Below are 144179 nucleotides of genomic sequence, written 5' to 3'. Positions count from 1 at the left end.
AAAGTGACACCCGAGGAAGAAAAAAAATCAATGGCTAATTTAAGACCGCGCCGTCAATTGTTTCTGTCCTTTTGCGTCGGCGGCTCCCACCAACCGGGGTGGTAATGAAAAACACACACACACACACGCACACGCGCTCCCTTAAAGTTATCATTTCCTTCTGCAAAGTGTCACTATTGCTAAAAATCAATGACTAATTTAAGGAAGCGTTGTTTAATTGGCTCCAGCGATGGGACAAATGGAGGCGGATGTGCGGGTAATGAAAAAACACAGCCGGCCTTAATTTGTCAGCGGCGGTTCGGAGCTCGGGCCATTCCGCCTCCTCCCTCTTTTTCTTTTTTCTATTGATTGTCTGGAGAAGAGGCGTGGCGGCTGGTCTTAACTTTAAACACCTGAGAGCCTCCCGGGGGATATTTAACCGCGGCTCGTCCGGACGGATGAACGGATGGACCCGCGCCGTCCACCGCGTTTGCCGCTCATTTTTATTTTCAGCTCTGGACCCTCATCGGGATGCAGCTGTCGAGCGGTCCGATCTGGATTATCCAGATTATCTGCCATTCGTTCATTCATTCATTCATTCATTCTCCTCACCGCTAATCCTGCAGGGCGGTCGGTGTTGCAGAGGTACCGGAGACGATCCCTGCTGTCATTGGACGAGGGGCAACCGTTCACTCTCTCATTTTCATTTCAAATACAGACAAATATTCACTCATTCATATATAATATGGAGACATTCAACCATTCACCCTCATTAACACGCCATTTAAAAACTTTCAGCCTTTCACTCTTCACTCACGTCATGCGTGGACATGCAACCATGGGCCCTTTCATTTCCACATCGTATAGACATACTCGCTCATTCCTACATCTTATGGAACCGTCGAACCGTTCACCCTCTCATCATATAAAGAGTGATAATTCACTTTTTCACACATCTGGGAGGAACCTGGAGAACCTTCTGAGGAACCCCACGCAGACACGTGGAGAACCTTTCTCCTCACAGAAAGGTGGGGATCCAACCAGGCGGCAACGCTAACCTCCGCGCCGGAAACCACGCAACCGCCCGGGGGTTGTAAAACCTCGATAATCCAAAGGAGCCCGCCGGAAGTCACGGCGGCCGCGGTTCATTGAAGCCGCTCGCCCGTCTTACACCTTCCTCGGGACGCGGCGTCGCCGAGGCTGAAAATCGCAGCGCAAATCCTGTTATCTGGCAGCGGTTCAGGGGAGAGAGGCCTCGGCCCGCTGACATATTTACCATTTATGGACATATGGTTCACATCCTGTGCCGCCTCCCCCCTCCTCCCGGTCCTCCCTCCCCCGCACCACCGACTAATATTCCGTGTATCTGAACTGTGAATTGCGTCCCTCCCCCAACCGCCGCAAACAGATGGCCGCTCGATCTTGAGTCATCACAAAGCCATTACCGGGGTGGCTCGTCCCGGGCCGGCCCGCCCCCGTCCGTGCCCGCCGGCCCTCGCCGCTGTTTGCTCGGGCTCTTAAGCCATCCCCGGGCTGCGTGACACGCCGTGTTTGCTCGGGTTAAATGGCTCGCGTCGCCCGCCGAGCGCCTCCGCCGCCATGATTGGCCGCCACGCCGGCGGTGTTTGACGAGTCGAGCCACACCGAGCCCCGACCGCCAAACGTGTTTGACTGTTTCAAATAAGTTGGCTTTTAATGCAGTGTGTTTACACACCCAAAAAGCCCCCCGAGTGTGTTTCTATCTGTGTTGCCGGGGTGTATCGCCGGCTGGGGCGGCCGGCATAAATCATTCAGGGGTAATTCGGTGGAACAACACGGAGGGGAAAAAAAAGGAATTATAAAGGCGCTATCATGGCGGCCGCGGTTACGGCGAGTGATGGTTTCATCATCCGGGAGGCTCCGGGAGGCTTCACCCGTCCACCGTTGTTCCCCCGAATCCGGACACGCGAGGAGAACTTCCTGTTATTCCCGTTGTTCAGTCGGGCCGCGGCGCCGCGGGGTCTTACGAAGGGGTCGTTAGTCGCCGGCGTCGGGATCAAAAGCTGCCGAAGAAGCTGCTGACTGATCAAACATGTTTCCAGATCCTATTTATCAGAGGGTTTGTTAAGGGGTTTCTGGCGACGCCACTGGATCCTCACTCGTTATATTTTCACTCCTGTCGACTTCCTGGTCGGGAGCGGATGAAACGAACCGCCCCCCCGCCGCCGCCGCCGCCGCCGAACCCCCTCCTTCCCCCGGCCCCCTCCAACAACACAAAGCCCGTGACAGTAACAAATAACCTCGGCGGCGCGGGTTTAGAAAGCTGTGAAATTGGATATTGAGACAGACTCCACTACGGGAATCATCTTGTCGGATCGCCGGGAACCCGAGGCCAGACGGCGACGGCGGAGGAGTCGGTCCAGCGGGGCCTCGCGGCGGCGGCGGCGGGGAGTTGATGCTCACCGCCGTTTTTATCTTTAGAGTCCGAATGCGGCTCCGTGAGACGACGCCGCTTCCGTTCCAGCCGGCTCAGCGGGTCCACTCTATCTCCTGGACCGCGAGGGAAAAAGAGCAGCGTTGCTATTGTAGTAGCGGCGGCGACTAAAAATACACGGCGTGCAAAGTCAGATTTTGTTTATAGAGACCTGAACCACATCAGGGGGTCACGGGGTCCGACCTCGGCAGGTAAACCACCCCCAGGAAGAGATGGGGGGGTGTCTATTTCTGGATCAGACATTTAGAGCACAACATGGGCCGTTTGCAGGAGACACACCCGGATGGGGGCGGATGTTGAGACGTGTGTGTTTGTGTGTGTGTGTGAGTGAGATGCAACGCCCTCAGAGGGCAGGTTAATTGGGGAGGGAAGGAGCCGGTGGTCGGCTATCTCACCGCCAATGGGGCCGGGAAGGTAGGCCGTCTGGAGTCTAGAGCGGAGCGGGCCTGGAAGAGCCTGCGGCACCTTGGGATGGAGGCGCTTCTGATAGTCCTGAAAGGCCCTGATGAGTGGCACACACACACCCACACACACACACACACACACACACACACACACACACACACACACACACGTGTGTTTCCAAAGTTCAAACCACTGTATCTTTAGTGTGGTGTAGCCACAGTGGAGAAGGAGCCGTGGAAGACTCCACGGCTCAGTTTGTTTGCGATGGTTTTGTTTCCTGGACAGCGGCAGGAGCTTTTGACACACACACACACACACACACACACACACACACACACACACACACCTGCTCAAGTTTATTGGTTTTAATAATTGACAGCGGTAACTCACAATGACACAAATCCATTCTTCCGGGCATTTTCATGCTTATTTGCTTATTGTCTCCCAGATGTTACACACACACACACACACATACAGGCAACCCCCTCATGTGTGTCGGCTAATTATCTGACGGCCTCCACCTGAGGAGGCTGAGGAGAGTCTGACAGCAGCAGCTCAGAGGAGCAGGTTCTCCGACCCTCTGGATTATTTTTGAGGATTTTTTTCACAAGCAAGCAAGACGTGACCTGTCAATCAAATTCCAACCCTGAGTTTTTGAGGCGGGGGGGAAGATGTCCACCGCCGTCCCAACCCTGAAGGACAACGAGGGGGATAGCAAGCCCCTCATCGAGGACCTCTGGTTAAAAGGTATTAATGTTTCACACACACACACACACACGCACTCCCTACACGTGACCCTTGACCTTGAGACCTGCCCTGACCCGGAGCAGGGCTTCTGCCTCCACGTTAAGATTAGGGATTACAGGTCGGGCCTTCAAGAAACCTCATGGATCCTCCACCGCTTTCTTTCTTTCTTTCTTTCTTTCTTTCTTTGCTTCCGGGAGGGGAGGCAAAGCGAGCGAAGCGACAGAACGCAGAGGCAATATTTGACGCGAGGGAAGTGGCCGAACGTGATGTTCTCATTTCTGGGTCTTCATGAAGACTACCACGTTGGCGCAAACAGCTTTCATCAGGTTTCATCAGCCGCTGATCAAAGACGCAACACCACCGTCTTCACGACGCCCTCCTCCTCCTTCACCCCCCTTATAAAAAAATGAGAACGCAGTGTGCGGCTCGGCGGCCTTAATGAGAAACTAAAGACCGGCCTCACGGTTGGCCTCTATTTTATTTATTTGTTTATTTACTTTATTTTTTGGTGGTGTTGACAATCCTTCGCACGTGTTTGGACATGTTAACGTGATGGGAAAAAATCGGAAGATATCACAGGCTTCGTTTGCCCAGTCAGGGCTACCAAGTGCATGTGTACATATATGTATGGGTATATCTACATTTAGGGGCCGCACGATTAAACACACACGTGCCCGGCGGTGTCGGGGTTCTCTGCGCGGTATTAACGGGCGAGAAAAACGGCAAGAAATGCGGAAAATTTACACTGCGGTCACATGACCCCATGGCCTCCGGGTGTCAGTGAAAGACTTTGACAAATCCAGGAACCAGCCGCCCTCCCCCGCGACCCGCTTTTGCGGCGCCCCCCGGTCCGCTGGCAAGCCACCCGTCTCGCCGCCTCTCACGATGAATCGTCCGGTTTTTAGGCTCATCCTCGCGGCAGACCTCGCCGCCGTTGCCGGGCGGGCAGCCGGCCATCTGTCATCGGGGGCCCGGAGCCCCCCGCAGCTCCTCCCAGGACCCATTAGCGCCATCATAGCTCCTTAAAGGGCTCCTAACAGGCACAGAATGGACCACTACTAGCCTCCTTCATTGCCCGGGGGTTCCTTCGCAAACAGCTAAAAAGAAAAAAATAAAACCAAAACAAACATGGCTACCTGGATGAGCAAAACGCTTCGTATGGAAAAAAAAAAAAAAAAAAAAAAAAAAAAGAGGTGCAGGGTTTTTCCGGAACCTGGAAAAGTATTGGCGTGCAGCAGCGAGGATGAAGATGGATGCCGCGCCGGGTAAATTTAGAACCACCTCACATTCATAATACCTAATAGGCTTAAGAGGAGGACTAGAATAGGCTCTCGTAATTAATTATTCTCAGTAGATTTTCCTCCTGCGTCCCCGTCCCCCCTCAGCCCCTCCCCCGCCGCAGGCGTATTAATTCCCCCCTCTAAGGATACGTGGCAGGCGTGTCAAATCTACTAAATAATGCACTTGTTACAACACACCTTAATCTCCCTGTGGGGGTGCGGGTGGGAGGGGGTCGTCACCGCCGCCACCGCTTTAATTGAATGCTTGTTTTAGAGATATTTGTCTTTGGTCGGTCCGCCACGGCTGACCCCGGATGTGCTTTGGCAGCCAATCAGAGCAAAGAACTTGTGCTGATAAAAGAGAAACAAAAAAAAGATTCAAGAAGACTGATGTGGATAAATATTGAGAAGGAAGTAAATATGAGTAAAAATTGTAAGAGTAAATATTACAGATGAATTTTATATTATATAGATATTTGAATGTGTGATATTCATTATTTTGATTTTTATATTAAAAATAAACAGCAACTTTTTTTGACCAATAAAATAAAACACAGATCAATCTACAGCAGTAAAATAAAAGCATGAATAAATAAAAAAATAGAAAATAAATAAAAAAAATTATCGAAATAAATTAAATTTATAATAAGTACTGCTATTGACTGGCGACCAGTCCAGGGTCTACCCCGCCTCTCAACCAATGACAGCTGGGACTGGGCTCCAGTATCCCCCAAGACCTTGAGTGTAGCATAAGCAGAAGAAGAAGCTGGATGGATAGATGGATGGATAAATAAGTAATATGTAAGAAATAGCATCAAAGTTTTACAGGATTGTATCAGGAAATGTAGTTTCACTCCTAGTGTGTGTAGTATTGTGCAAATACATATATACATATATATATACATAAATGTGTGTCCATATATATATATACATATATATATAGACACACAAAATAGCAAACTAAATGGAATAAATAAATAAAATTATGATACTGTATTAAATTGTCATACAAGTAGTCTTCCAAAACTGTATTCAGGTATGGCTTTTGTGTGTTAATGTACTTCATTTCATCTCCAGCACCATAGGAGGTATTTATCATACCGTTGCCATGGCGCCCAGTGGGAGTTGTTTTCCCGTCAGCTTGCTCTTTTGAACGCAAGCTTAAAACGGTATTGACCTTAAACTGAAACGCGCAAATGATTGGCGGCACACACAAGAGGTGTGTCGAGTCCCCGAAACATATTGGGAGAAAACAGCCCCCCACCCCCCCCACCGCTGCTCTGTACGGTCTGGATTTATTTACGTCTTCGCCTCAGAAGCGGGGTGTCATAAATAGCGGGGACGAAGATATCCCTGGCTACCACCGAGCCCGTGGAGCACAAGCGCAGCCTTCTTCCCCCGCGGCGGCGTCGGCGTCGATGGCCGGGCTCCAGGACAGGGGGCCGCGGCGCGCCCAGGGGCCGGGCGACCGTCTGCAGACACAAAGGGCCTGCGGGGGCGAGCCGACCGTTAGCGGCTCCTGTGAGAGGAGGCCCCGCTCCCCCCGCCGACACTTGTTTTGGCAGCAGAGGTCGGGGGGGGCGGCATGCTGAGCCAGGACAATATGTTTTTTCAAACGGCCCCTCGGCCAATATTTATTTAGCGACAAGCTGGCGCGTCTCCACGCGGCCAAGACGGGCGGTAGATTTGCCTTCCCTTCTCTTTCCGTCCTGCAAACATCAGGCTCCGATGCAACCCGGCGCATTACGGACGCGCTGGCGGCGCATTACGGGCAAGCTGTCCAAAAACAAATATACAATTTAGGTTATTTGTTTTTTTTTAAACCAGAAATAGCTGTCTGACACAGTTTTGACAATTTTTTTTTCTCATTTTGGCACAATTTCAAAGGCCAATACATCGGCGGTTAAGTAATTTTGGTTGCTAGCTGTAGATTGCACATGATGAAGGGTGGAGGTGGCGGGGTATAATAGCGGAGCTCTGCATACAGCAGAATGGCGATGTGAAGGCCATAGAGAGAGAGAGACAGAGAGAGAGGGGGGAGTCTTTATTTATTTATTTCTCGCTTTTAAAACAGATGGCTCCTTGTGCGGCGAGCGGAAGTGTCTGTTAACTGGCTTGGCTCGCTATTGGTGGCTGCCGGCCAATGACAACAACGGGATCGGGGAGTGTGAGCAACAGTGCAGTTTTTTTTGCTTTTTCTTCAGACGCTCGGTGAACAGAAGGACGGAGGGGGCCGCGGGCGACAATGCCACCGCCGCCCGGCTGCCCCTGCCCGGTAGGCGCGACGGCTGCATCGACCTATCGGCACGCGTCATTCAGCCTTTTGGTGGCGACGCCGGTTGTTGGTGTTGTTGTCTCATGACTACCAGAGAGACTCAAGGTCGTTTTGTCTTGGACCTCTTTGACAGGCGGGTCGGGGCTTTTGTTAACGTTCGGTCTTGTTAGCCAAATCCCACTAGCAAACAGCTAGCAGTATCAAGCGGGAAAACAGTTCAAAATGCACTCTATTAGCTTTAGCCATTCTACCGGCTATCCCACGAAAGAGGTCCAACAGAACTCACCCTGACCGGCATTCCCAGACCCTAGCATAAGCTATTTTTGTAGTAGCGCTGTGTACTTTTGACGTGAGAATCGAGCGCTACGTGATAGCGTGGTTTGCTCGCATGTAGCTTCCCCTGGCTCAAAACTTCCAGTCGAGTGCCGCTACCCCTGCTCAGCACGACCTTGCTGTCGATACATCGGCACATGTTGTTCACCATTTTGGTGGCAGCAGTGGTTGTTGTCTCTCTGAGGATGTTCTGAGGATTAGCAAGGAAGCTCAAGGTCTTTTTGTGGGTATTTGTACACATTCAGTCTTGTCAGCCAAACCCCAATAGCAAAAGGCTAGCAGTTTACAACAGGATTACAGTTCAAGATGCACTCCATTAGCTTTAGCCACTCTAGCAGCTAATCACCATGATACTTTTCCTGCTGAACTCGACTGGGCTCTCTTTGCGTTCTCATCGCCGATAATAACTAGCACATGCTACTTTTGTTGTACCCGCTCTGGTGAGGTTCCAAGCTAGCTGAGCCGATGTTAGAACATGTCGTTGACGGTGAGCGTTGTCGCTGGGTGCCACGCACAACGCAAGAATCTAGTGCTACTTGTTAGCATAGCTGCATTCTGTAGCCTCCTCTAGCTTTGGCTTGCTTTGTGTGACAAGAACCACAGGTGGAGCAGCGAGTCAGCCATCGCTTCCGTCATGACAACTGGGGAGTTGGTGCCGGCAAAATCAAGGAGGTTCTACCGAGCCATGGAAGAACCAGCATAGTTGAACCGTGTAACTGGGAAGCTCACGAAGCTAACAGAGCAGGGCAGACACGATGATGCTACCTTTCAACTTGTTGACACCTTTTGACTAGCGTTGTGTTTGGTTAAACGGCGGCAGGTGTGACCAGGAACCTGCATTAAACAATCAAAATGCTGTTTTTCATATTCTGTCTGAGTGCTTAGGGTCTCTGGTCCAATTCTGTGGTTGCCTGGGTTCTCCCTGTGTTGGCTCTCCACGTTGTCCTGACTGAGTACTACCATGTTCAATATCTCCCTGGCCACGGACTCTAAATTGCTCAGATATGTCAATGAGAGTGTGAATGGTTGAATGTGATTGACAGGTGGGCAAACCTCGCCTCTTGGCCGACGACTGCTGGGGTTGTCGGTCCGTAACCCATGGAAACAGCAGCACTGAAATAATTAGGAAATGTACTCTGTCACCCTGAGTACCTGAAAACTGATATTTTCAAGGCTGCGCCATCAAGGCTGATTGATTAGTGTGTAATTATCAATGGATGGTTAAAGCTACTCATCGGGGTTGATTGGAGTTTTCCGATTTTCCCACGAGGCGCCTCTCCGGCCTCACGCTGCTTCAAAAACCGACACCGAAATGCCGCATCCCTGTCGCCGCTGGAGTCCAGGCGGATGGTCCTCAAACACAGCACCGGCACCTCCGACTGCCGACTGTGCTATATGATAAAAAAAAAAAAGCACAGCGTCTGTCTGACAGACAGAGTAATTAAATTACTTATGCACTCTATATGCCCTCGCCACGGCGTCCAGGAGGCGTAATCAGCCTATAGGAAATTTGTCTAATTAACCATTTGATTAATCAGTATGCTAATGAAGCCATATTGATGCTGTTCTACGTCTGTGGACTCTGTGTGTGTGAGAGTGTGTGTGTGTGTGTGAGGCTGGGATCACATCAGAGAAGAGGGGACAGTCAGCGTGCTAAAAAGATGCGCCGAGTGTCTGGCAATATGTTCCGCCGCCACCGCGTGGAAACACTTCATTCCGTCCATATGGCCGGGTTTGTGGTGCATCTGGCTCGCCGACAGGCGTACACTTACAGACCTATGTTTCCAGTTGTATTCGCACCTCACGGCGCCGCGTGCAAACGTGAAAATGAAAGGCGAGAGGGGCCGGCGTGACCAGATTAATTAGAACCGGGCCCGGCGGAGTCACACTCCCAGCGGCGAACGCATACACCCAACCTGCAATTACTCACAGTGAACAAAGCAATTAGGGGGTCCGTACCTGTGGACATACCAAGGACTGGATGGCAAGCAGAGGAACACTGACACACACATGCACACACACACACACACATCGGGGTCCACAGGTAGATAATTACTATTGATCACCTGGCATTAGAGCGTGTGAAAGCACATTGTTATTTTTGCCGGTGTGGGTGTGTGTCAGACAGAGATTCAGAGGGCAGGCCTCAGCAAAGCCTTCCTATTCCAGATCTTCTGGAAGTTTTTTCCGGGGTCTAACGAGCAGCCGCGCTGCCATTGGTGTGTGTGTGTGTGTGTGTGTGCGCGCGCGTGGGTGCGTGAATGTCATCCAGTGTGAAGCGCTCAGAAACTGCACAGTGTGAAAGTGCTCTATGAGCGGTGACCATTGACCATGTACATTATGATGTTCTTCTGATTGTGCTCAGACCACACACACACACACACACACACACACACACACACACACACACCCTTCAGTGGGCTCATTCCTACATGAAGATACATAGCAAGTACGTGTGTTTCTACACCGTCCAACCAGAACAGTGACCTCTGGCCGGCTCGCCACACACACTCTAACACACACATGACTGATTCAGATTGATCGTCCTGTCGTCTGATTGGTTCGCCGCCGGATCGCACTGATGATGTTTACTTCGTTTAACTCGCGGACGGGGGCTATTGTCTCACTCACACACACACTCACTCCGGTGTTACTCTTTTTTTTTTTTTTTTTTTTTGTTTTTAATCTGTCACCCACTTCCTACTCACCCCCTTACCTGCCTTTTCGTGTTGCCTCTTTTCCTCCCGCAGCTATTCTTAGCCGTGAGCTGTGTGCAGTCGCCGTCTCCTCCTCACAAACACAAAACCTTGAGGGAAGAGCAAGGAGAAGAAGAAGAAGAAGAGGGAAATAAAAAAAAATAAGCGTTTCAAAGTGGGTTTTGTTTTTGCAGGTTCTCTAGAAGTCCGCCCCGAAAAACGCGGCAGTTGCGCAGGTCCTCGGAGGCCTCTCGGAGGATCCTTCCCCGAAGAGCCGGCCCTCCGGCATCAATCACCACACCGCCTCCCTCAGATCTCCCCTTCCCTTTAAGGTACGCTCAATTTTCCTTTTGTCACTTTTGACAAACAAAACAATCCACTTCTCATTTTATTTTAACCCTTTTTTTTTTTTTTACGGCAATGAAAAGCCTCTATTTCCCCCCCCTTGACGTGGACGCGGCAAAGTCCGGCAATTTGTGTTTTGGCCACGGTGTGGCGAGGTATGGATGGCGGTAAAATAGGTCACAGAGGAAGGAGAGTCGGGGAAAAATAAGAGCGGGAATCTCTTTTATTTTAGCCAAAATGTGGCACCATCCACATTTTTGGGGGGTTAAGGGAACTGCCCCCTTTTTACGTGCTCCGGAGCAAACATGGAGAATCATCCATAATAGGGGGGGGTTAGCGCATGAGCCATTCCTGCAACTACCAGCAAAAAATGACAAATGAGAAGCGGAGTGTGTTGGTTTTGACTCTGCAACAACAGAGAAAGCGGCAATCCTGCTCAATGAGAAATCTAAAAAAATCATAAAAATTTATAAATGATAAAATATTATAATGAATTTGTGATATAAAATGATATGAATATCTTTATGAATAAATAAAGGTTTGAAGTTCAAATCCTAGTCATTTGCAAAAAGATTATTAGCGTATTTTGTTGAAAAACGCAGCCGGTAAGAATTTTTTTTTTTTTTTTGCTGGAACAATTAGGACAAAGTTGTGCGTGTGGGTCTGTGTGTGCGCACGTGTGTGTGTGTGTGTGTGTGTGTGTGTGGACACCACTAACGAAATCAGGCCCTTCCCAGGAGAGACAGGAAAAGAGAAACCCAAAGAGAAAAGCAGGCGATCCTTGTCTTCATTCTCATTGAATAGCCCAAATTGACATGTCTCCCCTGTGATCTTGACATGTTATTAAGATTAAACGGCAGAATTATGATCATTAAAACAACATGACTGATACCGGGTCGGATGATGAGCTATTCATTTGACCTACTCTTCCTGTAATAACATTGGAACAGACAGTCTGCCCGTTATTAGATCATAATTAGCCGGTGCAATCTGCGCCAAATCTCAGGAAATGACGCCGAGTTAGCGGCGTGGCGCGGCCTGCGCTCGGCGGCGGTGACAGGCATCAGGACAGGACGGGGAGTGATGGAGGGGGCGATAATTAAAATGAGCCGCTCTGGTTTTACCCATAGCTGCTGACGTTCAGAGCCTTAAAGTAGATTCATGCACATTTTTCACTTTGAAATCCTGATTTCGCTTTGACTCGAATTTAAAATGACTGGTCTGTTCTGACATGAGGCGACCTGGTCTGTGCGGTTCAGTGACATCCACCTCTTTCTTGAACTAGCACTCAGATTACGAGCTGTTAGAAGTGCTTCCGCTCTCGGAAGCAGGTTGATATATTTTTTTTTCTTTTTAAATTTCAGCATTTTCTCAATGGAGTTCTTTATGGCCTTTTGGTGTCTGAGGCGACAATTGACTGTGCTATGCCAGTGTGTGCGTGTGCGCGCGTGTGTGTGTGTGTGTGTGTGTGTGTTGCACACTGTGCATTCCTTACCCACCATCTTACTGAATCTCAGAGAAATCCCCTCATCAACCTGCTAATAAATCCCGTCATGGCCTTCCCTTCCCCACATATAAGGCAAAAAAATTGTAAAGTAGTATTTCCGCCCAATTATTTTGTAAATTACATTTTACCGTGAACCACCGGATTCTCAGCTTCACTGCGATCGTGTTTGCTATGTTTTGTTGCCGCTCAGAAATAAGCGTGTGGTCGCCCTCTCTCGGGGTGGGCAGATCAGAATCCAGCATTGTTGGGCTTGTGTTGACAGGAATAACAGAGATGTCACCTCCAGCGCATCCTCTGAGGATGCAGAGGAGACCGGAGGAGGGTTGTTGTCATGGAAAAGTACTTTTCTTGGTGTGTGATGCCGTAATGTAACTTATTACTTTTTTTCCAAATAAGAGAGGCCTGATGACTCACGCCAAAGGTCTTTTTTTTTTTCCCCCTCCACTTCCTGTTTTGGTTTGTGAATGGATCGGGGCCGCCTCCTCGCCACGCCGTTGACTCCCTCTCCCTGCAGAAGCTCTGTGCTTTTCACGCCTGGCTGACTAACACACCCTGGCTCCCTCATTTCCATACAACGAATGTGTGTGTGTGTGTGTGTGAGGTTGCGCGCACGATCAACTGTGCCAGTTTAGCAATGAAAAATCTGCACCCTCAGCTGTTTGTCCTCCCCGCACAGAAGCAGGAGAAAGTCACACTGCGGGCGGACTCCCCCCGCTCTCCCCTTCCCCTCCCCCGCTCCCCCTCCCAGCAGCTCGCCCCCGCCGGCGTTTCTGCAGGTAGCGCGCACCAAACTCGTCCTATTAATAAGCAACATATTTGATTTTCTATGCGAATCTCGTGGTCTCAGGCGAGATGTGAGCCGGCGTGGTCGGGGGGCAGAATTATTCAGAGGCGTGGGAGAGTGTGGGAGAGGTGTCACGCACACACCCCCACCCCCCCGGCCGGAGGGGGGAGGGGCGGGCTTTTGGCGGGCACGAGCGCGGGGCAGAGAAGGCCCCCCCCCCCCTTCAACCCTCCGGGGGCGCGCTGAGCTGTGAAGACTTGCAGAATCAGCTAATTATTGGTTTTTGGGTGTTGTCATTCCTTAACGGATCGCTCAGGTCAGGTTCCAGGCAAGTCGTGAACGAACGGATCAAAATGATTAGGATCATTGTACTGACTCATTGTTCTTGAATCTTTGCTCTATTCATTGCTCACAAACTTGCCCTGCTACTGAAAGCAAACTGCAAATAAGACAAGACAACACTTCAGTCTTGTGCGGTCTTGTGTCGATCACTGTATCAAGGTTTAGGGAAAATCAACACGTCTTGTTTCTTGTTTCAACACGTCCCCCTTTCGCTTCCTTCTATGAGCAGAGAGCGAAGAATCACAGTGTTCACAGCAGCACCTCCACATTCGCTAAACTAACAACTCACTCAGTAACTCAATCAATGAATCATTGAATATCTAAGAATCGCTCTCGCCACTCACCAAACGAACAACTCACTCAGTAACTCAATGAACGAATCACTCAGAAGCTCAGAGTCGCCCTCCCATCTCGCAAAACGAAAAACTCGCACAGTAGCTCAGAGTGGGTGCTTGTATGAATTTTTGCACTCCGTGACTCAAATGACTGGAAGAGCCTGATTCTCGTTGGCGAGCGCTTTTATTTCAAAGAAAAATACTTCTGTACATTTATAAATATCCACAACATCTTTGTTTTTGCAAAACAACGATGCTAAAATTCCAGGATTCCGCGTGTGGTTTGAAACGCCTTTTATTAATCCTTGATTCTCGTAGATGAAGCGTCTCTCTTTCACAGAGAGTCCCTGCCCCCATGACCCCGGCATTTTGCCTCGGTGTCAACCTGTTGCGCCCAAGGTGATAACAATTACCCATAATGCATAGCAACATGTAAAAGTCACCCGTCAGACGTGTGGAAATAATGAGGTTACAGTTTCAAAGACGTCTCATTACTGGAGCCGCAGACAGACGTCAGGAAACATGTCAAAGAAGCAGGGCTGCAATTCAGAGTCAAGGCACCTGGAGACGTTGATGAGAAAACGTGTTGCAATTTACTGATGAATCACAGCAGGGCTGACAACCAAGGGTTAATTTGTACGTGTTTTAAAGGCCGATGCAGACCTCGTGGTACTTTTGCGGTATTTACGTCATTCCATAACAGATGCGCGTCATAACTGGGAGTCCACGTTGACTCAGGACAGTCAATGCGGCGTCAGTGTATCCGAAGTTGTCATTCCTTCATTTTCTATTATACACAAATTATACATAAAGTTATCATGAGATATTTACCCAGAAAGATGTTGCACAGAAATATTTTTTTAACTTTGAATTAAATGCATACCCTAAATGTTTTTCAAACAGTGCCTGTTACAAGTCTGGTTAAAAAAAATAAAAAATACAGTAGCCTACCAGGAATCTTCATCTTTATCCTGCACATGAAAACAGAATTCATCTGTCCCACAATTCCTCAGTCTCACTTTTGTTGTTGCTCAAAGTGTCACTTTGCAGGGTCTATGTGTAATTTTATTGGTCTGATGTGATGAGGCTAAAATTTTGGTGGTATGAAGCTAGTTAGCCTGTAAAAAATTCACAAATTAGCCACATTATTGTTTGCGCCGCAGTGTTCAAAGTATGTGAAATAAGTTGTCTAATAGTCTGTATATTACAGTAGACATACAGCCATTCACTCAGGTTGACATTTCATTTAGAGGCGTACGACCATTCACTTACAGTGGGGTCAAAAAGTGTTCAGTCAGCCACCAATTGTGCAAGTTCTCCCACTTAAAAATATGATAGAGGCCTGTAATTTTCATCACAAATACACTTCAACTACGAGAGACAGAATGCGGAGAAAAAAATCCAGAAAATCGTATTGTCTGATTTTTAAAGAATGTATTTGCAAATTATGGTCAAAAATAAGTATTTGGTCACCTACTTACAAGCAAGATTTCTGTCTCTCACAAACCTGTAACTTCTTTTGTAAGAGGCTCCTCTGTCCACCACACGTTACCTGTATTAATGGTGCCTGTTTCCAAGGACAAATTCAATTCTGTGTAACATAAACGTACCGTTATTGGTACATTTTGAAGTACCACGCTTGTTCTGTTTCAGTATAAAAGACACCTGGCCACAACCTCAGACAGTCACATTTCAAACCCCACAATGGCCAAGACTAAAGAGCTGTCAAAGGACACCAGAAACAAAAATGTGGACTCGCACCCGACTGGGAAGACTGAATCTGCAATAGGTAAGCAGCTTGGTGTGAAGAAATCAACTGTGGTACCAATTATTAGAAAATGGAAGACATACAAAACCACTGATAATCTCCCTCAATCTGGGGCTCCACGCAAGATCTCACCTTGTGGGGTCAAAATGATCACAAGAACGGTGAGCAGAAATCCCAGATCCACTCGGGGGGACCTGGTGAATGGCCTGCAGAGAGCTGGGACCAAAGTAACAAAGGCTACCATCAGTAACACACAAATCTGCCAGCGACTCGAATCCTGCGGTGCCAGACGTGTCCCTCTGCTTAAACCAGTACATGTCCAGGCCCATCTGAAGTTTGCCAAAGAGCATTTGAGTGATCCAGAAGAGGACTGGGAGAATGTCCCATGGTTAGATGAAACCAAAATAGTCGTGTTTGGAGGAGAAACAATGCGGAGTTGCATCCAAATAACACCATACCTACTGTGAAACATGGGGGTGGGGATATCATGCTTTTGGGCTGTTTTTCTGCAAAGGGACCAGGACGACTGGAAGCTTAGAGAGTGAGAAGATGCCTGAAGAATGGAGACGAGGTGTGATGGTGCCCATTTTTAAGAGTAAGGGGAATGTGCAGAATTGCAGCAACTATAGAGGGATAAAGGTTATGAGTCATACAATGAAGTTATGGGGAAGAGTTGTGGAAACTAGACTGAGAGAAGAAGTCAGACCAAAAGACACCAAAGAGAAGATTTATGGATGTAGTGAGAGAGGATATGAAGGTAGTTGGTGTGAGAGAGGAGGATACAGAGAATAGGGTTAGGCGGAGAAGGTTGATTCGTTGTGGCGACCCCTGAAGGGGAAAGTCGAAAGGAGAAGAGGAAGAAGAAATAAGACTTGTTTCCCACCATAATTTGCAAATAAATTCATTAAAAATCAGGCAATGTGATTTTCTGGATTTTTTTTTTCACATTCTCTCTCATAGTTGAAGTTTACCTATGATGAAAATTACAGGCCTCTCTCATCTTTTTAACTGGGGGAACTTGCACAATTGACACCTGACTAAATACTTTTTTGCCCCACTGTATTTAATTGTCATTATGTCGGCATTCAACCAATCATTCTCTCGCCCATCACTTTCGACCATTGAGCACACCTGAATATAAGCTGCACACACTAAATTTGAAAAAAAAATTGTACATACATATATAAGCCCCACTTGTCTATAAGCCACAACCTTTTCCCTCATCATAGAAAGACATATAGATATACAACCATTCAAATGCCTTATAGACATGCATCCATTCACTCACTCCTTCACGTCATATAGAGACATGCGGTCTTCATTCTCTCATTCAGATGTCATAAAGATACAACCAACCATTCACTCACTCATTCATTCATTCACACATCTGGAAAATGTTGGGTCTCCAATAAGCCCGTTGCATGTCTTTGGACCGCTGGAGGAACCCTGTGGAGCCCCATTCAGCCACGGGGAGAACATAGAGACCCCACGCAAAACGTCCTGTTTGTCGGAAACAAACCCGGGACCTCGTCCCTGTCGTAAAATCCTCGATGAGCCGCTTTTGCAACCGAAAAAAATTAGGGGACAAAGCAACTTGGGTGACTGCATCGGGGTCACCACGGAGAGAGCTGTCCGCCGCCCCAGGCTGGCGAGCGGTGGCGGTGTCCTGTGCTGATTGCACCTCTGATGGGCCCCTGTTCCTCCGCCGCCCCCCCACTCCCGACAGCAGGGGGCCCTGATTACTTAATTGCTCGTAAGAGCTCATTAAAGCCTCCCATCCATCATAAGTCGTATGGCGAGTATCAATTTTCGGAGCGAGAGACGCTGATGAGCAATTAGTGACGTGAAACGCCTTTGAATTGTCTCAGTTTGGGGAGGGTCGGCGTGTGTGTGTGATGGATCCCGTGCCGCTGACGTTCTCGTCACTTCTCCCTCCGAAGTCGAACGGTTATGATTCTAATCAAGACATCTTTTCAATTTCGGCCCAACCCCCCCCCGACTGCTCTTCAGCTGGAGTGACTTTTTCGGCGCCGGTAGCGGACGAACGGTCATTTGGGCGGGTTTTCATCTCGCAGCTCGTCGGCTTCACGGATGTCAGCCAGCCGCCATTTTTTTTTTTTTTTCTTTCCTCTTCTCCCTCCATCCCAAAGAGGGAGGGAGTAGAGATTGAAAAAAGAAAAAGGCCTTCCGCGTAATTTAGATCCATAGCCGTAGAAGAGCTTTACAAGCCACTCACAGTCTTACCAGGTGCAGAATTAGAATTGGATGCTGTTCGTATTAATTGGTGATCATTTGCAAAGCGTGTTAAGGGGAGGGGGGAGGGGGGATGGGGAGAAGAAGAAGAAGAAGAAGAAGAAGAAGGGAGAAAAAAAAAGAGAGAGAACATCTTTTGCCAAGAGCAAGTCTTACAAGCTCCCAGCTGGGGTTGTCAGGGGCAGGCTTGTTGGCATTGTGGCAGCATATGTTTGGTGCCAAGAACACCATCCATTTGCATTTCTTTTATGCGGATCTCACAAAGCGGCGGCACTCCTTTTGTGCGCGGAGACGATCCGAAAAAGTGAGCGTTGCAATTAATCACAAGTGAAATTTATCGGCTGATGAAAAGCCATAATTCTACTTGCGGCTTTTTTTTTTTTTTTTTTTTTCGAAGAAAAAAGTGGCAGCATCTGCCCCCTTTTTTTAATTTATTTATTTTTTATGATGAATGTGCCTTTAAAAAGCCGCGCCGTCGAAAAAGAGAGATAGAAGCAGCGGCGCGATCTTTTCAGATTCTGCCGACACCATAAGTCACGAAAATTGTTCTTCTGTCGAAGTTGGGAAAGCGGCGGATTGAAATATGGCTGACTCGGCGCCATGTGACAGCACCTTGTGATCCGGGTCTGTCGGGACCCCTAATTGATCCCATTAAGCGATTCATTTATTTATTTATTTACTTTTTGTTCGTTTTAGGATTAAACACGACCCATCCCGCGCTCGCCGCCAGGAGATGGACAGACTCCAGCTCTTTTTTTTTTTTTTTTTTTTTTTCTCCAGCATGGCTCCAGATGGGATGGAGGGCACGGGTGCCGAGGGGGGTTTAAGATTCATGCGTGGCCAACTGGATCCAAACCGCCGCACACAGAGACTCGCCCGCAGAGTCGCGAGATGTCGTCAATATTGGACTCTGATTGTTAATTGGTGCTCTCCTCCCCCACGCTGACCTCGCCCTTGCTGCTTTAAAATACGCTCCGCGGGTTTTCTTTTCAAAAAAAACAGAGGCGCCATCTTGATCTGCAGGTGCAACTACAAAACTACAATACTGCATTTTATTTTGGATTTGAGATGAGAAAATTATAGAATTTATAACGAAAAAGAAATCTTAAAAAAACTATCAAGGGTGACAGCTTTTACAATGATATCATATATACACTGCTCAAAAAAATAAAGGGAACACTTGAAAAACACATCCTAGATCTAAATGAATGAAATATTCTTATGAAATACTTTGCTCTTTACACAGTTGAATGTGCTGACAACAAAATCACACAAAAATGATCAATGGAAAGTAAATGTATTAACCCATGGAGGTCTGGATTAGGAATCACACTCAAATTAAAGTGTAAAAACACACTCCAGGCTAATCCAACTTTGATGTAGTGTCCTTAAAACAAATCAATATGAATCTGTGTTGCTTCCTGAGTGGACACTATGATTTCACAGAAGTGTGATTGACTTGGAGTTACATTGTGTTGTTCAAGTGTTCCCTTTATTTTTTTGAGCAGTATATATACAGGACTGTCTCAGAAAATTAGAATATTGTAATAAAGTTCTTTATCTTCTGTAATGCAATTAAAAAAACAAAAATTACTTTTTCATAATATTATAATATTTTGAGATAGGATTTTGGAGTTTTCTTTAGATGTAAGCAGTATTGAAATAATAAAAGGCTTACAATTTTTCAGTTAATTTTTAATGAATCCAGAATGTATGACTTTTTGTTTTTGTAATTGCATTACAGAAGATAAAGAACTTTATCACAATATTCTAATTTTCTGTGACAGTCCTGTATATTAAAACTCAATGACGCCCCCCCACACACACTCTTTTTAACATTTTCCATCTGCTTATAAAAACTTCCTATATAATTCTGACGACACAACACTGCAGAGTAACACTATGAGCAGCGATATGCAGCAAGCGCTGCACAGGAGTTGCAGAGAATGATGCTACCATCGCTGAGCCAATCAGGGCCCAGGAGACAGAGCACCATGCTCTGGTTGGTCAATACCCTAGAATATGCTCATTTTACCATTAAAATTATTGAATTGATGAATATATGAAAATAATGAATCCTCAGGGGGGCACAGACCTGAGCCGGTCCCAAGCCCGGATAAATGCAGAGGGTTGTATCAGGAAGGGCATCCGGCGTAAAACTTGTGCCAAAACTAAATCTGCGGAATCAAACCCGAGAATTTCGAACCTGGTCGGTCAAGTCCCGGGTTAACAATGACCTCCACTGGTGCCAATAACCTACAGGGTACCAGTGGAAACTGGGCCACTGGGGGTTGAAGGAGAGGGGGAAGGTGTTTTTGGAAGTAGAGACATAAGAGGAAAGGCAAGAGTCAGGGAATGAGTTGGTACGAGAGTTAAGAGAGTTTGTTGACATGATGCAGAGAAGGAAGGTGGATATATTGTGTGTCCAAGGAGACCCGGTAGAAAGGTAGTAAGGCTAGAAGCTTAGGAGCAGGTTTTAAGTTGCACTATCATGGTACTGACAGGGAGATAATGGAATCGGAGTTATCTTGAAGGAGGAGTTGGTGAGGAATGTTCTGGACGGGAAAAGAATTAAACTGGAAATTGAAGGTATGATGCTCAGTGTAGTTCGTGGCTATGCCCCGCAGGTGGTTCTGGAATGATTTAGATGAAGTGATGCAGAATATCCCTAGAGATGAAAGAGTGGTAATTGGTACAAACTTCAATGGACATGTTGGTGCAGGGAATGGAGGTGACAGATAGTGGTAGACTTTGCAAAAAGGAAATGGCTGTATTGAATACTTTTTTTTTTCCAGAAAAGGCAGGAACGTAGGATAACTATAAGAGCGGACTGAGGGGGATCAAGGTAGATTACATCTTGTATAGATGATGTAATCTGAAGGAGATCGGTGATTGGAAAGTATTGGTAGGTGAGAGTGTTGCCAGACAGCATAGGATGGTGGTTTGTAGGATGACTCTAGTGACAAGGAAGATCAAGAGGACAAAGGCAGAGCAGAGGACAAAGTGGTGGAAGCTGAAAAGGGAGGAGTGTTGTATAATTTTCAGGGAGGAGTTGAGAAAGGCTCTGGGTGGTCAGGGAGAGCTTCCAGATGACTGGACGACTACAGCTAATGCGATCAGGGAGACAGGTAGGAGAGTACTTGGTGTGTCGTCTGGAAGGACAGTAGATAAGGAAACAGTGCAGGAGTGTATACAGACAAATGCGCTTAGCAAAGAAGTGAGATACTGAGGACACTGAAGAGAACACAGGAGTACAGGAAGATACAGTGTAAGGTAAAGGTGGAGGTAGCAAAGGCAAAACAAAGGGCGAATGATGACTTGTATGCTTGGTTGGACAGCAAGGAGGAAGAGAGAGATTTATAGGGTTTGGCGAAACTAAGAGATAGAGATGGAAAGGATGTACAGCAGGTCCGGGTGATGGATAGAGAGGGAAATGTATTGACAGATGCTAGAAGAGTGATGGGAAGAGTGATTGGAGTCCTTTGAGGAGCTGATGAATGAGGAAAATGAAAGAGAGGGAAGGGTAGAAAAAGTGACTTTTGTGGACCACAAAGTAGCATAGAGTAGCTCATTAGTAAGAATAAGGGGGCTGTGCAGATTTGCGTTAACTATCGAGGGATTAAGTTGATGAGCCTTACAATGAAAATATGGGAAAGAGTAGTGGGAACAAGACTGAGAGCAGAAGTCAGCATTTGTGAACAGCAGTATGGCTTCATGCCTAGAAAGAGTACTACAGATGCAGTATTTGCTTGGAGAATGCTGATAGAGAAGTACAGAGAAGGCCAGAGAGAGCTGCATTGTGCTTTTGTAGACCTAGAAAAAGCATATGACAGGGTGGTGAGGGGGAAACTCTGGTATTGTATGAGAAAGTCTGGAGAGGCAGAAAAGTATTTTACACTGGTGCAGGACATGTATGCTAGCTGAGAGACAGTGGTGAGGTGTGCTGTAGATGTAACAGAGAAGTTCAAGGCGGAGGTGGGACTCCATCAGGGATCACTTTTGAGCCCCTTGTTTGCAGTGGTGATGAACAGGCTGACAGATGAGGTTAGACAGGAATCTCCATGGACCATGATGTTTGCAGAGGTCATCGTGATCTGCAGTGAGTAGAATGGTATTTTAAAATTCCCTGCCTTTGCTAAGTTTTGGTGGTGCGTCGCCCAGATCGCACTCAAGAATAAATCACTCCTATTTCAAAATTGCAATTACAATGAACTACCAATGACTTGCTAAGGTACATTGCATGATTTGCATTAGCTTTCCAGTGAAAGTCAACAGAAGACGTGACCTGAAGCTACCTGAGGATACAGTTATTAGCAGTGAGCTAAGATAACAGCTCCCAGAGGGGCGGGGATTAACAATAAATCACCAGTAAATCAGTGGTAAATCACCTGTCAATCCCCCTCCAGCTGGCTGCTCTGCATTCTGAGGAATATCCAGCATGTTTTATATCTATATTTTCCATCGTGTTATTTAATAAAAATACACACACTGACTGGATTTGAACACACACCTAGATGATGGAGCGCTAACAGTCTTGCATTCATGGTTGTTGAATTGTTTGTTGCTTACGTGAATTGAAAGGCTAAAGGTTGGGGTCTGGACCTTCGGAGGCCTACTCACTGTCGCTCCCTTCTGGCGGATGCAGGGGGAAGTTAACGATATAAATTCATGAGTTCAATTGAGAGTTTTCTAATATAATTGGAGTTCAGTCAGTTGGGCTCAATATTCCGAGCCTGGCGTTGAGAGGCGGGAGACAAAACAGCGTCTGTTTCACACAAAAAGCCGCTGACGGTCAAAAACAGCCAATGCTGACGCCATTTTTTGTTTATTTATTTTTCAAGTGAAAGAGTAAGAGTGGAACAAAGTTTGCCGTCCCGCGGGCCGCCTCGCGCCCTCCCAGATCCCCGGCGATCAATATTAACGAGGGGAAGGACGGAGATCCACCGAGGGCTCCTGGATGGAGCCGCTCCCTCCAAGCCTTTGAGTCGCATCCCCGTAATTAGCTAAGTATCCCCTCGCCGCCCCTCCGTGGATGCAATCAGAAAAACAGCGACGCGGGAGGCCGGGATTTGAAAAAAAAAAAAACGACACATCAAAAAACAAACTTCGAACGATGACCCCGCTTCTTGTCTGCAACTTCCTCCTCGTCTTTTTTTTTTTTTCCCCTTACACCTCGCTTTTCCACTCTCCTGTCAACGGGCGACGAGGGGCGAGCATCCTTTTCTTCTCCTTCTTTATTTTTTTTTTTCATCCCCCACCGCTTCCAAGTGTAATGATTTACAAAATGCCTCTCATCAAAGAATTCATTAACAACGAACGTTAATTAAAAAATAAATGAGTAAACATCAATATCAGATCTCAGCACTGTGGAAGGGAATACATTATGCAGAGTAATGATGTTTGAAAGGGGGCTTTAGCACCTCAGTGGGACTCTTTTAAACCCCTTACCTCTTAGGCAGTTGCTTATTTTGCAACCCTTTGTTGTTAAACAACAAAGAGAATGGGCCCTCGTAATGTTATATTAATCAGCGGATTAATATTTCAATTTGATTTGCTTTATAGTTGAGGTGCTGTTGGCATTTCCATTTTTCCCTCCATATGTGCAGCGATGTTAAGTGGTATCATTACCATTTTCTACCTGGGGGTTCGGGGAAATAACAGGCACCAGTGATAGCTCTATTCTGCAGCGGGGGGGGGGGGGGGGGGCGGCTCATGCATTTTTAACTGGCGTGTTTGGTGCGCCTTCGCCATCCATTATTCTCCCGTGTTGCACCGCAAACAGCTGAGTCACAGCCTTTCTGGACGCCGGGGGCACGGCGAGGTCGGCGGGGGCCACGTTAACCCCCCCCCCCCACACACACCTTTTTTATCCTCCGCCGCACCAAACGGGCCGAAGCCGACGTACCGACCGGTCGGCGGGATCGACGATCGGACGAGCGGATCAGACACGTTTCCCGTAAAAGAAAAGCCGGACGCCGATGGGAAGTGTAGCTCGTTGCCATGACATGGTCAGCCTATCATCTCATTCCTGAAAAAGTCAATCGGGAGATTTAGGTCAGAGGTCGTCCTGCTGAGATCTACAGGGGAGAAACAATTTGATAATCATGATTAGCGAAAGGTCCTACAATTAGCTCGCTTTCCTCCTCTTCTTCCTTCGTAGCGCTATCAGCGGGTTCCTTCTCCACGGACTCACAAGGCCACGTCGCCGACGTCCTCCATCTTCACCGTCTGCAGACCTCTGAGCACCCCCAGGATTGTGTGTGTGTGTGTGTGGATCGAATCAATCCTGATAGAAAAGTCACAAAAGGGGAGCTCGCTTGTGCCCCTTGCTTTTTCTTCTCCGTCTCCCGTCAGCAGCCTCATCTTTACCAGGCAATTAGGCCATGTATCGTTCGTCGCGTGCTTCGGTCGCCGCCATGCTAATGCTACTTAATTGCCTGGCAGACTTTGAGTGGCAGGTCGTTCGGGTGATTGTACGTCGCGGTTGATTGCGGCGCGACGGTAACTGCCGGCGAGCGCTGACATGGCTCCGCCCATCACCGGGGGTCGGGGGTGTCGACGTGCGGTCTTTAAACGGGGTCACCGGGGCGAGGCGGGCGAAGGAGGGGGTCCGTGAGCTGCAGAGCTCAGGGGGACCAGATCGGGCCCCTAGCGGTCGAGTGTGGGAACTGCAAACTGCATGCAGAGTGAATCACGCTGTTTGGAAACAGTTGAGAAAAATCAGTACCAATCAGATACAAGAAAGGAGTACTAACATCACTAGTATTGATTTCTTAATTCAAGTTTTGAAATCTTCACGCAACATTTCTCATACGGATTAGATCATTCATCCCTCCATCTTCTGCCACTTATCCTGCAGTCATGGTTGTGGAGAATTCTGGAGCCGACCCCAGGCGAGGTTCACCCTGGACTGGTCGCCAGTCGATTGCAGGACCACAAATATAGACACACAACCATTCACTGGCTCATTAATTCAAAATGTGATCGAATATTCTTTGATTTTGACTGTGACACAGTTGTTTCCTTGCATTTCCTCTTCGGGGACTTTTATTCTTTTCCATTTTTTCTTTTTTATTGTCGATCCCCAAGAGGTTGTGTGTGTGTGTGTGTGTGTGTGTGTGTGTGTGTGTGTGTGGCGAACATGCTTCCCCTTGCGCCCGCTGAGACTGTGCTCGCGTTCATCTCCTTGGCGACATTGAGTGTCATCATAAAATCAAAACTTTGGTCCTGAAAAGAGTTCAAATCCGCTTTGTCCTCAGAAAAAAAAGTTAAGTAAGTGATTTTTTTTTTTTTTTTGATGCAGGTGACAAAGAATAGGTTTTTTTTTGGCTGACACTTAGCAGAGGCCAAATATAATAGGATTGAATTTGGTATTTCATTGAAATAAAATGTAATTGATGAGAATTAAAGCGGTTTTAGAACATCTCCCATCTTTCCTGGTGCAAAAAAAAATGCAAATGTAAACATGCCAATGGCTATTTCCCGTACATGACGATTACCGCTCGTTTTTATAGATGCATTTCTTGTCGAGCACTAAACTCCACCCCGCTACCTGTTTTTTCCTGTCATTGACCGCGCTCATGCCGAGTGACCTCCGACCTCCATCCCATAATTACCCCGGACAAGGCAAGACACTTTAGCCGCAACACAATTAGCCTGGAAGAAGAAGAAGGATTAATTTCCTGCCCAGAAACATTAATTTTAGCATCTTACTCAGATTCACTTTATTTTTTCTAATTGGAAATTGTTGCTGATTCCATGCTAATTGCTAATGTGGAATCTGCAGGTCACCATTCCTCATCCGCTAAAGTCACATTTGACCTACGTGTGTGCGTGTGTGTGTGTGTGAGTGTGCGCGCGAGGACCTGCAAGCACATGCGAGGACCTGCGAGCACGTGCACGGCCGCCCTCTCCTAATCAGCGGGCCTGAAAGACCCCCGCTCGGCCGTGAATTGCTCGCAGCTGTGGGCCCCTCGCGGCGTTGGCAGCGGCGGGCCTGTCATCGGGCGTCCGCCTCCCTGACCTGCTAATTTAGAGCAAGTGGAGGGCCTCTCAGCGCCGCCACCGCCGCCGCCCTCTGACGTGCCACAAACAACAGCTGCGGCAGCTGCCCTGGAGGAAGCTTTATTTAATTCAATTACATCTTTTGGAGATATGTAAACGAGGGGTGGGCCGGGGTGGGGGGTCTCCATCTCCACCCATCTCCATCCAGGGGTTTAGGGAGGAGTGGGGGGGTCTGATTACAAAAATCTGATTTAATACGGGATATTCAAGAAACGGCTCGCGAAAGAGGAGACCCTCGAGTAGGAGGGCCGAGAGGAAAAACCTACGGGTGAGAGAGGAGCTTGGTGAAACAATCAGATCATTAGGGGGAACTGCCAAAACACTTTCAATATATTTAAATGTTTAAAGGTGCAACGATCAAAAGGCAAATTGTTGAAAGTCAACATTTCACCGTCATGGAGAACACACAGTGCACATTTTATTATATTTAACATATTCAAAATGTGCAAATTGAATATAATTACATGATTCCAAATTAATTATTCGGTAATATTTATAATTATCAATGAGAATTATTCACGGGTGCACAGTTGCACAGTGGTTAGTGCTTCAGCCTTACAGCATCAAGATTCTGACAAGGGGACCTTTCTGTGTGGAGATTTCAAGTTATCCCCCATGTGTCTGCATTGCTTTTTTCTGGGTCCTCCGGTTTCCGCCCACACTCCAAAAACACGCAGCAGGTTAACTGGAAAAACTTTGGAAAATTGCCTCGAACGAGTGAGTGAGTGAATATTGTCTGTCTTGTATCTGTCTTGAATGACTGGCGACCAGTCCAGGGTGTACCCCGCCTCTCGCCCAATGACAGCTGGGATAGGCTCTAGAAGATCAATCTATAGATGGATGGATAATTATTCATAATTGTCTATTTTCCCCCTTAATTTGGAAGTTGCAAATAAATACAATTTAATCAGAAAAAAAAGGGGGAAAAGAAATCGACGACAGACGCAGAAGAAGAAATATTAAAAAAAAAAAAAAAAAAAAAAGGCAGGCGCTAAATATGATTCTGTGTATTTCCAGAGTGTGGGAGCCTCCCCGCCCTCTGAGAGGCCCAGGTGGCTCCACGGGGAGAGTTACTGTTGCGAACCCCTCACCCACCCACCCACCCACTAGCTCCACGGAGCGAGGGCGGGGTGTGCAGGGGGGTAATCAGGGTCAGGATCCTTTGCCACACTGATCAGAACGTCTCAACCCCCGGGCACCCCTGCAATTAATGCACCGCTGAAAAAAAAAGTAGGGGGGGGAGCGAAAACATTCACCATCTGGCAATTAGGATCCACGGGCTCCCTCTTCTCTGCCTCCCTCTCCGGGCTCCAAGTGGAACTGTGATCTTATTCTCATGGCGGCGGCAGTGGCGGCGGCGGCGCCTCCACTGGCCCGAGGCCCAATCCAGCAGGAACGAACCAGCGCAATCCAGGGCAATTCAGAACCTCTCAGTCCCGAAATGGAGACGTGAAAACGACCCCCGCCGCCACCCTCCCCTCCGCGGTGCCACCTCCGCTCCTTCCAGCCCCAGCTGCAGCCGCTGGCCTGAAAAGGGGGCTTTAAAAAGGCACCCGGCGTCATCACCGTCAAATTAACTCTTTCTCTGTGGATGGGTGCGGGAGCGAAAAGGTTGGCAAAGTTGTTTTTTTTTTTTTTCTTTTTTTTTTTCCCCCCCAGCCCCTTAAACGCAACAATGATGTTATGATTAGTCATTTTGCAGGCGACAATGGCCGCCAGATTCGCCTGAATAGCCTTCGGCGTCGATGAAGAGCCCCAATGGCTGTTGAAAGAAAGTGATTCCGAGAGAAAGTCAATCATCCATCGACCCCCTCCTCCTCGTCCTCGTCCTCTTCATCCGCACACGCTCGCCGTGGAATTCAAATGTGGGGCCGACAAATGAGGTGATTAAGTCGATCTGGCGAGTTTTGAGTTGCAAATGTCTCTCACCTCCACATTTGGCTGGTGTGAATCACCGACCCCGGGGCGGAGGGCGGGCGGGGGAGACAATAGGCACGCAAATTCTGAGGAAGTTCGGCGGAGGGGCAGGGCCGGGCGACGGGGGGGGCCTCCCCTCCAGGAATGACATGTTTGTGTAGGAAAATGGATGGTAAATACGACCGTTCCAGGGACGTTTGCTGCCACGCTTGTTCCAGATAAACCTCAGTCCTTTATCAGGAAGTGAGACCTTTGGCAGTCTCACTGTATTGCAGATTTTTAACTTTTTAATCTGATTTCATATTGTGGATTATTCACAGGTTTTTTTGCAGTGTACATTTTTCAATATATTTATTATTTATCATTTTATATATATGTATATATAAATCATTATTTTATATTATGTTTTAATATTTATTATTTTTATGGTGAAATAAGCATTTTCTCAAGTGTCAACCAACCAGAGCGTGATGTTCTGTATCCTGGGTTCTGATTGGATCAATGAGCATGACATCATTCTTTGCGTTATCTGGCACTGAAACTAAGCGGCAGAAAAATGCTAACCAGTGTGGGGAGGGTTGTAAAGCTTTAAAATATGTATAAAAAAATGAAAACATGGTCGCTACTTTGCAGATTTTCGTTCATCTTCTGCCTCTGGAATTTAAACCCTATAAATGATATATATATATATATATATATATATATATATATTTTTTTTTTTATTTATTTTTTTTTTTTTTCAAGGGCAGAAATTCAAGTCATTTTGCCATGATTTGTTTTTGACAAGATATTAAATACATAGGACGGCACGGTGGCGCAGTAGTTGGCGCTTCGGCCTCACGGCACGAAGGATCCTGGTCCGATTCAGACAAGGAGACTTTTCTGTGTGGAGTTTGCATGTTCTCCCCGTGTCTGTGTGGGTTTCCTTCGGATTCACTGGTTTCCTCACACAGTCCAAAAACATACAGCAGGTTAATTGGGAAAAAATGTGAAAATTGCACTCAAATGAGTGAGTGAGTGAGTAAATGTTGTCTGTCTTCTGTATGTGGCTCTGCGATTGACTGGCAACCAGTCCAGGGTTTACCTCGCCTCTCGCCCGATGACAGCTGGGATAGGGTTCAGCACTCCCTGCGACCCTGAGTGCAGGATCAGTGGTAGAAGATGGATGGATGGATATAACATACATAGATAAATACAAATATATTTAGAAATGTCAAAAAGTAAAATGTATGCGCTTGTTCAAATTAGTCACCATTGAGATGCACAATCGTTCACCCTCTGGAAACCGAGGGTTGATTCCAGTAAAGGGATGTAGTGTCTGCAGGAATAGGATTCTGTTTATGCATTCCTTCTTGATGAGATGTACTTTATTGGGAAATGGGAAAATGGGAAATTATATGGCAGTAGCAGAGTAACCAGACATTGCCAGACATTCTCAAGCCAAAATCAAAATAAAATAATAAAAAAAAATAATATTATACATTAATTCATTCATTAACTATATCACTTGTCCTGCACCACATTTAGAAATTAAATGACAATCTAAAAATGAAAAATTATACATTCATTCGATCATTCATTCATAATCCATATCACTTGTCCTGCATGTCCTTTAGAAATTAAATGGCAGCAGCAGCATAACATACAAAGAACAGACAGTGACAAGCGAAAAAAAAAATGTATATACTTCTATTTAATCATTCATTCATCTTTATCACTCATTTGGAACCCATTTTTTTTTTGCTTCGCTTTTGCTGGAGTCAAAGCACAGGACCGTCAAACCCGCAGAAACAAATCTGCAGGACTTGGACGAAAGGGAGCAAAGGCGAAACTTCACGACACTTTCACCCGAAGACCGAGGAGAGTGCGGATCTGGGGAGGTTCCTCCCTTGAAAAGCAAGTCGTTTTCCTGCGTCCTCACCTGTAAGGTCAGCGCCGGCCCGACACCCCTCCACCTCTCTGGGTTTTAATTCCCCTCACTTCCCATCCCCACAGCGTCCCGCCGCCATTTGTGCTTTTCCTGTAAAGCAATAATTACACACATTGAATTATTAAGAGTCATTATCAAAGCTGGTGCGTGACTTGTTGTCTTGTAGTGTGAGGTTCCTGTGATCTCGGGCAGTCATTACTTATTAACACTCTGGATGCTTTTTCTCCAACCTCCGTGCCCGTCACCAGCGTGTCGACTCGTGGCGCTAACGATGCTCTCATTCTCCACACCTGTTTTTGAGCCGAGGCTAATATTGGGGTAACACCGAGGCAAGAAGTAGCAAGACCTGAGCGTGCGTTGTCAAAGGAAAATGAATTAAATCAGTATTTAGACTCAAGCGTTTACACAGCAGAGCATCACTCTGTCTTTCTCACTTGATTTTATTTTCCACGTTTCTGCCCGGCGACTTGAACTGCAGTGTTGCATTGAACAGGCGAGCCCTTTCTGTGTTTTTTTTTTTTTTTGTTGTCATGTTTTCATTGACTTTTTCAAACTTTGGAAATAACGTCAGACATTTGAATGTCAAGTCATTGCAATAAAAATGTGATTTATTTGTTTGCAATTCAGTTACAGGAATAGTTTAAAATAGGGTTGCCCTGCAAAACACAGGTACATTGATCCAGTGTGCTCGGTGGCGCCTCCTACTGGTTGGAGCTGGTACTGCAAGAAAGATGACTATTGAAAGTGATATTTGAACAAAAGTAAAAGGAAATAAGGAAGTTTCATAAAACAAAAAAATGCAATCAATTATACATTTTCTTTACATGCAAAAAATATTTGAAAGAAATTTTCAAAACAATTGCTAGAAATGTCCTTATTTTTAATGAGAATTCCAAATCATGACTAAAGGTAGAGCACGTTGGCTTTATTGTGGCTGTTAGGAAGTGAACGTTGTCTCTGAGCGTAGCCCTGTTATCCTGTTGGCACAGCGATTGAGTGTGTGTGTGCGCGTACATTTGTAATCGGCCACCTGAACGCAGTGCGTTCATGAGTTTGACACCGACCCGAGGCCCAAAGGCGCATCCGGTTGGTCCCCAGCATCCCCTTCAATGACCCATGTGACCTTCAGATGAGCAGCCGTCCAAATTTGGCTCCATCCAAATGAAACAAAAGTATGGTGCGGTCGACACCCAATGTGGCCGTGGGGCTGGCCAATCACAGGCCTCCAAGGAGCCCGCAAAACAAATGGCAGGCGGCTCAACCGCACAGGGGCCAGGAGGCGCTGCCGCCACATGCAAACATGGAGGTTTGTATGTGTGCGTGCATATTTGTGTGTGTGTGTGTGTGTGTGTGTGTGTGTGTGTGTGTGGGCTGAGGCCTCCACCGCAAGAGACCACACACACACACACACACACACACACACTTGCATTGCGCTTTTGTTCATCTGTCTTCTTCTTTACATAAGAAGCATCATCTTCATCATTATCGTCGCCACAAGATAAACGTCCCTGACATTGAAGTAGTAATGAAAAGTAACTAAGTAGATTTTCTTGAGTACTCCAAAGTACTAGAGTAAGAATAAGAATAAGAACAACTTTATGTATCCCGAAGGAAATTGTTGTGCCAGAGTTTCAAGTAAAACAAAACAATAATAAATAATAGTAGGAAATTGTATAGACAGTATAAAAAAGGGGGGGGAATAAGAAATATAAATAAAAGTATAAATGATTAAGTAATGATAAAGATAGCTGATGGCTATGAAAAGTTTGATCAATATATGTAAAAAAAAAAAAAAAAATTAAATATTTCCAACTAGAATTGCTTTCATTTGACTGAGGAGAGTAATATGTTTTTTTTTACTTTGTTTTTTTATTCATTTGATAAACATAATCTTGCTCCCTTCATCCCTCTTTCACGGATGTTCTCTCATCCCTCTATCCTTTGTGTCACCCCCACCTTCCCCCCCTTCTCCTTTTTTTTGTCTTTACCCCTCTCCTATTTTCTCCCCTCGTTCCCTCCCTTCTCTCTCCATTCTCCTCCTCCTCCTCTTCCCCCGTTTTCCTCCTCTCCTCTTTCTCCCCCCCCCTCTCCCCCGCGTCGAACAAATGGCTAATAATCATCACTTTGTACCTCCTCTCTCTCTCCGAGTCTGATTAAATAATCAGCGGAGGAGCGTCGTGGTCCCCTCCTCGTCCCCCTCCCCTCTTTGCTCCTCACCTTGGGGACATATTGTCCCCCGTCACTGAAACCTTGGGGACAGAAGGCTCCGCTGTGGGGAGGCTCGGCGGGGGAGCGGGGAGCTGATGAAACGGAGACGGGGTAATGAAGGCATGGCCCATGGCTTCCACGGCTCCGCCATATGTTTCACCAAATGCAAATTGCCCCCCCAATTCAAACAACTTTTTCATCTTGATATATGCAAATGTGTTTATAAATACTGGCTTATAAATATAGCATTACTCCTCCTCCTCCTCCTCCTGCCCCCCCCACCCCTCTCTCTCCCTCCCTCTCTCTCTCTCTCTCTCTCTGTCTGTTTCTGCTGCCGCCGTTCTTCATCGCAGAAGGGTGAGATTTAAAAAACAGGGCCGGGCCTGGCGGGGCCCGGAGGGGGAAGAGGGGGAAGAGAAATTCATATAAATAACAATCATAATAATAAAATTCTTTTATATAATATACTATAAATATCAACAGCAAGTAAGAAGGAAATTGTTTAAATCAGCTGAAGTGCATAAATACACATATATTTTTTTATATGTATATACACATATATAGGTGTATGTTTTTATTTATATTTTAGTTTTTAAAATTAAGTTAGCAGAGGAAAATCAATTATTTTGTATAAATATATTAGAAACGTGGAAATATATTTGTGTGTGTGTGTGTAATTTTCTGAAGTTTTGTAAAGAACCAGCTTGGCCTAAATATTTGAAGGATTTGTGTGTGTGTGTATGTGTGTGTATGTGTTTGTGTGTCTAAGTGCGTGTGAAAAGAAGAGTGTGTTAATGAGAGAGTGCATTTATGTGAGAGAGAATTAAGAGCAGGTGACTGTGTGTGTGTGTGTGTGTGTGTGTGTGTGTGTGTGTGTATGTGTTTGTGTGTCTAAGTGCGTGTGAAAAGAAGAGTGTGTTAATGAGAGAGTGCATTTATGTGAGAGAGAATTAAGAGCAGGTGACTGTGTGTGTGTGTGTGTGTGTGTGTGTGTGTGTGTGTGTGTGTGTGTGTGTGTGTGTGTGTGTGTGTGAGAGAGAGAGAGAGAGAGAGAGAGAGAGAGAGAGAGAGAGAGAGAGAGAGAGAGAGAGAGAGAGAGAGAGAGAGAGAGAGAGAGAGAGAGAGAGTGAGAGAGAGATGGAAAGAAAAGTGTGTGAATGAAAGAAAGGAAAAAGACCAGGTGACTGTGTGTGTGTGTGAGAGTGTGTGTGTGTGTGTGTGTGTTTGTTTGTGTGTGTGTGTTTGTATGAGAGACAGAGAGAAAGAAAGTATGCGTGTGTTTGTGTGTGTGTGTGTGCACGCTCAAAGCAATGAACCCAAAACATCAACATCAAAGGGGCTTAATGTTAAATAATGATAAAGCCTTAATTCCAGTCTAATTAATGTGATTGAGTTTCCAAACAGATAAACATCTTTTCTTCAGTCTGACCTGGAAAAACTTTCCGAACCCCCGAATGTCCTCCAGGGAGCAGCCGGGCCGCCGCCTCAGCCTCGGGCCTCACCTGCCGCCAGGAGGAGAAATGGCGGCCCTGCCGGTTGCCATGGCAACACACCTGAGCCGCCACCGCCCCGTTCCAGCATCTTTGTCGTCCCCCGCGGCGATGGCAGCTGGCAGCCCCGGACCGGGCCAAGTGGGTCGGCACTCGCCGGCGGGGGCCACGAAATGATTCGAAATGGGAGCGGATCGGCACGTGCCTTCGAAATACAAGTATCAACAAGAACGCCATCTTTACCTCCAAGACAACAGTTTCTTGTTGTTTTTGATCATTTTCGGTGACTTGACGGGTATCTTGCCACCCTGCCACCCTCCTTCTCCTCACACCCGCGCTCCCAGCGCCTTTTACTGAAAAAAATCACACGTTTGCCATTCGTGGCGAATCGGCACGCTGCTTTTTAATTGGGCGCTTCGTCCAAACAACAGGAAACACAGTGGAAGTGTAAAACTGCTGCCACCTCCTCCCGTTCGATACTCGCAAATAGGATCAATGAACAGTTACATCCCCCGCTTGCTTTTGCAGAACCTTCGGAAACATTGGATTACAGATTATAGTCCCTATCTTTAATCCAGGAAGAAGAGGTGACAGGCATTGGAAAGAAAAATGCTTCTGAACTCAGGAGCAAGCCGGCGCCTCATTGGCTCCTGTTTGATACCTGTGAAATTGAAATCTGACCTTTGACCTTAAAGGCAGTGGTGCTTTTAGCGGTTAGCTTTGACTAGTTAGCACGTAGCCGGCAGGAAGTTTAGCTACAGAACACAGAATAGAAAAAGGCCCGTTTCACCAGTGATGAGGATACAGGGAAGTGTGTGTGTGTGTGTGTGTGTGTGTGTGTGTGTGTGTGTGTGTGTGTGTATTAAACGGGGCCCAAGCTGTAAATGATGTCTGGACGAGGCCTATGTGTATGGACACCTCATCCATTATCTGATTAATAAATCCTGTGTAAATAAAGGAGAGTGGGTAAACACACACACGCGCACACACACGCATACATACATACACACACGGGTCTGTGTGTGTGTCAACTAGTCCTCAGGTCTTGACAGATGAGTGGGGCTGGTTACTGTAACCTACAGGTTCACAGTCAGCTCATTAGCTCAAGTGCTAGGAGTGTATGTGTTTGCACGTGTGTGTGTGTGTGTGTGTGTATGCTAATTAATCACAGGGAGAGGCGACCTGGCGTGGAAGTGCAGACAAAGCAGCGGTGCAGCTCCCGGCTCTGTGTGTGTGTTTGTGCGTGAAGGCGGAGGGAGAGCGGAGGTAGTGCGAGGCGGCGAGGAAACACGGGTGGAAGCAGCCGCGGGTGGAGCTTTGCTAATTAACCCCGAAAAGCGGAGAGGTGGGGTCGGGAGCGTCGGGGGCCGGTCAGATTATTGTAGATTAACTGAAGCCAGTTTTCACTCTTCTGGATAAAATTTAATCCGGACCTAATTGACTGTGTGTTTTCTGTCTGCTCTGACTCTCCCTTCCTCTCTGTGGACGCAACGGCGTGCGCCCTCTTTAGCCACAGCGAGGGAAATCAGGGGCTCCGGTGGATGGCGAGAAGCGGGCTGGAGTGTGTGTGTGTGTGTGTGTGTGTGTGTGTGTGTGTGTGTTGTCATCTGAGCTACAATGGCTCCCCCTTCTGAGAATAGAGAGAAGAAATTGAAGGTTTCAAGTGTGTGCACACAATTTACCAAATGTTTCAGTGTATTCATGTGTGTTTGCGTGTGTGTAGTGTGTTAACACCACAATTGTTTTGTATTCAAAATTATTGTTTTCATAATATTTGGAAACAGCATAACCTAAACGTGGAGAAAATATCATAACTTGTCAAATAGGATGTTTTGAAGGAAGTGATTACAAATTAAAAATACACCATGTGCGTGTGTGTGTGTGTGTGTGTGTGTGTGTGTGTGTGTGTGTGTGTGTGTGTGTGTGTCCATGATAACCCTCATTAATATCACAAGGTCTGCATCATTTTGCAGCAGCCAGCTGGATCGTTGATTGGATGGAAGCAGATGGACTGCATGCAGGTACGTCTGTGTGAGTGTGTGTGTGTCTGTGTGTGTGTGTGTGTGTGTGTGTGTGTGTGTGTGTGTGTTAATATTTAAAACCATCATGACACACGCTCTGTGGTTATTAATCTGTAACATGCAATGAGAAAGGCGTCAGATGCAGCAGTGTCCCCTCCTGTAGAGGAAGAGGGGTTTCCCATGTTCGACCGCTAGGGGGCAGCAAAGGGCAGTTTCTCAAACGCGCTTGGATCCTGTATTTGCCCCCATGCGTGGGTTTGTCGCCCCCTAGAGGCCACCGGGGGCCCAAAGCAGCGGCTACCCTTTACAGAACAGGCCAATTCTGGATCCCTTTCGAGTCGTACCGGCGCATCAAAGGTGGCAACACAAGCTGCTATTGGTTTATTTTTTCCCCATTCTGCCCTAAAATGACCTTATAACCCCAACTGACACTCTTCTCTTTTGACTTGCATGTATATCCTCAAGCCTGCAAGACCCCCAGACGTCCACAGGGGATATATATTTGCAATCCCCGGCGGTGCGCTGCATTTACACGCCGTCCCGTGGGCGTGCTTCGTGTTAATTAACACGTCTGCAGCTGCTGCGGCCCATCCCCCCCCGCCCCTCCCCGCGTTTCAACGGAGGGCGCCCGGACGCCACGGAGCCTCGCCGTGGCTCTCATCAAAACAAACGTCCCACGATGGCAACCCCCCTCGCCCCCGACCCCCATGCTGTTTAACCCCCCGCGGATCAGAAGAACCAGACGACCACTCCCCGTCTAAGCTCCCCTCCCACGCGAACGGGACTCCCATTTCTCCCATTATGCGAATTCCCCCCGGACACTCGTGTTTTAAACATCCAGGGAGTTGGATGTAGTAATTGGCGGATTAAAAATTCCTACACAGCGTGGCTCTGTTGACTTTGCCACCTCTGCACCCCCCCCACCGCGTCCCCGGAGGATTCATTTCAAAGGACTCCATTTGTAGGGGAGTTTATTTATTTTTAGAGGCTGGTGTAAAAACCACCAGTTTAATGTGGGTTCTGGTGAAACACACTGATTTTAATTGGGCCCTCTTAGAATGACATAAATTATGCATGGGGGTAAAAGGGTGTATGTGCGTCTGAGGGGATTGGAAACAACGAGGGACACCGTGTCAATCGTGTATGTTTTGCTATGTTCTGCCGACGGTCATTTGGTGAAAACAATCAAAGCGGCGACTGGACTTTCCCACGCTGTTGTTGTGCACGTGAGGCGTGGGATGGAGATGTTTCACCGTGACGACATTTCAGGCTCCTTAAACTCCTCAAACTCCCCACCCTACACGTCACCTTTCTTCCTCCTCCGTCCAAGATGTCGCCATCTACTGCACCTCCATGCAAGAAATGCTAGCATTAACATTCTTTCTACGTCTCCCCAGACTCGCGTTCTCAAAGCGGTCCATCAGTGTGCGACCAGAATGACAACAGTTCCTGCTTCAAAGTCCCGACTGCTTGTCCTCAGAGTCCATCGTGTTGGTTTCGTCAAAGTGAAACACACACGTCATGCTTTCAGGTGAGTATTCGGTTAATTTATTCTTCCACGCATGCGTTCATACACTCACTCATTCATCATCTTAAGATGGTGAATGTGATTAATGTACTGAATGTACTGATGATGTACTTAAGACCTTAAGACACTTTATAACCTTGACTTGTTACTTAGACACTTTGTAGTTTTATTTATATTTCTTATTCTCCCCCCCTTTTTTTATACTGTTTATATAATTTCCTACTATTATTTATTATTATCATGTTTTACTTGAAACTCCGGCGCAACAATTTCCTTCAGGATAAATAAAGTTGTTCATATTCTTATTCTTATCTACATCATGACCCGTCATGTATAGACATGCAAGCAGTCGCTCTCACGCGCACGTCTGGTTCATTTAGAGTCTCCGATTAATGTTTTTGGACTTTGAGAGGAACCCGGAGAATCCCACGCAGACACTGATCTACACCGGAGATGTTCCTGCTGTGAAGCTGCAGTTCGAACCTTCCCACTTATGTAATTATTTTTTTCTTTATCACCCCTGTTTTTTGTTGTTTTGTCCGTCTGAGGCCTCCGTAGCTTCGGCCTCCTCACATTAACTCAGGAGTGAAATGACTTGAAAAAAAAATGGCTTTTGAACACCCCCCCCCCACACACACACACACACACACATGCACCACCTGACCGTACCAGTCGCGGTATGTTACCCCCCCCCCCCCGCTACTGTGCTGGGAATGCCGTTACAGACGAGCTCGGGATTTACAGTTAAACCAATTACGGGCCGAGGTCATGGGAAGTTTGAGCAACTCCTGCCGTTGAGCCGAGGAGCCGGGAGGTCTTCCTCCTCCTCCTCCTCCTCCTCCTCCTCCAGTCACGCAGGAGAGAGAATCAACGCCAGAGGGGGGGTAAAAGTTGAAATCTGTGCGTGCCCCTGCAGAAACTTGTGTTTCACGGGGTTAGACGATCACATGGCACAGATCGCGTGCACGCCGCAACCGCCACATTATCTGGCTTCAAAGAGGTATTTATACTTCAAACAGGAGTAAGATTGAATGGACTTCTCGTGTGTGTGTTTGGGGTGGGGGGGCGTGCACCGACGTCTCCGTTTCCTGCACGTCGGCGACCTCTCGAACACACTGCGGGGTTTCTGATGGGAGAGACGGATGAAGGTGTGAATTTTTGCAGGATCCCAATGGGGACATAATGAATGAATAAACTTTGCATATTTATATGTTTTAATGGGTATTCATATACATATACGTGTGTTTGTATGTAGGAGGAAACTGACACGAAGATGTGGATCTTCTTTTCGGGAGTGACTGCACAGGTGAAATGTTTAGACAAAGTGGGACCGAGTTGTTTCGGATTTGGACATCTGGAAGGATGCTGAGGATGGAGGAAGACTAGAGAGGAGGTTTATGGATGGAGGGAAAAAGGACGGGAAGTTTGGTGGTGTGAGAGATGCAGAGGAGAAAGTTAGATGGAGGCAGGTGATTGGTTTTGGATTATATGGAGGCGGGTGATTGGCTGTGGATTAAATGGAAGCAGGCGATTGGCTACGGTGCCCCTGAAGGGAGCAGCCTGCAGGAAGAGAAGACAACTGTGGAGCAGGCTGGTGTTTGTTTGTCCTTTAGGAGACAGATTGGTTTAACCGGATCCCCCCGGAGGAGATCTTTTACTTGCCAAAAACCAAACCGACACTTTCTACGGTTTGATGTGTGAAAATCAAAGCGACCCGGGCCACCACGGGGGAAATAAGTCCGTTTAAAAATTCATTCATTCATTCATCTTCAGCCCTGCGTTGGAAAGCGATCAGATGCCGTTCAGACCCCGAGGTCAGAAACTAAACAAACATGGCAGCCGGAGCTCGCTGTAATTTTGGGTTTGGAGTTCCACGGGGAGGAGTGGCGCTCTGTCATTAGCCACCGCCGCTGTGTTTGCTGAGTGACATCACGGCGGGGAAACAGGCTGGTTCTCTCGAAGGTAGACGCCGACAACAAGGAAGTTCCTGCAGGGATCTAGAATGTGCTACCGATGGGAATTTTTGTTGCCATGGTGACCCAAATCCTCCGTCCCATACCAACTAATACCGCATGCATGCCAGCAGTTACTTAATCATGTGTTGATCAATTTTACTGATTGCATCGATTTGTAGATGTTTGTTTGAATATCTACTTGAAATATTGACAATAATGCGTTTATGACGTGTTATTATCGTGTGATTTATCACGGCAGACTCGGCTCGAAGAGCAAAATGTGTAACAAATCTCTCGCCATCTATTTCAGGCGGGATATTTGAGCCAGATAGATTCCCATTAGTCTTTACTGCGTGTTCAGCGATTCCTGATTGGCCATCAAGCCGCCCTGATTGAACAGGAAATGAAAGCCGTCCGACCTGCCATATTGGGCCTGAATAATTCAGGCGTTCATTTTGGGAGGGGAGGGGGGGGTCGTGGTGATCAATCAGACCGCGGTCCGGGGACGTCCCCCATTACCATATGCAAATTCCCAGTAGGGTTTATCCGGCCTCCGGACGTGTTTTGGGTGTTTGAACCCCAGAGCCGTGACTTGCTTGGCGGCCTCGGGGCACGAGCACAGAAGAAGTCGTGGATGCAAGCCTGCTCATTAGGATGCGAGCGGAGGGCTGGGTGAAGAGGCGGAGGGGTGGAGGGGTGGAGGTCTCTGATGGATGAGGAGGCCTTTGTTTGTGCGTGAGATGAAGAGGGACCCATTTGTCCCGCTTCCTTTAACGGGGACATGGGGGCGCGGTGGCTGGAGGTTGACCTAGATGTCTTGTTCGTGCTGGATTCTGAGAGCAATGGGGAGTGAAAGACAAGTGTGTGTGTGTGTGTGTGTGTGTGTGTGTATGTGTGTGTGTGTGTGTGTGTGTGTGTGTGAGATACTGGGAAGCCCCCCCCCCCCACACCCCACGACCCTCCCTGCTGTGCCACGAGACAGCTGAGCGCAACTGTGCTGCAGCAAAACAAGCCCACGTTTTCTCACACACACACACACACACACACACACACACACACACACCCGGCGGCAGCATGCAGAGGACGAAGGGGTGACACTGCAGAAATAATAATAATTGCAAAATATCCAACGCTGACTCAGCGGGGGGGTGTTTTCCACTTGAGTCGACATCAAGTATTTCCTGTGTAATTACAATCCGACCCAACTTTTATTACTGTAGTTTATATTAGTCACCACCATTTCCGTAGATGCTGAGTTTGGACACAAGCAGGGCCTTTTATCGGACGACCCTGAAGGCAAAACCGTGTCATTTGCAAGTGAGTCGTGACGTTACACGGTTATTACATGTAATAACCCTCTGAGCTGGTTGAGAATGCAGAAATTGTGTGTGTGTGTGTGTGGGGGGGGGGGGGGGGGTGACAAAAGGAGCGGGAGACAAAAAAAAAAAAAAAAAAACAACCCACAGGTGTGGACAATAGCCGATGAGGGATTGCTCACCGCCGCCGGGTTTTTCCTCCCCGGAATGTGTTTTCTCTTTCGAGCGAGCGCGCCGGCGCTGCAGCAGGGACTTCCTGCCAAATGAGGATGCACCTGCTCTGGTCTGACAGCTCCTCGGGGGGAATGTTTAGTCCAGTTCTAAATTTCTCTTCAAAAAAAAACCTGCTGAACTTGTAGAACGCTCGCCACGTGCTGTCGCCGTTCCTGTTTGCCTGTCAGTCGCCCTAAAACAATAAAACCGCTGTAGAGCCTCCAGGAGGACTTGTTTCTGAGCCGAGCAACTACCACACTGTCTTATTACCGTTTGTGATAAAACTCACAAAACATCAGGAAGGTAGCATGCAAGAGGTGGATTTAGGGTTTTATGAGTGTGAAAGCTAACTGTCCTTCCTGGCTTTGACCAATCAGGCGTCATTGAAACTGAAAGTCAGATAAAGGCGGCCTTACAGCGTCAAGCGACAGGCAAATGAGAACGGGATGATAAGAAATCGGTAACGTGCGAGCAGGAAGCCGGCATGAAAGCGCGACGGAAGCACATGGAGATAAAGCTCCAGGATGTGACGCTAGCACCCGAGAAGCTACATGGCGATGTTTCTGCACTAACGATAGCACTACATTTGGCTGTAAATATCCCGACTTGCACAATCCTGACTTGTACAGCCAAAAAAAGCATTAAATTTAATTTCAGTTCTGCACCCAGGTTGCCCGGTTCTATTCTGACTGATTATTTCTCTCATAGATTTGTAAGCAGATAAATGTGAATGTTGTTTTAGCATAGGAAGTGTGTATCCTTCTCTATCTGCCCATCACATCTTCTGTGGATTGTTTACACGGTGGCGTGTCCGAACGGATCGGGGCGCCCCCAACCCTCGCCCCGGACCCCCGAGGTTCACCAGCTGGTCTATGACTCACCAGGCTGGGAAAAGGGATTGTTTTTTTTCCTAAATCAATTCATTCACATCTTACCTTATCCTGTCCTCAGGGTGACCGTGTCAGCGCACAGCTCTGTTTCCTGCCATGTTTTAATTTTGTTTGTTACTGTCTGTCTTTTGAAATGAAGTGATGTATTTGTTTATGATTTCAAATGATTCTATGGCGTTTACGTTCGGCTGAAACCGGATGGAATTTTCATTTACTTTTCAACCCTGCAGGGGCTTTGGTGCAAATATGTAAAATGGGTGTCATTGTCAATGGGCGCCCAGTTAGATGGGAATGTTACCGATTTGATTCCCATTTCCTTCTATCTTGCATACAGAAGTGTCCTTCTGAATGCGGGTTCAGTGCACTTTCACTTCGGTTTTTAGGGAAATCAGGGCCCTATATTTTTGAGACTATATTAACCTGAACTCTGGAGATCAGTGTAGGACATCCAGATGAAAATAATGACCTTGTATGGTTGAATAATTACATTGCAGTGGAATCTTGACATATGAATGCCCCGACTTACAAGTTTTCTGAGATATGATGCGTCACTCTGTCAATTTTTAGCTTTGAGTTACAAGCCAAGATCTGAGTTAGAAGTAGGTTGAGCGTTTGACGCCAGCGCTTTCTGATGTGTCATCTGCCAATTGGTAGTCCAGAGAAAATCACGGTAAAACAGAAGCGAGGTGTGCGGTTTGATCATTTTAAAAAGAGGGCCGGCATTCAGTCCATTGCATAATTAAGTTTAGCCATAAAGCAAAGCGGTGGGACTCGGGCAGCAGGGAGCGTGGACAAGGTGGGAGAGCTCCCGGCGGCGCAGGATCACCTGGGGGGACCTCATGTGGGCAGATACCCTTTCGGTATGCTTCCTGGCACAAGTTGTTTGTGACACCCTGCCCAGCGAAGGGAACCGCCAGATCTGGGGGAAGAGCCAGGCACCTTCCTGCCCTCTTGAAGAGCCTCTCTAGAACATCTCCTCAGCGGCTTCCCAAAGGCTCTGGCTGATGGTTGTTATCACCGGCATCATGATCAGGTGCTTAAGGCAGTTGCTGAGAGTGTATCTTTGGCCATCAGCACCAGCAAACACCATCATGCTCCGGAGAAGGCGGTACCCTTCGTCAAAGCTGGAGAGCAACCAATGACACCCCCAAACGACGACAGGCTTCCTCCACACTCTGACTGGCAGCTGCAGGTTGAGTTGGGAAACCAGCACATCCCAGACACAGGCAATACCTCAGAGGCTCCATTACACCTGAGTTAGCAGGAACTTGCGGTACCCTGGGAAGAGCACATTGTGAAAGCCAATGAGAGGGAAGTCACTAAGTGCCGGGGGCTTGTGGGGGAATGCAGGGAAAGAGTCCGGAGAACCTCCTACGAGCCTCGAGAAGTCGACTGTAGAGGCCTTGCATGGCATTCACTTTGCAAAGTCTTCAGTTGTTTGGGCAATACGGGGGCAGCCATTCAATCCTCCAGCAAAGCTGCAGAGAAGGCTGACACTTGGATCGCTTCTGGGACGCAAGTCAGGACTTGATCAGCCTCAGCTGGGCGAGGGAGTACGATGCTGTAAGACCCAAAACACCCAATGATCCCAGGATACATCATTGATGACGCATCCTAGTACACCCATGAGATGTTTCTCACATAGAATTATTTTTTTATTATTTTTAGACGATATTTGTTATTTGTTTAGAAACACGTAACAAAATCGGGGGTCTGGATTTGATTCATTTCAATGGGGAAAATTGGATTTAAATTACGAGCACGTTGAGCTACTATCTCAAAACCAGTTAAATTCCATAGTCCATGTTCCACTGAAATGAGGTTAGGGTTCAGATGTGACAGCTGCCTTGTCGGTACGTCATCAGATGAACGTCAGACTGGTCCAGAGGGAAAAAAAAAATTGGGAGTCATCCTAAAAATAACGCTGGGCCTCATGCTTTTCCCTTCCTGTTTCTGCGGCCGCTCCATGCTTCCTTCCATTCATGTTCTCCAACAGATGAATGAGAGAGTGCAGCTGGAAGAAAGCGGGAAAAAAAAAACAAAACAACAACTTCCCCCCCCTGAAATCCCCCTCCGGTGGAAGTTCAAGGGGCTGATGAAGCCTCCGTGGCGACCGGGCACGTACGTGAAGGTGACCCCCCCTCCCTTCTTTCCCCCGGCTGGACAAGGTCTGGTCTGTCTAGGTGAGGTTGGACCTCTCAGGTATCTGCTTTCAGTCCTTCGCTCCAGGATATCAAACACTGCCCCAAGACAAAGCACTGTTGTTTTTTTGTGTGTTCTTTTGCCGGGGGGGGGGGGGAACTTATCTGCTCCGGTTTCTACAACTCGAGCCACTTGGAGACGAAACTGCGCCGGTGTTGAGTTGGAGCTCCGGTTTCTCCCTTTCCCCTCCCCCATACCCCCGCCGCTGCCTGAGAGACGGCCCCGGCTTGCGTCGGTTGTTTTTTTGTTGTAAAAAAAAGGTCGAGTAGGGGATAGAGGTGACCTCGATACAGCGAGCGAGGGGAAGGATGTGCGCCGGGCGAGGCGGACGAACAGGTCGGCAGAGTTTCACGCAAACAGAGCCGCCTGGATGCAGATTGTGTTTGACAGGACTAGTCGGTAAATATTACGAAACATGACCTGAGGGCCGGCTCCGGTTTGGGCAGCTGGAAAATTCGGTCGATAGCTCTCTGAAAGGCTCGCCGGCAGCGCGGCAATTGGCTATTACCTCAACCCTGACGATGTTGTCTGATCTTCATGTGACTGTCTGTCAGGGCAAACCAAGTTAATCCGCATTTGTTTTCTCAACACGGCATCTGAGCTTTCCCGCGAAACCTCCATAATGCAGTAAATCAATGCAGTCTTCAACACATACAGGAATAATTTCATTAAAAAAATCAAAACTTTCAGGTACCGTGTTTTGCGGACCATAAGGCGCACACCATTATAAGCCGCAATATCAACGAACGTGTCTATTTTCATACATAAGGCGCACCACGTTATTAGGCGCACGATAAAACATACGGTATATAAAGCAAAACAAAACAGTCAGTTCGGTCGAACTTAATAAATCTCATTAATCTCGCTTTGTTCACTCGGAAACTCAGTTTGGTCTTCTTTACTTGCCTCCTCTTCTTCCTTACCGATTCATTAATGTTGAATTATTTTGCGCCCGCTCTGTTCCCACGATCTACTGTATGACTGATAGTCTTGAGTTTGAATTCCGCTTCGTAAACATGCCATTTTTGGGGTCCTCATACACAAAATGTACAGAAATATTACGTTGAAGCACATTACAATACATAGTACCTGTGTATTGCAAAAAGTGGCGGAGGGAAGCGTACTACGTACTGTTCTCTGATTGGTTTATTGTTGGCAGCGATAGCAGAAACCTGAAGTCACAGTGAGGTTGGAACAACGTTGTATTCCATAACTACATAATTAGTTATCTAATATTGTCCGACGTTTCAACACGTATTCAACCAAGGATGTACTTTAATGCATCGTCCCCTTTGTCAGGTGGGAACGGTCTGACAATCGATCAAGCGGCGCAGCTCCGTAACTTTCCAAAGTTGCACTAAAACATTTTGACAGATGTCGTTTGAGTTGCAGCGTACCTTGAAATTTGGTTCGAGTTCAGTAAGCACAACAAGAATTCATATATAAGGCACATTGGATTATAAGGCGCACGGCCAAGTTTTGAGAAATATTAAGGATTTTAAGTGCACCTCATTGTGAGAAAAATATGGTACTAGACAGAGAATTCTTGTCCAGATTTAAGCTTTTATTCTCACTCGTCTCTGTATGACATATGAATGGTGGCGTGTCTGTAAATGTGATTGACAGGGTGAACCCTGCCTCTCGCCCAGTGGGAGTTGGGATAGGCTGCAGCATCTCCTGTGTGCACGATAAGCGCTACAGAATAATGAATGAATGATGCCGAAACTTTTTGGCGCTAGGCTGTGATCACTAAGGAAGAAATGCAACAAACGCCTGGACTCCGGAGACATCCGACAGATCGTGTATTTTTGTGACACTTCGGCTTTTGGAAATTTTTCAAAGAGGTGCAGCTGTTAGAGGTGATGATAAAACTTGAGGAAGATTGAAAAAAAAATATGCAAAGAGGTCCGTGGTTAGGGGTTCCTCACATGGTCCAAAAACACGGAGGAGTTTCATAAGAGACCCTGAATTGCTCGGACCAGACAGAGTGAACTGTTTTCCTCTGGGGCCGATGCAGGCATTCACATTATCTAGCTGCACGTCCAAAAGCCACAGGTTATCATCTGTGTGGGTGGAGATGGCTAAGTGGAATTACACACAGGACGAGCGTCGGACGAAAGGTTGCGACGGATCCCCGTGGGTCGCCCGGCGGTGAAGACGGATGGTGCTAATTACATGTGAAGCACGGAGGATTGACCCGCTTTAGCGTGCCAAACTGTCCTTTCTCAGGGGATTGAGATGAATCTTCTGGGACCCTTCAGACTCAGCGGGGTCACGGCGGGAACCCACGTCACAAAACCAACGATATCTTTTACAGACTCGTCCATGTAAAGCTGCGAGAAATCATGTTTAGCATGGAGGTGTTGGGTCGGAGCTGCTTTTCGTGTCAACACTGACTCCCAAGTGAAGCAGAAAATCGCCGCGGGCAAAGCCAGGGGATTCCGCCGGGAGCAGGCACAAAAGAAGAGAAAGTGAGAGGGAGCTTAGCGTTGCTGAAGATGGAGCTGGACAGGAGCAGGTTCGGTTAGTTCTTGCGGTATGTTCCTCTGAGTCAGACACGGAGCGTTGAAGTTACACGGCATTCTTTGCAGGAGACGAAGAAACAGGTTCTGGTCTTGTGCTTGAGGTGGTGCCTTCAGGTACCACCTGAAATTGCACGTAATTGCCTCCAAAAGCTGCTAATCATGCAAGTGGACCTCCGCCCGGTGGCTAACACATATACACACATATACATGCATGCACACACATGCTAGCATGTGAATATCAGCTGCATTAGGTTTATGATGTTCTGATTAGTCAGGTGATGAGAGAAGTGCTACCTGATGGTGGGTTTCTGTCAAATCAGGATTCTTTTAAATATTGCCATTTTTGAATATACAGTAGAACCTTGACTTACAAGTTCAAAGACTTACGAGATTTCTAAGATCCAAGACGTCGATCAGCCCAGAAAGGGGTGAGTGCGACGAACATTTGACATCGTTGTGGCCGCCACTAACCTTGAAGTGGCGTTTAAAAACAGTCGGACACACTGTGCGCCACTCGGTCGTCCGAACAGAATCATGGAAAAACATCAGCGAGGTGTGTGCGTGTTATGGACTCGTCCTAGAGAGCTGAGGTTGTTGTTTGTAAGATGGTGATGGAGAGCGTCATCTGGGAGAAGGCAGGAGACATTTACGGGGATTTGGTGCAACCGACCTGGGCGGCGATGGTTTGATTGATTTAAAAAGAGGAGCAGCGTTCACGCCGTCGCTAAATTAAGTTTGGACATTAAGTGTAGCAAAGTGTGCAAGTTACATTTAGCAACACACTGTAGCATTGAGTGTGGAGCCAGTCAGTTGAGTTAAGGGATAGAGCACCAAATGGAAAAACTCCCCCAACCTCCTCCGCCGCCACCTGCATCTTCGTCCCATCTTCACGGTAAATACACTTCAAAAAAACTGTTTATTTCAGTACATTCTCTTTTATTATGAACTGGTATTTTTTGTACATAATTTGATATTTATGAAGTACATTATTCGTATTTAAAAACAAATAGCGCGGGCTGGAACGGATTAATAGCATTTCAATTGACTTTAATGGGACAATTTAACTTGACATATGAACAAATTGCATCACAATTTGAAGTCATAAGTCAAGGTTTTACTGTATTTTATTGAATCCCATCCAATGTTGTTGAGGGCTTGGTCGAGTCCCTTTTCAGGGCCTCTGCACCTGATACTGTTGTTCCATTTAGCATCATCGAACCTATGAAGCAAAAACACAAACACTTTGAAGGTTATTGACGTGTTTCCTGTTGCGTTTGTTATTGTTTCCATTTGGGCTGTTTTTTATTGAGTAAGTTGTGACTGGGCTGGAAACTATCCTGCAACACTAGTTGGGAGAGTCGCGGGTGTGATGGTTTTCCTTGGTCTTTTGCAAAGCACACTGCTGTTCTTGCTAGCTGTGACCTGGGATTATGTTGCAGGACACTTGTGGACAGACCGTTGCTCTGCAGAAGAGAAAATATCCACATCTTCAGTTTGGGAAGGGAAATAACTGAACCCTCCGAGTCCGAGTCGGGTCACCAGTCAGAGCCCGTCGTGGAAATGTAAAGGAATGCAAAAAGCTAGAACGGGTTAAAATAAGATTTTAAACTTACTTTGAAACACTTCTTGACAAAGTATTCAGATAATAGATGTTAAAAATATCTAGTTGTGAGATCCATTGATGACAAAGGGTGCAGAGATAGCACTGGGAGGTGCAGGCTGATCCCCGGGGCCGGCGGAGCCCCACTTTAATTTACTTGATATACGACTCCAAGGGCCGAGGGGACGTAAACCAGACCACCCTCCTTTCCCCTCCCACCCGCCTTGGAGTTACTGCTGTGTTAAAGGAGGCGGGTGTCTCTGAGAAAAACCTGCTCAGATGGTTTCGCCTCCAAAGCCTGGGCATGGCTGATAAGGTCTGAGGACGGAATCAAATCCGGAGTTGTTTTTCGCGGTGATGGGTCGGCCTGAGGACGGCCTGGACCCGACCCAGGAGGCGACACAGGTGAGACACCCTTCCCCTCCCCCCAGGAGAGAACCTGGATAGAGGAGATAAAGATGTCTGACTGGGGAGCCCCCGACTCTGAGAGACAACATCACTCAGGCCTTATCTGATGGTGGGGGGGGCGCACACACACACACACACACACACGCACAGCTTGTTTTCATGTGGAACAAAAGATTGCGCTTCTTATCTCCTTCAAAGGGGATCCACTCCAAGGATCTATAAACCCACAGCAGCCGAGAACCTGCGAAGAGTTTAAATAATGTCAAAATCAAAATGAAAAATTGAAACGAGGACATAAATATCCACCTTTCAGCCTCACAGCCAGGTGTCTAGTTCTTTTCCATGTTCTTTTCTCCATGTTCTCCTCCTCGCGTCTGCGTGGGGTTCCTCCAGGTTCTCCGGGTTCCTCCAAAAATCATACAGACATACATACATTTCATTGAAGACCCCGAATGAGACGGCGGTGAGGCGTTTGAGGCCCACCGAGCGGCAGACGTGTCCCAGCGCCGCAAACCTGCTTTTTAAAGATGCCCCCGGAAAAAAACCCAGGTTTTCGGAAGCTGCGGGCCGGCGCTCCATCGCCATGGTAATCCAGGGAGATGGAGAGGCCCCGGCCAGCCATTCAGGAGTGTTAATCATGCCCCCGCCGCTGCCATCCCCCCGGCCCTTGTCCCTAACCCCGCTGAAAAAAAAGGGGCCCGGTTCATTATTCATCCATTCTTTGCAGTTAATGAACTCCTCAGAGGGACTCTGCGCTTCAGTGGCTGTTGTTTTGACGGGAGTTTGCTGTGTTTGTGGCGGCACGTCAACGCCTGTCAGTCTGAGGTGGAGAGAGAGAGAGAGAGTGTGAGACGTCCAGGGCCTCGGCTGCAGATTAGATTAAGGTCCAATGTGATTCCGATCAGGACAATTTGATTTCGAGGTCATGTCTGGTGTGTCACCCGGCTCGGTTATATTTGGAGTCCCTGCAGGGAGGGGGGTGGAAATCTAAGCACGACCCAGATGAGATGCTTGAACTAGCCATAAAATAAGCACGTATCAACTAGAGATTTATCTATTCTCTTAAAAATGGCAAATGCAGTTCCTCCATACACCGACAGAGGGCGCAAGCAGCAATGTACAGTAGAATCTCAATTTGGTCTTTGACTCCATTTGTAAACCAAAATGTTCATGAACTAAATTAATGATTCCCTTCAGAACCAATGTGAATGTCATTGATCCGTTCTCCAGACCCAAAACACATACTACACTCTTTTGATTGCGGGTTTATTTGTGGCAAAAATACAGAAAGGAATTAAAGATAATCTCAATTATTGCTGTGTTTCTTGGGTTCTTTCTCTTCTTGCCAACACTTGGACTCTGCGTTTCCCCCACTAAATCAGCAAAAAAAGCCATCTCGCATGAGACCTTTGCAAACGTTATTTCCAGCGAGCTGTCTTTTGTTAATCCAAACTAACAATCACTTTTCTGCTTCTTCTAAGACTTGAGACCTTTGCCTCATTAACGTAGTCACCGCTTTAGCCACATCAGCCGTCTTTAGTGCATCTTTGTGCTTCAGGAATGTAAAGATAGTTGACTTAGCCGTGTTGTGATGCTTGGCGAGATCTGTAAAACCAACAACGCTTTCATCTTTAGCTATAATTTCTTTCTTAAGATCAACTGAAATTCTCGACGTCTTCTGATCATCACTATCATGACCACTTTTAACCTTTTTGGCGAGCGAAATGAGGGCTAGCTTAGTGAAAAAAAAACAAAAGAAAGCGTTACAACGCAACGACAAACGCTGTAAACAACGGAGCTATGGAGTAGCACACACGACCGCCACTACGCTACAACAATGTGGAAAGCCCATGAGTTTGTTTGTTTGTGTGTTCGTGCACCAAGGCTTGTTCACAAGTCGATTTGATCAAAAACTCTGTTAATAGGCTGATATGTTTGTAAACGGGGCGTTCGTAAGCAGAGGTTTTACTGTATCTAAAATACGCAGTATTGTGTGAGAATATCCTTTCCGCTGACATGTACGACCTTCAGCGGTGGACTCCGTGCCATCGCTTAAAACCAAATCCCATAATTCAATCCCACATCGCTTAGCGCTAATCGTGAGCGGCAGCTCCTGGACTCAGAGTTGTCAGGATCTGGAGCTCCAAACCCCAAGAGGAGTCCAATTGGATGATCCTCTGCTTAAATGATCAGACTTCTGACAGACTACAGCGTGCGTTGTTGTTGCTAATGGTTACCATCCCGAGTATATCAAACATCATAAGTATATTTGTGCAATTGTTTTTTTCCTCATTGGTTGGAGTCAAGGTTTGATCCTGTTTCATGATATAACACACTTTCTACAAAGTAATATAATCATATTGTAGTATCTCCTATCTAGACCTTCGTCAGAGGACCACACCTCACTCCTTCTCCGGTTAAAAGACAAATTGTTATAGTTATAACAGTCATTTCATGGAGCTTAAAAGAGGTCAGGGGGAGTTTCTCCAACCAAAAGACACAAAAACACACACACAGACACACACACATACACACTTCTTACAGTTCACGCTGTTGACCGACTGAACACACACTGTATTTGCTTTCTCGGAGTGACTCACTCATTTAAACAAAACAAGATAAAATAAACGTTGCACCTGAACGCTCCTCACAGGTTGTGGCGTCAGACAAAGAACACACACACACACACACACGGAGGCTTGGTTTTACGTAACAAGGCAACCTTTTTTGCACACCTCAGTGTTGTAGTGCAATGGTACCGAGGGTGTGCGTGTGTGTGTCTGTGTGTGCGCGTGTCCATATATAAAATCACACGGGCCTCAGGTCGTATCCGGCTGCACATGTGGCTCTGCAATCAACAAGGCTCATGCCATGTTCTTGTAGGACACACATTTGATGGTATATCAACCCCGACGGTTATCTCACCATGCAGACATGCAATCTCCGAGCGCGGACGCGTTTGACCTGCGTGTGAACCCACCCCGCCGCCGCTGCTCTCCGGCGTGGGCAGAGCAATCCCAGGGCAGCCGCAGCGGAGAAGCGCTTTAAGTGAATCATTGTCTGATTTGAATTTCAATTATCGCGCAGAGGGCAGAGTGTCTGGGCAAAAAAAAAAAAAAAAAAGAGTTCACTGACAAAGAGGCCCCCTGACAGACCGCCCCTCCGTTAATTTAGGGCGCAGGAGCGACGCATTATCGACGCTGTTAAATTGAACTTGAAAAGTGAAGATGCCCGCCTGGGTCCTTCTGGACCATTCACCGTCGACCTTCTGTCGAGTGTATAATCAGCTGTCAGTCCGTTTGGCTTTCTGGTCACCTGAGAAAACATCTGCGGTGGTGTCCAGCGGGCTGCCTGCCTGGTTTCCTGATTGTTTCCCTTTTTTTTTGCCATGAGGGAATCAGATGCGGGCCTCTTGGGCCATGTGTGCCACCGGGACGTTGGCCAACCCTCCTCCTCCAGGTCGGGCAGGATGAGGAGATGGCAGCGTCGCCGAGATCTGCCATATCACGCATCTTTTTGGGTTTCTGTTTCCAATCCTGGGGGCGGCTGCAAGCAGCAGACTCCGTGCCTGAGTCTTAGCGAAAAATGGATATCTTTCCGGTTGAGGAAAGATATCCTCGCTGAGTTTATTTGCGTAATTCAGTCGGGGGTCCGATGGTGAAGGGCGATCAGGCCAGTCCAGGTTGAAGGCAAAGTTGGGGTTGGATAAAGGCCTGTGAGAAGTTTGTTCCTCTTTTTGGGGAAAAACACTTTAAGAATTTTTCCGAGAATTTTCATGCTACGTTACGTACATAAACGGGTACATCCGCTTCGAACGCTGTCAAACAGACAGCACTTCTCATGCTTTCTGTACTGGAAGGTCCTGCTAGAGGGCTGTGCAGAGGTGAGAGTTCATTCCCGAGTTGCGATTTGGATAATACCAAACAGAGGAGATGATCTTGATGAACATTTTAAGATAGAGGCATCAAAGTGCCAAGCAGTCTGTGTGACAATTGATCACGTGGTGGCACGTGGACGGAGAATTTTTCTCCCAGGTTCTACTGACGCCATGTTGACTCCTTCTTCTTTGGTTGTACTTGAGCATTTTTGCAACGCTGAAGCCCAGTAACTATAATTGTAAATGAGACCTTTGGGCCATTTTCTTAATATTATTTGGTGTTCTATCCACATGAAAACAGACTATATCCCCTCTTGAAAAACAGTCCCCAGAGAAAATAATTTCAAGACGCCATCTTTTCTGTTTCCTTGTTTTCAATCTTTTCTTAGACAAAGCCGCCGTAGCCTCGCCTCTACCTTAGCCCAAATGCGCTAACTCCTGCTAACAACAGCAACAACGGTGGATTACAGAGTTGGTTTTCATCGAAAGGGGTTTTATTCTACGCTCCGTGTCTTTCTCTCTTTTTTTGGGTGTATTTCCGTGACAGGTTTAGAGTGCCACTTCCAGGCCTGGCATATAAATTGCACCCGTTTCAGTGGATTCCTGTGGACTCACGCACTTCTTGAGCCGAAGCACTTTCCAAAAATGACATTGTTTACGTCTCTGAGTGAACGAAGCCCCAAAAGAAGGTGGAACCTTTGTTTAAAGTTGTGGGGAAAAACAAAAGGCTTAGACTTTTTGAACATATTTTTCATCCCGTTGTTGAAGGCAAGCCTGATGTCTGACCCCCACCTATCTTCACAATTTGAGTCAGTGTCTAAATTTTCATTCCCCTGTTATTTAGATGCTTCTTCGTCTTCTTCTGGAATGATCTGGAGCTCCGAGGACGGTCCGATCCAATATTCTGGCCCGCTTGAGATGAAAGCCTGCGCCAGTTTTCTCCAGCTCAGGTTTTGATTCCGGCTCTCTGACCCGTGTGATGCGATCGCGCCGTTTTATATTTTTTCTTTCATCTTTCTTTCAAAAAGTGGTAGAAGGCAGGTTTTGTAATCGGTTTAATTACGACAGGTTCCCGGTTCTCTGTAAGGAATGCGGCGACCGTACCCCGACGTTCAGCTCGCCACGAATCCCACCCCACCGCCGCCACCAGCACTAGTCAGCGTGTGAATATAAAGCTTTGGAGACCGCAGCCAGACCCGTCGTAATCCCTCATGCCCAAACAAGGCCAAAGACAGATTTCACAGGCTTGTGCCTCACAATGCCTGGACTGGAGGGGACGCGGCTCTTTGTGGGCTCCATTTGTGACCGGACACGGCGGCGTTATGGATGTCGAGTGGGTGTAGCTGCGTCGGGGCGGCGGTGGGAGGGTTTCAAGGTCAAACGGTGCGGAGAATGAAAAAGCAATTTGCCCGTCATCTCAGCACTGAAACCGCCGCGCCCATGTTTCCCCTTCCAGCTGCCGACAGTCACGCTGCCTCGGACGCGGATTAAGAGGTGAAAGAGCGTTCATCACCTCCACAATGAGCCCTTCAAACGCGGCGGGCCAAAGAATCAGACGCCCACAGCAAAAGTCAGTGTTTGGGCACCGTCTCCTCACGAAGATACATGAATTTGCAAGGCTCACCTGTAAAGAGATGCTGCAGAGCTTGATTTTTAAACCGCAAGTTTCAACTAAAATCAGACTTTATTTCTATGGCACTAAATCTTGATCAAGTTATCGTAAGAGAAGGTCTGGACCGCCACTCTTTAAGATGAACAAGCATTTGCCGACAGCAGCATGGACACGCTACCTTTTACTGGTGCAAAAAAACCTCCGATAGATCCCAGCTTAATGTGGGGCAACCTTCAGCCTCCACAGGTTCGGGTGGAAAGAGAGAGAGCGAGACAGAAGGAGTATGAGGGTTTGGAGATACAGTACAGTAGCACTAACTAGCTATTAGCATGCTAATAATCGAAATGATACAATGAAACAACAATGGTGGGTACCTGGTGGATCAAGCCAAAACCCTAGGAACCTATCCAATGAGAGCCCAAGGTCCTGGGAGAAGATACAAGATGACTATCTTGCACGGGTGAAGGGACATGAGTCCCTTCCAAGATAGGAGAGAAGCACAGTAAGCCTATGGCAACGTAACTAGGTGCTACCCTGGTGCTAACTATAAGCTTTCTCATAAAAGGAAGGCCTATTCTTTAACAAAAAGACGAGTGGATAATTTGTTGAGTTTGAAACTCAAATTAAAAGAAATGTTATCTTTTGAGCGAGTAGAGTCCATGTTTGGGGTAATTGGGGAGATTTTAAATTATCTTCTTGCGCTTTTATAAGCCAGAAAGAGCGCAAAAATGAGGCTAATGGTCTGCACAAATCGATGCTAACATCAGCATCCAGCCCCGGTTTTGGAATCGTACTGAGCAGATGTTGCGTGATTTAGCATCTATGTGGTAGCGCATGTTATCAATGATCTTGGAAAAGCTGCAGTGGTGATTTAATGCACAGTTTCGTTTTATTTTTTAATTTTATTTTAGCAAAGCAAGCTAACATAGCGCTAGCAGAAATCCAGGCACTTGCAAAAAGCCTGTTACTGCTCAGCATTGGTGATGTGACTGAGTGAAAAATGCACATCCAGAATTATTCTGGGTATTGTTAAGTTTGCAGGTTCTCCCTAGAAACACACAGCGCTGCCTAAGAATTCCAGCGGGGAGTGGAGGGAGGGGGGAGTGAGGTGCTTGACTCTCAGAGGACCGTCTGGAGTTCAAAGTAACGGCGAGGATGTAAATCCGGAGTGAAAACCCGCTGATAGCGTGTTCACCCGAGCGGCTGCAGGAGGAGGCGAAATTCCCCCAGTGGTATTCACGGCGTTACCCTCGGCTGAGTGCGATAAAACTTGTTGTGCAAGGATGAAAAATGAGGTTTTGGCAGGTGTTGAGGGAGAGGTTCCACACATTTGCCAAATCTCTTGCTGGACGGCTTCTTCCTCGCACATTTTTCAAAAAGATAAGGCCTTATCACCCCCCTCCCCCCAAGTAAAAACTCTGCAAAGTGTATCAGCAGCCGCTGCTGATTTTCAGGCGTCTGTGCTCCACCTGCACGCCTCGAATCTCACGTCTCAACAAGTGCATTCAGTGCAACCCCCCCCTCCCCCCCCTTCCAAGGAAGCTGAGGATTCTCTCTCTGCAGTAAACGGGAATGTACTTCTCCCACCACCCCTCCACCCCTGCTCCCCTCGCAGGTGGCCCTGTTTTGCGACTGCGAGCGAATCTGCGGGGCTGTGCGAGGAATTCACATGTAAATAGGCCACTCTCTCTCAGCGGGCTGTGGGGTGGAGGGTGGAGGGCGGTATGGATGTGAGGAGGAAGGGGGGGTGAATCCCGTCATGATTACTTTGTATAATAAGTGCGGCACAAAAAAAAACTCCCCTCAACCTTTCTTAGTACACAACAAATCTCTTAACTCAGCAGAATGAGGAAGCGGCACTTTTCTCGGGCAGGGTGCAGTTTGACACAAATATAGCTATGTGGAGCTTCGTGGCGCTGACCCACCGGTGTGATCTTACGGGAAGCATGTGCACTGTTGCAGTAGTCAACGCCCAGGGAGTTCAGCTCCTTTATTTCTCCTTTAAAACGCCTTTCTTTTTGGTTTTGGGAGTTTTGTTCAACGTGTCCGAAGGTACCGGCTATGGCACAATGAGAGCACTAATAATATTCCCAGCCGTGTCGTATTTAAAAAACAAAACAACCTGATTTCTTTCTTTTTTTTTTTTTTGTTCAACTCCATCTGAGTGTCTTTGGCATTTTAGATGGACACTGCGAACGTGGAACCACCGCCGGTGCGTCAGCATCTGCCTCCAAATGTCAGGCGATTCATTGAATTGTGAAATTGTTGCCACTCCCAAATACATGCGCCGACTTTGAGAGAATCGAAACCCAGCTTTTTTTGTGTATTGTCTGTTGCCGTCGGTTTCTGATAGAAACTTGACGATGTCACAGGCAACCTCTGAATATGTGCATGTGGCCTGCGACAAACATAAGCCTGTTATCCAATGAGTGGCTGAGCCAAGACACTGAACCTCCCAGTAGCTCCCAATGGCCTGGTTAGCACTTAGCATGGCAGCTCTGCAGAATGCAGTGTGTGTGTGTGTGTGTGTGTGTGTGTGTGTGTGTGTGTGTGTGTGTGTGTGTGTTGTGTGTGTGTGGTTTCTCTGTAGGTGAGTTTCAAGAGCCCTGCTGCGCTCAAGATCAAACTGTGCACAGTGAAAAAGGTGTCTCGCACATCGTAAACACCCACCTGGGTCACATTCTTGGATTACACTCCATCTTGGGCCATTTTAGGTCCATTGACCACTTTCATCCTGGAGTACTTTTTCGTGGACCACTACACCTTATACCGTGCTTTTTTTATAACTATTAAATGATGATCACACCAATATCTAATCATCATTATGCAGAATTAGTGGGAGCGCTAATTTACCTGCGACTAGACGGTCCAGTCGAGGGTTGATGGACACTTGAAGTATGGCCACTCTATTCAGTAATCTTATTTTTGACCTCACTAACTGCTTTTGTACTTCATGTTCATGTCTTTTTCTTAAAAAAAACAAAACAAGGGCTTGTCTTTTGATGCAGGGTGCTTGGTCTCTATGTGACAAGGTAGTTCTGAGGGTTCTATGATTTCATTAGTTTGCTGAGAGCAGGAATCACCTATTGCAAAGACCCAATGGTTTAAGGATGATACTTGGTATTTTCTATTACGTGTAGCTCTTTTTGCCAGCACTCTGAGACCCTTCCGATGTCTCATTTTTGTCTCTTTATCCCCCGTAAAAGTAGCTCACCTGTAACATTTTTCGTTGGCAATTTTAACGAGGGTTAGCTCGCTGACTCACTTGCTGAAAAACCAAGTCAAGCGCAGGATTAAGGTGCAGGCAGAAGTGGCAATTTTTTCAAAACAAAATGCCCAAAAGACTAATAAAATAGATATAATTTTAAACAACTTTCTTTGGGGCCCAGTACCAAATGGTCCACGATCCAGTAGTTGGGGACTTCTGGTTTTCGTCACATCAAGTCTAGACATCTAATTATTGGATTTTTGGCAGCGTTGGCTCAATTGGTAGCGAGGGCGTCTCTCCAATTGGGCGGCTTGAGGTCTAATTACCCACCATCTCCTATTTGTGAGACACTGAACCCCATGTTGCTCCCAATTGTGTTTGGCTTCTTGCGTGACGTCGTTCAATTACAGTTTGGTGTTTGGGTTCCGTCCTCTGGTTGTTTTTATTCAGAGAAGCCTCTTAACAGTGTTGCTTCCGCCAGTCACCTGATACGGGTCTTGGAAGTTCTCTCCGACCTCGGGTTCTGTGAGAACACGGGACTCCACCTGGGTTTCCGGTCCAGGGCAGATAAAAAACAAAACAAAACAGGAATTCCAGTTATTTTCTGGTCACCGGAGACGTGCGGCCACACAGAGGGGAGTGTTGTTTACCCCGCTGCCAGATAGGAGTCAACTCAGAGCACAATGGACCTACAGAGCAACACTGTTTCCACCTGACTAAAGAAATCTCAAAATGACAGTGTTGCAACTGAATGTGGGTGGAACAATATCCAGAAATCATTAAATGGTTAGTCTGTTTGTCAAGGTGTCACTGCGCTGATACCAATTCTGTCAGAAAAACAAACAAAAAAAAATTGTTCTTGTCATCACCCATCAGGGTGAAGCGGGACGTTATTTTTTTGTGGACTCTGAAGGACGTAGCTAGGGATACCATAGGCTGCCAGTCATTGAGCTAAGCTAAAAAGCATAAGTGGTTCTCTCACTCCCGACTGTGGGGCAAGGAGAAGCCATGAGTCTTAGTCACATGATTCCTTTTGGCAACAGGTGATGTAATAACCATTGGATATGTCGGTACAAGTGCAGTACATTCTTCGCGAAACAGAAAAACAACCACAGTAATACCATGAACTTGATTGCAAGACTACCCCCGCGCATGTCTTCCGACGAGGCTTTTTTTTCTTTGTTTTGCATCCGAAATCCGTTTTTTTCGTAGCTGATCCTTTGTGAGGTTGTTTATCCTGAACACACATATACATGCAAGCACACGCATGCACGCCCAAGGCAGAACATTTTGTACAGCTGTGACTCCTGTCCCAGAAAATAGCTGACAGGGCGAGTCGCGCCCGAGGCTGTGACTCGTCCGTCAGCTGCCGCCGATGACGGACCGCGCCATCTCTAAAAGCACTAATGGATGGGTGGGGGTGGTGAGTCGGAGGCGAGGGTTCTCACATGGATGAGCTGCCCATCAAGACTCTTGTTCAGAGCCATGTCCAAAGCTGGCGGGTTAATGGACAACCCAAGGAGAGAAGACGGTGTCACCCCAATCCACCTCTCACACAGGAAATGAATACGTGGAGGGGCCAATGCAAAGTTGCACACACACGCACATCGCCGTGTTACATGTAATCAGATTACATTTGTGTGTACAGCAATAACCTGATTTCAGTTGTGCATGCAATAAGCTTGGGATTGCTGGTGTCATAATCTGAAAAATTTAGGGATAAAACATCTTTAAAGGCACTATCTCGTTCTCAGGATTTGCAAAACACTTCATATTTCGATACAATTCAACATTTCTACTTAAACTAGTCGTTCTATGTGTAGTTGAAGAAGGCAAGAGGAGGCGGTAAGACATACTTAAGCAGTGTCACAGGCAAAACACGGACAGTGGGTGAAGTGAGAGAATGGAGGGAGGAGAAAGTTAGAGGCCAGTAGAATTAGGTTTATTATAGGGGACAATGTGCTACCATCTCCTCAGAATCGAAATCAGCGGTTGGGTGAGAATGCTGCCCCGCCATTGTGTTCTGGTGTATGTACACGTAAGACATATATTGCCAGGGTGTAAGGCTGTTCTTTCCCAGGGGTGGTAAACCTGGCGTCATAACCAGGTGTTGAAATGTTTGGCAGCAGTAGTTGAGGAATAACGTCTAGAAGTTGCTAGTCAAGAGCCCTGGCAGATTTGATTTGGACGCGAGGAAGAAAAGGTTTGACCAGTTAGGCTCAACCACAACTCAGGGCAACTAAGTGTAGTTGGGTCTTGGGAGTGTATGGGAGGAACTGGTTATCCAAGCATAAGTAGATAGTCCATTGGACTTACGGTCCCCTGGGAGGATCCAGGCTCGTGGGTGTACGAAGGCTAGGTATGCGGAGATGGCACTGATGTAGAGCAGCAAGGTTGGAGGGCTCGGGTACGAACTGAGTGACTTCAGACTGCTGCTGGCTAGGACGGACGCTTGGTGATTGTATATTTTTTGTAAGGTTGGTTAGGTTGCTTGTTGTTTGCTGTAGTGCTTGTTAGCTTCTTTACAATCTGAATCGGTCTTCTAGCCGTGTTTTACCTTGGATTTTGGCACAAGGGACAGTAACATCTTGCCCTGTGTATTAATGGATGACATCATCTTATTCCAAGCTCTTGCACAGGCCTTGTTTTTGCCTGTTTATGGTCTAAAAATCGCCCTTGTGCGTGTTTTTTCCCTGAAAGGTGAAAAATCTGCTGTGGTTTTGAAGCCACCCGAAGTCGAGTTCTTCTGCTTTGTAAATAAAGGAAAGGACGGGAGGTCTGAGGAGGACCGAGGTCCGAGGAAGCAAAAGTTCAAGTGCGTTGCTGCCCCTTTGGCTTTCCCATCTCGGTAAACAAGCACCTGGGCGTTTTGGCACAAAGGCGTTATTCATCAAGTGTTTTTGACAAAACTGGGGCATTCTGGGAGTGGAGGGCCCGGCAGCAACCCCCTCCCCCCTCCCCGAATCCACTCCTGAGCCACGTATGACCTGAACTAATTATCTGAACATTCTTGAGCATTTCACACTCGGCTCTGGAAAGGCTGGACTACAGGGTGTGTGAATGGGTGAATGTCATCCAGTGCTTTAAAATTACTTTATAAGTGGAGATCATCCATCAATTCATCCATGGTCTGCCACTTATGTTGCACTCAGGGTTGCAGGGAACGCTGGAGTTTATCCCAGCTGTCATCAGGCGAGAGGCGGGATACAACTTGCACTGGTCGCCAGTCAAATACAGGGCCATCTATAAGACCATTTAACCAACTATGTTTGTAAATGTATGTAAATCCCCATTTTTTTTTTCAATTTATGATTATTTTCAAATACTTCTGGCTTTCCCACGATCACCTGTGTGTGTGACAGCCTTGAATCGAGGTATTTTTCTCCTACATTCTTAGGAAATCAAGTCCAATGAGACGCTAATGAGGTTTCTATTTTAAAGCCGCAACGAACTGGAACAGATATTTATACCGTGGGTGTGGCAGACCGTGCCGTTAAGCAATCAGCTGCGGCTCATTGATCCTTGGTGCCGGCGGCGCAGTGTTGTCAAAATCGACCAGTTGGCTGATTCATCAGAGTATATAATTTGCTTGTTGTTGTTGTTTGCATTGTTGGATTTTTCATGAAGGTTTCAGTTTATCCACTTTGATGTTTCCACGTGTCTTGGAGAGATTGTAAAGTTTTAGTTTTTTTTCTTCCCGTAGACAGAATGTTATTGATAATAATATCACTAAGTGCTAAAATATCTACAAAGTGCTTTGTATTCAAACAATGAGAGCGGGACACGGTGTGACCAATTAGGGGATGTGACGGTGTTGTGTTTCCCGTGACTTGCGGCGTCCCGACATTTTGACTGACAGCATTTTCCTCTGCATGCATCTGCAGTTAATTACTGCCTCTTCTCTAAATATTTCTCAGGTTTTTTTTTTTTTTAAGAGGAAGCAGGAGATCTGATCGAGCCGGCAGGTGGACCGAGCACATCAACATTTCCGGAAGGCATGGCGTCACATGTGACATTTGGTTCACATTCAAATATGTGAAGGTATGGGGAAACTGCATGTCAACACACACCTCGGCATGTATATGTGGTGGTCACAGATTTTAAAAACAAGATATGGAGAAGCAGCACTTTTATCCTTTTAAATTCCAGGTTGTTCCTCCTGATGTTCTCGGAACTGGTTCCTCTATTTGGTGCTCGGGGGGGTGATTTCATGTTGATTGGGTAATTATTTGTGTGCTTTCCTTATTCTTTGCAGGTAATTTGATTATTTTGAAACGGGTGAGTCATTGCCGTGTTCTCATCACTTGCAAAGAAGGAACAAAAAAGACGGTGAAATTACATGAGGTGTTTTTTAAAAATAACCCTGTGCAGGGATGTCGCCATTTGGGACGACGCCCTGCCCTGCAGATCAAACCCCATCACTGTGATTCATGCAAGCCTGCTCTCGCCTGGACGGGCCGATGGTTGGAAAGACAACAGAACGTTCAGCACCCGGCGGCTTAAAACACGGCGTCTTGCATAACACACTGGACTCTGTACCACGTAAGCGGTGCTGCAGATACTGTTTTTTATTTAGCAATTCAGAATGCATAAACTAGCGACTGGCTACTGTACACTTTTGCCCAAACACACGCGCACAAAAAAGCTCTATTTAAAATGTGTAAACTCGATGAGGAGCGATCATCTAAAGTGCTTCTGAGAGTATAGAAGAGCAAACCAGGAATAATGATGCAATTATGCACAGTAATACTTGTCTTTCACAAGGAAAGTCTAATGTAAAAAAAAACAAAACAAAAAAAACATTTAAACAGGAAACGGATTTTAATCTAAACCTTCATCTACTTTCATGTCTTAAATTATTTTTGGTACAAAATTAAAAAATAAAAAAAAAAAAAAAGGAAAAGAAAGGCATCCTTTGTTTGGAACAACTGTTGGCCATTCTTGAATCTTCCTAAAATACATCTTTCGTCACCTTTTCCAGACCCCGCACCCTCAGTGGACCTTAGAACCTCCTCCCATCCGCACGTATCAGAGACTTTCTCATCTTCATCCTGTTTTCCTCCGTGTGTCACTTCCTGCTTCGTCATGAGACTGGGAATCCTAAAAAGCTCCGTCCTGGACTGATAAAACTCAGCGTGTTCAACCTGGATCTGAGGTGGACGTCGAGCGTCCACGCGGCAGAGCGTCCTCTACATTTCCTTCACTCGTAAAAAACAGCAAGACAAGTCCTTTGTTTTTTTCTTTAATGCTTTTTCTCTCTTTTTTTTTTTGAATTTATCTCTTCTTCCTCTGCTGTCGGAGGACCTTCCTGTGTTTCAGGATCAGGTCGTGGAGCCGGTCCAGACCGTCCCTCAGCCCGTCTCCGATGATGGCGCAGGCCGGCTGCAGGTGCCAGGGGGTCACCGGGCTCAGCTCCTTCAGCGCCAGCAGCTTCTCAATCTCAGCCAATCCCAGCGAGTGTCTCAAGTCCTGCTTGTTGGCCACCACCAGCAGCGGCACGCCCTGGTTTTCGGAGCACTTGGCAATCTTGTGGAGCTCCGTCTTGGCCTCCTCCATGCGCTCCACGTCCACGGAGTCCACCACGAATATGATGCCGTCTGTGCATCGTGTGTAGGACTTCCACAGGGGGCGGAGCTTCTCCTGGCCGCCGACGTCCCAGAAGTGGAACGTCACAGTCCTGTGGCCGCCAAGAGACACCTTGACCTTCTCTGCGTTGAAGCCTTTGGTTGGCACCGTGTTCACAAACTCGTTGAACTGCAACCTGTACAACACGGTGGTCTTCCCTGCCGAGTCCAGCCCCAGGATGGCGATGTGGAACGACTGGAAGAACGGGATGCTTGACAGGAGGCTGGGCTGTTCCGACAATCCATTCCCCATCTTGCCCGATGAGGAAGGACTGCTGGTTCGGGAGAAGGTTCCAGGGATAATCCGCAGTGGAGTTTATAATCCAGAGCGACTGTAGCAACGCCCTGCAAGCACATCACACTGGTCACGGCAGGTCAAACATTTCATTTCATCAGCAAAAACTGGCATGAGTTTTGAACCTGCAGGTCAGTAAATACTATTTAAAAGTGTTCATTTGGGATTTTTTTTCATCCAGATTTTCAACGGTAACAGAAAAAAGGGATGAAAATGGCAGGAAAGGTGAATGTCGGGCTGGTACAGTTAGTACTTTTTTTTTTTTTTTCTAAAAAGGTACACTTCTGATTTCACATCGGCGTAAACTCGGGACAGCAGATCTGAAACCACCCAAGGCGTTGACACTTCCGTAATTCACAAAAGTACAGATCCCAGTTGGGATTGGTTTCAATCAAATCCGCAATTCAGTAGCATCTAGTTAGCGCATCATGTGACCAAAAACAAATTATACTTTTAATAAATGAAAAAAGTTCCTAAAATGTCACAATCAGCTGCTCTTTAATTTAGCAATGTACCAGGAGTTAATACGATCATGTGGTAGATAAACCCAATATTGCTTTCCCAATTAACATTATCACATCATCGTGATTAATTCTCCCCCGTCTTTGTCAGATCCTAAGATTTCAACCTTTGCCTGAATTCACAGATCAGGATTCCCGCAATATTCTCACCAACGGGAGTGAACTGCAAAACAAAACGGCAAAAGGTAATACTACCTGACTGAATCGTCTGCAAAGAATATGTCGACGCCCGTCGGTGAGTCAAGTCAGCTGAGAGCCTTTTACAACAGGAGCATGGCGAGTCTTCACAGGGCAACCGTCAATCACAATGTGATGTCACATACAATGCAAGCTCTCTTTGACATAAAAACTTCCCTTTAAACAATGCACAGGGGCGGAGGGAGGTCACACAGCTTCTCCTGTGACATCACACCTCACCCTGCAACCCCCCCAAACACACACACACACACACACACACACCTGCTAAACAAGCAGGACAGGCACGCAAAACAAACACTTGTATGATTTTCTGCATCACATGGTGCATTGTCAAGTGACGCCAATTCACTCCCAACACGTCATGCTAGTGCTCTTGACTGCTGGAATTAATTCCACCTGCGTGTTTGCGTGATTCCCTTTGCATCAACATATGGAAATTAAAATTTTAGATGATGAAAATAGCTCATATATGTTTATAGCACCCTCATTAGACAGTATGCCCCAAGTGGCCAGAGTTCAACCTTGGGCTGCAGGAATTAATTCCACTTGGATCGCTGTTTGCGTATTTTCCTTCTCATCAATGTGGGAAATTAACATTTTAGTTGAGGAAATTAGTTCAAAACAATTGGCTTTGTGTTGGTTTATGGCACCATTATCAGACGGAATGCCTCAAGCAACCATAAACACAACCAGAACTGCATGACTCTGTCTATCGTGCTATTGGCTTAATATGGACCAATCTGACCTTTGCTCCTGAATCACGGTCAATAACATTAGGGTTTGGAGGATTAATCATTATGACTCTATGGTGAACAACATGACATTACAAGAACTGGCATTTATGACAGAAACCCACAAACTGTTGAGAGCAACAGCTACATGTAGCATGTAGAGCACTGGTACCTGCAGGAGTTCGACATTCACTAACTGAAAAGTGCAGATTACAGGACAACCAACTATATGCTTCTTTTTGGGATGCAGTAAAAAAAGAAATTAGAACGTTGCGAGGGGAAGTATCGCGATATATCCCTCTGACAATGTATGTTTGCGCCTCTTTTTACAAGACTGGAAAAACTACTGATCTGCATTCATCGCCGTGTTAACAGCCACCATGTTGCACTAAATCCAAATAAATCGGCCCATATGGTGTGTTTTAGAGTTATATTTTTTTAAAGCTGGGAACGATATGAAATGCTAAATATTTCGACAACGTTATTTACACGGCAGGTGGACACACACACACACACGTACATACACACGTTACCCACCAGTACGAGGCTTCAGCGGAGAGAACCGTCGTGGAAGGAGCAGCTCCGCCGCTGACATCCGCCTAGAACGACCGCGGAAAGGAGGGAGAAAAAACACAAATCCTCGCCGGACCGTGACACGATCCCTCCGTCCACGACGTCCCGTGTGGATCCACCGACCGTGTGTGAATGTGTGTGTGTGTGTGTGTGTGTGTGTGTGTGTGAAAGCGGCGAGAACTGACTGGATCAACGCCCCGAACAGACACTGCGGTTGCGTGCGATTCGCTCGCGGGGCTCCAACACCTGTGAGCTGATTGGCTCGGGCGGCTGTCAATCACCACGATGCCCGGGAAGCGGCAGATCACCTGTTGCTCGGCTCGTCCACCACCACCATCATCATCGTCATCATCATCATCCCTCCCATTTTACTTTTTTCCACGTTAAATATTTAATCCGGCCGTCGAGGCGGAAACGGGCACGGTCGGTGAGTGTGTGAAGTTCGTTATCAAGACGGAAGATATTTAGAGAAGTATATTTGGTTTTTAAAAAATATATGGTCGGGCTTTAAATGTGACTTCAATGGCGCCCAGAGAAAACGTAACACCACAGCGTTCACAGGTGGTTCAGTGTAAAACGGATAATTAACTCCACGGGTGTCATTCTTTTTATTTTTCTGACAGCCCGGGTTCGGAAACAGGCTGAGCTAGGAGGGAATGGGGTGTCGGTTTAGTTTTCAGTCGACGGCTGCCTTCACTGACGTCTCGGGCTGCTTCTTACCGTTAATGGCGGAATTGCAAAAACCTGGCCGTGGGGTCCGGCGCGCGAGCTCACCCCGCTTTCCCCTCATTGGCCCTGTCAATACGTGCGCGCGGCCGTGTAGCCCCGCCCCTTTCCGGCCTGCCTGTTTTCCTTTGAAACGATTGGTCCGCGCGCAAACAAACAGCCCTCTGCCCAGAGGGAGGGAGTGCTGAACCCATTTCCCTGTAAAATAATAATAATAAAAAAAACAACAACCACTCTGTGTAAGTAGTTACCTTTAGTTACCAGGAAGAGATTGCTAAACCCATATATCTCCAACGAAACACCAGCTCGTGTATGTTTGTGTCAATAATAACAGTATGGTATCAAAAGGTTTGCCAAAAAAAATGCCCTCTGTTTTGTTTGTTTTTCAGCTCTTCTTTAACAATGTTTACAGTCATTTCTTCCAGCATTTGTGCTTGTTTTCCCCTAATGGTTAAGTCCTTCCTTGGGGCAAAAAACATATATGGGGATTAATTAGTATCATCAGGAGGTGATTTTTTTCTGCATTCAGGCAAAAGAAAGAAAATTAAATTTCACATAGTTGTTACAAGGGCCATTGCCAGCAGCCTTCTTTTGTTAAACTAATGTAAAAAGGCATAGAGGTCTTAATCAACCGTTTCAATGTCTTATATCATCTTTTTTTAAATGATCAGTAATAAAGTGATGAATCTCTTCATGTTGAAAACCAAAAGTTTCCATTGGACTGGTGTTTCAAAAATTGAATTTAAAACAAATGGGAACCTTGTTTGAGTTTTACTGATGAATGCATCATTGATCATTGCTCATTTGTTTATCGAGTGTTTGTTGTCGTCATTGATGGATGTGTTTCTGTGTGGGTGGGGGGTCGCCCAGGGATCGGGCGTGTTGAACATCTCTCTAAATAGCGTCTGAACTGTCCAAGCTCTGACAAGAATTTCTCCTGAGACGAGCGGTTATGGAGAGGATAAGAGGGGATTGAAATAAGGCAAACACATGGCGGCCTGCGGCTCAGGCGCTTGAAACGCGGCGACGACACGCTCCTTTTGATTTTATATTTAGTGTGTGTTATTCACCCGCTCACAGATGGTTCATTAAGCCCAGTTATTTCAGAAATGCCTCAGACATGTGCTACCCCGCTGCCACCGCCATCTCTTCTCTCTCTCTCTCTCTCTCTCACACACACACACACACACAAATACACACACACATTCTTATCATTTTTGGGGTCCCAGATGAACAGCTGTCAGCGGAGCAGTGGGCTTCACCAGGGCGGGTGAATCCCACCTCGCATGTCTGACACCCCCAGATTGAGGCTAAAATAATCTCAAACTGCCTGCCTCTCTTGGTGATCTTACCCCCTTGTCAACATGAACATAAGAAAAGAATTATTAAATATAGTAATAATAATAATAATAATAATATAATATAATGACTCTTGGAAGTGAAACTTAGCTCTTAAGAATCAACCATCATTTGTATATTATCAACAAAACTGATCGATATATTTAGAGAAAATAAAACTCAAGACGTCAAGATCTATTCTTCCACGTTCTCATGAGTTTGTCCTCCACACGATCCAGAAATGCACTGTAAGCTCCTCTTCGTCGCCTGTGTCTCTGTGAAGAATGAGCAATGTCAGCGTCACACAGAACCGTGTAAATTGGAGACTTTTTGTTTCATCAATTCAAAGGACCGGATAAGATTTTTAATCATGTTTTATCAGCCTCTGGCAGATAAATGTGTCACACACCCCTACCAGCCACTTTATCAGGTGCAACTCGCCAGGACCAATATTGCTGAGTTTAAATCCTTTAACAGACCTGGGTCTTCTAAAACGTCTTCCATCCCTGAGCGACTGCAGTGAGCCATCACCTGAAGACCCCTCCATCTGGAGAGCACGCCATGTCACAGGGCTTAGACTGCCCTCAGACCGGTTCCCTGGCCTCCATGGTCACCTAACCATCACTTAACCAGTGAGGGCCCCTCCGGGATGTGGTCGACCCAGAGATGGACATCACTGGCGTGCGGCTGACAAATCAGTCGCGACTGCCTGACACTCTGGTGTCAGTGCGGTTAGGAACCATCTCCCGAGGGACATCTCAAGGTACTGGTCTACAAAGAGTTAAGGCTGTTCTGAAGGGCACCGACAAGGAGCACCGGTTGAAGTGGTCATTGTGTGTGTGTTTGTACACTAGTACTGTTAGGATGTCTATGCAGTGACAACAATGTGTGAATTTCTTATCCAAAAGTATGCAGTTAGCTTTTTGTTTTACCTTGGTTGCTACATTTTGTCACACCCAGTTCTTTTACTTTGGCAAATGTATTCATCAAGACCGGCTTCTGAGAGACTCTGTCTTTCATCAAAACACAGATTATCTATACAGTTGTCTCCTTGGCAGTGTCTCGCTTATACTGACGGTGAATGAGGCTGACTTTGGGGGCCAGGGAGGGCGAGGGAGGATCAGCCCGGCATCCCATCGGGGCTCTGCAGGTCTGAAAGTGTCCATCCTCGTCTTGGTGAACGCCGACCACTGATCTGAGTCCGGTCTGGTGGTTCGCACTGGAAAGTATTGATTTACCGTCATGGCCAGGCACTTAAACAACTGGTGCTCCACCTATGTTTTACAAAGTGATGTATTTTTCTATCCCTAAAAGTTAAAATTAATCAAGAAATAAGAGGAGAAATGGGGAACCTTATCCACTTACTGACGTCCAAAGTCCTTAACTTTAGGTTCATGTTACTGGGGTCCCTCCTGTAGGTCGTGTCCATGTTTGGAAGGTCCTTATCAAGCTATAATGATGGAGATAAAAGATGGAAAAAAATTATCTATCTATGAATGTATCGATATAGATCTGAATGATTGAAATATTCTTCTTAAATACTTTGTTCTTCTCATTGTTGAATGTGCTGACAACAAAATTACACCAATATTATCAATGGAAATCAAATTTATTAACCCATGAAGATCTGGATTTGGAGTCACTCAAAGTTAAAGTGGAAAAACACTGCAGGCTGATCCAGCTTTGATGCGATGTTCTGAAAACAAGTCAAAATGGACGGTTTGATTTCACACAAGTGTGATTGACTTGGATTGACATCGTGTTGTTCAAGTGTTCCTTTTATTTTTTATAGCAGCATAAATGCAAGCACACATATAGAACGCTAAACTTTGCTCAGGACAGTTTTTAAGTGTTTGTTGCCACCTAGTGGTAGAAAGAATAATTGGAAATAGTTGGTACAGAGTTGTACCTGCCGAGAAGAATGAATGTAGGAAGAGATGAAGCAGATGTGAATAGCTAATATTTCATGAAACTGAAAAAGTTAGAATTCTGGAAAAAAAGAAAAATTAAAGGTAAATACAAGTCAGCCCTGATGAAGAACACATTATGAAATACTCAGAAGGAAAATGAGATGAGAAAAGTGGGGGATGCAAAGAATTATGAAAGTATGTCCACCAAAACTGATATTTAAAGTGATTTATTTCACTGTCAGCTAAGTGACATTGTTTCTGTCCCCTTTTTGCTAAACATACAATTTGTTTGCTTTGATTTCAACAGGATAACGTGAAGGAGGCCCCCAGGGGTCAAAGGTCACACAGTAAAGACTCCTGTATCCTGCTTGGCTCATTTCATGGCGTCTCCGCCTTCAGTGGGTGAATATTATTTAAGAAGCACTTTAAACAACACACCACTTATCTCCACTAGTTTACGCACTTACTGGTCTGAAGTCGTGTGGCCTGGGGGTCGTGTATGGCTCAGCAGGGTGTTTCCCTGCCTTCACAAATACCAGGTCTGACTCCAGAGCGTCTGGCGGCCGGTATGACGTGACGAACTTTGGAGGACTTTTCCCCTCAGGACGCTGTGAGAAAACACGTTGTAGAAATACTTGTGCTCCACTCTTTGTCTCGCTGAGTTGTGGTAATATCAGGCTCTGACGAGGTTTTCTGCATTTCTTAGTCTGTGGCACAGACAAAGTCGTGTAGAGTCTCGGAGAAAAGTCGGGCGGCCCAATGCTCCAGACGTCCCTCCGGCTCTCGGTCTTGGGGAGTCTTAACCGGTCGCTCCTCTTGACACCAAGCTCCCGCGCTGCAGAAAACCAGCTTTTCTCCCTGAAGCCGACAGAGGACAGCGGCTGCGACAAAAGAAAGCACAGGGCCATTTTTACTCGCTGTTGCAAAGAATCAGCTTCTAGTTGCATCCCCTGGAAGGAGACTTGTCCGTCCAAATCCACCCCCGGAGTCTGGAGCGTGTGTTCTTGTGCCAGAGAGACAGGGATTCCCGGAGGAAAGTATGAGACAGGATGGCACAAATCCCGGCTGCAGAAGCAGTAAAAGCGCTGCCTGGTTACCAGCAGCTTTTACTCTGGAAAAGGCTCAGCAGGACGTGAAACAAAAAACCAGAGAAGGGCAACGTAGCAACAGTGCAGACAATGTGCATGTTTTGTTTGTAACAGTTGACAGGGCCGAGTGTGGATGTAGAGAAAACAAAAACAGTTTGTCCACGGCCAAATCGGGGCCGACTGTGGAGTAAAAAGCCATTTGGTTGTATAAAATATGATAGGAATCTGAATTCTTGGCATTTAAACCATGACATCCTGAACACGGGTGGGGGGCGGTAACCTTCGTGGGTTCGTTCCTTGGACAAAATGTTCACGGGTCTGCTAGAAAAGAAGAAAAAGTTGTGACTAAATGAATGGTGGGGATTATGCCGAATTCCGATCGGATGGGTGGGGGTAGGCTCTGACCCCTCGGAGGCGACGTGAGTGTTAGTGTAACCCTCCTCAGCATCCGCTGGCCTTCTGCCCCGGCCACATGAATCCAATCCCTCTTTTGGATCCAGAACAGAAGAGCAGCCTCGTGGTTTCCAGACAGGAGGAACCCAGGAATACCAGACACTGCGGGTCAGGTGGCTTCCTGGTTTTATTTCATGAGGATAGATGCCAAGTGGATGTGACGGGGCTGAGCTGCCTCCCGCCCTTCGCTTTACACTTTAGATATAAATTATTGTCAAGTCATCTTAAAGTAATAATAAATCTGTATTCATTCTAATAATTAAAACAAACTGGGGTTAAAGCTGCTGTACTTTATGATGATTTAGTGTTCCTCATATTCTCCCAGTTAGTAGCTTGTTGAAATTGATAAATGGCCAAGAGGGCAATCGAAAATATAACACAAAAAGAATTGAACAGGATTATGTAAGTACAGTGATACCTTGACTTACCAGTTTAATTTGTTCCATGACCGAGCTCGTAACTCAATTTGCTCAAATAGCGAATTAAATGTCCCCACTGAAATGAATTGAAATGCTATTATTTGTTCCAGCCCCCCATTTTTGTTATATTTTTAGATAAGAAAAATGTACCTTTGAAGTAACAAATAATAATGCATAAAAAGATACTTGTATCCCCGAATGGCTTTGAATGACTCTTCTGATGGCTCATTTGTTGACCCTCCTGTCTTCTGCTACACCAAGTCTTCTGTATATGTTTTGTGCTTTCTCGCAGATGATCGACACATCTGTTTTTAAACGTTACCTCGCAACAACGGCGGTTTCAAACGTTCATCTCGCTCACTCCTAGCTCAGATTTCAGCTCTTGTCAAAACGCAAAAATCCAAAGTGCAACAGATCGTATCTGAGAAAACTGCTAAGCTGTAGCAGGTTTGTCAAGGTTCCACTGTATGCCTCATTACACATTCTCCCCTTGTCAGTTTGGGTTTCCTATGGGTTCTCTGGTTTCCTCCCACAATCCCAAAACACGCAGGGCTTCGTTGCAGACCTTAAATTGCCCAGATGTTTGAATGAGTGAGTTAAAGGTTGTACGTCTTTATCTGTGGCCCTGTGATTGGCTGGCGACCCGTCCAGGGTGAACGCGCCCTGTCTCTCAGTCCCAGCTGGGAAAGGCTCCAGCAGCCCCCCCAACCCTGAATGCAGGATAAGCAGTGCAGATAATGAGTGAATGAATGAACTAAAAAAAATTGGGATCTACTGGCTAAATGTTGCAGCTGCCTCTCCGGTCATGATGAAGAGTTGCAAACCCCATTGAAGCTATACATGGACGCAGGGTCAGTTCGGAGAATTTCCACCGACTCCCTCGGCTGCTTGTCAGAAATCCTTTTCTAACCATGCGTCTGCCCTTCTGGGCCGTAACTGCAGGGCACAGGGATAGTTGTTTCTCACATCCTGAGTTTTCACTCAAGTTTCTCCGTCAGGCAAATATTCCTTTAAGATCTTTACAGAAAGCCTCTTAGGTTCTCCTCCCTCCCCCTCACTTCAGGGTGTAGACGCTTTCACGGTAAGCTACTTACTGTCATAACACAGCTCAGGGTGGGAGCCGTGCTTACACCTCACCAACATCATCATTGTAATGTGTGAAGTTTCCACTCTCTCAGAGCTTTCTGGGGAGCAAGGCGAATCGGTTTGGCAACAAATAGATTAAACAATGTGGTGTAATATGCGAGGCTCTCCAGTAGAGAGCAGCAGACACACATACAGCTAGTGTATGTCGTTAGGCGGTTCCCTTCCCCTTGGTATTCTAGCTTTATTCTCCCCAGAAAAAGTAAGACAAACTCATTCATACAACTTCTTATATATTTTGATATATTCTTATATTCTTATATATTCAGCTTAGATCCACAATCCCATGTCACCGACAAACATTCACTATCTTCATCCACCAGCCTCACAGCCAGACGTCAAGTGTTTCCCACTCGCTCCCTCAAACCCACGCGCAGTGTTTGTAAGACTGCTAGTGACAAACCGACTCGGGGAATAGGTTGGAGCAACAAAAACAAAACAATACTGACGTTGTCTCCTGTCCTCCGTCCCTTCAAACCAGCCTGAATTGTGTGCACTTAATATCCCTTGAATATTTCAGGAAGCAACCGCAAACATTGGTCTGAGGCGCGGAGATAGGATTCAGAGGGCTGAGTGTGTCCGTTGGCTTGGTGAGGAATAGCTGCCCTGACGGGAGGGAGGTTTGGGAACGACTCGGGAAGAAACCCTTGCCGACAGATAAACACGCGGCCGCAGTTTGTGAAGGATCTCGAGCGGCGGCATGCGGGGGAGCGCGTGATGCCTCTTCCGGATCAGAATCTGAATTATTGCCACATAGTTTTTTTTCAGGATAAAAGTTTGTGTCGCCAAACTGATGCTTATCATGAACATACTGAAGTTCGGAAATAAATCAGGTCAATTGTTTATGAGACTACATGGTCGTATGTCTCTATATGTGGCTCTGACTGACAGGTGAGCAGTCAAGATTAATCCCCACCTTACTGTGAGACCAGAATAAGTTGTGAAGATAATGAGTTGTGATCATTTGTGAGTTGTTGAGTCCCTTGATTTCTCTATGGTGACACTAAATGAGGAAGAATACTCGAGATTCCGATTCAGAGCTGAGGTCAGAGTACGGAGCGTTTGACCTCCGGCTTCTGATGCACCCTGTCTGACCACGACTGCTCGTCTCGTAACCAGGAAAGGTTGTTTTTTTTTAAATCCTGTTACTTCCTGATTCGACCTCACTGTCGTTTGCGGTGGTCGTCACAGAAACGCAGCCTTGGCTCGTGGCTCGCGGGAGAAGGAAGGAGGGGGCAGACAGCTGTCGTCTCCGTGTTGGCGGCGGCTCGGACAGCTGACTCGAGAGTAAAGGCAACAGGACACCGGAGCTCAGAGTAAACTGACCCCCACAGCCTGCCAGTAAAACCTGCAGCCTCCGCCTTCAGAGGCTCCCGTCGACCTTTTACCCCTCAAATCTGTGCCTGGTAAGAAAATAATCCGCATTCGCACCAACTGACATTTACAGCTGCTGCGCAACTGACGGGTCAGCTGAAACAATCAAGCCGTGCAGGTGTTTACCCAGGCGGACGTGGCCTAAACTCACATGCCGACAGATATATCACCCTGCAAACACCGTCTAGCCGCAGAAGTACGACAGCCCCCGGGGTTTCAAAATGCAATGCCAGTAAATCACAAATTTGAATCAAAAAAATGTTTTAAAGCGTAACTAATCAGGATACAATTGAGCAATAATTCAAAGTCAAACACAAGCTTCTATTCAGAATTCAAACAAATAAATGTTTTTTGCAGCCCTCTGGCAATCGCCTCCGATAAGGTCGTATAATTAAGTGCTATTCATCAGGAGACATCCAGCGGCTACGGGTTGCCTCCCTCCTCCCGTTCCGAGAGTCAGGTCTGACCCATGCTGGCCTGCACGCCCGTTCACACACAGCCTTCCAGATGTTTTCAGGTGTTTCCGAAGTGATGATAAGTCGAGAAAGAACAGCAGGGCTCGATTAGAGGGGAGGTGTGAACACATTAAAGATATTAAATTGAACCTTTTTTTAATTGAAGATGAAATTCAAACAAGTTTTCTGTTTTTGAGCTTCTGACCCAACCAAAACCTTCCCTGCCATATTTGTAGTTTTTGTTTGGATTTGTTGTTTTCATTGCAACTCCGGGTCGGAAAAACATTGAACTCGCTCGGTCACTCCCCACGCACAGTGTTTGTAACTGGGTTGTCAAGATTGTAGACATTGTTTGCGTTGTCAGTGGACAGGGCAGTCGAGTCAGTCTGGGTCTGTGATGGGAGGCTCGGTATCAGGAGTTGAATCGGTAATAGCTGGTGTCATCAAAAAAAGGAACTCGCAAGACGAATATTATTTCAAATTATTTAAGGGAATAACACACACACACATACCAGATGAGTTCTGTCTAATCTGGTTTCCCAAGGTGTGTCTCAATATCGCTTGTTGCAGTGTTTCTATGCTGGTATTCATTTATTACCATGGAGGTTAATAATTCAGGTTTCCTGTCGGAGCGTCATTATATTCAGTTTGCGTTTGCTGCGTCATTTAGCTGATATGACATTTCCCTGCGGGGTGGGGCTGATTATAATCAGAGAAAATTGCCCAAAATTATCTTGTGCAAATTAGATTATTAAAACTGCTCATTATCTCAATTTATTTGTCCATTTTTTGATTTTAATTTGACTTCCTGGAAACGAAGCTGGGAGGTTGGTGAACGTCATGGATATTGATGTGGGTTCATGTTTTCCATCCAGGAGGCTGGCAGAGATGTAATTGCCGGGTGTGCAAGACGAGGAATCGGGGAGGAGGGCGTGCGAGGGTACCTGATGGCTATTCCAGATTGACGGCCCAGATTTAGGGCGGAGGGTTTTCTCCCTCATCAGCATGTTTGAGTGTCTTAAACAGGAGAGGGAGGGTCTACGACCTGCACAGCTGCCATCTCCTTTTGTCCCCCTGTAATTTCGAACCGGTCGGCTTCATTTGCGAAATGCTTTTCCCGTCTTCCCGTTGAGTACGGCATCAGATCAGGCTGCATGTCTATCAGATATGAGTGGATTAATAGAGATCAATTTGGGAAGAGACATTTGGAGGTTGTCAGTCATCTAGGTTATAGTGAATTCTTGTTGAAATCTTCTTTTTGTGGAAACTGGATTTGAATTTGTGGATTTCTTGTATGGATCAAATGTGGATTCGAAAGCCGAGTCCTTCACTTCACCAGTTTCGGGAAACTGGTCAAGATAAGATAAATTCTGTATTGCAGCTGAATCGCTTATGCTAATTTTACGCAAGCGGCACAGTGGTGCAGTGGTTGGCTCTCCGGCGTCAGAGTAAGAAGGTGCGGTTCCTCCAAAATCATTGTGGAGGTTCATTGGAGACCCTAAAGTTCCCAGACGTGTGAATGATTGTATGTTCACACAGTGGGGCGAAAAAGCATGTAGTCAGCCACCAATTGTGCAAGTTCTCCCAGTTAAAAAGAAGGCCTGTAAATTTCATCATTGGTACACTTCAACTATGAGAGATAGAATGGGGGGGAAAGAATCCAGGAAATCATATTGTTGGATTTTTAATGAATTAATTGGTAAATTCTTTACTAAAGTAAGAAAGTAGTCACCTATTAACAAGCAAGATTTCTGTCTCTCACAGACCTTTTACCATTTCTTTTAGAGGCCACTCTGTCCTCAACACGTTACCTGTATTAATGGCACCAATTCGAACTGTTATCAGTATAAAAGGCACCTGGCCACAACCTCAAACAGTCTCACTCCAAACTTGACTATGGCCAAGACTGAAGAGCTGTCAAAGGAAAAGGACACCAGAAACAAAATTGTAGACCCGCACCAGGCCGGGAGGACTGAGTCTAGAAGCTTGGTGTGAAGAAATCAACTGTTGGAGCAATTATTAGAAAATGGGAGACACACAAGACCAATGATAATCTCCCTTGATCTGGGGCTCCACGCAAGATCTTACCTTGTGGGGCCAAAATGATCACAACAACGGTGAGCAAAAGAACCACACAGGGGGAGCTAGTGAATGCCCTGCAGCACGGTGGGACCAAAGTAACAAAGGCTACCATCAGTAACACACAACGCCGCCAGCGACTCGAATCCTGCGGTGCCAGACGTGTCCCCCTGCTTAAACCAGTGCATGTCCAGGCCCGTCTGAAGTTCACTACAGAGCATTTGGATGATCCAGAAGAAGGTTGGGAGAATGTCCAGATGAAACCAAAATAGAACTTTTTGGTACAAACTCAACTTGTCGTGTTTGGAGGAGAAAGAATGCTGAGTTGCATCTAAATAACACCATACCTACTGTGAAGCATGGGGGTGGAAATATAATGCTTTGGGGCTGTTTTTCTGCAAAGGGACCAGGACGACTGAGCTGTGTGACGGGAAGACAGAATGGGGCCTTGTATCGTGAGACTTTGAGTGAGAACCTCCTTCCATCAGCAAGGGCACTGAAGATAAAACATGGCTGGGTCTTTCAGCATGACAATGATTCCAAACACACCGCCCAGGCGACGAAGGAGTGGCTTGCAAATTCTTTTAAAATCAGACAATATGATTTTCTGGATTTTTTTTTCCCCCCCGTCATTCTGTCTCTCATAGTTGAAGTGTACCTATGATGAAAATGACAGACCTCTATCGCACAATTCGTGGCTGACTAAATACTTTTTTAACCCCACTGTATATGATGTGTTAATAAGCGGGAGAATGGTTGTGTGTCTATTTGTGTAGAGCTGTGATCGACCGGTGACCGGACTAGGGTGAACCCCACCATTTACCTAGTGAGAGCTGTGATAACACCCGACATCCTCCAGTCATCCTGAGTGCAGAATAAGCATTGTAGACATTGAGTAAGTAAGTCAACATTTTGATACTTAACCAATTCCGTTTTTCATATCTGTACATCCTGGAAAGAAAAGTATCCAGTTAAATGAGGAACATTATTAGTTGTGCACACTTACAGTTTGTAAAAAATAAGTATTACGGAAAAAGAAGTTACTGGTAAATAAAATGCTTTCATTTTGACTGTGTGTTTTGCAGACCTGGTCATCCAGTGTCCTCACCGTTGCAGGAGGCACAGCTGTCAGTCATCTGGACTTCCACCATGTGGTAGTTACAAGTTCTCAGTACCTCTAATCCCACAGATTCATGATCATATTTGTCTTCCTGCGGTTTCTTTAACCCTTGTATTGTCTTGCGGGTCAAAAGTGACCCACTACCATGTTTGGCTGTAGAAAAAACACCTCAACCTATTTTTTTCCAACTTGAAATTTTATGACTTTTCCTAAAGACACCCCATAATTAGAAAAAGTGATACTTCTTTTTTGTTTATGTTTCCATGTGGGCTGTACACCACAAGGGTACAAAGATTGTCTTATGGGTCATTTTTGACCCGTAGGACGAGGGAAGTAAAATCAATGTTAAGATGGCACGAGGGTTAAGTAACTGTTTTTCTGTGCCTTCATCACTGTGACTTTCCCTTGACCACTGAAATGGGCACAATATGCAAGTATGTATTATGTAAACAAAAAAAATTGGCAATTTTTCTCAGCGTATCTTACACTCCAGCCGGAAGAGGAAAAAAAAGAAAAAACATCTATATTTGACCAAAAGTGACAAAACCCTGTCCAAATAGATACTTTCAAGCAAAAAGCTGTGAGACTGACTTCCCTGACAAACTCCATAAGTTCACTTTTTGCCACAAATCTTGAGGCAAAACTCAAGACAATAAAGAAATATTAAAAAAAAAAAACAATTTTTGAACACACTGGTCCTTTTTCAGATTTTTGGCATTGTTTTACAGACGACACCCTGCTCTATCCTCCCACTGCGACACAACAGCAGTCAGCCTGTGCAGACTTTGAGCGACAGCATTTCACCTTGAAGTGTCCAGAAAATGAAGGACTCAGCTGCTGGATCTGCCGTCGATCCGTACAGGCAATGCAGACTTCACTTAAAACGCAGGCCGAGGGAAAAAAAAAAACAAAAACCTTGGGATGATCTTCAGTGCACTTTAATTCACCAAACAGATGTAAGTTCTACTGTGAGCTTCAGCTTTTTCCATGTGTGAGCAAAAAGAAAATCTGTTTGTCATGCCAAGAGGCTGAAAAAGTAATCCCGGCTTTTATTACGAGCTCTGGACCACAGAGCTCATGGACATCAGAGTCCATCAGCCCTCGCTGGGAGGTTTCTGCCGCAGCAGTCCATTTTAAACTTTTATGATCGGTTTTAAAGCTGTACAGCACCTGGGTCGACCCGGACCGGCGGGCTTAGTGGGTCAAGCCACCGGTTAGTCCTCCTGCGCAGTATCCCATTAATTCTTCGACTGAAATCACTCGCAACGTTCCGCCTCCACTTGTGTTCTTTCTTCTGACCCATGAGACAGAACCCCGCCAGCGTATTGAAATGTCTGGTAAAAACACATACAAGGTCCAGGACCGGTCCTACAACTCCGGGCATGTGAGACCCCCGTCCACAAGCCCCACGTCTGAAACCAAATAAAAATAGATTATTCCGTGACATTTCAACCATCGACGGAAATCGCAGATATTTTTGTGAGATCTGATTTATCTTGGAAACATTCAGCCGGATCGGATTCATGGCAGCTGACAGCTTCGGGTTATTATCTGCACAATTTAGTGTTGCAAAATCAGTTGGAAGAAATTCACGAATCTTGATTGAGTCCCTGATAAGGTAGGATTTGTTGATGTGATTGCTGTTGGTTTTCTACCTCAGCAGCCGTTGATGGAGGAATGTTGCCTTGCCGTAGTGACGGTTTACGTGACGTTCATGTACAGTCTGAAGATTGAATGTTTGATACTCGATACTTGAAATTCAGTGATACTGACTCAGGTTATATAGGTGTGGAGGATCGGTCCAAGTGTGAACTCATCATTCTAGAAGAAGGATGAGGTGTCCTTCAGATTGGGTATCGTATCATCCAGGTTGATTCTGTTTGCAAATTTGAATTTTGGCATTGAGCATCGAGTCTTGATCCTAGAGCTCAGAACAAGTCTTTTGTTTGTAGTTACTGTCGACATGTGTGGTTTTGGTTGCAAGTTCAATTCCAGTCATCGGTCGTCTATCATTTCATTCTGGTCGTTCTGTTCTTTCAAATGTGACTTTTTCATTAAACTGGAATAATTTGATAACCTGCAGCGTTTGACCCTCCATTTGTATCCTGTTATTAAATCCTGTAATTCCCAACTCCAGAGGCCCAGGGGGACTGAGCTGACTCACCAGGCCCCTGTATCGACCCTGAAAGGACCCGTTTCTGGTTTTAAACAGTGGAGCCGGCGCTCCTGCCAGGGAAAGTCAGTCTGAGGAGACGGAGGGCGGCAGTGAGAAACCGATCTCTGGTCTATCTGGAGTCCAAACCTCTGTTTTTGGGCGATTGGGAAACAGAGAGCATCTGTTTTAGTGGTTTGGCATGGTGACGAATGGAACGATGAGAAACCTTTGTCTGCTTTGCGTCTCCAACTGAGGAATTTCGAGGTTCCAACCTGTGGGCGAGCACAGGGTGGGGGGTTAATTGGCTCAGGGTCCCAAATGGATCAAACCGACTCCTGACTGTGAATAAAATGTCTCTTCCATTTTAAACAGGGATTTTTTTTTCCCCAACTTATTTTAATGTTTTCTCCTGGTAAAACTGTCCCCACAAAATTTTACTTTTGACAGTTTAAGAGCCTTTTCAAACATCTTTTCCTCCTTTATGTTTTAAAATTTACTATTCTATTGGCTTTTGGTGAAAGACTTCATCACGGGTTTTCATGTGAATGTTTTGATTTTTTGGTTCTCTTATCCTGCTAAAATTGTCAGCATTCTTTTTTTTAAGTTTTAGAACCTTCCTGGACCTTTTCAGGCATTATTTCATCTTTTCATATTGTCGTGCTGATTTTGTTTCCTGATATTTATAGAAAGAAAACAAATTTCACTCTAATATTAGATTGTGACCTATCTGTCCGTCTATCGATCCGAACCAGAAAACAATCTGATGAATGACTTAACTTTTCTGGTTCTGGTTATTGACTTGATTATCTATTTATTATACTACCGTTTGACCCCAAACTGTATGAAAAGTGCTTTCTATTACATTGGTCTTGGTGGCATGTGTAAACACACGTTTTTGTGCATTCAGTTCTAAGCTATTCAAATAATCAACGGATTCATATATTCCTGTTTTCATTTTAAACTTGCGTAAGGTACAGTGAGTTGGTGCCAGTGTCGCTGCCAGTTAACACACCGTGTCAGCTGATAACACTGCCAGTTTCAACATTGTCTGTCAGTTTGTGGAGACAAAATTGTGTGACGGCCTATTTATGCCAGGCCTGTATCTTGTTATTTTACAATTCTGAGATCATAGAATAAGAGGCATATTCATGTTTTCTTTATGGTCTTAAGCTGAGAGCCACTGTGCATCACTGCATTTACCTGCATTTCTCACTGAACAATCTCAACTTGTGCCTCCATTTATCCACTAGTTAAATCAGTACGATTTGTGTTAATGGATATCGAAAGACGTTTACACTTGTGGAAAACGTATCTAATATCTAACCAACAAAAAATTTCAAGACCTCTGGTTTAGATGGTTACAAATGAAATTACGGTATCAACTCCCCATTGAAGATGGCAACTAAGTTATTTCAGAACGTCAAGTCAAACAACAATAATTTACACCATATATTTAATGCAATGAGCATTTTTAAATGGTTCGGAGGGAGAAAGAGAGAATTAAAGTCAGGGATGAAATGTTAAGTGAAGCAACAACTAAGAGTCCTTTAAATAAGGATATTTTTTTCGAAAAAAATGAATGATGATAAATCAAGCAAAATTAGCTCAATAACAGTAAAGCTAGAAAACAAAATTAGTTTAAGCACAATTTAAAGATTAAGAGTTCACAGATATTTTTAATATTTTTGAAACACGACTGTCAAAGTCAACGTTACTGTCAATATTGCCATACGTTTCTCTAAGAACTGCGGTGAAAAAGTACAATTATAAATAATATCACAGACAACAGCAAGTTGTGACGAGGAAACAAGTTTATGTCGAAGTCCAAGAATAAGTTAAGGTGCAAGTGTCTTTTTAAAGTGACAGCAGTAACATTACATTACATACAGTCATTTAGCAGATGCTTTCATCCAAAGCGACTCACAAAACATTCCAATTCAATAACCGAAGATCCAAAGTACCAGTAGTCGTTACTCAGAAGTCACCACTACCAAATAGAATCTCAAAACCATATACATACATACATTCATTTCTTCGGTTTTTTTGGGGGGGGGTAAGGGGGCTAAGTACGATTAGATAGTGCTTGGTAAAGACGTAGTAGACAACAAAATAAAATAAAGTGAAACACTTTTTTACTGCTCCGAGTTCCGTTCTGGAAGCTTCTTGTCCCCAACGGTCTTCCGTCCTGTCCCGTCCTCGCGACTCGGTGTCAGACGCGCGCGGGTGCTTCGAGTCTCGGGGCGCGTGACCCCCCCCCCCCCCCCCCCCCTTACCCCCCAACCCCCTCTCGCTCGTAGTGAGATGCCGCGAGCACGGCACTCCTCCGCTAGTCTCGGAGCAGCGAGCCCGGCGCCCGAGAACCTCCGACCCCAACCCCGCCTCTTCAGCCTCCCCAGTAGGGTCTCCGGACGACCCCCGTCCCTCCCTCCTCCACCGGTCTCTCTCACTTCGGGGAAGACAGTCGGTGTACCGGCGCGGTGAGGAAGATGAGCCCGGAAACGGCGGTGCGACTTCTCGCCTCCTTCCTCTTCAGCAACGCGATAGTTGGCCAAACAGGTGAGACCCGGCCGCCCTCGACGCCAGTATGACGCAGTCTGTTAACCCGCCACTGGAAAAACAAAGATAAAAAACAAACAAAACATCAACAATTGACGCATTCTTTTAATTATTCACTTTTGTTGTATCAATAATTAAAAAAAAAAAACGTGAAAAAATGCCTCTCCGTCCGTGTTTTGGTTGGTTGTTCCTTCAAAATTTGACGCAACCAGCTTAAGTTGTTGGAGGCGTCATCCGGATTTTTCTCCCGGGCCTCCTGCTGGGAGGATGAGGAAAGAAGAGGCCAGGTCCTGAGGCTGAGGATGTGCAGGGGAGAGATGGGAAGGGGGGCCTCCGCAGGCCATAGTCCAGCTCTGGGGTTTTCTTCTGACCCTCACCGGTCAGGTTGGAAACATGGATCTTCCTCCCCATATCATGGCTGCTTTTCCCCCCTCTCAGTTGTTCCCTTCAGGGGTCTCTCAACAGTGAACCATCTGCCTCCATCCAACCCTCAGTATCCTCTCACACACCAACTAATGCTGGGCTGATGCCAGTCGAAGACTTGAAACGGAAAGTTGGAAGGAAATTCTGGGAATCATACTTAAGTAGCATTGTGCTCCCGGTCCTTTAGTCTGAGGTTCAAATCTAAGTAGTCCTCGCTCAGTCTTTTCCCAGTCCTGGGTTTATAACAGTATCAAATGCATTTGATATTATTGCAAGTCTTTCAGTCTTTACGATGATGTAACACAATCAGCAACTTATAAACAAGCTCTAAAAACTAGACAAGCAATTGCCAGAACAGTATTGATGGCACAGACGGTATTTCTGTGCAGTATGAATGAACGGGAACTGCGAAGGCCGTCCTGATCAGTGTGGAGCATCCAGAGAGAGGAGTGGATGGGGGAGTTATGGGCAAAACAGCCTGGCTTGTACGTTGTCAATTCCCCAATGTATCACAGATGAGGGGAGAAAGAAGAGCGATGGACGGAAATAGCAGAGACCCTGCAAATATTCAGTGAAAACATTGTTTGGCGGGAAAATGTCTTGTAAGTAGCAACCCTGATTCACAGTCTTTGTAAAATCTTCGTCTGAGTCTAGTCTAAGACTTATAACTCTAAAAACTAGTAGTTTGATACCAGCAGGGGTGAAATGGTAGTTTTCCAAGAGACTTTTCCAAATCTTTTCAGTCTCCTAATGTATGAGTACCTTAACTTCATGTGTTTTAGTCCATCCATGTGAACATGCCTTCCTCCTCTCCTCCCAGTTTCCACTGGTACCCTGTGTACCCTGTAGGTTATCAACACCAATGGCAGATGTCGTTGACCCGTTCCGGTATGGAAGTCATACTTCCGATTTTGCAAATTGAGTTCGGCACAACTTATATGTGCCTTACGCAACCCTGTGCATTTTATCCGGGTCAAGGAGAACACTGGCTTGTGTCCTCTTGAGGCTGCATCTGCTTTCCACTCCCCATACCAGTTTTATTTTGGCTTTGAATATATGCTCACCTCTACACCCCGACTGTCTCTTAATCCTCCTTCATGACTTTTCTATGACCCACCAGATCCAATTAGGCTGCTGACCCCTGTGGCCCTTCAAATATAAATAAAAACAGAAATTATTACGTATTAATACGAGGGGCTTTCCAGTAGCTAATGAATCACTTACGTGGACTAATGAGTAAAGTGAAAAGGAAAAGGTAATAGAATTCCAGGTAATATTAATGCAATAATTTAATTGTATCATGTTTTTATTATTTTATAATTGCAGTTTTCAGTCAATGAAGTGGCTGAGATGGAGCTAAATGATAAGTTAAATAATGGTGGTTGGTCAATATTTGTTGATTCAGTAGAATAAATTGGCATCATTTGAAAAAAAGGGCTTGCTTGTCGCTAAACAAACTTCCTTCGCTTGATTCAGAGTTTTGGCTGTTCAGATGTCAGATATTTTTCCTTCATTGACTTTTATTGTGTTTTATGGTCCCACTGCGGTCAAACTGTGTGTTCATGAGCCCCGTTTAACCTTTAGGTTTTTTCCCGAAGCAGATTTACGACTTCCTTCCCCTTGGTGACATTTGAAAGAGCGTACCTTTTAATTTTACCGCCCCGTCTGGGCGAAACACCCCCAGGATTTACCTCCTTATCGCCCAGAATAAATCTCCGCTGTCTTGTTTTAGCTTCACATTTGACCCCAAACCCTGCGAGTGCGCCAGTCTTTTGAAGTTCCCCTGTTGTGATTGTTGTAAAATGAAAAGACTACAGGTAAACCTGGTCTTAAAAAAAAAACGACCGTATAAACCGACACCCCGCTCTGAAAATGACGATACATGGAACATTAGACAGCAGCTCTCCTTCAAATAGCATGCCCTCTGAAAACTGACACCGACACGCTACTGTTTGAAACCCTTTCATCTCCTCACTGATGTATTAGCTGATTTTTAAACCTCGGAGCTACAAATTACATACTTGTTTACGATGGGGACCTGCAATGAATGGTGCAAAATGATAATTGATTTACCTTCATCACATCAAAACACACACAACAGTTGCTATGACTCCATAAAACTGCCAGATTCAAGGGATACAGAAAGATACCCCAGTCAGCACACTGCGGAATCTAACATATCACTTCAAAAAGGGTTATAGGTAAATTGGTTTGGGCTTTTTCAACATTTTTAGTCAGTAACTCCATGGGAAGACAGTTTTTTAGAAGCAGGCACAACATCAAACAGAGAAATCTGTAGTACTGATATCAGAATTTATTGTCATTTACGGGCTATTAGCCGCTACTTTTTTCACACAGTTTGAACAATGTGGCTGAAACAATTTTTTTGGGCCAATGAGGCTCACGTCACCAAAATATTTAGCCTCTTCCCATCGGACCAATGAATAACACAATAACACAATAACACAAAATTTGACTCCACAGAACACATGCGTGAGGTTTCCACAAGTGACATTGAGAGCAACAATTAAAATGAGACTAAGGAAGTATGTGATCGAGGAATTCTGACGCGGTTTAATTACGAAACTGAAGAAAATGACTTATGTGGTTTTAATGCTTAGGATAAAGATGAAGATAGCGATCAATGACCCTTCCTAGTAGGCCACTCTGTTTTTTATTTTTTTAACCAATTTTGTTACAGGCACTGTTTGGGAAAAAAAACATTTACGATTGTAAATGTTGTCTAGTTGTTGATTATTTGAAAGTTCAAAAAACATTTCTGTGTAAATATCTCAGGTTACAAATAGACACTTATGCCGTATAGCTCATAGACAAATGTGGCCTATGTACATGTACAATTTTATTTCTTTTCAAAATTTAGTGGGTGTGGTTTATATTCAGGTGTGCCCAGTAGTCCGAAAATGACAGTAAGCAAGTTTTTTTGTTTTTTTTTTGAAAATCAACATTTCCTGCTTCAATGAATCAAAACAGCCTTATATGTTCAAAATGAAAAACGCTACAGATGACATCTTTAGCGTTTTAAGTAGGAGGTAGCAGCAATCATGAGTATGAGAAAATCTGCATGAGACTTCGGTCCTCCCGCTGTTAAGTCCATGAGTACATCTAGATTTTGGTTGTAGGAGGTGACTTTTAGCTATCTCTTCTTAGCTGCAAAATCAGGTACTTCTGAACGTTCTAGCACATTCAGTTGTTGGGTTTGCCCTGAGCACTTAGATGTTTTTACATTTCCTTGTTGGGTAAATAATTGTCATAAATTCTGTCATTTTCTGGTCATTTTCAGGATCAAGGATTGAACCTTGGCGTGCACCGATTGTCATTTTTCTAAATGTCACTTGAGTGCTCTGGTACTTGAGGCTTTTCCCCAGATTAATTGGAAGAATTTGATATTGACCTGTGATTGTTTTTCGGTGTCTTAAGGCCTTGTCGGAAGCAACTCAAGAGAACAGTTCCAATCAGATTCCATGAAAATTTGAGGGCAAGAAAATTCTAATTTGATATAATCTTCAACAAACAGGAAGACGCCCCACACAGTACCCGCCCATTATTTGGCATATCGGTATTGACAGTCTTCTTGGTCCAACACTTGTTGTCTTGTCTCCTGGCCGTCCCTACAGTTCTTCCCCCAGAATGTGCGCCCGGCGGCCACTCCATCCTCCAGAACCCGTACCGCAGCAGCACCTTCAGCTCCAGCTGGCTGCAGCAGTCGTCCCTGCAGGACTTCATCTGCGACCACTCGCTGTCACCAGGCTGGTATCAGTTTCAGATCTTTGACAAGCCGGCCAGCATGCCAACAGAGTGCGTGGAGGTAAACAGATTGTGTGTGTTTGTGAATGCTGAGGATCCTGCCAGGACCCCTTTCCCTTATTTTTTCCCTCTAAAATGAATATTGAGTAAACACACTTGAGAAAAGACTGAAATAACAATGTCCAGGATTCCAGCTGCGAAAATTACTTTCCCTCTACGGCGGCCGGGGCTTAGCCTTTGAGTGAATGTGAGGACATTTTGGGGAGCTCGGTGTCGACTCATTGCTCAGGAGTTAGCTGAGGTGGTTGGGGTATCTGGTAAGAAGCATCCTGGGTGCTTCCTCTAGTGGTGTTGAGGGCGTGTTAAGCAGGAGGCACTGTGGTTGAACCAGAACCCGCTGGACGAATTGTTCATATGGGACCCTGTTTCAAGGTCCCATATGAGGAGTGGGTTGTAGGGGATGTAGATGCCTTGGTCAGCTTCCCTGGTGCACTGCTGCCCGTCCCCGGATGAGTTGTTCAATGATGAATGTATGAAGGACGATATATGATGAATGTATGTATTACTGAAGGAAACTTCATCCTGGAGAAATTTTCCACACCTCGGTGGCTCAGGGGGTTAGAGCGGTCACCCTTCGAACCGAACAATCCCCTGTCACTGTTAATAAGAGGCCTTCTGCTCATGGTTAATCCATGATGGGTTAAATGCATTGGTCAAATTTAGCTGATGTTGTGCTCTGTGTATAACTGAACGTGACAATAAAGTCAATACTTCTTTTTCTTCTCACATTCTCCAGGTCCTTCCTTCTAAGCAGCCTCTGCTTCCCCCTTGGGGATCATGAGCCTCAAATATACCCCCCTTTCCTATGACCACATTTTACCACAACTCTTATATGAAAGGGAAACATTTGGAAAGTTTTTGAAAGCTTTTATACCACAGAAGCTCTAAAAGATGGTCACTACCTTGCAGGGATCTGTTTGGTGATTCAGTAAGCAATGACTAAAGACTTGTTTTAATATAACTTTCGCGCGTTGCCACGGAAATCAACTTGTGCCGGCCAATTTTGAAGCTGGCGTCCAGAAATTCCAGAAGCTTCAGGTGTCTACATTTACGACCATGAACTCAGGCCAGGGTGATTGAATTCTCACGACCCCTGCGATTAATTTTGTCTCCGTCAGTCACTTTTATACCTCATGTGGAGAGCGCTCCTCCAGCCTTTCAAACTGAGAATTCCGTTCTGTCGCGGCAGATATGAATTATCGGCCTTCCTCTTCATATTGAATATTTATTTGTGCCTTATTTCCAGCAAACCTGGGACATGCAGGATTCATACGCATGAACGCACACCTGTTAGATACTTTTTCAGCAGAGTATGAGAGTTTGCAGATTGTTGTCCTTCAACATTTATTTGGTGCATTGCTTGTATTTTTAGGTTACCTGGATGTTTGTTTCTTTAAAAGTGTAATCCTTGTTTACATTCAACCAAAAGAGCCTGAATGCCCCCACCCTCCCCCTGCTCACCAGGTGAACCACTGTGGGACTCAGGCTCCAGTTTGGCTGTCCCTGGGCAATGGGGAGTCCCTGCCAGGGCCCCTGGAGCTAACGCACCTGACAGCCTGCGCCGCCTGGCAGTCTTTCCTCGGCGGCGGAAAGGACTGCTGCCTGTTCCGCATCCCAGTTTCAGTTCGTAACTGCGGGGATTTTTACATCTACCTGCTGCAGCCCACCCAGGGCTGTATGGGGTACTGCGCTCAGGGTACGTCTACACCACAGGAGCAGATAAAGTTGACGAATTCAAACTGAAATGTGTTTGATTTGGCTTACAAGTTAATATAAGCACTCTCAAGGAGAGGAATAAACTTCATGAAACTTTATTCTGAGTTTTCCTGTTTATTAAGAATAGAATTTTCTCCCCACTCTTCCAGAAATGTCAGATGTCTCACCCATGGCGTCGCAGCCCTGTGGACCCAGTGAAGTGAACGCCGCTGGATCATGTAAAAGTAGGCGACCCGTGACATCCGAACGCTTGTCTTCTCCCCCAACAGGCCAAACGCCGAAACAACTGTCAGGTCAGGGAGTCACCACGCTGTCAGGAATGCATCGCCGGCCCCCCTCACCACTACTCTTAATGAGCTGAGCATGTGTCCCGGTGTCTGCGGGGCCCGATCTCCATGGCGATAGCCTTTGGGCAGCTCGTGAATCATACCAGGGCCAAATTTTTTGTGAAAGTGGTGGAAGTGAATGGAGTTGGAAGGCTTGATTGCATGAAAAATCCCCTGATGTTTTTGCCATATTATATAAACCAGGTTGCTGCATTTGTTATTTGTTTCTTTAACTTATCTTGTTTGTCTGAGCTGTCATTGAACCCGTGGCTCAGTGGTCTACAAAATTTAAATTTTCTTGAAATTTGAAAGAAATGCAAAATACTGTCCAGGAAATCAGCAAAAAAAGATTTAAAATCGAAAAGATGATTTTTATTTTTGTTCATAATAATTGACCATGAATTAATCCAAATACAAGAGAAAAATAAAGGTGTTAGTTCCAGCTGTTTAACTGAAAGCAAGATGTTTTTGCCATCCACCTTTATCTTCTTTGCCTCTTTGTTCCTAGCTGGTCTGCCTCCTGCTCCCACAATGCCAGTGGTTGCCGCTGAGGCGACAGGAAATGCGGTGCACCTGAAGTGCAGCTTCGAGAGCTACTCCAACGGTTCATTGGGCTACGTGGTGGCCTGGTCCCGCCTCTCCCCTCGGGGGGTGAAAGAGGAGCTCAAACAGGAGACCACCGTCCAGACCTACGCCTACATTGAACTTGATGGATTCAACCTCCGTTTGGGGGACAGGGTGAGCGCCACACTGTCAACCTTTATATTGATGGGTGGGAGGGGGCATATTTTAGGTGTTATGCATGTTAGTTTTCCGTACATTTTCAGCATAAAAGTCTTAAGGGCAAAAAGAAAACACTGTTCTATTTCTGTGAAGGTTGACAGTCATCCAGGTCTGGTTCTACCTGACAATGGGATGTTTTAATTACATAGGCACGAGGGGAGTGGTGTTTGGGCCCTTACCTGCCCCATCTAAGTGTGGCTTCGTTGTACATGAGAGCTTTGGGGTCACGGGGATCAAGTGTGAGTCAGCGTCAGAAAGACTGTTCTAGGGGCCGACCTCCTCTGTTGGAACAGCTCTTTATTTTAGGTTGCAGAGATTTCGGAGAGGTGCAGAAACCTTGCTGGTTTTAGGTGGGAAATAAAAGGACGAATCCAACCACAGCAGATGAGCAAGAAATCAGGAAGGCTTTGTTTGTTTCACAAATATTTCACACCTCACTTTTTGTGAAGACTGAAAATTGTTCAAAAAATTGGTTCAACTTGTACAACAGCTTTTTGTTGATTTTTGTGTTCCTCTGGAAGACAGCAGGAAAGAGTTTCACAATGCAGACGAATCACACACAGGCTTCAAGACCAATTCATTTAGTTGTACTGCACTTTACAGTTACAACAAAGCTTTTCTACTGTAATGTATGTCTTTTCACCCCAGATAATACTTTTTGATCTAAGGCCCTTCCCATATTCATGATGATGGCAGTGAGACACTGTGTGTGTGTTTGGTGCTGCACGTTCCGCTGGCGCCATCAAGAACAAGTTCATGTTTTGTGGTGACCACAAAAAATGGGCAAATGAAATGCAAATAGCAAACAAATATCTCTGTCTTTTCAGATCTACTGCTCCGCCTTCAGCTTCTTCTTGGATGCGCCAGATGTCCGGGGAGCGTCTGTCGAAAGCCAGGAGTTCTTTGCCGGGATCCGGGTACTTTTCCATGTTGCTTTGACAAATCAGAACATGGGGTCAATTTAACAGAATTTGCTTTTACTTTGTTTGTGATTTGAACTGTGTATTTCTTGTTTCTCACAGTTGCTGCCAGAGGTGAGCAGTGTGTCTGAGGATGGGAAGCTGTACGAGCTGAGGATTGAGAGCACCGTCCCTGTCCCGTGCCTGGGGGAGGTGTCCTCGTCTGGCGATGGCTGCACTGTGTCCCTGCAGCTCAGCACCAGCAGTCAAGGTGACAGAAAGGATTCACTAAGAGGCAGCAAGTCACGCCAATGTTAGCAGAGTGGATCAGAGATTTAAATCAGTCCTGAAGGCACCCCCTGACGCATTTTTTGACGCAAGAACATCCACCATTTCAGGCAAATATGTTTTCCAATGTTCAGTGGTGTCTTGATGTTTTCTGTCAACAAAACACACACAACGCCAAAATGCTCCAGACCCTTGTGGTCTCTATTCAGAAACAAGTTGTAAATGTCCATGTGAAAATGCTAAAAATGTCCCCAATGTATTTCTCACATGTGCCGAGTACTTTTGCACATGCATTTTTGATGTAAGAAGCACAAACATAAAAACCATATCTCAGGGCTTTTGTATAAAGTACTACACAGAATATCAAATATTGCCAGCAGGGTGGAAATTATATTCATGAATGTAAAATTAGTTTTTTAAATTTTTTTTTTAAGAGATTCATAAAGAAGAGTTCATCTGGTGATCTGAGGTGGAATCAGAATCAGAATAAACTTTATCCACGAGGGGAAATTGGGGGGGCACAAGGGGTAGCGGCATCAAATTATGAATATCAAAATAAAGTATAGGGACTGGTTTGATGATGAGGGGTTTGCAGGGTTGCTGGGAATTGAGGAGTTGGATGGCTTTGGGGACAAAGGTTGCCCTTCTCCTCTGGGTTTTGCAGGCAAACAAGCGGAGCCTGTGACCTGAGGGGAGACACCTGAAGGCGAGATGTAACATGTGGTCTGATCTGCGAGGATCTTTTTGGCTGGTTTTAACACTTGGCTGTCATGCCTCAGAGCTCGTGAAGAAGCTTCTTTTTTTACATTTAGAATCTTCTTTAGTTCTTAAGTCACCCAGGGTTTTTTGTTGGCAAACATGGGGACTTTTTTTGTGGGGATGACATTGTCAACACAGAAGGCAATGTAGGATAAGACAGACTCCAGCAAGAAAAAAATGAGCATGTCCGTGTCTTCTGGCATCCATGACAACTGAGGTATCTGTCAGGAGTTTATTCTTGGATCTGTTATTTTTCCCCTCTGTATATCTTGATTGACGGATTAAGCCGTCAGTGTGAGTTCTGTGTGAACCGGGTTTGAAATTCAACTTTCAGAGAGACTCTTTTACGGCGTTGATTCATATCAAAAAAGCTTTGATCCAAAAAATAATTCACATTTCTCATGTAGAACGTCCGCCTGTCAAGGCTAATCCATTCACACTAGTGCAGGGAGATAATGTCATGATGGCTCGACCTCTGTCAGAGCAGAAACAGGAAGGTCGAACATCTCAGAATAACTAAGAAATACAATTTTTCTCTGTTATGTCCTCACGTTTGTCGCTCTGCAGACGAGAGTTTGCTTGGCTTGGATTTGTCTCTGACCTCCTGTGTGGTGGAGCTGTCCAGGGGCCCCTGCGGGGGCGGGGTCTGCAGTAGGACCCGGGTCCACTTCAGCCCCATCACTGACTTCATCCCTGACGGCACCAGGACGACGCAGATCTCCGTTAACCCAATCTTCACCGACAACTTTGTCTGGAACAGATACACTCCGGAGCCCGTTCAGGTAAACATTGATGATATTCAGACTTGATTGCTATCATTTTCATCAATATTAACTTTCTTTTACCCCAAACTATTTGTTGTTTAATATCCAGGATACATACTTCTAGAGATTGGAAGCTTTAAGAAAAGTTTGGGCTTATGAAAATTAAAACGTAGTCATCATAGGGTTTCTACACATCCTGGAAAACCTGGAACATAAACCTGGAACAATTTTCAAGTCATGGAAAACATTAAAGCTGAAAAATTAAAAATCAGATGTCCTGATAAAGCTCAAGGTGTCCACATGTGATGCTACCAGCGAGTCAAATTGACATTTCCCTTCAGTCGTCCTGCCGCCTAGTGTTTCCTTGACACTTGACTTATGAGATGCTCTCCAAAGGGGTTTGGAAAAACTAGCCACTTGCAGATGGAGAGTATTGTTAGCGTTGGTGCATAAGGGATGAATTTGTCATCATTTACAAGAATGTAAGAGATTATTTCATTGAAAATGTTTGAGCCACAAATTGCACACTTTTTAAATCAGGCCCCGGGGTAGAAGAGGAATAAGCACAAGAAATCTGGGTAAATGTAAGACTGTGGAAAGGAATGCTTCTACAAAGGGTTTCAGCAGGTCATTAAAAGCATTAAAAACCTAAAATGTAAGGTCTAGAGGCATTAAAAATTTTAAATACATTTGATGGGAAGAAATATTGTTATTCATAATCTATTTTGATTAGGCTATCAAGATTTAATAAATTCCATTCGAATAGTGTGATGACTGACAGACTGATACTTTAATTAACTTTATTTTATGGCCACTGTTCTGACAGCGCACAAAGTTACAATACTGGATATTGAGCGTGGCCAAAGAGCCGAGAGTAATGTTGTATGGGGAAAATGAAAAAGTGTAATTTTCAAAAAAGCGGATGGACGAAGGACTATTCTGAGGCTGGTTAATGCCTGTCTGCGGAGAACCGGGTGAAACATTTTGTAGCGTGTGCAAAAAAAGTACCAGCAAAGCAACGGCTCCCTTCACCAACATGTCATCCGCTGCTGGTCCGACCCCCACCGCCATGACAGTGACCACCTTCAGCAGTGCCACAGCAGGCTGGAGGACCAGCAATCTGCAGTGAGGTTCTCTGGTGTCTGCTGAACACTGCAGTGTAGCATCACTTGTGTTTGTCAAACGATGGTGTCTCTGAGCTGTTTCAAGCAATGCTTCCTGGTATCCCTTAATCTTTTCCATGTTGAAAGAGACACTTCAGTAAAGAGCGGATTTTCACAGGGAAGTGGAGACCTGCAACATAACTGATCAAACTGTTGAGGCCCAGAGACTAGTCTATGACAAGGTCAGAGCTTGTGGAGGTGTGTTGAGCCGCATTTTGTAATAATGGTGCATAAGCATCCCTCACAAAAGAATCCCTGGCTTCTGTCGCCTCAGGTTAAAATGCAGAAGGTACCTTGGTGAGGGAAGGAGGAAGAGAGACGGTACAGTGCGTGGACTTAAAAAAAAAAAAAAAAAAAAAAAAGCATTGAGGATGACTTGGAACCACGAAGACAAAAAGTTTCTTTTAGCTGTCATATAATTACGATAACAATAATAATGATCATAATTGTTTCCTGTTTTTATTCATTTGGCCCCCACTTGAATATCTATCACGTTTTTTGATTTTCTCTTGACCTTCGCCATCACTCAGATTACGGTTAAGGATGTCCCACCAGCCTTCTGTTACGCCTTTACCGACCCTCACCTCATCACCTTCGACGGCAGGTAATCCTGTCCTCCGTCAATATGGCAGATTCCCCTTACATTTTCTTCCATGAAAAAATGTGTCATGCATGTGTTCACATAATATTCTATTTTTTAAAACCTACAGACTCTATGAAAACAACCAAATCGGCACCTTTGTTCTGTACAAGAGTAGCTACTGGTCACTTGAGGTTCATGTTCGTCAGTGGGAGTGTGGCAGTGTCGTGCACGCAGCCTCATGCGCGTGTGGTTTCGCGGCGAGGGACGGAAGTGATGTCATCACATTCGACATGTGTGCCGGGGAGATGGGTGAGAGCAGGCCACATCTGTTGGTCAAGAACAGAGGCCTGAGCAAGAGCGGCATCCGCATCAAAGAGTCGTACCAGGGACGCAAAGTCACGGTGAGGAAATTAAAAAAAAAAAAAAAGCCAGTTACAGATAGCTGTTCAACAGGTGATTCAAATGAACAAAGCGTGTGTGAAGGTTACATTCATGGCACACAGATGAACATTATTCAAGTACTTTTCTCCAGCATAACTGCCAATCGTCCATTCTCCTAAATTGAAGTCAACTTTGTGCACATCCTCTCTGTTTACCTCACCTGCTTTCTACCTCTAATGCGTTGACTCCCTGCTCTATCCGTCTCCTCTCATCCTTGTATTTCTGCAGATGACCTTCTCGTCGGGAGCGTTTGTTCGAGCTGATGTCTCTGACTGGGGAATGAGTCTGACGCTCAGGGCTCCCGGCTCAGACTGGAGCAAAACCAACGGGCTATGCGGAACCTTCGATGGTCGGCCGGAAAATGACTTCCTCTCACGTGCTGGAGACACCATGGATGACGTGCATTCTTTTATTGCTCAGTGGCGGTCAGTGGTTTTTGGACTCATAATTTAAGTCGTAGACATGATGTGTCAGATCAATGCTCTTATTGCACTAAATTAAATTGAGGCAGGAATTACCTTAAATATAACTTGAAATTTGACATTTGATTTGCAGTTGATCCTGATGTGAACTGAACTGTTAACAGATCATGTGAGATTGTGAAAAAAGCCAAAACATTTTGCAAGGCCCCTTCATTTGGTAGCCCAATCATCAGCAAATAAATATAAGGAAATACAAATAACCAAGTAAGTATACTAATAAATACTATATAACAAATGTGGTTTTAACTGCTGCATCCCTTCTTTGTTTGCTGTTTTCAGGCTCCAGCCAGGAACTAGCCTGTTTGACAAGGTCCCGTCGCCTCCTGATCCTCCCAGCCCGCGGAGGTTCTGTTCCTGTCAGGCGGCTCCTCGCCAACTCCAACCGCCCTCTCCCTTCTCCAACTCCTCCTGCTCTCACCATGGCAATGTGCGGCTCCCCAGCATCATCCCAACTCTGGACATCACAGCCGAGTACATCGGCTCAGTGGAGCTGCTCACCAGTGAGGGAAGTGACAAACAACGGCTTCCACCCGGTCGCTTCAGGCCAAATACCCAGGGCATTGGCGGCGACACTCACCGGAACCGGAGGCAGCCCGGGCATTACACCCCCGACCCCCAGCATCAGAGTCTGACCCAATCTGACCTGGAGAGCCTCACCTACTTCTTCCCAGAAGACCATGAACTTGCGGTTCACCCTAATGCTCCCACAACATGGCCGACTCCTTCTGGTGTCAGTGAGCGGCAGGCCAGCACCAGGTGTCAGGAGGCGGTGGGGAACTCCAGTATCGCAGTGGGCTGCGGCCACCTTCTAGAAGAATCCGCAGTGCGCCGGGCCGTCTCCATTTGCGTGTCCGACCTGCAGCTGAAAGATGACTGGTCCTGGCTCACCGCGACCTTACCCTTGCTGGAGAACGAGTGCGAGAGAAGGCTGGTGGAGGAGTGGAGGAGGAGGGAAGAGTACAGTGATGTGCTGGCTGTACTCAGGTGTCCGAACCTGTGCAGCGGCAACGGACAGTGCTCTCAGCGGGGCTGTGTCTGCTTCCCGGGGTTCTCCTCCTATGACTGCAGCATCCTGTCTGGTAAGTCAGAAACACCCTGAATCCATCGATGCCTCTTCTCATTCATTTGCAAATTTGAAAAGGAAGAATCTGCTTTTTTAGATATGTTATTTGTGCATTTTAAGTTGTTTTCCTGGGATTTGTGACAAGTTTTCTTAATTTCTTGCAAATTTGTGTACTTAGATATTTAGAGCGCACTAATTTTAAACACTGATTTTTAGACAACTCTTTTTTTTCTAGGGTCCCACTTTGAACCCATTTTTACATAGCGTTCCTGGAGTTTCAGTAAAGTCCTTGCTAATATTCAGGTCATTTCTTGCTTTTTTTTCTTGATTTTTATTTTGATTTGAAAGCTGACAGCTTTCCACGGTGTCAATGCCACTTTCATGTGAATAGGAAGAAATAGCTATTTATCCTCACTGCTTGTCGTCAATGTTGTGAAGACCAGATCCCAGAGATCACGGAGCTGCGGGGGAAGGGTCTGTGCGACGTCAGGCAGGGAGAGTGCTCCTCAGTGCAAGTCAATGGCCTCGGCTTCAAGGACTCCTACGAGCTCAAGTGTGAGTTTGTTCAAGAAAAGGTACTTGGTTTTTGAAATACATGTATTTTTGTTTGCTTGGAATCTTAAAATTAAAATAACAGGTTGTGGATGTTTATCATATAAAAAGCATGTTAAAGCTGTTCTGAGAGATTTATATCAATACTTTGTAAGGGTACTAAAATAAGCCTTTAAGTTTGGATAAAGAAATAATGGCTCCTTACTTCCTGAAATGGTGATTTCAAAATGGTGACATTTCGAATAATTACCGAATCAAAATGAACCTGCTGCTAAAATGTTTGTGCCTGGTCAAGTTCGTGGATGGGGACTGGGTTCTGGACGAGCCCCAGTTCATCCAGGCCTCCTTCCTGGATGTGACGGCGCTGGAGTGTCGGGTTCCTCCGGGGGATTTGTGGGGACCTTCAGGTGTCGACCCGAAAACAGCAACGAGCCGCCCGCTGGGCCGCTGGCAGGTCAAGGTTTGTTTCGATGTTTTTTAATTTCTCCAAATCAGAATAGGAGAATCAGAAAGGTGAAACTCCGAGCATCATTTAGCGCCATTGATACCATTATTTGGTATCACAATATCGGCTTGTGTTCAGGGAATCATGTCAGAATGAAAACACAAGTGAATAATTTAGGAAATTGTTGGCTCTTGTCGGACAGTAGGATATCTGTCCTGTGTTTAATGTTAAAAGATACTTAAAATATTAACCTGGAGTGATTGGAACCGTCTTTCTCCCTGTCACAGGTATCCAATGATGGTTACAGCTACAGCAACGCCAAGATCCTGATGCTGTACGACGGTGCCTGTCAGATCTGCAGCATGGACTCTGAGGTCCTGTGCCACCTAAGGGTAAACACTCCTTTGCACACCTTCTCCCTGCTGATGCTGGTAAAAACAGAGACCTCTGCAAACAGTGACATGTGTGTGTGTCAGAAACAACACCAAGGTTTAAAACGTATTCAGATCTAATTTACTCAAGCAATGTCAGGTATTCATCCCCTTTAGGAGAAATTACATATTAATTTAACTACGGTATATTGACTAAAAAGTTTATTCCTTGAAAGCAGCTGGAAACAGCATAAAAAAGTTGCATAATAATGAAACTATTATATAAAGTATTTTGAAAAAAATTACATGGAAATGTGCGAGAAACCCTCTTGAAATGCCTTTAAGATACAGTATGCCAGAAATGTCGATTCCGACAGGGGGCATTCCTGTGTCTCCATGTTCTCCCCGTGTGTGCGTGGGTTTCCAGGCTCCTTCCACAGTCCATGGTTGAGATTCATTGGAGACCCTGGGCTCCTGCGACCCAAGAGTGCAGGATAAGCAGTATAGGCAATAGCTAAAAGACTAGAAATGTACCCCAAATAGCAAGAAGCATAAAGGAAGTCAGTGAAAGATTCAAACGGGAGACATTTTTATTTCCTGTATTTTCATTTTCATTTTTCGCATTCAGTTAGAACAGAAATGTTGATTCTGACAGTTTGGATTAAAGACGAATAAATTTGCCGTTTTCTTCCTGACTGTCTTGTCTTTTCAGGAGAAAACCTGCATCATTGAGGGTCAGTGTTACAGTGAAGGGGCGTCCAATCCCAGCAGCCCCTGCTTGGCATGCCGCCCCTATGCCTCCACGCACACCTGGTCCCTGGCAGAGAGTACGTTCATGAAGGTTGTCCTCCATAAACGGCGTGCACGGTGAAAGCTCGAGGGTTCCTCGCCGAGACGGCTATCTGGTCAGTGCTCCGAGCCGTTTGGATCTTTCTGGCTGCTTCTCGGCAGATTGAAGTTTCCTCGGCCTCCCGCGACTGAGGACGGATTACCTTGATTTCCCCCTCGGTCCAACTTTACTTCGGCAACTTAAAGTAGGTCAGACGGTGATTTCACACGCACAGCTGGTTGGTTAGGTGTGTTTTCGCCGCAAGACCTGGAAAGCCACGCATGACCAAGTTTGCAGTCATGCAAGACAGACAAAAAGTTATTTAAAAATTCTCCAGTCATATCTTTTTCGATAAAGGTACTTTGATTGGTTCTTAAAGCAGGGGTGTCAAACTAATTTCTCATCGCGGGCCACATACGGCCTAGGTAGATGTCAAGTGGGCCGGACCATTAAAATAATAGCATTCTCAGCATTGAATAACCAAAATATCATGTCTTTCCTCTGTTTTGATGTAAAGAAGTACAAGGACATATGGAAAATTTTGGAATTTAATGAACAGTCCTTTTGACAAAACATTTCATGAAACACCTCATATTTCCCTAGACAAAAGTGCATTTTACTTTTATCATTCACATGTTTGCATTGCAATCATGTGATCATGCAATCCCACTGATCTTGCAAAGGCACAAACCTTTAACAAGTAATTGGTATTGAAAAATATTGTAATGCACTTTAAGATTAAATGAGACATATAAAGAAAGGGATTTTTAAACTATTTACACATGTGCATATAAAATCGAAATTGAATCCCTGCCTTCACCCTCCAAACTAAAAAGAGTGCTATTAAATGTGTAAGGAAGAAAGTATTTAACTATCCTGTAAATGTGTAAACTTCATACATGAAACATAAATACACATACAACACATACTGAAAACGCATGGAGTTGCATGAACAGTAGAATTCCACCATACTCGTTTGTAGTGAAGCTGGTGACTAACATTAAATTGCACATTTTCGCTAGCAATTAGCTAGCTGGCTTTTACCGCTGCGTCACTGATTTCTCGGCTATAGGTGAAAGTGGACCGCTGTTTCCTCAGACCCGCCAGCAATTCGTTGATCTTATCTCTTCTCAGTTGTCTTTGCAAGCTGCCATATTTTTCGCTGTGATGAGTCTCGTAGTGGCGCCGTATATGATATTCCTTAAATACCGAAACTTGTTGCAAACACGCCAAGCATAAAGGTTTCCGTCTCCGTAAATAAATAGGACGTAGTCAAATTTTCTTTGAAAATTCGACACTCTTTAACTACTTTTCTCTGTTTTGATAACGACATTTTGGCTAGTGAGGGAGTAGCGGGGAGGTAGAGAACAGGGTAGAAACAACGTCATAACAAGCAGCAGGTGGTACATTGATAACGTCTGCTGATTGGTCCGTCTCAGTGATGCGGATTGTCGTCTACTCTGACCAAAATAGTGCTCCCCTAGCGGAAAATTCTTAAATTGCATTTAATTAAAAAAATTAAATCCTTGTCTTTTATGTATTTTTTTCACTTTCAAATTATCCTGCGGGCCTGGTCGAACTCCCTTGCGGGCAGTTTCCGGCCCGCGGGCCGTATGTTTGACACCCCTGTCTTAAAGGAAACCATACAGTTTATGCTATCAGGCGACTCAATGTCTGGACTCTTTTGTTTTCCACATTTAACGTCCATTACTGAATTAATTTATGAAATGATAATCATCCTAATTAATGTCAAAAATAACCTATAGCTGAAATGTGTGAAAAAATAATAAGAAAACCCTTAGAATTAGGACGAGAGAAAAACAAACTATATGTAAAATTAATTCAGATGAAATGTAAATAAGAAAAGGACATTTTAAATATTTCATGGCATAAAGGAACCCCAAAACAGCTTGAAATGATCTCAAAAAAAAACAAAAAGGACCAGCTGGATATTTTTCAGCTTCAATTTAAGAAATGTTGATTTTCACTTTGGAGATTAAGAAGAGCTCCTACCTCCAGCTTCTCAGTGCGACACAAAGCCCCTTCTCTCCAAAGCACCCCTGGCTCTCAACGCCACGCTTAAAGCGGCATCAAATCCCCTCTCAGAGTGACAGGGAAACCTCAGTCACACCTCCACCTCCTTGTCAGACCTTTGGGTTTAATTATCTGCTCCTGGGAACGACCACTGATGACTTTAAGCAGACATTTCTGAAGATACCCTGAGATTCTACGCTACAATTAATATAATGACTAGCACAAGCAACTTGAGCACAAGAACAGCATTGTTTAATTTTTTGAGTAATCTTCTCAGGTTTCTGCAGATACCCCTCACCGTTTCCTCGGCATTTGGGGGATGAAGCGCCGGAAAGATCCAAACTCCGCAGCCACCGGCAGAGAAAGAAAAAATAAACACCTTTATGAAATTAATGCAAATTACTTTCACATATCAGTTATACCCGTGTTCCCCCTCAAGTCCAGATAATTTAAATTTTATTTAATCACTTTTTTCCACTTCATTTATTTATTTTTACTGATTTGTCATCAATTTTCTGTTTTTTTGGCTGATTTTAGGTATTATTGTCCGACTGGAAATACGCTTTTGTTGATTTATTTAAATATTAATAATAATGATAATTCATAGAATATTGACATTTGGGAATGCAGTTTTCTCGTGGTCTTCATGCACCTGCTGTCTTTTTGGGTTGTTTCCACCAACAATATGACAAATATGGGTGGTAGAGGCTATTTTTTTGGATAATCTTGATGGAAGATTTTCTGCTGCGATCCCTTAATTTGACTCAATCTAGAGGAAGTCGACCTTTCATGGCTTTCTGATAACAGAAGTGTGTTTCCTGACACGGGCAATAGAAATCACTTGGGGGGACAGAAGTGTGTGTGCAGACTTTACTTTCTCTCAGTCACCCTTGGATCTTAAATGTACGACTTCCTCCTGTGTGTCTCCCTTCAGAGAACGAGCCACCGCAGCTGCCGTCGCTGCCTCACCATCTCTGGTCGTTTCAGGGAGAGACTTTCATCTACCAGCTGCAGGCCAGGGATCCCGAGGGCTCTCCTGTGTTCTTCACCCTGATATCAGGCCCCGAAGGTGCTTCGCTCTCCATGGCTGGCCTGCTGATGTGGAAGTCCACGGCGGACTCCGCCAACACATTCGCTTTTCACTTCGCAGTGACGGATGACTGTGGCGCTGAGACCAGAGCTGCTGTGCAAGTAAAGAAACTTTTTTTTTTTTTACATCTTTTAGAACATGTTCAAAGTCATTGATTCTAAGTTTTAAATCTGAGGAAGAAAACTGACAATAATGGTGTTAGTGAGTTACATCCCAGCAGAGGGAGCTAACGAGTCATATTGGATATTTTTTACACTGCCCTTGCATTTTACCCACATATTGACAGGGGGATGGCATGTCGTCATACACACAGGTAAAGGCAAATGAAAATACAAGGCACCCCACACCAGGCTGTTAGTACAATCCTCAGTTCACTGGCAATTATGTCACTTAATGATGATTTAAAAAAAGAAGAGTAATCATAGTTAAAGAATATATGAGATTAGAATCTGAGAATTAGGAATGCACAGATGGATATATATACATCTGTGAATGGAATTGCTGGTTGTGCAAGTTGTGCAGGGTAATACATAGAATAGGATCCACAAAAAGACAGTTAAAGGTCATAATTGAGAAAAAAAGGGAATCATTTAATAATGCTGGAGGACAACTGACAAATTGTTCAGTGTCTGGCTGACCGTTTACTCCCCAGGTGTCTGTCCGCTTCTGCGACTGCATGAATGGCGGTTCCTGCATGGCAAGCGCTGAACTCCCCACGGGCAGTGGGGAGCACAAGTGTGTGTGTCTGGAGGGTTTCACGGGGGCACGGTGTGAGGTCGACATCGATGACTGTAAGCCGAACCCCTGCAGACTCGCACTTTGCATTGATGGCCCCAACTCCTTCTCCTGCATCTGCCCCCCTGGGATGACAGGTGAGGAGGAATGAGTGATTGATATGTTGTACACGTGAACCTTAACTATAGAATAGATAAGGATTGAGAACAGATAAATATACATTTTTCTCAGTGCACCTTTTTGTCTCTGGAATGATTAAATAGCATTCAATTGAAAAAAATGAAAAGTTTACAATACGAACAATCATGATGTTTATATTTTCTAATCTTTAATTTTATTGGCTACTGTCATACTTTTATAATGTTTTTCTTAAGGAAAAACGTATTGACGTCAAAAACACGTATTGTTTGGAAAATGAAATTATATCGTCACATATCCGAAAAATTCTTGGTTTATCAGAGAAATAGATCTAATATCATGGAAAATGTTAATCCTCATCTGTTTCCTGTCTTTAAAACCTCAATCTTTTCTGCAGTTTTTTCCTGTCTTAGCTGAATTTTTTTTTTTTGTAACTACTCGTCTCACACTGATTTTTGTACCAAAGAACGGGGGGGAACACACCTTTGTGTCACCAGGTCGCACATGTCGGCAGGACGTGGACGAATGTGCCTCCCAACCGTGTTTCCCCAGCGTGGGCTGCAACAACACACCGGGGTCCTTCATCTGCGGTGTTTGTCCGCCGGGTTTCAGCGGAGATGGGAGGAGCTGCAGAGGTGAAGTCTGATCTTTATTGACCTGCTGCTGATTTCAGCTCATTAGGCCGTTAGGTCATCCTCAGTAACACCAACGCCCGCCTCACTCTCTCCAGTCAAAGCCACTAGCACACCGGCCAACCTGCCGAAGACCCCGCCCAGGCCTGGACCCCCGTCCCCCTGCAACCGGGGTCCCTGCCACCCTGGGGTACAGTGCTTCGAGAGCGTGCACGTGTCCGCGGGTTTCGTCTGCGGGCCCTGCCCTCCTGGTTTCCACGGAAATGGACTGACATGCTTGAGCACAGGTGGGGCCTGACCCGAGCAGGTTCCTTCCTCAAAGATTTCAGGGCCCAAAAAAAACCATTTGCCATTCAGTCATTCATTATCTTTACAGCTGATGCAACTTTTTCAAAGAAGCTAGCAATACCAAGAATATACATCAGAACTCTGAATTTAACTAGTCATGTTATTGTTAGAAATTTGAAATGAAAATTAGCCAGAAAATAAGTCCAACTGTATGCTGTATGCACTTAAATAACTAGACTGAAATGCAATGTGAAATTCTGGAGCGTTTACTTATATAAATTCTTTGAAGGACTAGGCGACAAGGTGGCACAATGGTTAAGATAACATAAGCTTTATTGATCCCCATAGAGGAAATAATTTTGTCACAGCAGTTATAGTATCAATAAATGTGAATATGATTATATGGTAAATAGAGAGACAGTTTGAAGACAATTACAAGAAAGCAAAAGAAACACGCAATTAAATAGACAGCAGAAAGTGACAGTAGCAATGACAAAAATTAACAAAAAGAAGCAGGATGCAAATAGGCTGAGACCAACAACGATAAAAATAGACAACGGAAAATAAACTTGACAGACAACCTTAGCTCTTCGTCCTCACAGCGTGAAGGAACTTGGTTTGATTCTGACAAGGAGACCTTTCTTTGTGGAGTTTGCATGTTTCCTTGGTCTGTGTGAGTTTCCTCCAGGTTTTCCGGTTTCCTCCCAGTGGTCAAAAACATGCAGCAGGCTAACTGGAAAAAATTGGGAAAATTGCCCTGAGTTAGTGAATGGTTGTTTGTCTATACATGTGGCCCTGCAATTGACTGGCGACCAGTCCAGGGTGTACCCAGCCTCTCGCCCAATGACCGCTGGGATAGGCTCCAGCATGCCCTGCGACATTGTACAATGGATGGATGGATGAAATCCTTTGAAGGATTTTTGAAGTGTAATTAAACACCTTTTGTCTGAATGTTTGAAGTTGAAGCTGTGTTTGTGTTTTTTTAAGTTGTATCCTCTAACTCCCAGTGTTTTACAGCTCAGGTCGTCGGTGGAGCCGATGGGCACGTTCATGGCACTGGGTTAAATTCCAGCAAGGACGATGCATCCCCCTCTTGGCTGTCCCCCGCCTCTCCCAGGCGAACCCCGGAGCGGCGAACCAGACCGGATGCCACCATCTCCACTTTCAGGAGGGTTTTGTCTCCAGAAAGAAAGACCCCTCCTGTCCAGTACAGCAAACCTGGCAGAGTGGAGCCGACCCCGGCCCTCGCCTCAGGGGTCGAGCGCGGGTTCCCATCGCATCACGTGACCTGCACAGGCTCCCCCTGCTTCCCGGGCGTCCAGTGTGAAGCCACCGTCGGCGGGCCCCCCAGGTGTGGCCGCTGCCCACAGGGCTACACCGGAGATGGAGTGGACTGCAAAGGTAGTGTGAGACAAAAGATAGATAGAGTAAAGATAGACCCTTTGGTCAAAACGATACAAACCAGAAACTCCCCAACTGTAAAAGTCTCTAAAAAGAAGCAAGATTGGAGTCAAGATTCAATAAGATGAATACATTGAATCAATGAGGGAAACTCATTTGTACTACAAAAGTCCAGCCCCTTTCATGTCACAGTTATTGCTTTTGTAAAATGTTCTTGCCTCTGAATGACTTATTTTTCTTATAATGGCCACACTAATGTTTATTCATATTCTAAAACTTGTCCTTCACCAAATTTGGTGTTGCTAGCTGTTTGCCGGTATCAGTGCGGAAGGAACATGGTGTGCACCCAGCCCAACGTGTGCACGTGCAAGGAAGGCTACACTGGGTATGACTGTCGCATAGGTGAGAGCCATTTGCAGTGGAAAGGGTTCAAATCCCTCGGGAGCTACAAGCACAGAGAAGCGGTCTGCTATCTTTAACTCTTGAGTCCTCTCCCTGGCAGCGGTGTGTCGACCCGACTGCAAGAACCAAGGAAAGTGTGTGAGGCCAAACGTGTGTGAATGTCCTGCAGGATACAGCGGAGTCACCTGTGAGGAAGGTAACCAGTAAACACTTGTGTTTGGGCTCTCACACGCACTCACCCAAACAATTATCACAGCACGACCATGAATACTTTATGTTGCCGGTGCGTTAGCGGTCTGCGAGCCGCCCTGTCAAAGTGGAGGGACTTGCCTGGACCGGAACCTGTGCACCTGCCCCTACGGCTACGTGGGACCCAGATGTGAAATCAGTGAGATAATGTCTAATTAGTGTGTGTGTTTGTACTGTATGTGTACAAGTGTAAAGCAGGACGTGCGTTGGAGACCCATTCCGACTGGCTGTCTCTCCATGTGTATATTTGATTATTTAATTGTTGCAACTGAAGCATCTTGGTAACATGACACTAGTTAGTTGGGTTTATGTCTCCATGTCTTTCAAGTGTTTAGGAGACAATAATTACTATTATCAAGATTATAAAATAAGAAAGATTTCCCTCAACTGTAACCCTGAAAGGATCAGAGGCTTTATAAAAAATAAAAAAATAAGATGAAGGAATGAAATGAATGGGGAAAAAATGCAAATTAATTTTATGAGTTTAGAAAATCTAAATGAATGCAATCTAGAATGTGGCACTTTCTACATTTTTAATGTGAGGATATAATAATGATGATCAATAGATTGTTTGCTGGTCAGTGGTTTGTAACAGGCACTGTGAAAATGGTGGAGAATGTGTTTCTCCTGACGTCTGTCGATGCAGTGCTGGCTGGTACGGACCGACGTGCAACTCAGGTATGACACTTTTCCAGCGTTTCCGCACTGCGACAATTCTGACATTGAATGTTATGAGGTCTCGGGAAGACCAAATTTGTTTATTTTTCATCAGGTAATGTGGGAAATACAATTATTTGAGGTTCTATTTGATAATCCAATCAGCGATGACAGGTCAGATTTATTTTATTGAGCACAACTTTTAAAGTCAGGCTGCTCTTCACGGAGTTAATTTGTTTTTTTGGTGTGCTGGCCTATGACTTCACATCATCAGGTAGATTTTAATAAATATCCATTTATGAAAGGTTTGACTGATAAAGGCATTTATTTTTTTCCTAGTCCCTGATATTATTATTATTATTATTAAATTGAATTGAATTGAAGAGTCACTGAGTTGTGTTGCTTTGATATAAAAGCATAGTTAATGTTTTTTTGACAGTTTGTACGTGTTTGAAGCTTTGTTTGTTTATAACTTTGTGTCTGTCTCTTCCCTCCGTCCCCAGCGGGCTGTAACCCTGTGTGTCTGAATGGGGGAACATGCATGAAGCCCAATGTGTGCGCGTGTCCTAGCGGCTTCTACGGCTCCCGGTGTCAAATTGGTATAGAACACACCCACACACACTGTGACTTTCAGGTGTTTAACTGAGCCAAACCCTCCTGGTTAAAACTCATCAGGAAAAAGAAAACTCCTGAATAATCTCTTTTTGGTCAGTTTTTCTCAGTTGAATTAATTATTCATTAATTTTCCCCTAACTTTCATTAACTGTGAGTCATCCGTCTTCAAAGAGACTCCAAAGCTGGAGGGATTTCATTAGTTTTGATTTCCTCCTCCTTTTTTCCCCTCTTTTCAAGAGATCATGTCCCATTGGCCTGTGAAAAGGTTTCAAAGCTGAGGATGAATTTCAAGGAGAGGGGGAATTGTGATGCTTTGAGCAAATACTGCGTTGGGCAGTTTATGGGCCTCAAAAAATGACTGTTTGGCTTTCATGGCACCACAGAGGGCCGCCGCCATAAATATATGCAGATTTAGTGCAAATGTATCTGACCGGGAGCCTCTGATCCTCAGGGATGGCTCTGTGTCTGTCGTCATCCATCCCCTCACTGTCGCTCCTTTGCTCCCTAAGGGATTTCAGGGGAAGCATTTTAATGAGCAGAGGAGCAATAGAGATCTCTGTTGGTGCTCCTCTTTCCTCAAGAGCCATCAGCACGGTGTAAAAGATTGCGTTCTTAAATCCCTGCCACCACAGTTTACAGTGTCATCATTGCCAGGTTTGCCATCTCAGGGAAGGTTTTGGATGTAAATTACTGCAAGTTCTGCAGGGATGAATGAGAATGAACAGCTTAATGTAGATGTTGGCGTAGAGCTGCTGCTCCTCTGCATAGAGAGGAGTTAGATGAGATGGCTTGGGCAACTGGTCAGGATGAATCCGGGATGCCTCCTGGGGGAGGTATTTCGGGAGGAGACCACGGGGAAGACCCTGGACATGCTGGAGAGGCTATGTCTCCAGGCTAGCCTGGGAATGCCTTAGTGTTGCCCCAGAGAATCTGGAACATGTGGCGGGGGAGAGGGAGGTCTGGGCCTCACTGCTCCGGTCGCTGCCCCCGCAACCCAGCTCCGGATAAGCAGGGGAAGATGGATGGATGGATGGACTTTTAAATTATGTAATCTTTCCCGTCACCCTGTGTGTCGTCCATTAAGGGTTGGTTGTGGTTTTGTTGCAGCTGTGTGCAGCCCCCCCTGTAAGAATGGAGGACAGTGTCGGAGGAACAACCTGTGCTCCTGCCCTGAGGGCTACACTGGGAAACGCTGTCAAAAGAGTAAGAATCATCCTGTCTCTGCCCGGGGCTTGTTCAGAGCCGGCTAGTGTTAGCAGGCACTGAGGAGGGAAATATCGTCTGACGTGTTTCAGGTGTGTGCGAGCCCATGTGCATGAACCAAGGCAAGTGTGTGGGTCCAAACACCTGCTCGTGTGCGTCAGGGTGGAAAGGCAAGAGATGCAATATACGTGAGTCATGCCCATAATACTATTACATTTGGACAGAAGGTGGCACCGTCCCATCTTCTGTCCAGCAGGAAGGTTCCCGGTCTAACTCCGACTGGGGCTATAGCCCCCCTGTCTGCGTGGGTTCTCTGGCTTCTCCATCTTCCTCCTACAGTCCCAAAAACGCCTCTTGCTCAATAACCAGCCCATTTGACCCACAGGAGGATAAGTGGTGTTGATAATGAGAAAATTAATGAATGTATCTCACAGTCTTGTTTTGAATTGCTCTTCTTTACTTATTTTCCAAACTATCGACAGTCATTATCGCCTGGTCTACTCATTCTAAAACGATCGTTCTGTGCCTGATGACAAAGTGTGAAAAGACTCCCTCTCTGTTGGCGCCGCAGCCGTCTGCCTGCAGAAGTGTAAAAACAGTGGCGAGTGCGTGGGACCAAACACCTGCCACTGTCCCAGCGGATGGGAGGGCCTCCAGTGTCAAATGCGTGAGTCTGATTCCCTTTAAAAAAAAAAAGGATTTTTTTCACATTCATCCAATAATACCTGATTACTTACCTGAGTGATTCAAGTCTACGGGAGTGACTTGATTGTGTTTTCACCACTCCCTGCTTGGTTGAATGTTTGACACTACATGGAAAGTGATCCTGGTAATATCCTGAATCGGATGAAAACCAATTTTAAATGGCCAAAACAGAAAACTACTGACACTGGCTGGCAAATAGAGACCTAATAATAGTTCAGCTTAATATTTCAGAAATAGCTGATATTAAAGCAAAAGGCAAATTGCATTCAATTTAAATTCAAAATCTGTGATTTCTTTAATTTCGGGGGGTGTGAACTGTTTTTATTTCTTTTGTCATTCACCCAGCTGTGTGTAAACAGCGATGTCTGAACGGAGGACGCTGCGTCCTTCCCGACTACTGCCACTGCCGGAGGGGCTTCAAGGGTCCTATTTGCGCCTTCAAGGTCAGCGACTGGTCATGAGCTATGGTTGTTGTTTAATGTTTGTTACGTCAGACAATGGGTGGTACAAATCCATAATGAAACCCCTGCTTCTGTACAAAATCCGTCCTCTTCTTCTGTAAGCATCAAAACCGCATCAGCTCAACCCTCACGGCTCACCACTCCTAGAGTTGGCTTTTCGTCTGATCCATTTATTATTCCAGATTAAAAGGTGTGATCGCCGCCGCCACCACAATCGACTTAAAATCTTTGGAACCAGTTCCCAGTTGTGTCTCAGTAGAGATAACAAGCGATTAATAAAGTATTTGCCAATTTTTTCTTCTTGAACCACAGCGCCTTTGTAACCATAGCTGTGACTATTAGCGTCTTTTAATGAGTTGAGTCTGACCTTTGACCTTTCAATTTGTGCTCTTTCTGGATTGACCTGGCCATTTTTAACAGATTCTAAACAGACCCAGGTCCGACCCTGACTGAAGATACTATCTATTGAGTCTGTACAATCAAAAGGCCTCATAGTAGATTATATTGTTTCGTGTCAAGTGGATAACATACATTGGCTTCATTTGTGTTTTACAGGCTTCCAACATTTGATGGGCAATGCGGGAGGCTACGAAATGCGAGGGAAGAGCACCGTAAATTGTATGTCTGTTTGTGTTTGCTTGTGTGGATACTGGCTGTGTGTTGCACATTTGATCACAAAGAGAGAATTGTATTGCACTTGTCTGTTTGTCCTTGTATGTCACTACCTCAGGTATCAGCGTGTCTGTTGAATATACGTTCGTCATTTTCTACAGTGTTATGAAGAAACTACTTTTTAATTCAACAATTATATTTATCTGCAAGCTTTCTAGTTTAATAATGATAATAATAGCAACCAGCTCTTACAAAACCAATGTGCACTCCTGGAGAGGTTTTTTTTTCTAATTCTAGATTGCTAACATTGTTTTGTAGACCCTTGATAAGATGGCTGGAGTTTACAAACCATCTTTTTTCTTTGCCATAATTTAGATGTTGTCTGTCTCTGAAGATACAGATACTTCTGTGTCACAGTTTGTAAGCAGGCCCAGAATCATCTTGGCAAATGTAATATGAGACTAAATAAACCACTATTTATACTTTTAGTTTGGTGAATGAGCTTTTATTTTGCATGCATGCACTTTCATCTATCTTCACCTCCTTTCCAGCGGTTTGTCCCATGTCCAATAAATTTGGTGTGAAATACAGATTGAGCACTCCAGCTTTCGACGCGAGGAAATGCATTCCCGATTCCGAATTCCACTTGACCCCACGGGGTCTGCTAGTTCTGCTTTATGCGCAAACTAGTTGTGTAAGGTCTCTGCGCCGCTAAAATTTCGTCCAGTAAACAGTACTGTAGGTCCCCCTGAAATTCTCCTCAGTGTTCCTCAGCAGTCACAACATATCATCTGATTGTGTTGCACAGATGTTAGCATGCTAACTGGCTAGCCTGGCCCCTTTCCACCACAATTCCAGGAACTTTTTATGATCATGAATTTATTCTTCCGGGGAAAAGAATTCTTGGTCAAAAGTGTAGAACAATTTATGAAACTTCATTGCACATCCAATCCAGTAGGTGGAGATAAGAAGCCAAATCAAAGCCTCGCTGAATATCTTCATCCATACACATGCTCAAATGAGCCAGGGCCTCGTCGTCCATCAGCCTTGCGTACATTCTCGTCTTCCACTCCCATTTTTCCACAATGAAACAAGTTTAACAGGCGGAAATGCTGCAAGTGTTTTCCACCCAATCAGCGTTCTTTGTTTGCTGAAAAACAGTAATTGATTGGACACACTTGCGGTGTTTCCGCGCTCCTCGAAGGATTCCAGGTCGTCTGAAAAGTCCTACCCCCATCCAGGCAAAGAGTAGGGTTGAATTTAATATGGGTGGGGTTGCACCGGGGGATTCACAATTCCGGGTAATTTGGTGGTAAAGTGGCTAAAGTGAACCTTTTCAGGCCGATACCAGTGATCCTCTTTTTAAACCCCAAGAATGAAGCTCAAATGGAGACGGAATGAAAAGTAGACATTTTTTTAAACAAACCTTTTATGACACATCATGTTCATACAGCATCAATCAACCATATCTGTGGTTCTGAAAAAAATTGAAATAAGAAAATGCTTTTGAACCTGAATGTTTAGCAAAGACAAAGCTGTCGCCCTCAGTTTCCACACTAGTGGAATATTTTCCTGGACTCGCAGCGGGGACCGGAGAACGGTGGGCGACAGCGGCACTTGTCAGGCGAAATGCACTTCCCTCCGTTCAGGCAGGACTGAGTGCACACCGCTGCAAAAGCCAGGAAAGGAGGGCAATAAATCCGCAGCGGGCGAAAAGCGTATGGATTTCAGTCACATCTGGAAAAACAAGGTGAAAACTTTCCCCCTATGCACAAGGTTCCCAGTCCCACCAGAGCAGAAATTCAAGTGGTTTGATTTACACCAAGTTTCTGCAATTTTCTTGCTATTTCATACGCACTTTTTTCTATTTTACCATTATATCCGGCTGACTAAGAAAAATAAATGTTATTGATTATTTTACAGTGGTTTCCACAACTGGAAAGCCAGGCTGCATGGGAAACCTGATGTGATTCGTCTTGTGGGTGTGATTCATGGACTGATAGCTTTTAAAAGCTCTCGGCGTAAATGCATCTTGAAGGCGTTTGGAGTGGGAATGCGCTGGTTCCTCTGCGACCTGTCTGAACTCACCCGTGTGGCAGGCGCCGCCCAGCCAACCCTCGGGACAGCTGCAGATTCCCGGAGCCACGCAGACCCCCCCGTTCCTGCAGCCCTGTGGACAAATAGCTGTGGACCGGACGGGACAGAGACAAATCAGGCATGTGGGACAGATCTGGAAATCCGCTTTAGCTTTGTTAGTCACTATTTGAATATATGTTTGAATATCTGCTCAGGTCTGAAACATACAGTTGTCAAATTAACAACAGATATTAAATATTGATCTCCATAGAGTAACAGAAACGACAATTTTTCAATACATATGTATATTTAAAGAATGGCAAACTATTTCGATTCTACCGGTACTTGTTTGGTAACCCTTTCCACTGTGATCGCTCTTTATTTTTCCCCATTTTCAGGCAAATTCTTGCAGATTTGGGAAAACCCAAATTATTAGTTTTACATATTTATGATGTTAAATTCATGCCAAGTTTTCCATTCATTATGTTTGGCGAAATGGTTTTCCCCGGTCATTAAAAGGTAACTAATGTCCATGTTTTCAACGCAATCAAGTAAATTTTTAGTTGTTGTTTGGTTACCAAAGATAATCTTTAATGAGGATTGGATGCTCATATTTAACTTACTAATCCAACAACCAGATATTTGTTTGTTCTGGAAACCGAGAGCGTTACATGTTAACTTAATTTGTAGGTATAATTTGTGGATATGATTTGGACTGGCTTGACTCAAAGGTTTGGAAGTGATGATTTTTTTTTTTTAATATCCTGACACACTGTTATATATAAACTGTCCATGTCAGATAGAGTTGTCCCTGGTAGTGTGTTAATGCCCCGATGACAGTATTTATCTCAACATGCTACCAAAGCTCAATGAGAGGCTCTCAGTCATATTGAGGTCACACAGGTGGCCCTGGATGACTCCCCGAAATTCACACCCGGATCGTCTGTGCCTTTTTTAAAACATTCTGAGTTGAAGTGCAACCGGAATTTATCGCCCGAAGGTCACGGCCACCATTCGCAAGCCGTAAAAGGTTTACGACCACTAAGTCATGTGGATTGTTGCGAAGAGAGGCTGAATGTTGCCGCCCGTCATCATAGCGTCTCTGAGTTGGAGACCTGCTTGAAATATTGCCGGGGGGAAGCGGCTCCAGCTGGTGCCCCAGAGCCCCGGTGTTAATGAGGTCATTAGATACGGCCGTAAACGCACCATCTTGGCATTTCGATCCGGTCCAGCTCGAGGGGCAGATGCACTTGGCCGCGCCGTTGACGGCAATGCACTCGCCTCCGTTCCAGCATCCGCCGTCGCATGTCACTGCCGAAAACACACACACACACACACCGACACCTTTAGGCTGTGGCATACTGCGATTATGAGAATGCTTTGCTCATACGTGTGGGTTCACTGCACCACCTGCGGGCATAAGCTCTTGCTTTTAAGTTCTTCGCCTGTCTGGCATCCCTGTTGTAAGGCGATAAGAGAGACATCCTTCTCTGTATAGCGCTAATGCTAAGCTAGTGAGCGAAAGTTGCAAGAAGGATCCTGGGAAACAAATTGCCCCAAAAGGCGCCATTTCTCTTCTGAGTTGTACCTCAAAAAGACCAGGTATATTGGTGCCCCCCCTCATTTCTTGCCCAGTGCCTTAAAAGACTGGACACAAACAGTACAAGAAATTAACCCAGTTGTGCATTTTTAAATAGTTTTGGCCCTTATCATCCCCGATATCCTCAGATTTATGATGTTGCCACCTGTGCAAGTCCAAAGACAGTTTTATAATTAGCTCCAAACAGGAAGGAGGTCGTTGCAGGGAAACACTAAATTTCTTGAAATGTACTGTAATAAGACTGAACGTTTGCCAAAAACACTCCTCGGCAACTTGGCAAACATCAGAGCGACGCTAAATACTGAGACCAAAGGGAAGACCTTTTTCTGGCAGATTTGATCTGTTACCTAGCAACCCCTTGTTCCCTTTCAAAGAGATCTGGTTTACTCCTTTTCTCTGTGTTGGACTGTTTCTGAGTTTTCTTTTTTTATTATGATTATTCTGGGTAAGAAAATGCAAGACTCTGGTAAGTCTTTCGGAAACTTAAACTTCAACCTGGCCAAAAGAGATTAACATTGCTTAAAATTCAAATCCATGACCCTTGAGAATGAAAACTTTTAGGATTTACAGACTCATTTTAAACCTGCACGTTTTACGTAATAAATGAAGAATGGAAAATTAATGTAAGACCAAGCTCAGTCTATAGAGATTTGCAAAACAGAAAAGTTGGCCAGATTGCAAAAAAAAATGTTAATAACAATCTATTGGTATGAACTTGCAAGTTTACTTTGTAATAATTTTGAGACCAATTCTTCTCGCAAATTAAAATGATCAATATCATACTATTGCCGCATTAACCTGACAACGTTTGGTAAAAACTCACAAGTATTGTGGCAGTCATTGTGAATTGTTGCTACTTCTGCTCATCTTTTAATTTACTGCAATTTACTTTAATTTACAGTGATGTGCTTGACTGGCAATAAAGCCTCTCGGTCACAGTGCTGCTAGTTCTACTGTCTGTTTGACTGTTCATTTTCTTTCTTGCACAGTAAAAACACAAAACATTGGGACAAGCACTGTTCCACCACAAATTCACAACTTCTGAGTTGACTAAGTGGGCTACCTTTGTGACAGTATCTCCCTCCGAACCCTGGAGGACATCTGCATTTTCCAGGACGAAGACACTCCCCTCCATTCTTACATTTAGGATAACAGTTGGCTGTGCAGGAGACACAAAATGTTTTCATATTTCAATAAGAGCGCCCAAACATTGACACACAGGCTGCATAGCGATATTTCCTCCATTTGCATATGACATTCATCTTGCCAATAAAAAACTCATGAGTGATGATCAGTACCAATATAAATAAATTATCTTCTGGATGCTGGATACACCCACACTGGGAACAAACCGACATCCTGGATTAAGCTATTCACTTCAAACGGACTGAACACTGGATTTCACATGTCAGCAAATGGACATATACAGTTTCTATAAAACTTATGTTAATGCATAAACCCCTCTTCTGGTTATCCACATATAAACACGAGTACTGTGTGGAGGGACTATATCCTCCCCAAAACCCTTGTTCTTATTTGGTACACATTTTTGAATTCACTTTTCTATTTGGGATTATTGAGAGTTTTAAAGTGTAGAAATGTGCTTTTAAAATCTTGCTCAAAGAATATCTCGGCCTGAAACATGCACCTGAAAGTGAACAAAACAGACTGTCACATCACCATACTGGCAGGTCTCTCCTTCGTAGCCCCGGGAGCAGAGGCAGGTATTGTTGCGGATGCACACGCCGGCGTGTTCGCACTGCGGCTCGCAAGTCGCCCGGAGGTCGAACACGAATCCCGCCGCGACGCCCCGCGGCGCGTCGGACCGGGCGGCGGCGCACGGCGGCATCAGCGAGGCCAGGAGAACCGCCAGGCCGAGAGCCGCGGAGCCCATCGTCGGGGAAGTTTGGAGGGAGAACGCGGGGTGGAGGAAGGTGGAGAAGAGAGTCTCCCCACCTCGGAAGATCACCCGGACCGCAGACAGGTTTGTGGGAGCGGGAGGGGCCGGCTCGGTCGGCCGGCCGGCCGGGGAGTGTCCTGGAGGAGGGGGGATCACTTGGGTGGGGGGTCGAAGGCGGGGCTGGCTGGCAGCTGAGTTTTGTTTGCTAATATTTATTTGCAAGTGTTTTTTTATTTTGTTTTTTATTTTATGATGGAATATTAAACAAATAAAAAAAGATTGGGGGTGAATACACACACACACACAGGCAATCAGAAGTGGCATTATTGTCAGCCTGTCAGTTGAGGACATTTTGTCTGTTAATGTTTTCCAACAAACTTCGCAAATAGCCAAGTATTTTTTAATTTTTGTTTTTATTTTACGATGGAATAATAAACAAATAAGAAAAAGGTTGGGGGTGGCTATATTAACACAATCAGAAGTAACATTATTGTCAACCTGTCAGCCGAGGAAATTTTGTTTGGTAATGTTTTCAAACAGATTTTGCAAATAGCCAAGTGTTTTTTTAATTTTTTTTTATTTTGATTTTACAGTGGAATAATAAACAAATAATAAATGTTTTAGGCGGCTACGCACACAATTAGAAGTAGCATTAGCATTTTATTGGTGGGAGGGGGGCTACCTGTCAGCTGAGGAGGTCTTGTTTGGTAATGTTTTCAAACAGATTTTGCAAATAGCTAAATGTTTTTTTTTTTTTTTTTATTTATGGTGGAAATCAATAAAAAGCTGGGGGGCGGCTACGCACATAATTAGAAGTAGCATTGGCATTTTATTGGTGGGGGGGGTCTACTTTAATAATTAAAACAATAGGTAAAAAAAAAGGTTGGGGGGGCTATACACCCAATTAACAGTCGCAGTAGCATTTTTATGAAGGTGGGGGGGTAGATTTCAGCTGAGGAAGTTTTTTTTTAATAAACATTGCAAATAGCAAAATGTGCATTATTTAGTTTTTTTTACGGTCGAATAATAATGAGTTAACCTGTTGGGGTGCTGCTACCATTAGAATTAGAAATAGCTTTAGCATTTTTATAGAGGTTGTCGGGGTCACCTGTCAGCTAAGGAAGTTTTGTATTGTGTTTCTTTCAAATTAGCTGGACTAATAAACAATGAATAATTTTTTTGAGCACGCAGAATTAGATTAGCATTTTTATTAATTTGCCTTAATCTGCTCTTAGGCTTCTTCTTCTTTTTCTCCTCCTTTTCGCTTTTCCCTTCAGGGGTCGCCACAACAAATCAACCCTCTCCATCTAACCCTATTCTCTGTATCCTCCTTTCTGACACCAATTACCTTTGTTTCCTCTCACTATGTCCATAAAGCTTTCTCTGACCTTCTCTGTACTGTTCAATTAGCATACTCAAAGCAAATACTGCATCTGGAGTACTCTTTCTAGCCATACAGGTGTTCACGAATGCTGACTTCTGCTCCCAGTCTAGTTTCCACTACTCTTTCTCATAACTTCATTTATGGGTCATCAACCTTATCCCTGCATAGTTGCCGCAATTCTGCACATCCCCCTTTTTCTTAAAAATGGGCACCATCACACTTCGCCTCCATTCTTCAGGCATCGTCTCACTCTCTAAGATCCTGTTGAATAATCTACTGCTGCCTCAAGCTAACCAAACTTATTAGCCGAATCATAACAGTCCTATACGCCCATCATGAAGAATTTTGCCATCACTAAGTTTGAAGTATTAACCTGGATGATTGTTTTTGTTTTAATTTTATCCTTTTTTTTGCCTCCACAATATTTATTTGTTTCTGCACCTTTTCAGTGAAATTCAGGTGGGCTGGTAGTCTCTTCGCCACAGGTGCGTGCAATCAAGCAATCAAGCTCCTGGCATACACTTGGTTTTTACCAACAGCAGTGAAAGCACAGGTGGCCCTGAAGTTCTTTCATTGGATGCAGTTTTGAAAAACAAAAAAAGTAATAATGGGCCAGTTTGTTGAGCATGAGGAATGATGTGTGTTCACCTCAGCTGATGCAAGACAAATATTTCAGACTTTGTGGGAACAGTTTTTAGAGGGACCCTCAGGCAGAGCCATGGCCTCCAGATCCTGTCCTTCTGGTCCAATATCTGCATATCAACTTGGAAAATTTCCTTGAGGAAAAGTTCATTTCTTGGAATGGAAGCTGATGCTGTTGGATTTGGAACTGGACGTCTTCTAATCTCAGGTGGTTATCTCAATACCTTTTTTTTTTTACATGTGAAAATTCCAGTGTGTTGTGTACCTTGGCTATCATATTCAGAGATTCACTGCCTTTGTGTGGCTATGCACCACAAGCTATTTTTCATTATTCTGTTTTTCTTCCTGAAGTGCTGTACATAGTACCATATATTAATGTTGTACTGAATAAATGTATTTTATAATGGCAAAATGACAAAACCAAAAGTAACTTCAACTCCAAATGATGACGCCGCCACATTCAATACAGTGAGACTAATTGTACACCCTTTAGATAGCATCTTGGAAGCTAGCTAATAGGAAGATAAGCGTTTTAGTAGTTAGCCAACAAGTACTCAGAATAGATATTTATATGATACGGTAGTTCTGTTGCAGTTTCGCGGGACTTGTGTAAACTCATTAGGGGATAACATGTTATTTCTCATTTTGATTCTGAACTCGTTTCCAGCTGTTTAAAAGTGTTAACCAGAGAAAAAGCTAACAGATTCTCTAGGCATGTGCAGAAACAAAACCTGGTATGTCATGTGACCGCAATTGAATGCAAGGACAACTTAAAATGCAAATTTACATTTTTCTTCTATCTCATTTCCTTGGTAAAATTAAGAGCTGAAAACCCATTATATTCATGTCCTTTTTCCACAACCGCAGGGCCACAATATGTGTTCATGGTGTCCACTACTCGACTGCAGGTTTATTTTTAACTTTATTTTTTTATTTTTAATTAGGCTGCAAGATAATAGGTGATTGAGGTTTAATGAAAATAATGAATGTTTTAAAAAAATAATCTGTTAACCTTTTCCTAAATGCTGTATCACTGAGATTTACCTTTTCAACTTTTAGCTTTATTTTACTACCGTTACTAAACACATCAGCAAACTTAGGAGTATTAAATTATGTAAATTAATTTGGCTCTTGTGATGTGCTTGGTTTTTCAAAAAATGAATAGAATACAGTTTGTACCGACCCAGTTTATAGGTTCTGGTGAACATGACCTTTGCTGCATGGTTCATGGGGAACATGTGGAAAAGACATTTCCTCACAGAGGAAATGCTGAGCTTATATGAACTTGTGGGTGAGGAGACGGCCTTTAATGGCAATAACACAAGTAGACACAGGTCTTCTGTTTTATTTTTTTGGGGGGTTCTCAGTACAGCGACGCCCGCTGATTAACAGACAGCCGGAAGCTGGATCTCCACCAATACATACTGGTGTAATTATGAGCATTTCTGTACTTCTTTCAACTGCTGCCATTAGGGGTCTACATGGCCGTCTCTCTGTCTGACCCTCTCCTGTTTCCTCTTCTCTCTCACCAAATAGCTTCATGTCCTCTTTCACCGCATCCATTAATCTTCTCTTCAGAATCAGAATGCTTTTTATTGTCATTGAAACGATGCCGTCACAACAAAATTGTCAAGTTCTGCAATCCAACAAAAGACATTGAAGGATATAAATATGAAAGACATAACATTTAAAAAAAAGGGAAAACATATCCTTGTGGGGAATGTTTGTCTTTTGTATTGAACTTGAAGGAGATATTGGAAACATTTGTTCTATTTACAGTGTTTATTGTTATTGCTGTTTAGTTCCTTAATGGCATGGGGGCAGAAACTGTTGTGATCTTGAAGTTCGGGTCTTCGAGTACGTTTACTGCCTTCCAGAAGGGTGAAGTGGGGGTTCCCTGGATAGTCTCTCGTCGGGACATTGCATGCATCGGGACCTGCCGACATCTTCAAGGGCGGGGACGTGTATGTTGGTGGTGATCCGTGCAGTACCTTCCTCTCTCAGCCTGAGTGTGGCTTGCAAACCACACCAGGATGCAGTGGCACAGGGTCCTTTCTACAGTCTCTGTAGAAAGACAGCAGCAGCTCCAGAGAATGTTTCACTCTCCTTAGCGACCTCAGGAAATCGAACTGGTGCAGTGCTTCCTCCAGGCCTCCTGCCTTGCAGTTCCAACCTCAGCATCCTTCTACCAATATATTGTGCTAACGGACTCATTCCTGATCCTATCCATCGTTGCCACTCAGACAACCTCAACATCTTCATCTCTGCTTCCTCCAGCTTTGCGTCCTATCTTGTCCTCGATGCCGCACAGCATCGCTGGTCTCAAAGTAAACGAGACACGGTTTGATTCGACTCTCAGGCAAATGTGGGATCTGTTTTTTTTTTTTTTAAGATAACTTTTCACTTATGTTTTGGTTGCTTATCGTAGACAACCGATTTTTTTTAAAGGCATTTTTATGTATTTTGGGGATTTGCTTTTTTTTAATCTGTCATTTTCAAAGTAATTTTTTGCACATTTTTAGGATTTTCAAGTCCTTGTTTTTGTTAAATATGTGGGCTGTTCAACAAATTCTTTGTTTTTAAATTTAATTTTTGTGGTCATTTTCAGCCAGTACATTCAAGTAATTTCAGCATTAAGTTGGGTAAATTTGAGGGGGATATTCAAAACAATACAAACATTTTGCCAACCTCTGAGCTGTACAATTGTCTGTCATGAATTTGAATAAAAGAAAAAAATGTGTATTTCCATTAAGATAATCTATATCCATTTTCCTTTGTTTCCTTGGATGAAATTCTATGTCTGAAATAAGAATCAACCTTTGCTCCCTTTACAGCCAGAAGATGACAGATGATATTTCAGGGTCAAACTTAGCTTAATTAATCCATTGGAAGCAGCAGATTTTATTTTCAATCGATTTAGTGTTTGTTTTTCTTAGAAACAGTCAGGGTAATAATGGCTGACTCTCTGCTTGTGTGTGTGTTTCTGTCTAATGTACTCCTTGTGTCGCTCCGGTCCAAACTGCTGACCTGCATCCCATGGAGGAAGTGAGGCGCTGTTCCAACGACTCTAACAGATGTGGAAATACTACGATGCACAGGAGAGATCAACCCGTCCTCTGGAGTGCAGACGTCAGAGGCCAGGTATAGGGTTTCCTGAAAATTAAATGTTAAAGTTGGCTTGACCGTGGGAGTTGGCTTTTCAACTATAGCCCTCAGTAGATGTTGTCTTCTATTGATCAAGCCCTAAATGAGTTGGTATCATGGGTTTGTAAATCCATATCTCAACATTAGAAAGCAAAAACTCTTAATAGAAAATCACTTTGTTTATTGCCCCCCGAGCGGTGGAAGAGAGACCTCTTTGGCCATTACTTCAAACTTGCGGCTCGGTTTCTCCTCTACGCCACAGGTTGTCCACAATGTTCACCAAAATAAGACATTTGAAAGTTGCATTCTGGTCAACTTCACATTTGCATTGTTTAAGTAGAAATTACACTAAAGAAAATGTCCATGATGAATTGACTAGTGTGATTGTATGGACTTTTCATCTGATTTTTAATTCTCTTTTCCACAATGTTCAATGTTGCAGTGTTAAACACTGCATCATTTGTTAGGATACCTGGTGATCTCAGATGTGAAAGATGTTGTGGATTAGCAAAGTTGTCAGCGTCCCCTGGTGTTCATAGATGCCATTACAGGCTCAATAAGAAACACAGACTTTCAAAATAAATCATGAATTTTATTTCCAGCTTCATGCATGGAAAAAAAAAACTCAAATTACTGAATAGATGACAGATACATACATGTCTACACTGCCATCAAATATCAACCGGGAAAAAGATTTGAATACAGTGACTTCTGTGCAAATGGTTCTGTCACAATAAAGAGACAGATGCTTTTTGGAGCTTGCAAACTGGAAAAAAAAATTAAATTCAGAATGTCATGATAGTCCAGTTAAAGAGTAGCTGACGCCTTTCAAATTCAAACCGAGGGCGAAATGTCACCATACGAGCTCAGAACACTTCTAGAATATCCGACAACTCATGATGCAAAGGTGTTAATGACAACAGCACAACAAGAACACATTTGCGAAATACTGGAACTAAAACAATCCCTTTTACAATTTATTTCACCTCGGTGGGGAAAAAGCAAAATCAACTATTAGAACATATCAAAGGATACTTATAACTTTTCACAGTAATCTAATTTGCTCCAGCTGAGCGAGACCCACGTGCCGTCACCTGAACTGCAAATGTGAATGACTGGAGACAATAAACCGCCTCTGTTTTACCACAAAGAGCCCCAAAGAACAGCGTAACATCAAGGCTTTGCAAAGGAATGAAAAGAGGGCAAGAAAAGGTTAAAAAATGTACCGATCAAGTTTAGGAGCTGTAGCGGTTAGTCATTTAGTCAGCTGATAGAAACCTAACCTAACTTCCACCTAATTAAATGGCTAAATTAACATTTCTTCAGCGGATACAACAAGCGTGTCCTGTGTTGATGAATAAGAAAACACTGCACAATGGGGAAGGGGAAAAAAAAAAACAAAAAAACAAACATCTGCCCTTGTTTTCACAAAGATGTTACCATGGGCCTTTTTTCTCCATTTTGTTCCACTTTATCGATAAAACGACCTTTTGTCGGAAGTATCGACCTATGCAGCTTGGGGTGCCACAGAACACCAGGGCTAAATTTATATTGTGCTCCAAAAATATAAAAATGAATTGCTGCATTTATTCTATCGAAATTTGACCCTCATGAATGCAAGAGGGTGCAAGAGGTATCTCTTTGTTGCTTTGCTGGTCTGCAGTTTAACTTTACCTGAATTCCCTATAAACTGGCAACAAAGAACTTTGAAAATATTTATAATGTATGACATTAAGAATATGTATAATGCTCATTTGCCCGATCTTTCTTGTTTAGCCAAACTCCTTGTACAAGTGAACGTGCTTGGCCAATTGAGGTGATTCTGAAAATAAATAATAAAGTTCTTAACTTAAAATTTGACAGAAAAGTCCCCCCCCCTACCTCCCCCACAAAAAAAAAAAATTAACCTGGAAATAATTTGGGGAAATTATGAGGAACTTTGTGAGTTTTCAAAACCGAAGACCTATTAAGATCTTAGTTTGATATTATTCTGTAATACATATCGGAATTGACCCTGTTAAAACCCTCCACGCACCCCAGCTCAGTGGTCGTCTCCCTGTGGCTCACATGGTGTATTTTCCTTCAGAAGAAAAAAAGCTGAAATATTTAAAGTGGAACTCAAACATCATTTTTACTCCCAACCAAAAATACATTTTACGGTCATCTACCTGCTCCGGCTGTTAATCTCCTGGAAAAATCTCCTGAATTCTCTATTGGAAGGTTTTCCAGTTGTTTTACACGGAGCTAGAGATCATTTTGGAGGTTGCAATGAGATTTTGGCCCCGCGCATCCTTGAAGGAAGTGGTTTTGGCCTGGTAAACAATGGCACAGGGCAAAGATTTCTGTGGTTTCTCGGTGGCGTCGGCCCACCGCCAGCAGCCGTTTTCAATGCCTGCATTGCTTTGCCTGTCTTACTGGTAGACCTGCAAGTGTCCATGCGAGGAGGTGGTGTTCCCGCCACAGTCCACGTACAGGAAGATCTCCTGGGACACCTGCTCCGTGTGGCCGAAGTACGACGCCGTCACCGTCACCCTGGAAGACACAGAGGGGAACCCCAGGTGAGACTCACGGATGGCGTGTTCAGCAAAATACTACTTTCTGAGATCGGACCATCAGGCTAACGATGACCGCCGGGCAACATACAACGTACGTTCTTTGAATATTACCCGACTTCAATCGAAATATGCTCATCGATCAGCTTATGACGAGCTCTTCATAGTCAAAGATGAGAAAGACATGACCTACAAACAAACAACCACCTAAAACTCGTGAGAAAGGGGCGAAAAAGGAGGGTTTTTAATTGTGGTATTTTATTTCTCATTGTGATTTTAACAGGAAACTACTGCCATTTTACCCCCTGGACTGGTTTCCTAAATAGTTTTTTATTTTTTTTAAATACAGCTTTATCCTTCTTGAATTATGATTTTACACTCTTAAGCTGTCGATTTGGTTCCATAAGAGTGCCTTAAACGCTCTCTAATAGTCTTGTAAAGAAGGGCCTAATTGAAGTCCCTTCATGCAGAAAACTCTTATTAAAGGAACGAACCGGCCGTTTAAGTCAAGTGCTTTCGAAAAACCAAACCAGACTTTGCATAGTCAGGCAGATCGAGCTGCGGGCGAGGGGGCGGTTTATGCTGCCATTAGACTGGCACTCGGGCGCAACAGGACAGTCAGGTGGTAAAGTGAATAGAAACCTCCGCAGCCAAAAGTAGGCGCGGAAATGGGGGGAGGGGTCGTCTGTCTGGTAACTGGAGAGACAGCGAGCGGTTTGTCCTCTCCGTTATCAGCCTCATGTCACGGTTTTCCGGCAGCTTCATGTTCCCTGCCACTGCGTTCAGCCGCTGCTGTACCAAGAAGGCGAAGCTTTGGGAGAACGCTTAAACATTAATAGACCGCGCAGCTTGTTAGTAAATGAGTTAACTGAGCTTCATGAGAATTCCTCATCAACGACATGACACACTTCATCACCCAAAGCATTGGTCTTCTGTAATTTATATAAAAAAATCCAGCATATCAACAAGGATATGCTGGAGAAACTACATAGAAGGTTTTAAATGTGATGTGTGCTGGATTTGATTGACGATGGTACTTTGGTCCACACTTGGTACATGTTATTGTTCTACTTGTTTCACAGTTTGACGGATTCACGTTTGGTCTCTATTGAAAAATACTAGCATTATGTTTTCAAGAAGTTCCTTAATGCTGCAGAAAAAGTATCTTTATGACACCGTACAGTGACGTGCAAATCCTTTCGCCTGTAACGATCCATCGCGGCTGTGAACATGGCGACAAGCCACGCGACATAAAGTACTTTCTCATTGTGCAAACTTGATTTCCATCAGCTCTGACTTTAAGCAAAACTTCAATGGCTGTGTTTCTGTGACGGTTTTTTTTGTTAATACTTTACTGGGTTCAGCAGTCTGCGCTCCTAAACCTTGCGACAGCCTTAAGGTGATAAGGATCCTGGAATTTTCAAGGATGTGATTCCGGTTCAACCTGCAAATCAAGATCCCCGGACGTGTGCAACATTATGGTCCCCCTTTGTTGACATTGAAATGTAACGGGGGTTTTACAAGGCAAGCCTTCCCCCGACACGGAACAGGCAGGCGGGGCTTTTTTTTTTTTTTTCCTCCATTTAGCCGGACACCAGAAACTCGTGCACGCACAAGTTCTGGGCGGCCGAGTTTCCCCGTAGCAGTTTGATCAGTTGTGTTGCTCCACTGTGAGCGAGGAGAAAGAGGAGGTTGGAAGTTAATTGAAAGCACCACAGTGTGTCTGGGCTGTGGCCGGGGGGGGCAGAGATAAGGCATGACAGCATGACATGATGGAGAGACAGGCCAGGCGCTCTTCCCTCGGCCGTGTAACACTCGGCTGTATCAGCACCACTCAGTGTGACTAACTGCCAACACAACCCCGGAAAAACTGCATAATTGGATTTCTGAGCTAAATGGCTGTTACCACGGTAACAAACACGTTGTCTAGTTAAATATGTCAAGCCAAGGTCTGACAGAAAACCCTAAAAAGCGCTCTCGGGAGTGGCCACCTGCTAACTCAGCAGGACGAGGCTTACTGTACTTACTTCCATGAATAAAATCATGATTGTCCACGAATCCTTTTTTTTTTTTTTTTTTTTTTTTTCCTTTTCGTGTGACAGTGGCTGACTTTTTGGATTTTATTTTTTGTACGAGTTCGCCATTTGCAATTCAAATGAATGCTGGGAAAGGTACTTAACATTGAATTTTTTATTTAATACTAAACACAAAATTGTAATATCCAGATATGGATCAATATGCGGTCTAAAAAAGAAATCAGTGTCAATTTTGCTTTTATTTCTTTCGCTCAATTCAAAAATTAAAACGGAGAATGATTTACTCATTCGTTCCTGTCCAGGTTTCCTTTTTTAATTTCTTGGCAAAATGTTGAACAAACTTGCTTTAATGAACTTTTTTTTCTACAGTTATTCACTACAAAATTGCCCTTTCATTTTTCAACCAACTTTTTGTGTTATCTTTTGCTTGTTTTAGTGTAATTTAGGAAAAAAGAAAATTATTCTGCGCATTTCTGTTCATTTTCTGATTTCTAAAAGTTCCAAGGCATGGTTTTAATAACTTTTAATTTTTTTTTTTATATCAGGTTGGAACGACTCAGGTACTTTGACACACAATTTTAACATCTTCATCCAGACAAGGATAGTTCACTTAGTAATACATTTTTTATGGCAGTTCTTTGCTATATGATCAGAGAGTTTGGACAATTTGGGGGGAATTAGCTATTCCATATTAGAATACTAGTAATTTAGCTACAGTCATGCTAATTGTCATGACATTTTGATGTCATTTTCTACTTATTTAGAATTAATTTCTTCCCTAATTGTTTGGCTGTCTGTCATATCCAATTTTTGAAGAAAACATGCTTGCTGTTAGGTTTTGTTAATTCAAGATTGTGGGTTAAACAATTTCCAGGACATTTTTTTCCAACTTCCCCCATTGTCTATACAAAGGCATGGGGTATGTTGGTACGCTCGCCAAAAACACCAGTGGGAACACTTACTGCGACTGTGGTGCCTTTGTTTGATTAGAAAATATATAATCGGACTAAATTCCAGCATTTGTGCGAGGGCGCTCACAAAAGCCCGTGTGTGTCTCCAGTGGAGGAGAACAGTTGGTTTGCAGCAGCAGGCGGTTTGATTCTGGGCAGCGCATCGCTAAATGTCGGTGAAACGATGCCAGTGTGGAGGAGAGCGTTGATGGGGGGGGGGGGGACAAGATCGATTGCGGCGAACGATTGTCATGCGTGTGCGGGAGGAAGCCACGGTACTCACTGCATAGAGAGAACGATGTTGTGCACCTTGATGGTCGGCAGGGTGCAGTAGTCGCTGTGCGCAAAGAAAAGATTTCAAATTAGAAGCGGATAGCGATCCACGCGTTGGAGGTGAACTTTCAATGAGATACTCACAACATGTAGCTCATCTCGTCAGCGATCGTAGTGGGGACCATATAGTCGATCTGGAGGGGAAGGACAGAGTCAGAGAAATCCCAACGCAGGGACGTTAGAGCGGCGCGGGAGCCCGACCCACCTGCTTTTCGTCCAGCGGGATGATCACTGTGCTGTTGCTGAACTTGGCCTTGCCGATCACCGTCTTGGAGACTTGCACCTGGGACGTGATGTTGGTCACGGAAATGGCATAGTAGTTGTTGTTGGTGATGTTCAGGGTGCTCTGGATGAGAGAGAACCAAGTGCAAGTCAGGCAGAGAAACCCAGATTCATTCAGTGAGGAGTACAATTCTAGGGAGAGCAAGACAGATCAGCTGATTTGAGTCATCTTTTGACGTATCAGTTTATTACAAATCAACCTGATAATCCAGCTTAAAAAAAACATTTTCTGGACATTAATTAATCTGAACATAGGCTTCAGCTATTAGGATAATGACGGCAGCTGCTGCCCACATGTTATAATGACGATGCTGATGATGTCACTCGCCACAGATAATGACGTTTTCGATATAGAAGTCTTGTTGGGTTTAAATCCAGCACCGGATTGCAATGTCAGTCTGATTTCTGCCAAGTACTCTACATCTTGTCCTTTGGTTAACAACTATTATGCACTTAATAGTTTACGGCAGGGGTCTCAGACTCGCAGCACTCAGAACAATATTTTGTGGCCTCCTGCCTGAAATCAAATTTTTGTGTTCGTGCAGATATGTATATATGTGGGAGGTTTTATACGGTGGGTTTCAAAATAAAATTAAAAAAACAGCAAGGAAAAAATGAAAAAGCAACTTTGCAATGTATTGTTTGCTTCAAATTTTGAAAACAAAATGATTATTTGATGAAAAAAAGTCAGTGACACTGTTAAAATGATCTTTTTTTATTTCTATAAAAAACACAAACGATAGCAAAAAAAAATGGGCAAATTTAAAAAGATTGATTTCATAACTAGAATAGCCACCATTAGCCTTGTTAACATTATAACTCTTCTTATACATGCTAACAGTCAATTTTCGAATAAATTCTAGGGGCAAACGTTCCCCACAATGACAAGATTTTTTCTTTTACCTCAACAGTATTTTTAGGGTGTAATTTCATCAATTCTTTTTTAATATATTAATTCGTGATGTAATTTTTAGAGTAACAGTTGATTACATATAAAGATTTTATTATTTACCCATTTACCTCCTTTACACTTAAAGGAAAAAATCGGACTTAGTGTTACTTTTAGGCCATGACTTTACCGGTCCGGCCCCCTTGACATCCAATTAGGCCGTATGTGGCCCCTGGACCAAAATGAGTTTGGCACCTCTGGTTCATGGCCTCCAAATGACCATGAACACGTTGTGTTTGAGAACCTGAGCATACAACTTGGAGTCAGTCGAAGGGAGATAAGCTCCTGTCTTACTGTGATGTTGAGATAGATGGTTCGTTTTTCGGTGTCAGAAGAGACGTAGGCCGACTTCACTCCCACGTAAGAGACGTCAATGGAGCGCGGGAACAGGAAGAAGACGGCCAGGCAGGACAGCAGCAGGCAGAGAGACACCGACAATGTGACGTACAGCTTTCTGCAAAGACAGAAAGGACTCCCGTGATGCTGTGCGACCACTTGTGAGTAGGTCCAGATTTTTATGTGCTGATTGAAGACTTACGTCCTGCTGGGCCTCAGTCTCTGGTCACTGTACGGAATCAGAGCCACCAGCTGATTCTCCTGACCTGCAGATAACGGAGAAGAACGGTGTAACTGCCGGAGGAGTCGGGGCCTCCAGTCAGAACGCTGATTTTTGCTCATGGTGAAAAAAAAAACAACCATTGTTGATCATTTTTGCATTTTGAGCTTTCCCCACATTCACGTCGCCTCTCAGAGGAAAGATTGATTTAGCTTTTCCTTAGCAAAATGAGTGGTTTAATCTTTTTTTTTTTTTTTTAATAATGTAGCATATTACATTCTGACTGTTTGGTTTTCTTTTACATTTTTCGAAATACTTGGATAATGCCCCTTAATATGCTCACAGTTTAGATTCTTTTGTGTGTGTGGGCTGGTGATTTTCTTTGTTTGCTTCTTTAAATTTTTTTTTCCAATTGTCAAACATTATTGTTTCCTATTTTACGCTAGTTTTCACCTTTTCTAAAACAACACATTAATGGTTGTATTTCTTCGAAGACTTGTGCACAGCAGTAATCATTCTGTTGTTTACCAACAGTTGTTTGCTATTTTAGAGATACATGTGCATCTATACTTTCTGTTAGCTGGCAACTTTTTTTTTTTTAGCTTCAAACTTTTTTTATACTCATATCAACAGTCACAATTGAAACACATCTCTCATATGCTATTATGTACTTTGAATAAATCACGAGCTATGCTTGTGTGATCCACTGTCATGTGTGTGCGTAGCTTTCACCAGTAGGGGGACACGTTTTTAATATTCATGATTGTGCGTGCTGACCTTGTGCACAAAGACAAGCAAATATGGGAACAGATGCTTGATGAGAAAACAAAGAGGAAAACTAAAGTTTGGACTGCGTTATTTCATATTTTATATACTTCAAATACCTCAACAATACAAACAATCCTAAAATATTTGGCTAAATCTTCTTTCGGCTTTTCCCTTACGGGGTCGCCACAGCGAATCAACCTTCTCCATCTAACCCCATTCTCTGTATCCTCCTCTCTCACACCAACAACCTTCATATCCTCTCTCACTACATCCATAAATCTTCTCTTTGGTCTTCCTCCAGACCTCTTGCCTGGCAGCTCCAATTCCAGCATCCATCCTCCAATATATTCTCTATTCCTCCTCTGTACATGACTGAACCATCTCAGTGCGGCTTCTCTGACCTTCTTTCCAAAACATCTACCATGTGCTGTTCCTCTGATAGACTCATTCCTGATCCTATCCATCCTGGTCACTCCCAAAGAGAACCTCAACATCATCTTTTTAGATCTTTCAAGATTTCTAAAATCCTGTAGAATAATAGTCAGAAAATCTACCGCTCCCTCTCCTAGACACTTCCACACCTCTACGGGAATATTATCAGGACCAACTGCTTTTCCACTCTTCATCCTCTTCAATGCGTTCCTCACTTCACTTTTACTAATTTGTGATACTTTATGGTCTACAATAGTCACGTCCTCTACCCTTGCCCCTTTCATTTTCCACATTCATCAGCTCTTCAAATTACTCTTTCCATCTTCCCATCACTCTTCTAGCATCTGTCAATACACTTCCCTCTCTATCCTTAATCACCCGGACCTGTTGTACATCCTTTCCATCATTATCTCTCTTTCGACAACCCGTATAGATCATTCTGACCCTCCTTACTATCCAACCGAGCATACAAGTCATCGTACGCCCTTTGTTTTGCCTCTACTACCTCTATCTTTACCTTCTGTTGTATCTCCCTGAACTCCTATCTGTTCTCTTCAGTCCTCTCAGTATCCCAGTTCTTCTTTGCTAACCGCTTTCTCTGTATACACTCCTGCACTTCCTCATTCCACCACAAAGTCTCCTTATCTACTTTCCTTCCCGATGATACACCTCTGCTCTGCCTTTGTCCTCTTGATCTTCCTTGTCATCCTGAAAACCACCATCCTATGCTGTCTGGCTACACTCTCGCCTACCTCTTTGCAGTCACTGATGTCTTTCAGATTACCTCGTCTATACAAAATGTAGTCTACCTGCGTGCTCCTACCTCTGCTCTTATAAGTTACTCTATGGTCCTGTTTTTTTCTGGAAAAAGGTGTTCACTACAGCCATTTCCATCCTTTTTGCAAAATCTACCAAAATATTTGGCTGATTAATCATTGAAAATTAATGAGGGTGAGACGGTGCACAGGCAAAACAACGGATATGTTTTAGTTTTTTAGATACACACACACACAGCAAGTGACTGAATCCAGATGTGGGTGTTTAAAATCATTTGAAGCAGGGACGGACATATTAATGGTATCTAGAATAAACGCATGTACTTGCAAGGATCGTAAATGTTGGTGGTGTGTGTGTCAACATCACTTGTTTAACTAATATGATTTATGGATTTATTTATGCAAGGTAATCTTTTCATTGTGTCTTGGAAACAAGCTTCTGCCTAGAGACTGAGATGACAATTGATTTAGAAATATTTTCAGACTGAGCCTCATTTTTAAAGTTGTTTACTTTAAAAAGTCATGGATCTGACTATTTTTTAATCAGAAAGAATTGCAAACCAAAAAATAGACACAAATGAATTCTGTTTAATTCATATATATTTGTACTTTTATCCTTGATTTATTTTTTTATGGTAACGTGGATCTTTTGCTGATTTATAGCTGATTCACAGCCAACTTTTGGCATGTTGCTTGTGCATCCGAAGGTCGTAAGAAGGCACTTTTTTTTTTTTCCTCTTTTGGAGAAATTCCTGTTTTTCTGTAAATGCTCTCTTGACTTCAGATATATAAACAGTTTTCACGTGGCATTTTCCCACGTTTTCTGAAACTTGAATTCGAATTATCAAAACATCAAAAAAAAAAAACAGTTCAATTGCGTAGTTCGACATTGACAAAGCAGGCAGCGGTCAGAGGATGATACCTCGGGGGATTCGCCCAGTGCCTTGGCATGTTGGGCACGTCACGCTGTCCCGTCCGGTGAACTCCACATAGGGGAACCGAGAAACATCCCCGTTTTTAGCTTCCTCTTCCGTCTGGCCGTCTCCGTACTCCGTGGTCGTCAGAGCATCCTGGCTGTCGTCTTTCTGCTTGGTGATGTGTGACTGGGACTTGCCCATGGCTGCGGCTGTCTGCTAACGACACAAAAGATGGCGTGAGGGCGACGGCGCGGCAGGATGTCCCGGCTTTTGACTGCAAGCCACGCAAGTCAAAATTCAGTTCAGGCAGACTCCAGAGAGTCTCGCTGGAATCGACTCCTGCTGTTCTGTCCTGGTCATAGCACTCTTAACCGTTCATGTTTTCGACTTAATACGCTGCCACGACATGAGATGAGACTCTGGTGCAAACTACTGAGGAAATTATTATTTTTGTGTGTGTGTTTTATTGATCTGAACTTTTTTTTTTTTGCACAGCTGCAACTATTCCAGGTTACTTAAAATCTATACACTATACATATATACATAAGTAATCTATACACTATTACTCTGTGTATTGTTATTATTATTTTTGTGTGACTGTCTGGACAACGTGATCTCATCTTTAAGTGACTATTTAAATGCATTATCACTTTAAAATCATCACTAATTATGATTAATGTAGCAAATATGTTACTTCTAGGTATTTTTAGAGGACTCCACTTTATCCTCAACAGGGCCAGCCAGAAGCTCTCTACAAATAAATACATAAATTCATACATATAAAACTAGCAAGATATCACCACCTTGAAAATAGTAAAGAAAATAGCTAAAGAATGAAGACAATGAATATGATGCCAGGGCATTAGATGAGGCTCTGGTACAAACTACTTAGGAAACAACCATTTTAAGTTGTTTACGATCCGTATTATTATGCTGTGTATTATTATGATTTTGTGTGACTGCATCTGTATAACATGCTTTTATCTTTAATTCACAATTTAATCACTCAATCATCACTTTTCATGATTAATGTAGCAAATATGTCACTTAAGTCATTTTTATAGGATTCCATATCATTCTCAGCAAGGCCAGACAGAAACTTCCTAAAAATACATATATAAATACATATAGAACTAGCAAGCCACCTTGAAAATAGGTAAGAAAAATTGCTAAAAAATGAAGATTACAAATAAATTCGGAGGACGACTTGTGGAATTAAATAGCGCAATAATTAAAAATAAAACACAATACGGATTAATGCTTGTTGACAAGTAAAAGAAGTGCAACACACGCAGATCACGTGACGCACGTTACTGCAAAGCAGCACGACGTACAGAAGTACTGTGTGTGTGTGTGTGTGTGTGCACCAACATGCGGTTTGGGGGGGGGGGCGGGGGGGTTCACGCCGCACTGCGACCCCCGCCCAGGAAAAAAACACACTAGTCTCGGAAACCAGTCTGCTTACTCATACCTGCCCAAACGCAGTACTAACACCGTGTACTTGTACGCATCGCTGTGCGGGGGGTGTTAATCCCGCACAGGCCTAGCAGGTGTACACACTCCTGGCGACATCCGGCGACACTTTTTTTGTTTTTGTTTAATTTCTACCCTGGATTCCGTCCCCCGTCCGACACACACACACACACACACACACACACACACACACACACACACACACACACACACACACACACACACAAGCTGGGCCGCCATGCTATTCGGGGCTAGGGCCGGGAACACGACGTACCGGGACGAACCGTACAACCCTCCCCTCCCTCCTCTCACCGGTTGATCCAAAATCCGTTTTGTTTTTGTTCTCTATCTTTCTTTAAATATCGTCGATGTGGCGATCGTCAACAGAAAGCGCGCAAAAAAAATATCCGAGTACGTCGATCATCAGTAATCCGGCCCGTTGCGTGAGAGCGCCACCGCAGGCGTGAGGCCGCAAACCTCCATGTTTTCACGTCTTACCTTTGCTGTTCCTTTTTTAAAATTATTGATTTTATTATTGTTATTATCGCGTTCCCTTCGTCTGGCCGTTCGTTTCTCTCGCTGCTGGTTTGTTATGGTTCCTCCCGGCGGCTGTCGACGGTTACGCCCCCCTCCTTTTCTCATTGGACGGCCCAGTGGAAACGCACGACACACACACACACACACACTTTATCCACGTCCACCATCTTTAGTGTCACATTGGCGTCACGGCACAAACATCTCTTTAAAGTTTCTCCCTTACATTGTCACGTTGCCGGGGTGTAATCTAATTACTTCCAGTAATCACATTACTGTATGATGAATACATTTGATGAATTCACAATGAGGCTTTTTCACGAGCTGTGCACAGTATTTTCCACACAGGAGTGTGAGGAAACACAATGTTTTGTCTTCGTTTTTTTTTTTTTTTTAATTAACGATCAACTGCTTGAGTAGTTATGTGTGAAATTCTTTTGCCCTTACTTTAGGATAAAATAAAATAGCATTTATTTTCATTGGAGTGCTACTTCCTGGAGATCCAGAAAAATGCTAATTCGATGTCAGACGTGTAAGAGGGGTTACTCCAAGGGAATGTAATTCATTGCAATGAATGTATTTGTGCTTTATTTTAATTTTTTTAAATTTTTTTTAGCACAACTGCCCCAAAACTGTGCACAAACTCATTCTTTCTTACAATGATGATGCAGTGCCACTTCCTCTCCCCACTAACTCAGATATAAGTCAACATTCAGATACAAGAATAGGCCTTTCCTGTTCGAGGTTTCATGTGATGTGTTTTTCTTTTTTTTAATTTGTGATTAAAAATTCATTCCCTGGGCTTACCCATAGTCCCTCTCTGTGCTACTTGACATGTAGGCCAGTTACAGATTAGTGTGTACGCAAAGTACCATAAAATGTAATTAGATCTCCCCAAATGGACCGTTGCGTCGGCCGGTGGACACACACACTTAGCCAGCGAGAGTGTGCTGGTATGCAGCCCAGTCAGGGAGAGACAGCTGTTTTTTAACATTTTTTTTTTTTTTTAACATGTAAAAAAAAAAATCTTTTTTTGAATTTTAACCTTACGTCTGATTCCAGATCACACTTCAAGAACACTGTATGACAGCAAAATATAGATACTGAAGTTTCCACTATCACAGGCCTCAAAATTGATCAAGAAATGTTCATTGTCAAGACAATAAATTGTAGATATCATCTTAAATTGCAGATTTCGCACACCGCTTAGGCGTCCTGATGTCACAGACTGGAAAAGTATAGGCAAACCTAGTGCCGTCCATGTGGACAGGGTGTTGAACTTCCTCAGTGGAAAATCAGCTGACAGAAAGCAGATAGAAGTTCTGAATGTGGGGGATTTTTTTGCACAAGCCGCACATTTGTCACCCTTAATCAGGCAGAAATGTCCCTTAGAATTCCATTAAGGGGACTAAAAATAGACTGTCAGTGGTGGAAAATGTATTTTCTGGGAACGGTAAACGCATGGCGAGAGTCAAGAGGGCACAAACAAGATGTGGACTCTGGAGAAACAGGAAAACACTACCTAAATAAGTGTTTTATATCTAAATAAAATAGGCATAGCTGCAAGTGGTCAAACATCCAATCATACTTGACCTCATTTGGCTTCCTCAGAAAAACAAATTAAGATTATTGACAGTTGATCAAACCCAAAAATGAAGAAAAAGGTCTAGTACTCTCAAAAATAGAGCAGAATTTATAACCTCAGAGATGCAGTGGCCTTAACCATGAAAAATAACATAACAAAATAATATTAAATAAAATGAAATTTCAGAATCACAAGTAAACAGATTCATAAATAACCGTGAAAAAAAAGTGGAAAATTTGCGTAGAATTACAAAAGAGCGCCGCTTTGCTCACAAGTCCTCCTCAAGCTTAAATGACTTTTATTCACCTTTGAATTCATATTTGATATCAGCGTTTCCACTGCCAGAGGATGGCAGTGTGTCGCCACGTCTGAGTGTATGAGTCAGCAGGACTCACATCTGAAGCTCTCCCGTCAAAAACAACCTGGTCATTAATGCCTCTGAGCGCAAAAAGGAATTACAGTGATTGTATATTTATTTTAATCAGTTTGACCTCTGTGTGATTCCGGATGTTGAATGTTCTGTGAATCATTTGTCGAAGCCTGCAAGAGGCAAGAAAGTGACTAATGAGAATGAAATCCTTCTGAACCCGGAGCCGAGCTGTAAATATCAAATAGCCTTTTTTATTTTTTAATAAAAAATTGAATAAACGCATTTGAAAAAAAAGGAGCTAGAAATAAACAGCAAATGCTATTTGATACAGGTTTTGCGTTCTCAATGACCTACTTGGCGCGCTCAGCTCGTGAGTTATGATGCCAGCACTAAATGACAGGAATCAGCATCTACAGAGGTGCCAAGCATCCTCTTAAACACGGATTTAGTACTTTTGCGGGAAGTATGCTTATAACAATGTGCCGACACAGTGTCAGAGAAATATTCTGCGAAATATTCTCTCACATTTGCAACAATTAAAGACACAACTCAGTGCCGGGAAAAGCCAGAGGACTGAAACAAGCGTCCCCAAATCCATATCTATTGTTGCTGATCTGAGCGTTCTGGATGAGAGTATTTCCTCTTCTATTATTAACCAGGTTGGTTGTAACTACCAGTGATGTAGCCTGTAGCCGTGGGTGGTGGTGTGTGTTTTCTTTTTTTTTTTTTTTTTTTGGGCTCCAGAGCAGCCTCTTTGCTCAGGCTGAAGTTGTTTTCTGAGGCCTGTTTTCTAGCAACTTGTCCCCTCAGATCTGAACCGTTGTGCAGACGTCCTCTTGTTCAGTTAATCTCCGATAATAGTGTTTACATCCTCCATTGCCAGTGGAGAACTCTGCGCTGACACTTGGGTAATACCAGTAAAACCATTGTAAAGTATCAAATATTTATTTATTTATTTTTATTTATTTATCCAATCGTAACTTAGACCTTGATAATGTCTTACACTGAGATCACAATGCTAAGGTGTGTGTGTGTGTTCTAACAGACAAACCATAATAATACATTGTTTTCACTTTTGTTTTCTTGAGCAGCTTGTTTTTGTTTCAACTTTTAATCTTTGCCTCATCAGTTCGTCACTTTATACTCTTACATTTGAGAATTTTTCCTCGTTGATTTTCCAAGCTACGCTAATCTCGGTGAATCACAAGATTGTCAACAATTTAAAGAGGAAAGTCACTTCGGCCGCCTGACTCTGGGCCTTTGTTTTGTCAAACGCGAGCCGAAGTTCTTTTGGATATATGTGAGAGTTGGAACTCAACGGAGCTGCTGGGTTTTAGTTTGTAGCCGGTCGTTCGCCGGTCACGTTAAATAAGCAGGCCTTGTATTAATGGTCATGGGCGCGGCACGCAAATATGCTTCTCTTTATGATGGTAAATGATGTTAACTTATATGGCCCTTTCACACCTCACTGTGTTAAAGTGCCTCTCGCTTGCATGTGCCTCTAGTTTGCATTCAGACACATGATGCAAGGCGCTAACCAGGCCAGCGTGAGTTGGGGTGTCTTGGCCAAGGACACTTTGGCATGCAGATCCTCACAAAATACAATGATATACTTTCTTTGCTGTCCAAAGCATAGACAGCACGAACGTCCGGATGTATCTTATTCAGTCACGGTTGCTACTTAGGAGCCTCTTTACCGCCACGATACTTTAAATGCACGTTGCAGAAACTACTCCCGGGTGGCCCCTTAAACGCCTTACTTGTGAAACACTTCATTCTATTTTTTGGCAAGTCCCTAAAGGGGTCGCCACAGCGAATCCATCCGGACCTCTCCTTTGCATCCTCTTCTCACACAATCCTCTTTCACTCCATCCATTAATCTCCTTTTTCATTTGAGAAACACAAACATTGCATGTTAGTGTAATGCGCCCAAAAACAAGATGCTCATTTGCAACAGCGCCCTCTGCTGTCACACAGAGGAAATGACAAGATGCTGATGTAGAGTTCTGCTCTCCATCACCCCTCGAGAAATAAAATTCCAAGAATTCCAAAGTATACTTCTCCAATACTCGGGAGCCTGATGTGGGGTGTGACTTTTTTTTTTTATCATGGCGGATGGTTTGGAAAACAACATGTCAGACCGAAGGCGCCGATAAACTGTTTGACTCTGACCCCGGTTTTAATTTTAACTTTCATTTGAATGCCTGCGATTCAAATCAAACAATTCTGGCTCGGCGTCGCTGGTCTGACCTTTGAATATCGAATTTCAACAAGTACAAAGTTTATTCTCTTCATTTTCTGATAGCACTCTGACCTTTCACTTGCAAGTGCTCTTGATGCAAGTGAAATATTTTTGTGCAGTTTTTAAAAAAAAAAAATGGATTTCCTGTGCATAGATAATGCTTTCCCTGTGATTATCCCATGGGACTTTTCTCATGATATTCAAAATTTAATTTCTAAGGTACAAAAAGGGGGAAAAATATCAGATTTGAAAAATATACTATTTGGATTTGGACCGTATAATATTCAATATTCAAAGTGAGTTATGGAAAGCGTCTCGCCCTTTGTCTTCATGGTTGTCAAAATCCTTTCCAAATGCCATTGCGTTGTAGCGTTATTTAGCTGAATCCATCAAACAAATGAACAGCGCTGGCGTTTTCACACGAGTATCAGCAGAAGTCGCTGCTACTCAGCGAAACCACGCACTTCCCATAAACAACAAACAAAGAAAAAAAACAAACAAACAAAAGCGTCCCCTGCTCCGGATTTATTACTGCGGACTAAGCAGTGGGAAACTGTCTTGAAATGTGATGCCTGGCAGAAGCAGGATGAGTCTGCAGAGAGTGGAAGGGGACAAACCAAGCATTTTACAAAGCGTGCAGACTGAGCTTTATCAGCGATGTGATGCAGCTAGCCGGTTATTTTCTTTTAATGAATCGTCATTCAAGTGTGATAAGACGGAAGCGTCCGGTAATTCTCATTAATTGGCCCGCCGCAATAATCTGCTCAAAGCAGGTTACATCCGACCGGAAATCCCTCACAATGATTTCCGGTCCGTCAGCTAATGAATGCGGCTCCTTTGTGAGAATGATCCGCAGCCCCCTCCAAAAAGTATTTTCTTTCCGTCTCCTTTTTCAAGCAGCTCAGCAGCAACCAGCTCACTTTCTTTTCAATTCTGCTGTAAATTACAGGTCAACCACCTTTTTCCCCCCAACTCGAGAACCCACCTTTGATATCAGCAGAAAGCGGCAGCTGCTGAAATTCCTCACGGTATGTCTGTAGATATCGTTTTATATCCACACCAAAAAGAGACGCTCACTGTCAAACTTAGCTTCGCCGATCAAATCCAAAATTCAATCGCAGAAATGTGGTTTGGGCAATCTCTCATTTGTGTAGCTTGTGGAATAACAAAGTGTACTACGCATCTCGTCAGGGGATTTCAGTTTGCTAGGCCTCTGTAAGATATCATGCATTGGGCTAAAATTGTGCAAATGAACTGTATGGCCGCATACTAGAGCTGCATAGCTGCACTTGTGTGTGTGTGTGTGTGTGTGTGTATGGACGAAACCGTTCGTTTCAGTATTAGGGGAAGTTCAGCCTAACAACTGCAGTCCTGAAAGTGTTGCCCCCCCATGTTCAGCTGCAAACCTGCTGCCCTCAGCACTGGAACACAGTGCTGTTTCACAGCTGTGGAGCTTCACTGTCTGTGTGTGTGTGTGTGTGTGTTCATGCACCTGGCATCATTTCCACTTCTGATCACAGCGAATAACTTTTTACTTCGGTTGAATCATTTAAGTACCTCCGGGTAACGTTGGGGACCCGGGCATGCCAGTTTTCAGTTGATGGGACCCTTCTTGGTAATTTCACTTATAGGTAAAAATGAGCATGGCTTGCTTTTAGATAAACCGTCGTGGTCCCATAAGAGAACTTACATGAACTTAGATGTCTTATAACCTACAGCTACAATTGTAGATATGCATGGTTTACAATGGCAGACAGTGTTTTTGTGTCTTCGACTAAGAAAAAGTTGAAAAAGTGATAATCCGTCGCGCTGCCTACTTTGACCTTTTCCTCAGCCTCCGGCCTCTGCTTGCAGTTCAGATTTTTTGGCTACTGTGACTCCCGGCTCAGAGCAAACCTACCGCAACGGCCTGGGAAACCCGGCGATATAGAGGCGAGGAATTAATGCAGCGTTGGATCAGTAACTGGACAAGTCCTGCTACTTGGGGAAAATAATCAGATTAAGATGGCAGTGTGTCTTTACTGCCTGACACCGGCCACTAAATCCCGCATCTTCTGTGTAAGTGTCCTTCGCCCAGGGGGTCAGGTTGAAATTGCACCTGGCGTGGAAATGCAAATTGCTTTCCCCGGATTTTAATTTGCAGTATCAGGCCGGCGGGTTAATCAATATCCCGCTTTGTGTGTGTTGCGGCTGTTAATTTGCATGAAATTCCTTCTTTCTCGCATAATTTTAGGAAGACTCAAAGGAGAAAGTGCGCTCGGTCGTCCTTAATGAGTGTAGCCAGGGAGCGAACCGGTTCGCTTCCCGCCTCCACCATTGATTCGGTAAACTGCCCCCACCTAATCTCTGGATCCCTCCTGTCTGCAGCTCACAGCACCGCTGCGGCACACAGAGGAGACTAATTCATTTTGAAATACCGTGAGGCATATGAAAACACCTCTGCTCTACGGTAGCGAGTCGGCAGGTTTGTAAACGGCGGCAGCGGTCCGGCCGGCGTGTTGCTGTGCGAGGAAGCCGCCTGCGCGTCCTCGATAAGAAGCGGCCACGTGGCTAGGACATGTTGGCTCGCTTCAGGTGTCAGTACTTCAAACTGGAAACGAGGCTTCGGAGGGAATGTGTAAAACTCAGCATTGCAGAGGTGAAGTGGCGCAGATTCTTCGCTTTGTCATTTTTGATGTGTGGTGTCAACTTGTTTTTAAAATATAAGAACAAAAGAAAGTACTCTTTAGAGAAAGGACTTCTTGAATGTCTGACTGAAGGCTTTTTGTTTTTTTTTAAACTTTGCTGGTTTGCATTTTCATTCAAAAAGGGGAAGAAGAACAGGCCTCGCGATCGGAGCCACGTCGCCGCCCGTGATGGAGAACGTCTGTCGGGCTGCGGCCGTTTATTGACATGCGACCGATCTGCAATTTGCCGGACACTCTCTGAACGTGACATTAGGATGCGAGGGCGTGGGATCGCCTGCGTGGTTGCGTGCGCAGTGCTCGATGGCCTCTGACTCGATTCTCCAGATTCGCTAAAATCCCTCCCTTATAAATAACAGTCATGATGACATTTTAGTTAAGGTGCCTTACTCAACACTCAAGGATACCGTACAGCAGGGGCGCCCACCTTTTTTTGCTTTGTGAGCTACTTTTCAAATGAACATGTAAAAATGATCTACCTCCACAAAAAATGCTGAATATATATTTATTTTTATATCCACTGAGTATACTTAGCACAATAAATGTTTGTGGATCTTGCATAACTGCATGAACCCTTATGGCACACTACAACAGAGTACTTTTTTGTTATAGCTTATTCTGATAACTTGAATGGAGTCAGCAGCATAGTTTCAGTTAGCTGGGAGAAAAATGACTGCTGTCCTGGCAGCTGGGATTGTAGTTCCTGCACCTTTCTCCTTCTCAGCTCACTTTTCGGAGGGAAGTCGGTATTATAGCTTTTATGAACGTTCTGAAAATGCCGCTCCACATTTCCCTTTTTCAAACGCACCTCGTGATGACCCAGTAAAAAAATGGTCCACCTTCCATTCAGTATTGAAGTGATGCGTTTTAGCGGCTAGCTTGCTAGAATGCGGCGATATGTGCACATGTGCAGTGACGCCTGTGTCAGAAAAGGCCCGATTGGACAGACCGACTGTCAGTCGAGTGACAAATTTCATCGTCCCAAACTATCTCTGCGATCGACCGGGAGATCGCGATCGACGTATTGGGCACACCTGCCGTACACAATACAGATTTAAAAGAAACAATAAAACTGTCAAAGTGATAAATTAGATAAAAGTGACCAGGCAGTTGCTGTCAGATGGAATACTGACCCCCGCATGTCATTTTTTCCCCCCACAACGCGATGAAACCCGATTTACATGGAAGAAAAGGTTCAGTCAAGCTTGATATTCCCATTGAGCCTGAGATGATGATCAAAAAACATCACGCAGAGACAAGCAACCATTCTCCCTTTCAGCCCCACCTGGTTAATTTAGGACCTCCAATCAACCCACTGCGTGGGTTTGAATTGTGGAAGAACATCGTAAGACTTGGAGGAGACGCTGGAAGAACATGTGTGTTTGAGGCTTTCTGTCAACATCAAACTAGGGACCTTCTTGCTGTGAGGAGAAGCACAAACCACAGCACTGCCACACCACCGTAGTAAGCCTCTGTGCTTTTTTTGTTTGTTTTTTTTTTATCTGTAATGGCATTTTGGTAATTTAGACTACTCCTAAATGGTTTTCAACTGCTTTTCAATGCCGGGACTCTTCCCAGTCAATCCGAAGTTTGTTTTTCCAAGCAAATGCACATGGATGCCCTCATATCAGAAGTCGGCAACACCGACAAAGTTCTGCCGAGAGATCGAATTGAAGTCATCGTTTCTGTTTTACAAATCTCCCGCAGTGGTGTGCAATGATTTCAGTTTCTTACAGGCCACTTTGGAGTTTTTTTTTTTTTTTTTGTTCGGTGTGAAGAAGCTCTGCGAGTTGTTTTCAGACATGGGAAAAACAACTCTATTAAGATGCTACTTTTTTCCCCTCCATTTTAGAAAAAAAAACCCCAACTTATTCTAAAGTCCACTCTCAAATTATTTCCAGGTTTCCACGTCACACTTGTGTATGCTGTGTAGGAAGCCGATTCAGTCAGAAGGAGTCGCAGCGCGCTCCCGTCATCTCGGCTGTTTAGTAAAAGGTAGTAATCCGAGCAGATCGCTCTTTTCACAGTCGTCTGTTTACGACAGTATCAAACGTGTTTGACTCTTTCAGTCTTAAAGTTGACATAACACAATCAGCAACCAATAGATGAGCTCTGACAAAACAGGAAACCTGAGGGACAAACACCAGAGTGCTATTGGCTGCAGAGACAGTATTTGTTGGCAGTATGGATGAACGTTAATGGCGAAGGACGTCCAGATCAGTGTGGAGCGTCCAGAAAGAGGAGGGGATGGTGGAGCCGTGGGCTGAACAGCCCGGCTTGGACCATATCAACTCTCCGACGTAGCCTGAGCGAGTTGAGAAGGGAAAGCGACGGAGTGAAACAGCGGAGGCTCTGTAAATACCCGGGCAAAACAGAACATGGTGGGAAAAATTGCTGAAAGAATCAGTTTGTAGCCTTGTAACTCGAGACCCTGTAAGATGCGGTGTTCGTAAAATCTGAGTCTCAGCCTAGTGTGAGACTTGAAACTCTTAAAAACTAGTTGTTAGATGTGAGCAGGCGTGATGATTTTTTTTTTCCAAGTCTTTTCAGAGTTTTTAGATGTATAGCTGGGATTAGAGACCGTGAATGAAAATTCCTACTTAAGTCAGACTGTGTGGAAACTGTGGTATAACGACAGGCATAAAATATTTACCCACTATGACCAGATGCGTCCAGAAGAAACATGTTTTTGTGTCAAGATACCCCTTAATTTTCATTTAGTAATACAGGATAGTAAACTACCTCATCCCATTAGAAACTAAACATCATAAATTGATACGAATCACAGTGTCTGGTCCGATGACAGCAAGCTAAATACCATCCATCATGGCTGCCGGTGTGGTTTCAAGACGCAGGCTAATTATCATAACATGGTTTGCACAGCACCGAGTCCTGCCTTTGCGAAATGGGTTCTCTGTAGGAATGCGATGCGGCCAACTGAGAACACATGAATAAATGGGAAAATTTCACATAGAGCAAAATATGAGCAAGGATCCGTCACAGACCTTGCGAGCAGCAGCAGCTGGATTTATTTCATACAGGACTCACCGAACATCTTATGCAGATGAGGAAAAATAAGTGCTGAGAAACAGAAAATGCAATATGTATAGCAAATAAATCAAAATGGGAAAAGAACACGGGAGGTGTGGCGGCACAGCGGTCGGCGTTTCCGCCTCGGGAAAAGGTTCCTGGTTTGATTCTGGCTCGGGCCTTTCCGTGCGGAGTTTGCATGCTCCCTACGTGTCTGTTTCCTCTGGGTTATGCGGTTTCCTTCCAGAGTCCAAAAAGAGACCATTTGAGACCCTAAGTTGCCCAGGCATGTGAATAATTGTATTTTTCTGTATGTGGCCTCATACCCACTGACAGCAGGGACAGTGCAGCTGAGTGCAGGATAAGCGGTGTAGCTAATGACTGAATTAGAAGAAAGTTGCTAGGTTTTGGTTCTTTTTATTTATTTATTTTTCATTTTTAAAATGTTCCTCCACTTATATTTATACCATATCATATTTAATTCCTCATGTTGACATCACCAGCTGTCTTTTTAAAAGCAAGTTCTCTCATTTTATACATCTTGGCAGAGTAGTAGTGTGATATTTTCACTTATTTTTTTATCTTCAAACCAGACAAAAATTCCATGGATCGGACATCCAACTCTACCTCCTCTATAATCCCATCAAAAAAGAAAAAAAAAACTCCAGATGATGATTTTTTTTTTTTTTGCATCAAAAAACAGAACATGTTTCCCAAGCTTTACTCCCCAAATATAGTGTGTGTTTTTTTTTTTTTTTTTTTTTTCTCCTCGAGAGACCTGAGATGAAAAGTTGTGCTAAATGCAGCAGAAAGGACCGGGATGGATGGCATCCGGCAGAATGCCACGCGCTCCGCCACCAGACCATGGCACTTTCGGGACCACATAGACGACAGCAGGGAGCCTGTCAAAGAACCCCGAGTTGATCTATCCAGCTCGGTCATGCATGTAGCAGGTCCCTTGTAGCTGACCTGCGTTTCACCTTTGGTCATCTGAGCCAGCTGTGATCGCATCTGGCCCAGAGGGTGGCACACTCACACCTAACGGGGGGACGGACCCTCCGCTGGTGTCACCTGACAAACTCAGGTGATCTCGAGATTGCCTCCCAAAGTCTGAGCTTCATGTGGCGCATTCAGAATAGGTAGTGTCTGTATTTTATTCAAATTTATGCTGAATTCACAGGGAATCTGTCCCACGGAAAAACATACCGGCAGTCTCACAGACAAGTGGGTATGGCAACGGGAAAGATGATGTGGCGATTTTGCTGTGGGAATCCATGAAATAAAATCAACACAACTTAAATGGCGCCATGTCTCCTATTGAGATACATGGTTTTACATTATATTTATCACAAGCATTGATTTGGTAATTTTACAACTTTCTAAATATCCATAGTTCTTCAATACTCAACACTATAGTTGGCCACAGACGCTGGATTGACAAAATTCCCAAGGTTACAGATTCCGTCCTGCCAGAATTTGTTTGCGGTGCATGAAACGTGGTTCAGGCAATCAGTGGCAGGTTAAAGAGGAAGTGAGAAGCTCATGTTGTGACTCAAACAGGAAGAGATGCTCTCTTTCCTCTCCCCTCAGATGGGCCGCGAGAAGGATGTTCAGGAGAAAATTAAACAAAAAAAAAACTGCACGTTTGATCAAGGTGGCCATCGAGAGAGGATCCTTGTGTTGTTGAGCTAAAAGTTGGATTTGTTTTGGTCGAAATCACTACAATGGATTGGCGTCGTGCCCTTTTGCATGAGTTGCCTAAGAAGAGTGTATCAAGAGGTCAGTGACCAGAGCAACTTCATTTCTTAGTTGCTCTTCACCTATAAAACAGTCGCCATGCGCCATCTTACCAAACTGCCTTGGTGAACCCGTGTGTTCCTGGATGTGTACTGCGCTTGCAGGGTTCTGTTTTTTGTGAGTTTCCAAGGTTGGAAAAAGGCGATGGGTCTTTTCTTTCAGCCTGACTCATCTGAGCGACAGCATTGATTTTTTTTTTTTTTTTTCATAGCAAGAAGGTTCCTGTTTCCATCCATGTTCTCCTTGTGTTTGCGTGGGTTTCCTCCGTTTCCATCCCACAGTTCAAAATGGTGTCGTCTTTTAAATGGAAGCCTCCAGCTCCACCGTGTCCCTCACTCTAAGATAGGCAGAATAAATGAATGAATGCTTTTTTTTTTAATTTGATTTGCTCTTATCTCTTCTCATTTGTGCAGTACTTTGATGAGAAAGCACTCCATAAAAATGTTTATTATATTATTATTATCATTAATTTAAAAAAAATCCTCATCTTCTTTTATTTGTCAATGACTGTTGAGCAAGGAGAAGTTGCAAAACAATTTTACGTGGAAGCGACATGAACTATTCCCATACAAACAAGGCCTAATTTATTATAAACAGGAGCCTCAGAGGATGAATGTTAATCTGACCGCCAATGTTTGATGTCTAAGAATCCAGGATATAGCAGATAATGGCTGGATGTCTGTGAGACACACGCCGCAATCTCTGTCAAAAAACTGCCAGGTCTCGTCTGGAGGCTGATGGTTATTTTCCACCCCGCTTATAAGGCATGTCATCTCTGAGCGGCGTACAGCGTTTCTGATTAACTCCTGCTGGAATCCAATCTGATGCTCTATTTAAAAAAACGAGAACACTCCGGTCTGAACGGAGATGGAAAAGAAAAAAAAAAAACAAATGAAATTACAAAATATATTACAAAAAAAAAAACCCCAAGAGATTTCCAAAGAGGGTTGGATTACAAGCGAAGCAGTGGAAGATCCCGATGATTCAAC

At 44.7% G+C, this 144179-nt stretch overlaps 4 protein-coding genes and 2 long non-coding RNA genes across 7 annotated transcripts; 2 read left to right on the top strand and 4 right to left on the bottom strand.

Moving 5' to 3' along the window:
• Window positions 1-61040: 61040 nt before the first annotated feature.
• On the bottom strand, window positions 61041-65680 carry arl4aa (ADP-ribosylation factor-like 4aa). Its single transcript, XM_086153800.1, has 2 exons — window positions 64393-65680; window positions 61041-62455 (listed from the first exon to the last, which is right to left on the bottom strand). Exon 2 carries the CDS (start codon window positions 62361-62363, stop codon window positions 61761-61763), a length of 603 nt encoding a protein of 200 aa, XP_086009926.1. The 5' UTR covers window positions 62364-62455; window positions 64393-65680; the 3' UTR covers window positions 61041-61760.
• A 1766-nt stretch (window positions 65681-67446) lies between these two features.
• On the bottom strand, window positions 67447-69327 carry LOC147230417 (uncharacterized). Its single transcript, XR_015106747.1, has 3 exons — window positions 68870-69327; window positions 67858-67942; window positions 67447-67711 (listed from the first exon to the last, which is right to left on the bottom strand). It is a non-coding gene; the product is annotated as an uncharacterized LOC147230417 (long non-coding RNA).
• A 7171-nt stretch (window positions 69328-76498) lies between these two features.
• On the top strand, window positions 76499-77447 carry LOC147230416 (uncharacterized). The gene is made up of 2 exons (XR_015106755.1): window positions 76499-76567; window positions 77262-77447. It is a non-coding gene; the product is annotated as an uncharacterized LOC147230416 (long non-coding RNA).
• Window positions 77448-81093: 3646 nt separating this feature from the next.
• vwde (von Willebrand factor D and EGF domains) lies at window positions 81094-108644 on the top strand. The gene is made up of 30 exons (XM_086153801.1): window positions 81094-81244; window positions 85303-85493; window positions 86957-87188; window positions 88043-88272; window positions 89145-89234; window positions 89340-89487; window positions 90831-91045; window positions 92721-92794; window positions 92901-93174; window positions 93443-93639; window positions 93976-94775; window positions 95198-95334; window positions 95607-95771; window positions 96044-96148; window positions 96840-96954; window positions 99925-100181; window positions 100733-100952; window positions 101451-101588; window positions 101684-101872; window positions 102891-103274; window positions 103581-103676; window positions 103777-103872; window positions 103969-104064; window positions 104508-104603; window positions 105086-105181; window positions 106305-106400; window positions 106493-106588; window positions 106972-107067; window positions 107451-107548; window positions 108122-108644. The coding sequence occupies exons 1-30, from the start codon at window positions 81175-81177 to the stop codon at window positions 108134-108136; spliced, it is 5112 nt and encodes a 1703-aa protein (XP_086009927.1). The 5' UTR covers window positions 81094-81174; the 3' UTR covers window positions 108137-108644.
• Window positions 108645-109607: 963 nt separating this feature from the next.
• seraf (Schwann cell-specific EGF-like repeat autocrine factor) lies at window positions 109608-113874 on the bottom strand. The gene is made up of 5 exons (XM_086154386.1): window positions 113535-113874; window positions 112918-113013; window positions 111461-111565; window positions 110267-110362; window positions 109608-109847 (listed from the first exon to the last, which is right to left on the bottom strand). The coding sequence occupies exons 1-5, from the start codon at window positions 113746-113748 to the stop codon at window positions 109735-109737; spliced, it is 624 nt and encodes a 207-aa protein (XP_086010512.1). The 5' UTR covers window positions 113749-113874; the 3' UTR covers window positions 109608-109734.
• A 5621-nt stretch (window positions 113875-119495) lies between these two features.
• On the bottom strand, window positions 119496-131599 carry tmem106ba (transmembrane protein 106Ba). Of its 2 annotated transcripts, none has more exons than XM_086153799.1 (8): window positions 131447-131599; window positions 129481-129688; window positions 126565-126628; window positions 126321-126480; window positions 125001-125141; window positions 124880-124929; window positions 124746-124799; window positions 119496-121456 (listed from the first exon to the last, which is right to left on the bottom strand). In XM_086153799.1, exons 1-8 carry the CDS (start codon window positions 131588-131590, stop codon window positions 121336-121338), a joined length of 942 nt encoding a protein of 313 aa, XP_086009925.1. In that variant the 5' UTR covers window positions 131591-131599; the 3' UTR covers window positions 119496-121335. The 2 variants fall into 2 exon arrangements, with proteins under 2 accessions (XP_086009925.1, XP_086009924.1); XM_086153798.1 differs by having other exon boundaries at window positions 129481-129691; window positions 131447-131590.
• Window positions 131600-144179: the final 12580 nt, after the last annotated feature.

This window comes from Fistularia commersonii, chromosome 10 (genome assembly GCF_037954325.1).
Source record: "Fistularia commersonii isolate RoL2024-O1a breed Wild chromosome 10, RoL_Fcom_v1.0, whole genome shotgun sequence".
Lineage (NCBI taxonomy): Eukaryota > Metazoa > Chordata > Actinopteri > Syngnathiformes > Fistulariidae > Fistularia > Fistularia commersonii.
Note: the sequence above shows the minus strand (reverse complement) of the source record. Positions and strands in the feature narration are given on the sequence as shown.

Bases quoted from the DNA above. Each gene is read 5' to 3' on its own strand.
- arl4aa (XM_086153800.1), bottom strand. From the start codon at position 62,363: ATGGGGAATGGATTGTCGGAACAGCCCAGCCTCCTGTCAAGCATCCCG.
- vwde (XM_086153801.1), top strand. From the start codon at position 81,175: ATGAGCCCGGAAACGGCGGTGCGACTTCTCGCCTCCTTCCTCTTCAGC. The intron at 101,589-101,683 runs GTGAAGTCTGAT...CACTCTCTCCAG, and splicing joins AGATGGGAGGAGCTGCAGAG to TCAAAGCCACTAGCACACCG. The intron at 104,065-104,507 runs GTGAGATAATGT...TTTGCTGGTCAG, and splicing joins GGGACCCAGATGTGAAATCA to TGGTTTGTAACAGGCACTGT.
- seraf (XM_086154386.1), bottom strand. From the start codon at position 113,748: ATGGGCTCCGCGGCTCTCGGCCTGGCGGTTCTCCTGGCCTCGCTGATG. The intron at 111,566-112,917 runs GTAGCCCACTTA...TGTTTTCGGCAG, and splicing joins AGGGAGATACTGTCACAAAG to TGACATGCGACGGCGGATGC. The intron at 109,848-110,266 runs GTGAGTTCAGAC...TGGCTTTTGCAG, and splicing joins GGGCGGCGCCTGCCACACGG to CGGTGTGCACTCAGTCCTGC.
- tmem106ba (XM_086153798.1), bottom strand. From the start codon at position 131,590: ATGAGAAAAGGAGGGGGGCGTAACCGTCGACAGCCGCCGGGAGGAACC. The intron at 126,481-126,564 runs GTAAGTCTTCAA...CTGTCTTTGCAG, and splicing joins AGACTGAGGCCCAGCAGGAC to AAAGCTGTACGTCACATTGT. The intron at 121,457-124,745 runs GTGAGTACCGTG...TGTGTCTTCCAG, and splicing joins AACATCGTTCTCTCTATGCA to GGTGACGGTGACGGCGTCGT.